The 135029-nt window shown below is 43.8% G+C and overlaps 1 protein-coding gene across 2 annotated transcripts; it reads left to right on the top strand.

The window, feature by feature from the left end:
• The first annotated feature begins 21489 nt into the window (after positions 1-21489).
• PDGFRB (platelet derived growth factor receptor beta) lies at positions 21490-133488 on the top strand. 2 transcript variants are annotated; one of them, XM_029583286.1, is made up of 23 exons: positions 21490-22251; positions 66629-66696; positions 69304-69600; positions 72720-72986; positions 77419-77546; positions 80736-80910; positions 86154-86346; positions 87338-87453; positions 90396-90519; positions 98855-99075; positions 102600-102694; positions 103229-103361; positions 107844-107948; positions 110519-110629; positions 111305-111458; positions 112737-112900; positions 115806-115924; positions 118215-118337; positions 120247-120358; positions 120894-120993; positions 121082-121187; positions 123002-123249; positions 125446-133488. In XM_029583286.1, the coding sequence occupies exons 2-23, from the start codon at positions 66645-66647 to the stop codon at positions 125582-125584; spliced, it is 3282 nt and encodes a 1093-aa protein (XP_029439146.1). In that variant the 5' UTR covers positions 21490-22251; positions 66629-66644; the 3' UTR covers positions 125585-133488. The 2 variants fall into 2 exon arrangements, with proteins under 2 accessions (XP_029439146.1, XP_029439145.1); XM_029583285.1 differs by lacking the exon at positions 21490-22251 and adding an exon at positions 53659-53758.
• Positions 133489-135029: the final 1541 nt, after the last annotated feature.

The raw sequence follows: 135029 nt of genomic DNA, 5'->3' as shown, positions 1-135029 counted from the left end.
CCACTTTTTCCTAACTTTCATAGCCCTGCTCCACTATCGTTGTTCCATCCTCCTCAAAGCACAGTAGGGAATAGGTGTGCCTTCACCTGTTTATGAAATTTCAGGTGGTTAATTCTGCTCTCACAGAGACTGGAAGGTCATTCCATAAGTGAGGTGCCGCAATTACAAAAGCCCTGGTAGCATAACGTTTCAACCGCAACCTCTGAATTTGGAGTGCCACTAACCGACAACCGACAACCGACAATGAAGGGCCTGACCAGGCCAAGATTTAAGAATGGGCAACAAAAGGCATCTGCCTAGGGTGCCAAATTCTGAAAGTGCCATATCGCAGCCTGCTCCTCCTTCCTTTAGAGCTTTATGCTGGCGCCGCTGTGGCACTCTGCCCATGGGTGCCACAATCTTAAATCTGGGCCTGGGCCCTACCAGGTTTATATCAAGCCAGTTTATCAAGAAGATATTTAGTTCCATTAGCTCTCGTACATTGAGACGCAATAGCCAATAACTTAAACTCTATCCGCTATTGGTGTAAGGAGGCAAGCAAAAGTAAAGAAATGTATTGTAAAATATTTACAAAACCTACAGCAGCATAAGAATAGGAATGCTTTATTCTGGTTAAGTGTTGCATCCTGGGGGCATTGTCTACTAGGGATGTGAATCGTTTTAGGACGATTAAAATTATCGTCCAATAATTTTAATATCATCTTAAACCGTTATGGAACACAATACAATAGAGATTCTAACGATTTATCGTTATAAATCGTTAGAATCGTGAGCCGGCACACTAAAACCCCCTAAAACCCACCCCCGACCCTTTAAATTAAATCCCCCACCCTCCCGAACCCCCCCCCCAAATGAGTTAAATAACCTGCGGGTCCAGCGGCGGTCCGGAACGGCAGCGGTCCGGAACGGGCTCCTGCTCCTGAATCTTGTTGTCTTCAGCCGGCGCCATTTTCCAAAATGGCGCCGAAAAATGGCGGCGGCCATAGACGAACACGATTGGACGGCAGGAGGTCCTTCCGGACCCCCGCTGGACTTTTGGCAAGTCTCGTGGGGGTCAGGAGGCCCCCCACAAGCTGGCCAAAAGTTCCTGGAGGTCCAGCGGGGGTCAGGGAGCGATTTCCCGCTGCGAATCGTTTTCGTACGGAAAATGGCGCCGGCAGGAGATCGACTGCAGGAGGTTGTTCAGCGAGGCGCCGGAACCCTCGCTGAACGACCTCCTGCAGTCGATCTCCTGCCGGCGCCATTTTCCGTACGAAAACGATTTGCGGCGGGAAATCGCTCCCTGACCCCCGCTGGACCTCCAGGAACTTTTGGCCAGCTTGTGGGGGGCCTCCTGACCCCCACGAGACTTGCCAAAAGTCCAGCGGGGGTCCGGAAGGACCTCCTGCCGTCCAATCGTGTTCGTCTATGGCCGCCGCCATTTTTCGGCGCCATTTTGGAAAATGGCGCCGGCTGAAGACAACAAGATTCAGGAGCAGGAGCCCGTTCCGGACCGCTGCCGTTCCGGACTGCTGCTGGACCCGCAGGTTATTTAACTCATTTGGGGGGGGTTCGGGAGGGTGGGGGATTTAATTTAAAGGGTCGGGGGTGGGTTTTAGGGGGTTTTAATGTGCCGGTTTTGCGATTTTTAGATTTTTAGATTTTTCACGATTTTTCACGATTTTTCACGATATTTTACCCCCCCAAACGGCAACAATACGATTCCCTCCCCCTCCCAGCCGAAATCGATCGTTAAGACGATCGAGGACACGATTCACATCCCTATTGTCTACTGGTATCAAGCTATATTACTGATCTAAATGCTTTACTTTCCCATTTAAGCACACGATTAGCCTCGTTCTCTTCCCCCCTCCCCCTTCCAAGAACGCCAGGACCACGACAAGCTGGTGATCCAAAGCTCCTGTCCGTTCAGAATAGGACTGAAGTGTGTCTCGGGAATATGGCAATTTTCCCCCACATTTTGGTGGATTGATTTAGTTTGATTGTGAATTGAAGCCATAAAAAAAAAAAATCCTCTGGTAGATACCCAGCTAGCTTGAGCCCTGTCTTTTTGAGTTGCTAATCTTATGATTCACAGTTCAGCCCCATCTCCATTGATTTCTTAAAATGTTATTGTGCTACTTTGCCTATAGAGAAAGTTCGGAATAAGACCCCAAAGGGGCATGGGTGTTGCATGCATGCCACCTGTGTATGCTGCACTTTTCCGGCAGGCGGTGGACGTGCCGCAGGCAGGAGACCCTCCCGCCTTCATTTCTGCAGGTAGCAGAAGCAGACAAGAAGCGAGCACATTGTACTGTGGAATAAATGAACCAGACGAGATGTCCCTTTTCCTCCTCTGTCGCTTCTGGAGTGTGTGTGTGTGTGTGTGAATTTGTGCCCATTGCATCACGAAAATTCACCAGCCCACATGAACGACAGTTCACGCTTGTCATGAATTTTGGTAAAATTCTATGGCATTCTGCAGTGCGCATCTTTGTATTTTGCTGGCTTTCACCGTTATTGCCTACGGAGGAAATTCCATCAACTTGGCAAAAGTGCAACATTTCTCACAGAGCATCTGCAAGTTTAGCACACCCTTAAAACAGATACCCAACTGAAGAGCAACGAGCTTAGGAGAGTCTATCCGAGAGTCAAGTATGGCTCGTAGCAAAAAGATAAGAAATAGCAGTGGCAGTTTTCAGGAGAAGCTTCTCAAGCAGGACTGATGTGGAAAATGCTCCAGATGTTGAACCCTTTAAGCTAACCGAGAAATTCCCATTCACTAGAGTGGCTGAAGTATTGTTAATGATTTTAGGCCTTTTCTTTCTTCCAGGCAGATGTTTGAGTGTGACTGTGCTGCCTGTGAGTAAAGCTTTGCTTTGCATTATTTTGATTTCTTCCAGGACTTGACCCAGTGCTTACGCACGTCTGCTCCTGACTCTGCTCCCCCCCCCCCCCCGCCCTTCCTTGAAACTCCCTTGTAAATTCTCAAGAGAACCCGACAGTACTCTCTGCCAATGCCCCGATGCTCTGAATGTACTATGGTACAACAGCACCACCTAGTGCTTTCACATCAGTATCACCATCGTTGAAAAAATAGATTCAATATATAGGGTCACTATATAGCTACATTTCTGAGGGTACGGTGGCAGAGGAGATGGGGAATAAACTGAGACAGTCTTGGTGTTGCCCCATTGTATGCAGGGAAATGTAGTCTTGCTTTCCTTAGGGACCTCAGTGGCGAATTCAGCACTGCATCTCCCTGCAGGCAATGGGGCAAAATCAGGACTGGCTTAGCCTGTGCCCTCTTGACCATGGAGCTATATGGTCATCCCAATTCAATATAACCATTTCAAAAGAAACAGCATCTGATCTGCCAGTTTCTTATCATGGGCCTCTTGCCAGCTTTGCTCTAAATGATAAGGGACTCTTGGTCTTCATAAAAGAATGTGGTGTGGTTGCCATGTTAGTCCAGTCTAATGCACAGAAATTCAAAGTAATATTATAAGGTGATACCTTTTTATAGGATGGATTCGCTTAATGCATTGCTTCATCGGGTTTGGGAATAGATTTAGGATTTTGCCGCCCCTTGGCCCAGTTGGTGCTGACAGCCCCCCTTCACTGTAAAGTCAGGAGTAGAAGGCACAGCCCCCACAGTTTCCTGTGGCAGCTCAGGGGTAGATTCTGTGGCAAAAATCAGACAATTCTGAAGCACACTGGCAAGCATTTCCATCTTTTATTTAACATGATAAAAAGAGTTGTTCAGCCTTGCTTGTGTCTGTATAATGCATTTTCTTTTTATTGGGTGAGGAAAGTGATCAGAAAAGGGAGGAGATCTCAGGAATGGGAAGAGGAGAAGGTGAGGGACCAGGGATGGGTGGAATGTGAGAAGGAAAGAGGACAGGGGATAGGGGAGGAGAGGGAGAAAGGACTAGGGATGGGAAGGATGGGAGACTGGGGAGATCAGGAACCTCGGATGAGGAAGAGTAGGGAGAGGGAGGGATGGAGGGTCTGGAAGGGGAGGAGGGAGTAAGAGGGTGGGTCCCAGGATCTGTGGGATAGAATCCAAGATCAAGGGAAAGATGATGTGAATTGCTGTGATGGGTGGGTGGTGAGAAGGCAGGGGTCTCTGCCACAGTCTGGTCCTGCTCCCCCTTACATCCTCTCTGTAACCTCCCACCAAATCTGATACACACACTTCTCCCTAACACACAGACACATGCCCTCCAGCTGTTCCCCTCTCATTCTGCAGCTTCTCTCCTAATCCTCCAATGAACCCCGCTCAGCACCTCCAAACCTCCCCAAAATGATCCCCCTTTGCTCTGTCTGCTCATGGTTGAAGAAGGGATACACACAAATTCAACTAGGTTGCCGTTTTATCTGAGCATAAGACTGTGTCAGAATCAGAGGGCCTCACAATGTGCCATTAATGTGAGACCCTGGTGACGGACAGAACCTGGATCAGATATCATACAATAGTCAGCATTCTCATGCATAAGAACATAAGAACCTGCCATACTGGGTCAGACCAAGGGTCCATCAAGCCCAGCATCCTGTTTCCAACAGTGGCCAATCCAGGCCATAAGAACCTGGCAAGTACCCAAATATTAAGTAGATCCCATGCTACTGATGCCAGAAATAGCAGTGGCTATTCCCTAAGTCAACTTGATTAATAGCAGGTAATGGATTTCTCCTCCAAGAACTTATCCAATCCATTTTTAAACACAGCTATACTAACTGCACTAACCACATCCTCTGGCAACAAATTCCAGAGCTTTATTGTGCGTTGAGTGAAAAAGAATTTTCTACAATTAGTCTTAAATGTGCTACTTGCTAACTTCATGAAATGCCTCTCGTCCTTCTATTATTCGAAAGTGTAAATAACTGATTCACATCTACTCGTTCAAGACCTCTCATGATCTTAGTATAGCTGTGTTTAAAAAAGGATTGGATAAGTTCTTGGAGGAGAAGTCCATTACCTGCTATTAAGTTCACTTAGGGGTAGATTTTCAAAGGGGTACGCGCGTATGATATGCACGTACCCCCCGAAAACCTACCCCAACCCCCCCCCTGCACGCGCCGAGCCTATTTTGCATAGGCTCAGCGGCGTGCATAAGCCCCGGGACGTGCGTGTCGGGGGGCGTGTCAGGGGCGGCACCGTGGGCGTGGTTTCAGCCCGGAGTTGTTCCAGGGGCGTGGCCGCAGCCTCCGGATCAGCCCCCGGACTGGAACATGGAGCAGGGCAGCCGGCCCGGCACGCGCAAAGTTAGGGGGGGTTAGATAGAGCCGGGGGGGTGGGTTAGGTAGGGGAAGGGACGGGAAGGTGGGGGGAGGGCGAAGGAAAGTTCCCTCCGAGGCCGCTCCAATTTCGGAGCGGCCTCGGAGGGAACATGCAACGCACACCGGGCTCGGCGCGTGCAGGTTGCACAAATGTGCACCCCCTTGCGCGCGCCGACCCCGCATTTTATAAGATACGCGCGGCTATGCGCATATCTTATAAAATCCAGCGTACTTTTATAAAATCCGGCCCTTAGAGAATAGCCACTGCCATTAGCAATGGTAACATGGAATAGACTTAGTTTTTGGGTACTTGCCAGGTTCTTATGGCCTGGATTGGCCACTGTTGGAAACAGGATGCTGGGCTTGATGGACCCTTGGTCTGACCCAGTATGGAATTTTCTTGTGTTCTTATGTTCTTATCATATCCCCCTTCAGCCGTCTCTTCTCCAAGCTGAACAGCCCTAACCTCTTCAGCTTTTCCTCGTAAGGAAGCTGTTCCATCCTCTTTATCATTTTGGTCGCCCTTCTCTGTACCTTCTCCATCGCAACTATATATTTTTTGAGATGCGGCGATGCACTATTTATAAGACCAAAAGCAGAAGATCAATTTTGTATGCTGAAAAGCTGCATTGGGACAAATGACTACTCACAGATTTTTATTATTTATCTGGCATTCTCTGTTTTCATGGGGCTGTAAAAATAAAAAATCTGAGATTACAAATCTAAAAATAATTCAGACCTTTGCAAAAAATGATGCACAGGATCACCACAAAACAACTCAAAATCTACCACTGCAAGCCAGATATCTTTTTTTTTTTTCAGTATAAGAAAAAATAGAATATAAAAGCCAGGGAGATTAAGTGACTCACTCAAAGTAATGGTGGAGAAAGAATTGGAACCAATGTCCTTGACGTTTTATAGCTCTGCTTCTTTATCCAATGCCATTTTGTGAGCCATTTTAAAGCAAGGATCCATTCCATGTCCCAATCTAATTTCCTCCTGGGAAGTGAAGCTTTACCATCCCAGAAGATAAAAGCTGAAAGTTCCCCCGTCGCAGGCTGCTCAGCTCCAGGGACGGCAGGAAAACATTCCAAGGCACACACACATGGCAATAATTTGTCAGTGCTGCACTGCCGCCTTTCTCCAGCCTCATGCTGGGAAGCCCTAGCCAACATTTACCGGGGGTTACATAGTTGGCATTCTTGGAGACGTGCCGGTCCCCTCATTTTCAGTGAGAGAATTGGAGCAAGCACTAAGAGAACAAGCGTTTCTGTGTAGGTGCATTTTTCAGTGTGTGTGCACATATCCTACCTGGTAACTTCCTGCTTCTCCATCACTCAGTTTTCCATCACAGGACATGAATGAACACTCAGGGGAAGAAGCGAAGGCTGGGGAGGGAAAAGGAAGTTTGTTTATGACCAGATGATCTCCTGGAGAGCCTTAGTAGAGCTATGACCTTTTAAAGGTCAGTAACACCACTTTGAATGGCTTCCAGATCTTCTGTGCTTTGCCAGAGTCCAGTTATTTTCAGCATCTGTGTAAAGTGTCCGAGTCTCCAGCAGCGACTTGAGATCTCCAGCAAAATTCCTTTAAAAAGGAATCCCCCACATAGCCCCCAAAATTCCTTTGTTATTGAATTTCAGCCATCAGGTAGATGCACTTATCCCCTCAGAGAAGTGTCTGGGCCATGGGAAGGGTGACATTTGCAAGCCTGGTGTTCCCAACAAAGTACGAGTGGTAAGCAGAGAGACAGAATGGGCAGAGCTGACAGTGGGGCAGGGCAGTGATTCAGAATAGACAGTGGCTTGCATTTTGGCCCATCTGTTTCCAGTGAACACATCCACTGGAGCTTCCTGAAGTTTAAGTTAATACAATTTAATAATACCATCACTCATAAAATAAAATCATAACCATCATCAAATATACAATATAAATCAAGAGGACATCAAATATAACACACAATAAATCTAACAATCCAGCCCCACAATCTCCAACTCATAACAATAACAATTCTCCAAGAGTCCTAACATCATATACACTAAAACAGCTACAGCCTAACTCAAGGGTATGTACTCCAACATAAAATAAATGACTCCACTACTATACTTATGATAGACCTCACATGCAAAGTGCCTCTACTGCTGTCCTTATAGTAAGCCTCATTAGAGACAAGCCAAGATTTATCTAAAATGTAGTCTCTGATCCGAGATCTGTTTGAACCCATTCAGATTCAGATAACTTTACTGGCATGACAATTTTTGCAAGCGCTGCCAAAGAGTAATACATAAAGAGGTTAAAAAGATGTTTTTTAAAAAATAAAATAGTGATAACAGTAAGATGAAATTATATTCTACAGTGACTGCTAAAAATGGTGAAGGGAGAATTCATTGGTTAACTTTTGCAAATCGTACTTTTCAAGCTGTTAAATCTCAAAGCTGACACAAAGATCAGCAATGGGAAAACTTCCCCAAGGACGATGCTGCTGTACAGAAATATGCACACTTCTGGCGAGGAAAAAAACTTCAAACTAAACACCGTTTTCTTCAGAATTTAGTGGCTAGTGACTACCATATTGGCATATCAGGATGTTCACTGCTTTTCTTTCTGCTAAGCTCTTGAAATGGATCATTAACAGCATGCAGACCAGACTCCCAAATTATACAGAAAATAACTTTTCCTCAGACACAGGCATAGCACTATACTGTAGCACTATACAGCATGGGGGAAACATTGTCTGCATGCAGTAGCAGATTTTGGACCTGGCTATGCCAAAGTGCTGTTTGACTATTACCTGAGTTTATCAATAAAAGGAAGCATTTAAAAAAAATGAACGTTTTTAAACGGCTGCTAAATGTTTCATTGGGTCAAAGAGCTGTTCTGTCATTGTCCTTAAAAAGTTTCTACATTCTCCCTTTTCTGTTACTGTCTGCTTACTGATGAACTTGATGTACAGCCTAGTACTGATAGGACTGCACCAAGGTCTGGGATTGCACACATGAAAACAGCTCTCGACTGCACCAGAGTGAGGCCAGATAAGCGCATTCAAATCAGTCAAACTGGAGAGAGAAAAAGCACAGTCTGAGAGCTTAGTGACTCAGTCTGAGGCTTAAAAATGCTGGAAGTGATTTGGGGATTTTCCTAGACAAACTTGAAATGTCACAGGTGTAATTCAATTTAGATATTAATTAGGTCAATGCTATTTAAATGTATGGAAGTGAAGAGTGAGAATGACAGCATCTGAAAGGTACAAGAAGGGTCATTGGTCCGGGGTGGGGAGGTGAAACGGGATTTTTCTACTAAAAGGCACCAGCCTAGATTCAATTTCCACGGAAAATGATAGTTTGAATGGCCAAAACGGTGGGAGAGGGATTGAGGGGGACTGAGCTTGTGAATGCTAAATGCATGGACTGTGCACATTTTCTGGTTTTGCTTCCTTCTCTAGTTTTGGGCTTCCAGCTCACTCAGACTCCACTTCTAGTGGGCCTGCAGTGTCCTTAATCTTCCTTTGCGCCTACCCAGAGCTTTTCCCTTTTTTTAACCTTTCTGCATAATCCAGCCATCACAGCAACCGTCCTCAAACCAGTGACCGCAGAGCAGGGTTCCCCTCCTGAATCTAGAACGGGTACCCATGGGGGGAGGGGGGCACTGTATCCCCAGCTGACTGAGGAGGGGCAGACGCTGGGCTTGGGAAACGAACTAGGGCCTTTCTCATGGCCGGGCACAGGACTTCCGTTGGGTCCTAGTGCTGGAGATGTTGGTGGCTTGTCTTTAGGGCTAGTGCGAGCCTGTTTTGGTGCATTAGGCAAATCTTTGGTTATTCATGCCCCCCAAACATCTCCAGGACTACGCTGCCTTCTTTGGCACTTTTGGCTTCGATGCAGCGCCCCTCTGGACCTCCCCACTGGCGGGATTTTCCCGCCCTCACAATCTTGGCGCTCTAGGCGACTGCCTAGTTTGCCTCTAATGGAAGCACCAGCCCTGGCTGTCTTTAGGAAGGTTGCTGCCCTTTCCGTCTTTTGGGGGGGGGGGGTGCATTTGCTGCTCTCTCATTGCTGGAATAGGAAGTGAAGATGGGGGTGCAAAAAAAGGGCAAAGGGGGTCACCCACCCTGAGATACAGTAGGGAGAGTGGCCAGGAGAAAGGTTTGCAGTAAGACTGTAAGCTTAAATGCCCACTGATCCCTAAAGTAGCAATGACACAAAGTCATTGCAGGAGTGAGCTGTCCCTTTGACAGGAGTGTCCTGTCACCTTTGCAAAGAGAATTTCCATATTGATTAAAAATGGATTCCGAGGCGTTAAAATTCCCAGTCACTCTACCTTCCCACCAGGGGGTAGCAGGTGCCTTGCGGGTTCAGGGGCAAAGGGCTTCATCAGGGCAAAGGGATATTTTGCAACAAAGAGAGTAAACACCATGAGTGCTCATTTCAGAATCTAACAGACTGTGGGACTATTAAAAGGGAGTGTGAAAAATGACAGCTGTGAGAATGAATAAGGCAGTCGTGAAATGCAGAGGCTTTGTGTCTCCAGAGAGCGCACGGATGCTGCGGTCCTCTCCCACACACGCCTCCCCCAGACAGCAGCAGATTGCTCCTGTTTCAGGGGAGCAGGAGGGCTGCTCTCTCCCAAGCACAGATCCTAGTTCTGCAGCCTGCAAAGATAAGGGCAGCTTTTCAGCTCCGGATGTAACCAGCCTGGTTCTCTCGTTTTTTGCTGAATAAGACTTTTCTCATTGGATTCTCTGTTGGCATCTGATTGCTTTGAAACATAGAAACATAGAAACATAGAAATGACGGCAGAAGAAGACCAACCGGTCCATCCAGTCTGCCCAGCAAGCTTCACACATTTGTTCTCATACTTAACTGTTTCTCTTGGCTCTTAGTAACCTTATGTTCTAATTCCCTTTTCACCCCCACCATTAATGTAGAGAGCAGTGCTGGAGCTGCTTCCAAGTGAAATATTAAGTTTGATTAGTTGGGTAAGCGGCAGCATAGCTCTCTGCCATGAAGCAGAGGGCAATGCTGGAAATGTGTGAAGTATCAGTTTTTCTTTTCCCCTGTCATTGAAGCAAGGAGTCATGCCGGACATGCACCGAAAGTGAAGAATGCCTTGAAAGTCACATTAACTATCATCAAATATTGAAAAGCCTAATAATTGGTAATACCTATAAGCCCATGAACCCATCCCTGTTTTTTTTTCTTTTTTTCTTTTCTTTTTTTAATTGGGAGATGGATGCCCTTCATCCTTCTACTCTGTGAAGGTGGACACCTACCACCGGCCACTGGCATCCCGCTCCGTTAATGCCTCTGTGGCTACTGCCGCTCCATGCAGTGTTTTACTACCTGCTCTTTATATGCGTCCTCTAGAACTGATGGATCCCATCCCTGGGTTTTTTTATTATTGATTTAATTGGGAGATGACAGCCCTCCATCCTTCCGCTCCGTGAAGGTAGACACCTACCACTGGCCACTGGCATCCCGCTCCGTGAATGCCTCTGTGGCTACTGCCGCTCTGTGCAGTATTTTACTACCTGCTCTTTATATGGACACCTACCACTGGCCACTGGCATCCCGCTCCGTGAATGCCTCTGTGGCTACTGCCGTAGCCACAGAGGCTACGGCAGTAGCCTCTGTGGCTACGGCAGTAGCCACAGAGGCTACTGCCGTAGCCTCTGTGGTTATAAACCTCCCTCGAACAGATCCTGACTCCCCCCCCCCCCCATTTCCCAGGTCTTAAAATGATGCCTTCCTAACCACCCTCTCTCCTACAAATGAGCTCACAGATATTAGCAATGCATTACGACTGAAAACAAGTCTAGAAATGAAAATATATATATATATATATATAGAAGGGAAAGAATAATGTAATGTTTGAACAGTTTACGGCAATGCTGAGATAATGAGCTGCTGGGCTGCAATATATGAGGCCCGACAGCTCATTAACCAAGAATTCTGCGAAAACGGGCAGACGAGGATGACCCTGGCACAGGCTCACATGCAAGTTTCCTTTGCAGCTAATTTGCACCCTGCAGAGAATTTCCACGCCAACGAGGCCACAGGGCCCATGGGAAGTCCTACAGGTTAGGTCACCAGCCTCCAAGTGTTGCTCTCTTTTATCCACAAGTCCTTCTTTGTTTTTTGCTATTCAAAAATTCACAAGGGCTATGGCTGATGTTAGTGATCGATCTGAAGGCACCGAGCACTGAAGAGAAAGGTGATCCTTAAAGGCTTAGGGCAGAATATAGAACCAACTCAAACGAAAGAAAGAGCCCTGGATTGTAAGAAGAACATATGATGTTTTAATGGCCGAGCAGGGACCCTCTCTTCCTGCCTCCTGTGAGCTCTGTTACTGCTGCTTGGTTTGTGGGATGCTGCTGGTGCTGAGTTAGCAAGGGTTAACCGTTCCAGAAATTAATTGAATCCAGATGTGCAGCAATGATTTGGTTGACCGGAAGACACTGTTATTCTTAAACACAGCGAAATTTACTGCAGTCTCACAAAAAAAAAAAAAATGAGTGATTCCCCTGAGATACGAATTTCTTTTCATTCTAGCATATTCCGGAATTAAAAGCCCAGAGCTGCCGGAGTGACCCTTTTCCTAGACTGCTGTTTATTTAGAGTAAAGGTGTGCTCCTTTTTCCTGGCGGGATCACACTGTAGGTGAGTAGTCCTTCACTCGGTAGAAATCTTGGGAAGAGTCTGAAACTAGGACCCAGATTTGCAAGAGGACGCTTCTCAGTCCAAGTTAGAATCCCAGACAGAGAATGTCCTTAGTCCAACTAAACTATAGCCCTGGACAGAGACAGTCTTACTCATACTAATTCTAGGTGAGCAGCATGGATGGCTCCTCTATCCAGAAAGGAGCTCATGACCTGGTGGTGCACCTCCATTCAGAAGAGAACCTCTTAATCCTGGCCAAGGATGCATTCTTCTGACAGTTTAGAGAACCCTTGGATCCGAGATTCCAGAAGTGGTCTTTATTTGAGCACACATAAAACAGAACCTGGGTTCCCTATTGCAGGCTTTAACACAACAACAGGTTTAGATGCTCCCATTCAGATTCGAGGTTTCACAGGTTCATTGTTTGAGACCTCACAAATTCTCCTTTGACTTCTTGCAGTGACCCCTTAACCCTCAAACTGAGGACACTGGAGTATTCCCATAGGTTCCTTTTACCCGGTCTCTGGCCAATGCCCTTGCTTCAGGGGTGGGGTTGCCTTGGCTGGGGTAAAAGCATCATGAAACCTTTCTGCCTTGCTTTGCTTCAACATTTCCAAGCCACCAAGGCCCCGGCACTCTACTGATTCAAGAATGGCTTAAGCTTCTTTTTCCCTGACAAGGTGGATTTCCTTCTTTCGCACTAGTCCACAGGGCTCAGATTTTCCCTCAAATTTCTTAGATTGCATGCACAAAAATGCTCTTTTTTTTGTGCAACTTTTTATAAGCCAAGTTCAAATTTGTTCACCACTACGAGCCAGTGTAATGCAATTATCATTGGGATTTCTTGTGCACGCATGGGGTTCATGACCTCTGCGCACATGCACACCCCCACAGCTTAGAGGAAACAGTGCAAGAGACTGTTACTTCATCCCAACAGAGCCCATGCAGCAACCTATTCCTTCATCATGACTGGAGAGAAGATTATTTCCACTTCCTAAACGGAGCCTCCTGCAAAAGACCTTTCACATAGACTAGAGGCTGAGGACTAGCTGAGCGAGCACCTCCTCCTCCAGAAGGCTTCACACACTGTAGTGCAGGCCATGGGGCAGAAACTCTCATGTAGGAAGTCAAAAGAGGGCACGATTTATTGCTTTAGTCTATTCCCTTAATTAGGCCCAGATAGGTATGCTTTCCCACGCAGTCGGTGTCACCATGCTGCACTGGACGTGATGAGGCCTTGCGTGAGATTGTCATCACCGCACAGCAAACATGATGTCACTGTCAGCATGCAGGGTAGTCCTGGAAAAGACCGGTAGGGGACACCCAGTTTTGCAGGAAATCGGGATATCAAATTCTGGCCCTGGTTTGGTTTCCCATTGCCTGCGATGTAGGAGACTGACACAGGCAAGGCCAAGGCCAGAGATTCAGCTGGGTGCGCGACTACTTCACTCGTCTAGGGCCCGAAGTAATAAGGTGCCCCGCAGCTGAGTGCGCAGTTTTCCCGTCTGGTTCTGCACATGTTGTGCACAGACTTTATTCCCGATGCGGCGAGGGATTACGTAGAACATGTGCGTGTAACAATGTGCCTACAGGCTGCACACAAATGAAACACTAACGAAGGCGGTTGTTATTGCTCCCCTGGGCCAGGGAAGTGCATAAAAGCCCTGAAGGCTTAAGGCAAGATTTTTTTGATGCTGGAAATTTAACTCCTGGGCAGCTCATGCCCTCTGACCCAAGAATTCAGCTTCCAAGCTGTGGTCCAAAATTATGTTTTGTAAATGATAATTCATACAAGCCATGACCTGACCAGGAGTTAGAATCTTGTCACCTTTCTTTATTAGAGTGGCCTCTCTTATCAAACCATTTTGCAGCCTGCTGGTTACACTGGGGAGTAATAACTAATGCCTTCATTAAGAATGGATTTAAGAACATAAGAACTTGCCATGCTGGGTCAGACCAAGGGTCCATCAAGCCCAGCATCCTGTTTCCAACAGTGGTCAAACCAGGCCACAAGAACCTGGCAAGTACCCAAACACTAAGAAGATCCCATGCTACTGATGCTAGTAATAGCAGTGGCTATTCCCTAAGTAAACTTGATTAATAGCAGTTAATGGACTTCTCCTCCAAGAACTTATCCAAACCTTTTTTGAACCCAGCTACGCTAACTGCACTAACCACATCCTCTGGCAACAAATTCCAGAGCTTTATTGTGCGTCGAGTGAAAAAGAATTTTCTCCGAATAGTCTTAAATGTGCAAGGGTGCTAACCTGTACACACAGTTTTACACACTCATTTTTGGTGCACAAAACTCCATGCTGCATCAGGAGCAAAATATGTATTAAAAAATGTGTGTGCAGCTGAGTGCATTTTATTATGTTGGACCCTTAGAGTTTCCAAATTCTCAGAGCTCAGTGGAATCATCTCTTGCTTGGGTGGTCTGGCCCATAACAGATAAACATTTTAAAATCAAACAAAAGTGAAACAATCTATATTGTTTTATGGATTTATTTTGCTTTTTGGCACTTCAAAGTGGATTATATTTAGGTAGTGTAGGCATTTTCCCATCCCCAGAGGGCTTATAACTCGAGGCAAAGGAAGATAAAGTGACTTGCCCAAGATCGAACATAGTGGCAGTGGGATGTGAGCACTGGTTTCCCTGGTTCATAGCTACTTCTCTCACCACTCCACTCTGTAATAAACAGAAAGCACATGGAAAGCTAGAGAATCTCTCTATCAAGTACACTGACAATAAATTAGACCTCTCCTGTTGCAGGTCTCCAGGGCACTCTACCCCATGGCTGATGATGAGGCTTGCAGGATGGTTGCCACGGATCCCATCCCGCAGCGAGCAAAGAAGGAACAGGCTGTCATGGGACCCCCATCCCGCAGCTGCCAAAGAAGAGGGCTGCTGCAGATCCCATCCCATGTCGGATGAAGAAAGGGTCTGGCGGTGGCCGAAGAAGAGGCCCTGTGTGTGTCTCGCTGTATGTGAGTGGGAGTCTGTGTGTGCTTACGTGTGTGTGCCTGTGTGCACCTATGTGTGTGTGTGTGAGAGAGAGAGAGAGAGAGCCTGAGAGGCAGGGCTTCACAGAGAGAACATATTCAGGCCGATGCCATACCGTGCTCTGGCCGCAGCGTACGGCCCAACGCGCGTCCATAACCCCCAATGCAAAATGGGGGTTAGAGCGTCCAATCGCGCGCACAGGTAATAGCGCTCGTCACATGTAAATGCATATGGATGAGGCTGTTGTCTATTTCCCCCGATGCAAAAAAAACAAACTGTGCGCCTGACGCGCATGTTTTTACTTGCCAAAATTAACACCTGCCCTGAGCTCATAATGTGCACAGAAAAGCAGAAAATACTGCTTGCCCGTACTTCCTCTGACTTTAATATCATCACGATTTCACGACGCTCTAAAACTGAGCGTCCGTTTTAATAACCGGTTGACAGCCACCTCTCCCGGGCACCTGCCGCCGAGGAGGTGCTAGGGACGTGTAATTTCCCCTAGCGCCTCCTTTTTACTGTGGCACCTGATTTAAATATTAAATTGGGCGCCCGGGAGAGGTGGATCGGTGCACGTCAAGGGAGCGGGCGCTGAATGAAGAGCGCCCCTTTAACATGCACTGATAATTGCATTAGTCTGATTGTCTTTGCAAGGTGCACCTTCCATTGTTCAGGGCACCACCCGGTGGCCACAGACAGAAACAACAGTGTGACCAACATAAGCATTTCATATACGGTATATATAGAGTTGAGATGCCATAGTGGGTCAGATCAAGGTCCATCCAACCCCCGCATCATGCCTCTGACAGTGGTCAATCCAGGTTGCAAGTACCTGCCTTAGTCTATCTGGCTAATAACGTGTTATAGACTTTTCCAAATGCTCAAAAAGAGAGGGAATGTATTATTCATACAAAAATGTACTAACATGTGAACACCAAACCTAAAATACTGAAACCAGTATAGAAAAAATGCACAAAAGGTGTAATTACTGCCTCCCGCCGCACAATGGGCCTCAAGTAGCCTCAGAGACCAGAGCTATGGCTCCATTATTCACCAGTTCAGTTAACTAAACTCCTATTTAATATTGTTTTACAAAAGAGATCCCTGGAAACCTTTCAGAAAAACCGTTGCACTTATCTCATGAGATTTGCAACTCGCTTCAACAATTCATCTGAATGAAATAGCTCATACAACCCCGACACTGGCCAATGTTTCGGCGACCTATCTCAAGGGTGCCACACTCTCTGCAGACTTGTACAAGGATTTCATTGAGGCACACGTGCTCCCGTCTCTCTTCCAAGCTGAAGAGCCCTAGCTTGCAGAATCTCTCATTACAGGGGAGCCATTCCATCCCCTTTACAATTTGTGTCGCCCTCCTCTGCACCTTTTCTAGTTCCATCTTTTATGAGATGGGATGACCAGAGCTGCACACAATACTCGTGGTGTGGTTGCACCATGCATCAATACAGAGGCACTATATTTTCCACTTTATTCGCCATTCCTTTTCTGATCATTCCTATTTGCTTTTTTTTTTTTACTGCTGCTGCCGCACTCTGAACAGAGGATTTCAATATATTGTCCACCATGACATTTCTCCATACAGAAAACTGACCATTTAGTTCTATCCTCCATTTCCTGTCATTTAACGAGTTATCAATCCCTAATAGGCCATTGCCTGTGACTTTTTAATTTCCTGAGGAGTCTCTCATGGATGACTTTGTCAAATGCCTTCTGAAAGTCCAAATATATATCAACTGGCTCACTTTTATCTACTTGATATTTACATCTTCAAAAAAATCTAAAAGATTAGTGAAGCAAAACTTCCCTTTCCTAAAACCATGTTGATTCTTCCCTATTAAGCAGTATCTATATATACGGCCAGTGATTTTGTTTTTAAGAATGGCACTGACATCAAGCTCACTGCTCTAGTTTCCAAGATCATTGCGGAGCCCCTTTTAAAATTGACCACCTTCCTGTCCTCAGGAATTGTAGCTGTTTTAATTGATAGAATACAGATTACTAGTAACAGGTTAGCAATTTCATGTTTTAGTTCTTTTAGAACTCTGGGATGGATGCCATCTGGTCCCGGTGATTTGTAACTCTTTAGTTTATCAATCTGATTTATTACATCCTCCATTATCACAGATATTTGTTTTACTTGCTCAGAATCTCCACCATTAAATACTTTATTAATACTTTATTTCGTCACGCCTCATATTAATTCACAAAGATATCATAATCTTCAGAAGTTACCTTAGAGATCGGCTATTCTAGCCACTCTCTTTCTCTGTATAAAGTATTCCTATTATTTGCATACTTTTGTTTTCCCTCCTTCCTTTTCACTATCCCAGTTGCTCGCCCTTGTTATAATGTAACTTTTTGACTCTGCCACTTTCTGCTCCATACTGATATGTTTATGGACTATGTTGTTATTGTTTAAAACTATTGTTCGATGTAAACCGAATTGATTTGATCTATATCAAGAAATTCGGTATAGAAAAGCCCCTAAATAAACAAATAAATAAATAAATAAATAAATAAATAAATGAAAGAAAGAAAGAAAGAAAGAAAGAAAGAAAGAAAGAAAGAAAGAAAGAAAGAATGTTTCAGTTATGGGTATGTTCCAAACATTCTCCTCAGTAAAGAATTAGGTAAAAGAATCATTCTGTTTTTCTGCTATTTCCTTTTACTCCCTGATTTCCCCTTTTGCCCCTCAGTCATCTAGTGGCTCTACTAACTCCCTCACAGACTTTTTTGAATGATGCTCTTTTAGCTTTAACTGCTTCCTTTATGTCACCATTAAACCACGCTGGCAATCATTTGATCTTTTTTCAATCTTTTTAATGCACAGAATACATTTTATCTAGGCTTCCAAAATGGTATTTTTAAAAAATGCCTAATGCAAACTTAACGGATGGCATTAGCTGAAGAAGAAAAGAAGAGTATGTCAGACACGTTGGGGCTGCTCTGAGGCCTGGGCTCCAGGCCTAGACCTGACCCTAAGCCGAGACCCAGGTGTCGAGATCTGGCCTCCGGGCCAAGCCGCAACATCAGGCTCCAGCCTAGGCCGTGACCCTGGCATCGAGACCCAGACTCTGGGCTGGGCCCCTGTGCTGGGATCTGGCCTCTGGGCCAGGCTGAAGTGTTGGGCCATCGGAACTTGGGCTCAGACCTGGCATAAGGTCTAGGTCCAGGCTCTGGCCTAGGCTGAGGACCAGGCATCAGGACCCAGCCTGGTTGTTTCCATGAATACCCAACAGATCAGATAAGTTTGTTCGAAGGGGGCTCTGCTGAGGCTCTGGGGTTAGCCTGGGCAAAAGCCGAGAACCCGGAGTCATGCCTGGCCCTAGACCATGGCCCCTGCTTTGGGCCAAGGCACTAGCATCATGCTTGCATGTAAGCTGCAGCCCCTGCTATAGGCCTCAGCCTATGCCCTAAGTGAGGCCCCAGCCTCAGGCCTAGGCCTAGGCCTGATGCATTCATTTAAAATGAATGCAACAAATAAGGTTTGTTTCATTCAGGGGGCCCCTGGTTTGTTTCGGAGACCCTCAAATGAAATGAATCGGCTTTATTAGCCACATCTTATGCATTCATTTTAAACAAATGTACATCCCTAGCAATCTTCAGTATCACATTGTGGATTTTAACATGTGGAAGAAGTGTACACTTCTAGAGAACATACAAGAGGCACATTTCCTAGTTTCCTTGGTACTTCCCACCCAATACAACTATCAGAAGCTCTTCCCATGAATGAATGTGGCCCAAATTTGGCAGGCATCTTGGAACCATGATGATACATCCACCCCCCCCCCCCAACCTAATTTTCGGTAAATCCATATATGCAAAGGAATGGACAGACATGAAGAAATCAATAGGTGACAAATTTAAAATGAAAATATGATTACCTTAATGATTTTATTTGTTTTAATTGACAACTGAATGATATAAAAACAGTTCTGCCAATTCTACTGGTTTAGAACGTCTTTTTGTTCCAAGCCTTATTTAGGGTGAGTACAGGTCATACACAAATTTTTCTGGATGCCAGTTAAGTGAAGAAATTAGCAGACAGAAAAATAAATAAATGTTGCATACAGGAGAAGATGTGTGTGTCTGTGGGTATGTTTTAGGGTGAAGGGGTAGAAGAATGGGAGATTTGGAGATTACATAGGCTTCTCCCTGTTTCGTGGGTCACCTCGTGTGCCCTTCTCCTGCCTCACATGCAGCACCGATCTCCAGCCCCCCCTAGACGGTGACATCACAGTGTCACGTGGCTCTCTCTCTCTCCCCAAAATCGCGTACCTCCATGTCACACACATCACCTCCTTCTGTCCCGTGCCCCGCGACCATTCTCATCCCTCCTCTGCGCATGTAAAAAAAACGGTGCCCTGTCCACAGACAGCACCCCCGCCCACTTCTGGCACCCTAGGCAAATGCCTAGTCCCGCCTAATGCTCCTGCCAGCCCTGTTCACACCAGTCACTGGATAACAAGAAAAAGCCATGGTGACAGACAGACAGGGGTTATTTTGAAAATAGCTTCTTCCATTCTCTGTGAGCACAGAAATAAGGTTAAAAAACATTGAAAAATGAATATAAGTTGATTCTTGCTCAATGGACTAACTTAATACATTTCTTGACCAGCTTTCCGGGCTTGACATTCCCTTCCTCAGGTCTGAAAACCAAACGAGTAAAAGAAGGCATTGCCAGAAAAGAATCATAAAATGCATTCCAATGATAGTGTGAAGAGGGAGGGCAGGGTGGTTTGATGCGTTAGTGTGTTTAGAAAGTGACAGGCGATGGGAGTTTTATGGCTGGTGGTGAACTAAAACACCCAAGTCTCTGTTGGAAATGAGGAACTTGGTATCGATGTCAATATGCAAGAAGGATACGCTCAGGACATTGGTGTGCGGGCATGAATGAGTGCATCAACCATAAATGTGTGTGGAATGAATCCTTGGAGAAATTGATGGGCATGACAACAGCAAGTCAAAGAAGCTTACACGGTTACCACTGGCTGCTGGATTTCTTGGCTTGACTACTTTAAAGGCTATAAATAAGTCACTCGAAGGCCATGTGCAATTAACAAAAATAAAACTTGAAGATGACGCGGTATATTTTCTTTTGCACATGTGCCCTATCCTTAAGTATTTCATAGTTAGGGTAGTCCCCTGCCATTCCCAGGTTCACCATAACCTCCAGGTTGGCTTCTAAATGGTTGAATTGACCCCATTATTTTTGGGGATGAAATTTAGCCCTCCGTTCTGCCATCAGATTGCCCCCGTGAGGGCTTCTTATCATTAGTGCAATGGTAGAGGGCTCTGTAACTTAGTGGTGTGCAGGAAGTTTTATTTTAGTTTGTTTTTGTTTTGTTGGTCAACGTTTTTTGTTTCCATTTGATTTGTGTCTGACATAAGTGAAAAAGTGCAGGACTGCTTCTAAGGCCAAGACTAGAAGCAAAACACATCAGCAGTGTCTGAATTTTCAAGAAGGCTCATTGAATAACTGCTGCCACCCTTAAGAGAAACATGGGGGTATCCTGCACTGAGCGGCAGATATTACCATAAGAAGCTTGCTGGGCAGACTGGATGGACCATTTGGTCTTTTTCTGCCATCATTACTATGTTAATGTTTTTTTGTTTTTGTTTTTTTAATGTAAAGACCATTTGATTTAAAAAAAATCAAATCAAAAGACCAGCAAATCTCAAAAGAAAACCATATGAGTCACATTTTAGTTCAAAAAATTCCAATGTCCTAAAAACATGAACTTATCTTGAGGACATGCTGATGAAGCCAAAGTATTTTGATTTGATTTTATTTCCAATAAGGAAAACTTCATAAAAATAATATATAAATATGGTTGCTTTCAGCCTATAATTACATATATTGAAGCTGGTATGCACATATATATGCATATATGAAGGTTTTACCATAATCAACATTATATTAAAAATGTATTGGGAGATTTGGGGGGGTTTTTTTGTGTGTGTTTCAATTACATTTCCCAGTTTTCTGAGAAAACACAGGGTGATTCTTTGTGTCCAAAATAAAAGGAACAGGCAGCAGTGGCATATGCGCTCCCAATTTTAATTTCTTATTTCTTCAGCTGTCTTCCGCTTCTGACTTTCTGTGGCTCAAAAGGTCTCTTCAGTTTAGGGGTAGGAGACCCTTTTTTTTATTTTTTCTCCCTGTTACTACTGCTTGTGCTTCTGACAGCCTGGGCTGGCAATGCAGCAACATTCAGTCTTCTGGCCCCTGCCACTTTTCTGCCCACGACAATTAATTTTCTCTCCTTTGGTTACAAAAGTTGTATTTATTTTTTTTAATTTAGCTGGTTTGTCTGACTTTTTTTTTTTCAGCATCTTGGCAACCTACCTGAGCACACCTATTGGCCCAGTATATTTTTTGAAGAATCCAGAGGAGAGAAATGACATTGGTGATGATCCAAACTTGCAAAGTCTTCCATACCTTCTCAGAAACTGTAAGCTGCCCTAAAATGGTTCAGTGCTGATTAGCAGTGATTTATTCGCCTAAACAAAGACATTGTGGGGGGAGAACAGAAGTTTGCCTGGCAGTGTAAACAGATCCGCAGTAATAGTTGCGAGGGGGGAGTGCACCGCGTAATTTGTGGAGTCACTTTAAGACAGGCCGTCTTTAATAAACCCATGACTCAGCTGCTGGCGTGAGCTCTGGATTTTCTAAACATCCCCTCATATCCTGAGAAGGAAAAAAAAAAAAACAACTATAGGGAAAAAAGCCAGAATTGAAACCAGATTCTGCCATCCACAGGGAGGCTTTGCAGAAGCCCCTTCGCTGGGGCGCTCCGATTCCGCTCTCGTCGCCCGGTTGGGGGGGTGAATTAACGCGCATCTACTCCGGCTGCAGAGGAAACTTCGGGGGACGAGAAGAAGAAAACAAAAGTTGCTTGTGTCGGTAGCTGACTCTGCAGAAACTTCCTAACTTGCTCCAGCAGGGGGAAAAAAAAAAAAAAAAGAAAGGAAAAGGAAGAACTCCGGCGGAGAAAGTGAAACACTGGAAAGCACTTTCTAAAGCTGCTCGACGCTTATTTCTTCTTATTTTGCCATTTTGGGGATGCGCGCCGATTGTTTCACCGGGTCCCTCATCCAGAAGTAAAGCGGCTCAGCGGGGACCTGGCTGAGCGCCTCCCTGGTCCGGATCCCCCTCCCGAGAAGGATGCAGGAGCTGCTCCCTGGCGGACGCTAGCGCACCCGCGGCTCCGGACGATCGGCAGCGCGCGCGCTCTCCTGGCGTTTTCCAGTGGGGAAAGTTTAAGAGAAGCGAAGACCATCAGGCGCGAGGCACCGGAGCCTCCCAAGGTAAGCCGGGCACGTGCAGAGAGGGGGGGGGGGGGCTCCTTCTGCTGCAGCCTTTCCCCCCTCTGCGCCTCGCGCTCTTAGCCGGCTCCCCCCCATGGAACGTTGTGTTCAGGGAGCTGCTTGGAAACGGTTGCCAGGGATCCCGCGCTCGGCTGCGGACCTGCCCCCCCCCCCCCTTTTTTTTTCTTTTTCTTTTTCTTTTTTTGCCTCTTGCGCAACCTCCCGTTGCGCAAAAACTTTCTCTGTTTTTCTTTTTACGCACTCGCTGCAGGGGGACGCGGAGGGAAACGTTACGGGCGTTAAGAGAGCGGAGCTCGCAGAAGGAGAAGGCGTTAACGCCGCCGAGTTTGTTTTGCTTCTGCAGCTTCTCGTGCCAGAGCCCGCGCGCTGGGGCGCGCGGCCCGAGGGAGGCACCACGTGCTTCCCTGCGTGCACTGGAGAGAAAGTCACCTGCAAGGCTCCGGACTGCAGTAACAGAGGGGAAGCGGAGCGAATGGGGAGAAAAATAAATACATAAATTATATCCAGTGAGAGAGTCAGGCAGCAAGAGACAAGGAAAGGCTTTCTTCAGAGATGAAATGAAAGAGACAGAACCAAAGCAGAAAGGGGAAATATAAAAAAAAAAAAAAAAGGAGAGCAACTGAGATGAGAAGAGCCATAAGCATAGTGGTGAGAAGCAGGACTAGACTTGGGGATTAATTCCCCTGTCCGTCACTTCCCGTACGAGCTGGCTGAGCACTGGGTACTAGCACCTCCACCGTCCATAGGGCACATACCTTAGTAATCCCCATCCTACATCAATGCAGAATTTGTCTATGCTGCGATTCTTTAACCTTGCAATGACCCTGAATTCCTGCAAACAGCTCTGGCCTCCCAAAAGTGCTTCCTATAGAAAAGTGTTGGACTGATCCATGCGACAGTTTGGTGTTCTGTACGCCACCATAGCCAATATGGATCTACTCTTTCTGGTATGTGTGAGTTAATCTGTGGCATTTTATTTTCTGAGCATGACTCTCTTCCAGGGTTTGGAGCTGTTTAAAGAATTTCAAAATTAACTTGCAAGTAACATTTATATTTTTTTTGTAAGGAATGGATTATCACTTGCTAGAGGTTGCTTGGAGGTATGGCAGCATGTGATTTATGATATACCTTGCCAATTCTATAAACATTGGAAGAAGAGGCAGAATAAAATACCATATAGGACAGAAACAGAAATATAGTGTAGAAGGCGCACAGAGTAAGATACAAGTTAAAGAGAAATTCACAAAAGCAGAAAGGAAGAGTAAGCAAGCACAATATATACATCTATATGAAAGAGATAACACAAGATAAGGATAGAACTGGATGCATAGGGAGGCAGAAACAGTTAGAAAGTAGGATAATGTCAGCTGATGTATTAGTTGCAACCAACTAATGGGTACTCCACCTAATAAATCATCAAACACACACAACTGTAAAGTGGAAAAATGATACACCCAAAGAAATCAATGCAACCAACTTTTAACTGAAAGGGGATTGTGTCAATGTATAAATGATGTGAAAGTTTTCTGCCTGCAATGGGCTTTAGAGAGTAGTCATAGTTTACAGTAAGATGTATAGTCATCCACAATCACCTCTTCCTACTTTAATGTACTTGGTACTGAACTCCCACAAAAATATTACTCATCTTTAAAACGACTATAAGTCTGAGGACACCCATAAACTGCTCACAAGAAACCTCAACATCACCAATGTTTCGGCACCTATGTGTATGTGCCTGCCTCGGAGGAACATGAAATTGAAAAATATAAAAATACCTCAGTCAATATCATCTTAACATACCCCAAACTTCCATCAGTATCATAGACATACCTATTTCTGTAACACATATCACCAATCAATGTGGCCCCAGGTCAGAACACCCAGCCCAACCTAAAGGGACAAATCGCATGACTTAATGGTTTGAGGGAGGAGGAGTAGCCTAGTGGTTAGAGAAGTGGACTATGAACCTGGAGACCAGGGTTTGAGTCCTGCTGTTGCTTCTTGGGTAAGTCGCTTTATCCTCCATTGCCTCAGAGACAAAACTTAGATTGTAAACCTGCTGGGGATCTGGAAATACATGCAGTATATAAATGTTGGTATAAAATAAATAATTCATTCAGTAGCATACAGGCTTGATTTTAACCAATGGGAATCATACATTGCTATCCCTACATGATGAATTCTTCTCCTGTTGTTAATATGTGTATTCTGCTATATATAGTTAACAGCAATGAGACACAGAACTTACTTATCCAAGATGTAGTTTACAGCAAGGTGACCAATAGCAGATGCACTTTTATATCCATTATTTATCCTTAGACTTTAGTGTATCTAGCTTAAAGGGACACATCACGTGATCTTCATCGGTCTGTCTTACAGTTTCATCCTGCATTACAATCTTCTCCCTTATTTGCTTATACAAGGGGCAGAAATACAAGAGAAATGGTGGTCCACTCATCATACTTTGAGGAATCACCCCCTCTACTCTTAGGGGCGGATTTTCAGAGCCCTGCTCGCCTAAATCCGCCCAAATCCGGGCGGATTTAGGCGAGCAGGGCCCTGCGCGCCGGTGAGCCTATTTTACATAGGCCTACCGGCGCGCGCAGAGCCCCGGGACTCGTGTAAGCCCCGGGGTTCTCCGAGGGGGCGTGTCGGGGGCGGGCCCGGTCGTCGCGGCGTTTAGGGGGCGTGATGGCAGCATTTTGAGGGCGGGTATGGGGGCGTGGCTATGGCCCGGGGCGGTCCGGGGGCGTGGCCGCGCCCTCCGTACCCGCCCCCAGGTCGCGTCCCAGCGCGCAAGAGGCCCGCTGGCGCGCGGGGATTTACGCCTCCCTCCGGGAGGCGTAAATCCCCCGACAAAGGTAAGGGGGGGGGGGCATAGACAGGGCCGAGTGGGTGGGTTAGGTAGGGGAAGGGAGGGGAAGGTGAGGGGAGGGCAAAAGGAAGTTCCCTCCGAGGCCGCTCCGATTTCGGAGCGGCCTCGGAGGGAACGGGGGTAGGCTGCGCGGCTCGGCGCGCGCCGGCTATACAAAATCAATAGTCTTGCGTGCGCCGATCCAGGTTTTTAGTAGATACGCGCGGCTCCACGCGTATCTACTAAAATCCAGCTTACTTTTGCTTGCGCCTGATGCGCCAGCAAAAGTAGGCCAATTCGCGCTATTTGAAAATCTACCCCTTAGTGAGGAGGTGGGTCATTTCCGATGTGGGCACTGCTCCATATGTGAACAATGCCATGAAGGAGATACGACCCCATTGCAACAAATGAGCCAACAGAAATCCAGACTTAGAACAGATTGTGCCACTGAGGGGGTTATTTATGTAACATGGTATCCATGCATATTTGTATACATTGGTAAGACATCTAGAAAACTCCATCAATGGATGATTGAACATAGTTAATGCTTGAATTGTGCACATTGCAAGGCTCCTATGGTATCACGCTGTTTAACTGCAGCCCATAAGTTTGAAGATTTATGTTTCATGATTATTGAGAAACTATTTCAGCAATGAGAGGGGTGACTATGGGCAGCTTCTATTGTAAAGAGAATAAAACTGGATTTTTTGGTTACAATGGGTTGAACCCTGGGGGCATTAATAAGGAATTAGATCGGCAAATAGTATTTTAAATGCGGTGTCCCTATATGGCACAAGATGGTATAATATTTTTAAGTTCCTCGATGTGTTACAAAGGCTATTCCTTAGATAGAGATTGCAAAGATCATCACAGATTGGGGATTCTTTACATGCAATGATTGGATAGTGAAGATCATGTGGCATGTCCCTTTAAGCTGGGCACAGTAAAGTCAAAGGATAAATAATGGATAAGGGATATAAACGTTACTCTGGTATTGGTCACCTTGCTGTAAACTACGTCTTGGATAAGTAACAATGGTAGAGGAGTTCATTGTGTAGGGATTGCAATGAACAATTCTAATTGGTTAAAACTGAGCCAGTATTATATTGGATTAATTATAGCATGTCATTTTTCCCTTTAAATTGGGCCGGGTGTTCTGATGTAGGGCCACCTTTTTTTTTAGCTTAGTATTTATTTTTTTTTATCTTTTGATGCATTGTTATTTGTAGCTATTTTATTAATTTGCTTTTAATGTTTTTGATTTGAAGTATAACTTATAGTTAATACCTGTTCTTATACATTTTTTACTTTTACGGTACTGTTTTATGTTTTATGATATTGTAAACCGTTGTGATGGAACCTCTCTAAATGACGGTATCATTTTATAAATAAAATAAAATAATGATATTGTAACAGAAATAGGCTAACGAGATTGCTGGAAGTTTGGGGTATGTTAAGGTGGTATTGACTCAGGTATTTTATACTTTGCAATTTCATGTTACCCTGAGGCAAGAACGTGGGTGCCAAAACATTGGCGATGCCTGGGGTTCCTTGTGAACAGTTTATGGGCGTTCTTAGACTTAATATAGTCATTTTAAAAGATAAGTAATATTTTTGTGGGAGTTCGATACCAACTACAATAAAGTAGTAAGTAGGAAGAAGTGATTGTGGCTGATACATCTCGATGTAAGCTATGACTACTGTCCAAAGCCCACTGTGGGCAAAAGACCACAGATTAACCTTTCGCATCATTTATGCTCTGACACAATCCCCTTTCAGTTAAAAGTTGGCTGTGTTGATTTCTTTGGGAGTATCATTTTTCCACCTTTCAGCTGTGGGATGAGACCACGTCTCAGCTGTTACAGATACTGTAGCTAGCAGATGTTGCTGTTGCCATACAACCTGTTGTCGGATGGTTAACCTTTCTCACACAGTTGTCTCTTGCCCTGATCCTGCTACCCTTCCTTGACCACATTTCAAGCTGAGAATTGCCGTCTTTAATTCCTTGTGCACTGTGGCACTTGGGCTCTGCTGTGAAGCTAAAGGGATGGTCTGTGAAGGACCGAGAACGCCTTTGCAGTGACTCAGCAGAGACCAGAAGAAAAGGCAGAATGAGTAAGCGGGGCTGACTACATCAGCTAAAGAGAGGGGACACGGTAAAGGTCAGACAGCACACGGTACTTGGCTCTGCATGCACTGAGTTGCAGCAGTGTCATGTTACAGTACGTTTATATACTGTACCAGCTTCCTCAGACAAAGCTCAACGCAATGCAATTTACCACAGAACAATGCAATAAACAAATACATCGATTTGGGAGGGTCTGCAGTGGAATATTTCCACAGTACTCCCATCCCCCACAGTTTTTAGACCTGCCCCTCATACCTCACGGACATGGAGCAGAAGTACTAAAGGGTTTTCCCCATTGTGTGTGTATTAAAAAAAACGTTTAGTACATCTGGCCTAATCTCAGGCTCTAAACTCCCTTATCTCCTAGTCTCTATCTTCCCATTATCTTTCTCAGTACTTCTTCTGCTCTGATGCCTTCATTTTCACCCTGAGCAGTGCTCGTTTTTTGTTCCATAGCATTGTGTTGCATGCCATAAGTCACACCCACACGTACATGTCATTCCCCCGTATCCTCACTAGCACACTTAAGACCCTCACACTGAAACTCTTGTATACGGTGGGCTCGATGGACCCCCGGTCTGATGTAGCGGGGCACTTCTTACATTCGTTATCAGCTTCATCATTTTGTTGGTCAACTGAAGAAGGGGAGCCTTCCCTCAGTCACTTCGTAAGCTCATTGGGGCAGATTTTCAAAAGGTTACGCGCGTCGGGCCTATTTTGAAAAGGCCCGGCGACGTGCGCAAAGCCCCATGATGCATGTAAGTCCCGGGGCTTGAAAAAAGGGGCGGGGTTAGATGTGCTGGGGATTGCGCGCCGGCAGTTGGCCGGCGCGTGCAACTTACTTCAGCCTCAGGTCTTAAAATCTACCCCATTATGTGCAAAACACTGGATCTGCAGAAAGTGGTGTCAGCGCAATGCTGGTTTTCAAGATGTAATACTCTTCCTTCTGTTTGATCTCTGTTCCCTTCTGGCCAGTTCAGCAGCACTTCCAGAGCTATAACTGAAGTCTTCATGCTACTGAGACATAGTAATTGGCACAGTTAAATTGCTACATTCATGTAGGAATTGCTTTAACTGGCGAGACACACTGTCTTATTTATACAAAAAATATGTTTGCTTGTGGGTTTGTGTGAACTGAAGCCAGAAGCAAAAGAAATAATCTCTCTCGCGCTCTCTCAAGAACATTTTTTCCTGTGGCGTACTAAAAGGCCACTAGATTTTTAAAGAAGAATTTGTTTATGCAGAAAATGAGGGTTTGGTTGTTGTTGTTGTTGTTTTTTCTAATAGACTGATTAGAGGAGACCATCAAAGTCACATCTGGTGAATAATATTTCATAGTAAGGTAATAATAGCCCAGTGTACTTTAGCACCAGACTGAGGCATTGGGTCAGTACTGGTTCGAGTGGAGAAAGGGTTCCAGCCTCAGCCTCCGAAATCACCTCCTTGACCGTCTCCAGTCCTCCTGTTGACTATGATGAAACCCTGGCTAATGCTTCGGATGCCGTGGACTCTGAACTTCAAGATAATACAGCTGCAGGGCATAGAGAGAGAGCTGATTTAAGATGAACCTGCACAGGGCAGAAGGGAGTTAGGAAACCGTGGAGGTTGCACGTTTCTCTGCGTGGGATCGTAAGGCCCAGAGCTCTGACTGGGAGGGAAGTGCTACTGCTGACCGATTTGCAAACCCCCCGCATACCTCAGAAATATTTGCAGGCTGTCCATGGGGGGAAGGGTACACGTGGGCAAGTAAGGCAAGAAAGAATGGCTCGGATTTGCTCAGCAGCCAATGTACAATGGTACTGGAGATTATGATGAGTTTACGTCTCTGGGTTACACTGCAATTCTATTATTTCATTCATTTAAGTTAATTAAAACATGCATAACCCAGCTTTTCTACCATTCATTAACGGGCCTCTTTTTAGCAAAGATATTCACAGAGAAATACAAAGCTGGAATTGGGCTCATTTAAACATACTTTGTCTTCCTTGCTTTTCCAATGGAGTTTTGTGGACCCTCACACCTTTGTGATATCAGTGTGGTCTTTTGTAAATCTTCCCTAGCCATATGGCAGGTTAGTTCCTCATTAGATGCTGGATGGTTCTTCGGAAAGGACAGACCACTACAAGGCTGCAGATATTTATTTATTTATTTATTTAATTAACAGTTTTATATACCGCAGTTCAGTTAACAATGTTACTAATCACTTCGGTTCACATTTCAACAATTACAATGACAATATAAAGAATAATTTATAATGTCTTACATAGAACAGGGAGAGTGAAACTTGAATAATAACTTACAATGAACAGATATCTGAGAAACTAGGAGCATTCCTGGGCAATCCATGGGTGGCTGGGTGGAGAGCAGCAAAACTCTTTGTATCGGTCTGCTCTGGGTGCTGAGAACAAAGCTTGATTTGTGTTACAAGGAGGAGACTCTTTGCTATCTCAACTCTCCTGTACTAATTTGCTGAGGTGTCAGAAGACTGGACTATAGGTTGGGTTCAAATTAGCATATAATTTGTAGCCTAGAGGTTAATACCGATCCTAGAAATTATTAATTCCCATCATGCATCAGCATTAAGGTCTGGTTTGCAACACTGGTCATTCTTAAACTAGACATCGCCTCTGTACTGTGCTCACAGTCTAAACGTTCATTGCCCCCAAATTCTTTGGAGGCTCTGGGGAATTGGGGCGGGGGATCCTGAATAGCCATTGCTGTAAAAAGCAGATATTTGGAAGATAGTCCTCAGAAAAAGAAAATGCAATAATAGCTTATCCGAGCTTCCTAGGATGATGATACGTGAGCGTTGTACAATTCTGTTCAGTGTTGTATTTTTCCTCACGTGGCTTTCCAAGGGGTATTTTAGTCTTTCCTTCTTTAGATGGCACCAACACCAGGATTTTCTTTTTTTTTTCCAGTTGCACAATTTCACTTCTGCCCACAGAGGGGCTGATGCAATACAGTGCGCAGTCGGACACGGGTTAAATAGGCACTAATCCCCCTAATGTGCGTCCAACAGAGTGAACGAGATAGCACTCATCACAGAAAAAAACTGCTTTTCTGTAGTTCTTTAAAAGTAAAAAAAAAAAAGAAAAAAATAACCTCAGCCAGCCGCATTGAAGACTGAAGTTATCGGCGTCGGTGTTCACAACCGACAGACCACTGGTATCCCCAGGCTCGGCTTAGCAAGGAGGCACTAAGGTCATGCAAGCGACCCTAGCACCTCCTTGCTAGCACAACCCCCTAATTTGTTTATTGCATGGCGCCCCCTTGTGGGCACCATGCACACAGTAAGAAAGCGGGCGCTGAAAAGTCATTTAATATTGCATCGGCCCCTGAAATATCTAAAGCTGCGTGAATAGCGCCAAAAGACAACATGAGCCCTTGCAAGCTTGATTTCTTGTCCTGCAACTGGATCACAAGTGCACTGATCTATGGTTCCTTGTGAACCAGCAGCAGCAGCAGATTCTCTTGTTTTATTATTATTTTTTTAAAAAGTGTACTTTGATGCTCTTACCTATTCTCTTTCTCATGGTGAGCTAGTTTCAAAAAAGGGGACTCCCGGGAGCCCCCTCTGACACTTCACGACAGTAGATCTTCCCTTTAGGAAATGTTTAAAGGCATGCACAAAATAAAAATCCCACATGGGATGGGAGCAAGCCAAATATCTGCCTGCGTTGGCAAGAATTTCCTCCAGCACGAGAGAAAATGTCCCTAGCCAAATCACTCCAGAGATGTTGGGAACATCAGCTCCTAAAAGTGTAAAAAAAGAGAGGGAAGGCTCTTATATATGTCTGTGTGTACTGAACTAATGCACAGATATGTAAAATAAGATAATGTTAAAATGTTGCCTCTTACTGTTTGTGATTGGACAAGGGGGTTGAGCTCATATCATAAGACTCACTTTGTTTCTCTCGCTTCATGGCCTGGATTCATCATTCCTCGCAGAATGATGAATCCAGCGAAAACAGGGGGCCTGCGAAAGCCTGCAGCCTTCGCACCACCACAGTGCGCCGGCTGCCGGCTTTTGCACCGAATAGCACCACCGTGAAAGGTGGCGCTATTCGGCACACTACTGCCGACGATAACGTTGGCAGCGAAGACACCGCCGACTCTGCCCCCTCCCTGACTCCTCCCCTCCCCCTAATTTACACGCTATCGCACACGAAAAGGGTCTTTTCGCGTGCGAGAGGCTTATCGCACGCGATACAGTCGTATCGCGTGCGATAAGCCTTTGATAAATGACCCCACATGTTTGCTACTTTCAGGTTTCACTTCTGATCTGCCCTGCATCTGGATGCAGCTTTTAAAGAGATGGGGACGGTATCTTTTAAACCGGCACGCAGGCACGCATTTGCGTGCGTTTGTTGGCCCATGCCCAAGGACATGGCCATTTATAACATACACGCGAATGTGTGTGCATGTTATAAAATAGCCTGAATGCGTGCACTTGTGCTCACAATTTTTACTGGACGTGCATCTGTGCATGCAAATGCTGCTTTTACTGTGTGAGAGGATTTTTAAAGCCATGAGTGCCAACGCTATTGGCCGTTTTCCCTGTATGCCCAGTTAAAAGATAGGACTTCCAACCCCCCCTGGTTTAATAGCCCCTGTTAACCCCAACCTTTAAAAAATGCCGCGGATCTGCCTATATGTTTTTGTTTTACTACTTACACGTCATCCATAGCAGAAGTAAACTTACGAGGCAGGGGATGCGTAAGTGTTTACATGCAAATTTCACGGGGAAATCCAGGAATGCCTGTGCCAAGACCACGCCCATGCCCCGCCCCTTTTGGGAAGATTTTGTTTGTGCATGCAGTGGCACGTATGCCCCTATCCCTGCAGCTTTTAAAATCCGCTCGGCGCGTGCCAGCCCAACATATTCCCGCATCCCCTAATTTCGAAGTGCGTCAGGCTTTTAAAATTCACCAGATGTTTTGTTTTCTCAAATAAATAGTAAACTCTTTTTGGAACTGATTTTTGGCATGTGCATTCCTTCTGCTGGACTACTTAACTTTGAACACAAAGGTTGCTCCACAGCCTCCAAGAATTCAGTCATTCACACACGACTCTGTAACTTGGAGGAACTGAAGTCTACATCCAGAACTTCTTGATTACAGAAGAGATCACTGATTTCAAGAAATTATGCTGGGCTCATCTGGCAATGAATGAATGAATGAATGAAGAATACACTCCGGGATTTCTAAATTCTGACTCCCTTTATTAACATGCAGTTGGGAACTCTGCTTTTTTTGGTATATTTCCCAAGCTTGGAGAATAAATGTAAAAGCAAAGTTTAAAGAGATGAGTTAATTAGAATACCATTTCCTGTCCCATGATTTATTCTCTACCAGGAAATCCATTAGCATAACCGGATTTTTTGCAGCACTAAAAGGCCTCATGCATGATCTTAATATAAAGTGTGTGACAGAAATTAATAACTGTATCTCACAGTAATTACTTAACTACTTTAATAGGTTGTCAAAAAAATAAAGTAATTAATTATATTTCCAATTTAATTTCAGGCACTCGGAACATGTTGCATTACAAGAATAAAATTAATGACATGAATTCATAAGTAGATTTTTTGGGATGGGAGAGGAATTACACTGCTTTTCAAAAGATAAAATACTGATTTCTAACCAACTTTTAACTTTTTGCTCCCACTAGAAAACCTTTATCAAGGCAGTTATATGCTACATAGGTTTTTATTGCTGTATCTATTGAACTTTTTATTTTGTCTGCTGCTTGCGAGGAATTTGACTTGTTCTGGTTTGTACCGAATTTATGGTTTTTGCTTGTTTTGTCTTTGATATGTGTGTTGATTTTATGCTGTTCCTCGCTCAGAGCGCTCAGTGTCAAACGAGTAAGAAATGTAAACAAATAGATATCAAGGAAAATTATATTTACACAGGAAAGAACTTAATGTAAGAACAAATTGGGAAAATGAACCCTTCAGATATGGTATAAATTAGGCGTGTTTCTCCAACCTTCTCTGTTCCTGTCACCCCCTCCCCCCCACTATCTCCCCTGAAGTATTTCCAGTTTCAAGCTTTCCTGCCATGATCCAGGTCCTTGATAGCCACACAGACAGCCTTCCACCCTGCCTTCAGCAACATATAGTGCTAATCCCAGACTTCCAGACCTGTCCCTGGCCATCCAGACAGATGCATGCATGCCTGTATCTGTCTATTCATATGCACACATGCATGCCTGATACATGCATACAGAAATATGGACAGACACAGAGACAGAAATGGTAATGTTAACTTGTCTAAGAACATACCTCATAATCTCTTACTTGCACAAATTAGTTATTCAAACAGTAATCAATGACACTGCTGCTCTGCTTTATAAAATAATTAGTTACAAGTGACTTGTGAGGTGTATATGCATTTATTTTGCTTTGGCAGTGCTTAAGGCAGGAGTTGCCTATGAGTGCTCGGTATTTAAAACTATTGCAGTAGCATATAACTTTAAAAAGGGAGACTATGATAAAATGACAAAATTAGTTAGAAAAAAACTAAATGAACAGTTGCCAAGGTTAAACATTTGCACGAGAAACAAGATTGTTTAAAAATGAAGTCTAGATAAAATGTACCCCATGCTTTAAAAAATGTCAGAGGAAGATCAAATGTCTGTCAGCATGGTTTAATGGTAAGATGAAAGAGGCAGTTAAATCCAAAAGGGCCTCTTTCAAAAAATGGAAAGAATATCCAAAGGTGGAAAATAGAGAAAAGCATGAGCACTGGCAAGTTAGATGTAAAGCAGTAATAAGACAGATAATGAAAGTATTTGAAAAGAAGCTTGCCATGGAGGTAAAAACGAATACAAATGTTTCAAGTATATTCAAAGCAGAAAGGCTGTGACGGAGTCATTTGGGCTTCTAGATGACCAAGGGGTAAAGAGTTTGCTCAGAGAGGACAAGGAAATAGCAGAAAACCTAAATGAATTGTTTATTTTGGTCTTTACTGAGGAGGATGTTGGTCACATATCCACCATAGAAACATTCTTTAAGGGTGATGTTTATGAGCAGCAAAAATAAATCACTGGGAAACTGGAAGAAGTAACAGATCAAATTGACAAGTTAAAGAGCAACAAATCATTGGGACTGGATAGTATTCACCCTACAGTTTTTACAGCGCTCAAACATGAAATTGCAAACCTGTTGTAGCAATCTGTAACCTATCATTTAAAACAGCTACAGTATCCAAAGACTGGAGGGTGGCCAGTATAATGCGGATTTTTAAAAAGGGCTCCAGGAGTGATCCTGGAAATGAGACCAGTGAGCCTGACATTAGTGCCAGGCAAAATGGTAAAAACTATTCTTAAAATCAAAACTGCGGTCCATATAGATAAACAAGGTTTAATGGAGAAGAATCAACATGGTTTCAGTAAAGGGAAGTCTATTAGATTTTTTTTGAAGGTATAAATAAATATATGGATAAAGATGAATCAGTTGATATACTATATTTGGATTTTCAGGCATTTGACAGTCCCATATGAGAGACTCCTCAAGAAATTAGAAAGGAGGCAGTGTCCTATTATGGTTTGGTAACTGGTTAAGGGGGTCATTTACCAAGCGGATCGCACGCTATAAGGGACGTTTCGCACGCGATGAGGGACGTTTCGCGTGTGAAAAGTCCCTTATCGCGTGCAATACCAAGATCAGGGCGGAGTCGCGGCGGCGTCAACCCCAGAAGAGGAGGAGTTGGGGCGGCACTGGGGCTGACGCCACGAAGACTTCGCCGACAGCGAAAGGTACGCTGCGTTTTCGCTGCCAGTTTCGTGCCAAATAACTACACCATAAAATGTGTAGTTATTCGGCACAAAACTGGCAGCGAAAATGCAGCGTACCTTTCGCTGTCGGCGAAATCTTCGCGGCGTCAGCGATCGCACCGCAGCTATCGCAGGACCACCCCCCCCTCCCCCGTTTCACCCCCCAATACCGCCAAATTCACTATGCCTTGCGGCATTAGTAAATCCAGCCCTAAGGACTAAATAGTCAGTTTTACAAATGGAGAAATGTCAATAGTGAAGTGCCCTAGGGATCTGTATTAGGACCTGTGCTGTTTAAAATATTCATAAAAGATTTCGAAAAAGGAGCAATGAATGAGGTTACCAAATTTGGAAGTTAACGCAAAACTATTCAGAGTTGTTAAAACTGCCGTGGATTGCAAGACTAGGATACTAGACATCTAATAGCAGAGTAAATTTAATGTAGACAAGTGCAAGGTGATTCACACAGGAAAACATAATCACAACCATAGGTACCCAGTGCTTGAGGGTTCCTTATATTAAAGGGACCTCAGCGCCCTGCTTGTTGACATTCCATCAGAATCCTCAGCTCAGTGTGCAGTCAAAAAAAAGCAATCAGACTTTGGAAAGGAATAAAGAATAAAATGGAGAATGCGGTAATGCCTCTGTATCAGTCCGTGGTGCACCTTGAGTAGTGCATGCAATTTTTGATTGCTTCAGATCAAAAAAGACATTGTGGAACTCGAAAAGGCATAGAAAAGGGTAACAAAAGTTACAAAGAGGAGGGAAAGGTTCCATTTTGAAGAAAGTTTAAACAGGGCTCTTCAGGCTGGAAAAGAGAAGAATGAGGGGGGTGATAAGATAGAAGTTTATAAAACCACGAGTGGGGGTGGAACAAGCAAATAAGGGACTGTTATTTACCCTTTCAAATAATACTAAAAGCATGGGACCCGCCATAAAACTAACAGCCAGCAGATTCAAAAGGAACTGGAGAAAGTATTTTTCCACTCAAGTGCACTGCACAATCAAGCTGTGGGATCTGTTGCCAGAGAATTTGGTCAAGGCTTGCATAGCGGGGTTTGAAAGAGCTTGAGACAAAGCTCCTGAAGTCAAAGTGCAGAAGCATTTATTGGCCAGGTAGACTTGGGAAAGTTGCCGCGGATCCCTGGGAGTAAGCAACAAGAAATCAACTTTTGGGATTTGCTGGGTACTTGTCACCCAAACTGGCCAGGATGCTGGGCTGGATCTATCTTGGTCTGACCCATCATGACAGATCTTATTTTCTACGTGTCTTGGATTTCTGCACCATTAATGCATGACTCTACACCTATTTGCATTAAATCCTATACGTCAAACACTTCACCACACTTTATTCTTTCTTAGGTCACTCCTTTTTTTTTGTCTGTTTCATATCTTAGTATCATCTGCAAATTGACAAACCTTTTCTTCTAACACCTTCAAAATGTCACTTATTTAATAAAACAGAACAAATACCTGAAGCATTCCACTGATAACTTCCCTTTCTTTGAAGTGACATCCATTTATCATGATCCTTCATTTTCTATCGCTAAACCAATTTCTAACCCAATTAACCATCTTGGAGCCCATCCCCTATACTCTGTTTATTTCTGAGCCTTCTGCATAAGGCAGTGTCATAAGATTTGCTGAAATCTAAGTACACCAAATCCAGTGACCATTCTTTGGTCACCCCATCAAAAATATTTATGAGATTTATTTTACATGATATGTATGAGAGAATGAATGTGTGTGTTACAGAGTGTATGTAAATGAGAGTGAGAGAGAGAGAGCCGCTGCCCATACCCCCGAAAACACACACGCTAATTCATGACAATGTCATGGTGACTGGAAATCAAAAGTTCCTAGCTATGGAGAGCAGATAATTATTTTATCCTTAATAGTTTTAAGAGACGAGACGGCTGAGGGGGGATATAATAGAGGTGTTTAAAATCATGAGAGGTCTAGAACGGGTAGATGTGAATCGGTTATTTACTCTTTCGGATAGTAGAAAGACTAGGGGACACTCCATGAAGTTAGCATGGGGCACATTTAAAACTAATCGGATAAAGTTCTTTTTCACTCAACGCACAATTAAACTCTGGAATTTGTTGCCAGAGGATGTGGTTAGTGTAGTTAGTGTAGCTGTGTTTAAAAAAGGATTGGATAAGTTCTTGGAGAAGTCCATTACCTGCTATTAATTAAGTTGACTTAGAAAATAGCCACTGCCATTAGCAATGATAACATGGAATAGACTTAGTTTTTGGGTACTTGCCAGGTTCTTATGGTCTGGATTGGCCACTGTTGGAAACAGGATGCTGGGCTTGATGGATCCTTATATCCCTCTGGTATAAATATGCTGACTTGGATTCTGCCACCTACTGGATTCAAAATACTTCACTATGTTTTCTGTTAGTAGTGAGCATTAATTTCCTCCCCTCTGAGGTCAGATTAGCTGCCTGGTCTGCATCAAACAGCATCTTCCCTATTTCCATTTTTATAAAGAGAAACATCATCTGCTCTTCTCTAGTCCACTGGAACCAATCCTATCTCCAAAATGGTGACTGAACAGAACTGTCAGTGGAGCTGCCAGGAACCCTCCAAGTTCCCTTAATATCCTAGCATGTACCCCATCTTGTGTACTTGCAGTTTTGGGGTCTGACTGCACACACAATAAGTTTTACCCAAGGGGCTTCTGCCTGAACACTAACAGGACTAGACCTTCGGAGCTTATCCATTATATACACAGACACATTCACACTCTAACGCAGGGTATCGTGGTTCCAGGACTTTCTGATAGGTTTATTTAAGCAATAAGAGCATAAAACAGAGAATAAATAAAACCAGATAAATAACCTAAAAATGAGAATACCTAAATATTAACATATATATATATATATATTTTTTTTTTAACTAGTTTAGTGGGGCAGTTGAAATATAATAGTGTTCTCCATGTGATATAAAATCTAATAGTGAAGCAATAAGAATGCTGATGGTAACAACTTTACATCATATTAGATCACAGAAACAGTGTATAGAACACAAATCTTTCAAAAAAATCTTTCAAAAAAAAAAAAAAAAAAAGGGAGGAGGAATAGCCTAGTGGTTAGAGCAGGGGGGGGCTATGAACCAGGAGACCAGGGTTCGAGTCCTGCTGTCACTCCTTGTGACCTTGGACAAGTCACCTTACCCTCTATTGCCTCAAGTACAAAACTTAGATTGTAAACCTGCTGGGGATAGGGAAATACCTACAGTACCTGAATGTAAACCAGTGTGATATCTCAGATCAAATGTTGGTATATAAAAATAATAAATAAATAACATCCTTAAAATCACAGTTTTATTAGAAATGTTCTCCCTATAGAACAATCTTTCATTAAAATAACATTAGAAAACTAGAAAAGACAATTGTATTTTAAAAAATGTTTAAAGTCCAAGAAGACTTTAATGACTTTAAAATAGAAATGATTTTGTCAGGTGGAAGACTTTTCACCCCAATGCCATGCTGTCTCTTGTCCAAATTGAATTTCATTTGCCATTTGCATGCCCAGTCTCCCAGTTTTGCAAGGTCCTCTTGAAATTTCTCACAATCCTCTTCTGATTTAACAACTTTGAATAATTTTGTGTCATCAGAAAATTTGATCACTTCCCTTTTCCTACTACTTATACCTCTCTCTCTTTTCAGCCCAGTATACTTCTGGCTTTAGCTACCACCTCGTCACACTGCTTTGCTGCCTTCAGATTGCCAGTCACCCCCAAGGTCCCTCTCCTGGTCCACGCATAATAGTCTGTTGCCCCCGCATCAAATATAGCTTTTTGGATTACATTTCTGCACCCCAGGTGCACGACTGCACTTCTTGGCATTGAATCTCAGCTTCCAAATCTTCAGCCACGCCAGCTTTTCTTAAATCCCTTTTCATTCTCTCTCTTCTTTCAGGCATGTCCATTCTGCTGCAGAGCTTAGTATCATTCGCAAAAAAGGCAGACTTTTCCTTCTAACCCCTCTACAATGTCGCTCACGAAGATATTGAACAGAACCGGTCTCCAAACCGATCCCTGTGGCACTCCACTTAACATGTTCCATTTATCACTACACGCTGTCTCTTATCAGTTAACCAGTTTCTAATCCACTCACCACCTTGGTTCCCATACCCAAGCTTCTCATTTTATTCACAAGACTCCTATGCTGGACTGTATCAAAAGCTTTGCTGAAATTCAAGTAAATCACATCAAGCGCTCTTCCTTGATCCAGTTCTTGTCACCCAATCAATCAGATTTGTCTGACAGGACCTTCCCCTGGTGAATCCATGCTGTCTTGGGTCGAGCAACCCACCTGATTGTAGATAGTTCACTCTCCTTTCCTTCAGCAGAGTCTCCATTAATTTTCCCACCACCCAGGTGAGGCAAACCGGCCTGTAGTTTCCAGCCTCCTCTCTGCTCCCACTCTTGTGAAGCGGGACCACCATCGCTCTTCTCCAATCACTCGGCACCGCTCCTGTTTCCAGGGATCTATTGAACAGGTCCTTCAGTGACTCCACCAGCAAATACTATGAAAGAATTACCATGTGGTTAGGAGGACCTCCATTTGCTAAAAAGTGGTTTCTTATAAAGAGGGACTGTGATTGATTATTTGGAACCACTGAGCCAAGGAGCAAGAGACTGTGTTTGGCAAGAGTGCCTTTCATGAAATCAAGGTTGCACACTGGAAAATGTAGCTATATTGTTTACATTTTTTATAAGAACAAAGACATAAAATAAAGCCAGCTGTCCACTTAATTATATGCTTGTCTATTACATTCCCTTGCACTATCTGTTACAGTTCAGAACCATGGTGCAAACTGTCTCCCAGACTATGCAGAATATGCTTCATCTATGCGAATAAGACATAGTCCCCTCAAAAGTAGTGTTGTTTCTCCTACCATAGCGCTGTGAAAAAAAAATGAATTCCCATCTTCTTGTTTCCCTCTGTGTTGCTAAGCAGTCTGGAAAATACACAATAAAAATAGCCCATAGTAAGTTCTCCTGCAAATAGCCGTTTAATCCTGCAGGCACAGCTCTCTGCCACTTTCACTGCCCATGAGATGCTGAGCTGAAAATTTCTGCTGCCATTCCTTGTTGCCAGTGACACATGGTTACTAGGATTGGTGGATGGAGGAGATGGTCCTTCAGGATATTGTATGCTTTGAATGTTCCTAAACTGCATGTTAGATCCCTACTGAGCCAGCCAGGTTAGGTGATAGCCCCATGTACTCCCAGCTTCTCTGGTGTCCATGTACTACTTAAAGGTTTAGTTTTTTTAAACTGAATTAATCACCTTTCTGAAGTAAGTATCAAAGTGATTTACAATACAAATAAAACCATTAGCAAACAAGCACAAAAACACAAACATAAGTAAAAATAACCAAGTAAGTAAAATAAAAGCAAAGTACAAAGATGGACCATAGTTATCCTGTCCCAGACAGACAGACAGACAGGAATTGGATTTGGATCAGGCATGGCATGTGGTACAGAGGCCGAAGGGGGCCCCCTAAAGGAAAAAAGCACAGAACAGAGGCACAAGAGACCCAGTCTAGGTCGCACGAAGGAGCACACAAAGAAGCATGCTCTTTTGTCATGCTCCTTCACGTGTGCGATGCCTCCAGCATCAGCAGGGAGGATTTCAACTCAGGGAAGGATGATGTCATCAGGGGGAGGAGGCAAAGTTGTCACAAAGAGACAGGTGATCCAGGGAAAACCAGCAAGGAATCACAGTTCAAATCTCCGGCGTCAGTAGGGAGGCTTTCAACCCAGGGAGGGGTGATGTCATCGGGGGAGGAGTGTCACAAAACTAAGAACAGCTAAAAAATGAAAAAGACAGCTTAATTTAAGTAAACCAAGGTAACAGTAGACATAAATAAAATTAAAATGAAATGCTAAGAATAGAAACAATGAAAATATGGCAAATAACAGTATCCAGTCTGTTTAAAACAAACAAGATAATAGAGAAGTAAATAGGTTTAGTCAGTGTAGGCCTTCAAGAAAAGGTACATCTTCAGGGGTTTCCTGAATTTGGCAAAGTCCTTCTCAGAACTTAGCTCAAAAAGAAGTGAATTCCAGAGGCTAGGGGCGAAATAAAAAAAAAGCTTATTTCACGTGTCGTTTCTAATCTGATGACCTTAAATGAAGGGTTGGTTAATAATTCTTGTTGTGAAGAGCAAAGACGACTTTTAGGAAGATACGCAAAAAGACTGGAAAGATGCAGCGGAATTTCCCATCAGAGAGCCTATATTTGCAACAATTCCTGACCAATCATATGGCATCCGATTTGTCAGGATTGACTTTAAGCTTGGCAAGACTCAGCCAATTAGCTACCTCAGTCAGACAGTAGTTGAATTTATCAAGAGTTTGCATGGCTTAAGTTTCTCAAAGGAATCTGCTGGGTTGAGGTCAAAGGAAGCAACAATCTATATATATCATCTGTATATCATCAGCATAGAGATAACTGCTAAAACTGAGGCTCTGAATGAGGGAAGCCACTAGGGAAAGATAGAGATTAAAGAACAGAACCCTGAGGCACACAGCATGATAAGGAAAGGCATGAGCATGAGGCTGTGACGTGCTGGATTCCCAATGAACTTGATACAATCTATTTTCAAGAAAAGATTTGAAGCAAAGACGTGCAGTATCACATAGTCCTATTTCATACAAACAGTTTAACAAGAGTTGATAGTCAACTGCGTCGAATGCTGCACATATCAAGAAAGACTGAGGGAACAGCTCTTGCCCATCCCAATTCAAACTCATTTGCATTGACAGCGATTTCTGTACTATGGTTCCAACAGTAACTGAATTGCCTAGGGTGAAAGATGAGTTTTACCTAAAAAAGAGAGAAGCTGATCAAGGACAATCTTCTCTAAGATTTAAGAGCGGGAAGGAAGATTGGAAACAGGCCCAAAGTTCTCCACAAGATTAGTATCAAGATCATGTTTTGGGGGAAAGTCCCTTGCGCCAATCTGGCGTTGATAATACTAGTCAAAAAAGGAGAAAGTCCTAGATCAGTGTTTTTTTAGAAATCTAAATGGCAGTGGGCCTGTTGAAGAGGAATCTTTCATCTGACTTACAGGCCGATTCAGCAAAGTCCGCGGGAGAACGGGCAAACGCCCGCTCGCCTGTGCACGCGATACAGTATTCAAATGAGGCCCGGCGGTAGAAACGGGCAAAAGGAGGTGCTAGGGACAGCGGGTTTGACAGCCGACGCTCAATTTTGCCGGCGTCGGGTTTTTTTCTAATTTTTTATTGAGACCATCATAACAATATGCCGCATGTAAGACAATGCATTGTAGAAGTTTTGTACCGAAATGGTAAAACAAAAAATAGTGAGTTCAGAAAGAATAAGAAAGGAAAATTTAAAACAATAAATAAAATACATACAATTTATATACCTATTGTTAGAGTACACAGTAAACATGTAAGTCATGTAAATTTTAAGAACATAAGAAGTGCCATTCTGGGTCACTTAAAAGCACATGAGACAACTTTTCAAAATGACTGAGAGGTTTAAACTCAACACAAATTACCCCTCTATAGACACAGTGATGGAGTTTGCTCAATATTGGGGGTGCTCAAGCACCCACCACACCCACATAGCTGGCAGCTATGCTTGGAAGATCCTATGGGAAGATGCATTCCCTGTTGTTCACTCCCAGCTCGTGGAAGTAAGAGGTGACATTCCCCAGGCCTATCTGGCTAATATTTGTTAATGGACCTGGACTCCAGAAATTTGTTCAAACCATTTTTAAACTCAGCTATCTTGTTATCTGGCAACAGATTTTACAGCTTAATTGTGCAGTGACTAAAAAATGTCATAATGTGGGGAGACTCAGCATTAGTCTTTTTGGTTTCTAGTTACACAAGACATTCTGGGTGGGGGAAGCCTGGGATTAATTAAGCTTGATTTGTTTGGGAAATGTTTTGACTGTTTATAGTTATAGTAGTATAAAAGTGACCACTGGATGGCATTTTGTGGGAGGTGAGCAAAGTATCGGGATGTGTTAATGTTGTTTGGCTTAAAGGGGTGGTTGGTTTCCCTTTAAGGACCTGGGGTGTGTGACTGGGGGAAAAGCGGGAGGCATTAAAATGGGAGGATTTGGCAGGAGCTTGTCCTTTTTTTTTCCTGCATTCAAGGATGGAACTGGCAGAGGAAGGACCTCCAGGATGTAATGGCCTGGATTAGCCAGCCTGTGGGTAGGTAGGCCTGAGGACCACCCCAGTATGGAGTGGGGCCTTGCAGGGTCTTTTCCCTGCAAGGTAAAAGGCCCAAAGGATTTTTCTCCACCCAAGGAAAGGTCCAGAATGGAGAAGTGGCGATTCCTCCCCTTGAGGAAAAGAGCTATGAGGATCGATCAGGGATAGGCTAAGATAAGGAGCTCCCCAAGAAGGAACGAGGGCATGCAGGATACTAGGGTTCTTACAAGATCTGGAGTAGAGTAAAAGATCAACGATCAGTGAAGTGAAGAAGTAAATTTTTAAGGGGTGATCATCATTTCCTGTAGGAGTTAGAGACTAGGGTTAAATTTAAAGAGAATGGGAATGTGGCAAGGGTGCTTGGGGCTTAGGACAAGAGGGAGATATGTGTTCTATGGGAAAAGTGAGAGAACAGTTAATGTGGGGAATGTAAACTTTATATTTCTGTAAATGAAAGGTTGAGGAACTGGTACATTAAGCCAGTGGTTCCCAACCTTTTTTGTTTTGTGGCACACCTGGCACAGGGGTCACTTCATTGTGGCACACCACCCACTTCCCCATCTTCACTTTCTCTTCTTGTCTATTCCCTCTCCTCCTACCTCTCTGCATCATCTTCTCCTTTCCCTCTTCCCCCAGCATCATAATCATGCCTGCCCTCTGGCATCATCATTTTCTTCCCTTCCCTATCCCCCACCCCCTGACATCATCATCATCACCTTCCTTCGTCCACCATCTCTTCCCCCTCCCTCGTATTATCACCTTCCTTCTCCCTCACTCCTTGGCATCAATATCAACTTCTATCTCCACCTCCTCACCCCTGGCATCATCATCATCACCTTCCCTCTTCCATCATCTCTTCCTCCTCCCTCGTATTATCATCACCTTCCCTCTCCCTCACTCCCTGGCATCAACATCACCACCTCTCTCCATATTCTCACCCCTGTCATCATCATCACCCCTTTCCTTCTACCCCTGTCCCCCATTCCCTGGCATCATCACCTTCCCTCTCCCACCACCATTAGTTTCCCTCTCCTACCACCACTCTCCTGCACCCCTTTCATCATCACCTTTTGTCTCTACCTCCTTACCCCTGACATTATCATCATCATCATCATCATCACTACCTTCCCTTTCCTTCTACCTTTCACCCTCACCCCCTGGCATCATCATTATCATCTTCCCTCTCCTTCCATCCGTATCCCCCACTCCCTGGCATCATCACCACTTCTTCCCCATCCCTTCACATCATCATCTTCCCTTGCCCTTCATCCCCCCATCATCACCTGCCCTCTCCCACTTCTCTTCACCCCCCGGCATCATCTCCTTTCCTCTGCCTCCACCCCTCTGCCTCCATCCCTGGCATCATCTCCTTCCTTCCTGGTCCAGTCTAGCCCTATCCTGTCCATCTTGTCCAGCGTCTTCTGTGTGTCTTCGTCCACCGTTGACCTGACTTTCGGATTCCGACCTCTTGCATGGATCTGACCACAATTGCCTGCCGCTTGAACCTGATCTCTTGCCTGGATCTGACCATCCTTGTCTGCCACCTGCCCCGACCTTGGCCTGTCTCTGACTCCAGTCTGCTGCCTGACCTGAGCCCGGTGAGCCCTCGGGATCTTGCTTTCCTGACTGCCCTGCTGGCTGCCAGAACCCAACTTGTGGAGGAGGCGGCTGGTATAGGTGAAGATCCAGCCTGTCGTGCTACAGGGCACGTTTGCCAGCTGTCTGCATAGCCCTCATAGGTTCGCTTATGAGCCTGTATCAACTAACCTACAGGAACAAGGGCTCATACCCACACCACCCATTATAATTATTCAGCCTCCATATTAGTAGAAAAATACGTTGGGTTTTTTTTATCCCTTGTTACCTAATGGTAGGAAACACCCCTGCTTTGTAATTGGCTGCAGAAGATTCCAGTCCATGCCAGCATCCCAGTACAGATCAAACTCAGGCACATTAAAATGACTTTTTAAATGCTGAAACATTGCAAAATCATTTTATAATTGCACTAGGGCACTGCAGAGTGTATGTTAGTGGAATATTCGCACAGGCCACATGCCTTACAATATACCTGATGTGCTAATATCCACTGTCACGCCTTACTGCTTGCTACAAATGGTTCTGTGCTGAGAAATGTTATTGGCAGATGTTTGCTTGGTATGGTTTGAGGCGTTTTGTTTCTCAAACTGATTCTCTTTTTCCAATCACTTCTGTTCTCTGTGGTTTCTTTCAAATAATCTGGTTTGGTGGATGCTTTTGCAATGAAGAAAAGGAAAAATGTTTTTTCTTCCCCAGATCATATTTTTCCTATGTCTTTGGGTACACGTTTGACTGTGCCGGTCAGTGTGCGTGTGTCACAGTGTCAGCCCTTGGCTGTGGCATGATTGATGCAGCCTAGCAGGCAACCCACTAGGCCGACGCTGACAGCAGATGGGCTCGCTCTACTGGGACGCGATCTGAGCTTCACCTATAGCAGCCCCATTTCCTGCAGGTTGAGCACTTGGGTTCCAGGGGCTGGCAGAGCTTAGGCAAGGGTCCTGTGAAGAGCGGTTGAGCAAGTCCAATCGCAGGCCAAGATCAGTGCAGGCAGCAAACAAGCGGTGTCAGGGTCCAGGCGGAGGCAGGTATATTTTGAAACATGCATGCATACTTTGCCAATACTGCCACCAGTCTACCCAGTCCATCTCCAGTTCACTAAGATCCTCCTACTACTTCACCCTGAACTCCCCTAGTTCACCCAGACCTCCCACCCAAAAATAGCAGACAACAGATGAAACCAATATCAATTGTGCAAATTAATTAGCAGGTGTAAAATTGTGCAAATAAGTTGCCAAATGGATTCACATAAATCTCTTATACAATAGCAACTTATTCCTCTAGACCATCCCTTTTTTGCGCACAGAAATTTATATGCGAAACTGAAAATATGCATGCACTTTTGAGGTTTATAAAATAGCATATACGTGCATTCAAGCTATTTACATTTTCTACACATAATCCTTTGGAAATCTACTTGTATGAGCGGTTCTATTCTCCCTCCATACAGTTTTGATCATGTTGCATGCATTTCTACCTGTACCCTCCCAGATGGGTATCATACCTGATGCTGAGTTTTTGTGATCCTGGCACCTGCCTCTGTGGATTCAAACATTTTGATTGGGTAGATGGTGGACTGCCCCTGGCTCAGAGGCTAGGGGCAATGTTTTTTTCATGCTGGACAGGCACAAACTACTCTGTCGCTCAATGGTTTGCTTCTGTGCTCTCCTCCTCAGAATGCATGAGGAGAAGATGCTGTCCACTTCCTGATATGGTGATCCACACCACAGGCTCCTCAACAGGATTGGCTTATGTTCAGATAGTGTATGTATATCCCTGTGTCTAGAGGTCTCACAATCTATGCCTGAGGCAAGGGAGGATGAATTGACTTGCCCGAGGTGGCAAGGGGTGGCAGTGAGATTCGAACACTGGTGCCTACTAGCCTGCTACCCTTCCCACTAGGCTGCTCCTCCACCCCCATCTTGCTTCCCAGAACCCTGCACACCCTAAAGATATCACAGAAACACTAAAAAGAGGCCACTGCTGTAAAATCTGTGCTAAAAAATATCTCTGAGCCCCACATTTGTTGTTCATTTTATGTAAATACCCCACCCACCCAGACAGGACACATAAAATTAAAGAGGTCTGATACTGTTTTTTTCTGGCCCCCAGTACCAGCCCATGTGGGCTCAAAAATACTCTTTGATTGGGTAGATGGTGGACTGACCTGGCACAGAGGCTGAGGGCAATATTTTCTCATGCTGGACAGAAAAAACAACCAAAGTCCTCTTCTGTGACTGACTGCATCCTCTTCCACAGCTTGTTAGACCCACACATCAAACCTATAATCTTGAGGTTAAGCAAATGGAGTCTCATTCAGTGGGTTACATTGCAAAACTGTAACTTTTATTCTTCTGGGGTTATTAGTAGTCAAGTCACAATAATAAAAATCACCAAAAAGGATGAGAGACAGGATTCACAGCAGAGATAAACAGCAATACAAAATAAACGTACCTTACACTTCCTCTTCTTTTAGCATAGCATTTAGATCTTAATCTGGTTCTCAGACATCCCTGTTGCCAGGTGGCACTGTTTAGGAGCCTATAGTTCGCACTCAAGTGCAATCCCTGGTAACAGGACCCTGCTTGCTGGGTGAACCAGCAGACTTACGGGCCGATACAGCGCACGATGGAGCGCACTGTTAGCCGGCATTTGGACCCGCATTTTCGACACGCTAGCTTTACCCCTTATTCAGTAAGGGGTAATAGTGCGTCCAAAACGCGCGTCCAACCCCCCCAAACCTAATAGCGCCTGCAACATGCAAATGCATGTTGATGGCCCTATTAGGTATTCCTGCGCGATTCAGTAAGTAAAATGTGCAGCCAAGCCATACATTTTACTTTAAGAAATTAGCGTCTCCCCAAAGGTAGGTGCTAATTTCTGCCGGCACCGGGAAAGTGCACTGAAAAGCAGTAAAAACTGCTTTTCTGTGCACCCTCCGACTTAATATCATGGCGAGATTAAGTTGGAAGTCCCGAAAGTTTAAAAAAGTTAAAAAAAAAAAAAATTGAAATAGGCCCGTGGCTCGCGGATTGAAAACAGGACGCTCAATTTTGCCGGCGTCCGGTTTCCGAACCCGTGGCTGTCAGCAGGCTCGAGAACCGACGCCGGCAAAATTGAGCGTCGGCTGTCAAACCCACTGACAGCCGCCGCTTCCATCAAAAAAGAGGCGCTAGGGATGCGCTAGTGTCCCTAGCGCCTCTTTTTACCGCCGGACCTAATTTAAATAAATTTATTTACTGAATCACGTGCACAGGAGTAAAATCACAACATAGCCAAAACTAGTGAATAAGTGAAAACATTGGACTTAGATGAAAGAATACATTATTAGTTGTGTAAGATTAGAATTTGGGCCGGGGCTACTTACATATCTCTCCATAAATGATAATTTATCAAACATGAACCAATGTCATTGATATAGCAGCCACTGTATTCTTCTCTGTACCTCAGTTTCTTTGTTCCACTCGCCTCCAATATAGAGCATATCACATTTCTGCATATCAAACAGTAAAGAGCCTGATAATCTAACCATAGACACAAAATGGAGAAAAAAATGCCTTAGTAAATCAGGTGCAAAGTGTGATTGTAGATAAGTGATGAGGAGCGAACGGAAAGTAGAGAAGAACATTACAATCAACCAATACCTACATATTCAAAAAGAATAAGAAAGGAAAATCAAACACAATAAATACATAAATGCATACAATCTATATATAACTATGGCTAGAGTACACACCTATGTAGGAACTGAAAGGCAGTATATACTGTTATGCTATTGAAATATGAAATGAATTCACCACATGGCAAACTTAGTTGAAAGTAATGTTACTACCAGCTGGTGCATATGCCCATCGGTGCTTGTCACTGTATGAAGACGGTCTCTCATAATAATTACATTAAGACATCACTTAAAAAGAGATCCAGAACTGTAGAGGGAATTTGAAATAGGAAGACTATAGTTTTTAGTAGTTAATAGAATGTCCTTATGAAGACATCCGATCATAGTAAGCTGGAAACTGTAGGTTTGTGTATGTAATTGTACATATTGTCTGGCCCATCTGGAATGCCTGTGTGACATACACTGTGTGCGTGCATTTCTGCTTGTAGCAGCTGGGAGCTTGTCTGATTGTAATCGACGAATACTGTTAAAGCTGAGATATCATTCTGCTGGAAACTCTACAACCCAACTGGCAGAAGGCAGGAAAAGGGAAGAGAATCCCTCCTACGCTACAAGATGCTTTATTTTCTGTTCTTTTGTAATACATTTCTCATGGCTGAGGACATGTTGATGAAAACTCCTATCGTGAACAAACAGGGTCTAAAAGTCCTGACAGCAGCTCGGTGCCCCCAGAAAAGTAATGCATCCAAAACCGAATATGTGGACTTGCTTGACTTCCAGAAATTGCAATTTTACCAGACCCCCCCCCCCAACCACAGTGACCATATATTAGACCTCTTCAGTCTGTATCCATTGACAAACTCACTTGTATTTGCATCAAGGCCCTCTCAGGAAGACAGGCATGTAGATAAATAAAGCTGATGTTATAGAAGACTTAACTTGATGCAATTCTCTGCATTAGTATTTGACATCCAAAACTTCCACTGCTGTCTCAGCCATGATTACAGAAGCAGAGACATCATCCTTTTTTTTTTTTTTCAAAATGTTTTTTTTAAATTATTTATAAAATTTATGAATCGCTGTATAGATCTTACAATGAGATCTTTCTTAGCAATGTACAACGAACACATGTGCATCATATTCACGTAAAAAGAAAAGAAAATCCATGAACGTTGGATGCAAAAAAGCTAACAGATAAACCACGTCACTGCCCGGCCTTTTCATAGAGCCTGCCATCCCTCTTCCACTTATTTTCCTTCTTTATTTACTACTCACCCGCATATCCAACGCTCGCACCCCACTCAAAACTTTAAATCATGCACTCATTTCACATACACCCCCCCCTCCCTAGAAACCCCCCCCTATTACACATTGCCATCCTTACCCCCTCCTTCCCCTTGCTATATTAGAAGCCAGGAAACTCCATTACACATTACACTCAGGGAGAATTGATATTTCCGACATTAGAAAGTGTGCTAATTAAACTTTAACCATGACACCACTTAGTGGAATAACGCATAGATAGTAAACCACTTCTAAGGTCCAAGGGCAGATGATCAAAAAAGGTCTCTCTAAATGGTTGAGCAACCTTGTGCTTGCCCACCTTAATATCCTGGCATTCCAACTGCATCACCTGAACCACTTTTTGATGCCAGGTGTCCAATGTTGGCACTGCTTCATCTGTCCAGAAATTTAAAATACATTTACAGGCCAACAGCAAGGCCAATTGTACAAACTTTTCCACTTCCTTCCTGTTTTTGGCAGAGTCTCCGATGTTTCTGAGTAAGAACGCCTTACCAGTTTTTGGAATCATTAAACCGGAACACTGCCAAATAGATCTCAACACTGTCCCAGAAAACATCTAACTTTTTGCAGTGCAGAGAACGACATATTAAAGAGCTATTGGCTGCTTGACATTTTACACATGTGAAAGACACTGCCGATCTCATCCGATACCTTTTGACATCATCTGTATAAGCATGATGAAACAGTTTAAATTTCATTTCCCTCAGGCTAGAGTCATAAACACCCAATTAGAGCCTTTTGAAATACTATGACATAGAAACATCGGAAATCTCCTCTTCCAAGGCCGCACTCCAATAAGCACTGAGAAAAATGAGGGATTGATCTTGCAGGCCCTTTTACATTTATTTATTTATTTAAGGTTTTTATAGACCGACATTCGTTGGGAACATCACATCGGTTTACATGGAACTCAATGCAGCAAACAGATGGCTTTACATGGAATTGAAATCAAACCAGAGTAGAACTAATTTAGGAGCTGTAACTTTAGATAACTTTAGATAACATTGACTAGGAGTATAAAAAAGGCGAAAAAATTACAGTGGAACTTATGCCACTATGAAATGGCGTCATGCATGGATGCTATGTCCTGAGGTTCATGTGCAAAGGAGAGCCTCGTCTTAAAAGTATTGGCCTCCCAAGTGAAGGAACTATCCACTTTATTTTTGGATGACTCTGATAGGTCAACCATATGTTACAACTGAGCAGATTTCCAACTTTTAGTCAGATTTAAAATATCAGCATTACGAATTCTGTTCATCCGAGTCACATATGCAATTATATGGCCCCGCATTACCGCCTTGCCTGCCTCCCACAACAAAGATGCCAATATTTCAGGATCAGAGTTAGTCCATACATATATTTCCCATCTGTTTTTAGGTACCCATGAAAGGATTCATCCAAGTAAAGTTCTGGATTCATCTATCATGAAAACGGGGAATGCTGCATAACACCGAAATTTAGTCCCACTGAGACTGGCGTGAGATCAAATAAAAATATTGAGCCCTTCCTAAGAGATAATCCAATCTAGAGTAGATTTTGTGGGGATTGGAATAAAAGGTATAATCCTGCTCTTCTGGGTGGAGAATCCTCCAAATGTCCAGCGATTCCAAATCTTTGCACATAAAATTTATACCCATCCCCTCATCCCCTCGATTGGGAACCTTGGCAGGTCTGCAGCCATTTTTCTGATTGCAATAATATTAAAATTCCTCTCCCCCCCCCCCCCCACCACAAGCTTGTTCTCCGGAAAGTTTAACAATTTGGCTACCAAGTTAAAATATAAATCATGCGAATAAACATTTGCTGCATAGAGATTACACAAGACAATCTTTCTTTGGTGTAAGGTAGCCACATACCTTCAGTACCTGAATGTAATCCGCTTTGAATTGCTGAAAAAGAGTGAAAAGCGGAATATAAAAATCTAAAAATAAATAAATAAATAGATCTGCCTCCTGCATCTTGGATCTGGTGTTTGACCCAAAAGGGAACCTGTTTGTGTATAAGAATTGCGATTCCCCTCTTTCTATTAGAACAGGAAGAAAATATGCATTGCCCCACCTATTCATGTTTTCATTTCTTGTGCTCCTCAGGTGTGTCTCCTGTGAAAACATGATTTGAGAATGTAGCCTTTTAAACATATTAAGCAATTTTTTTGCACTTTAGCAGCAAGTGGATCCCATCTACATTCATCCTTGTTATTTAACCTTTGCCATAACCATTGAAATACTAAAACATATCCTACAGAGCATGACAGATATACCCTTTTACTACAAAGACCCTCCTAACCTAGGCCTCCAGAGCCTCTTAGCCCTTTTACGATTGTGGTTTCCAACTCATGGAACATCTGCAACAAAACCCAGTGTTCTATCCCCTTACCCAAGCAAAGAGACAGTATAAATGTCTCATAGAACATCCCCTTTCAAAAATCTAAAGGGCAGTATAAATCTCTTCCCCATCACAGACATGACCCATCAACAGAAGCCTTCTTTCTATAGTATATAGTTTCTCCCACACGGGCCGATACAGTACAGTGCGCTCTGACGGAGCGCACTGTTAACCTGCCATTGGACGCACGTTTTCCCTTACACCTTATTCAGTAAGGGGTGGAAAAGGCGCGTCCAACCCGCCGAACCTAATAGCGCCCTCAACATGCAAATGCATGTTGATGGCCCTATTAGGTATTCACGCCTACCCAAAGATAGGCGCTAATTTCTTCGGGCACCGGGAAACTGCACAGATATTAAGTCGGAGGTCCCGAAGGGTAAAAAAAGTAAAAAAAAGAAAAGAAAAAAAAACATTTTGAAGTCGGCCGGCAGCTGTCGGGTTGAAAACCAGACGCTCAATTTTGCCGGCATCTGGTTTCCGAACCCATGGCTGTCAGCGGGCTCAAGAACAGACGCCAGCAAAATTGAGTGTTGGCTGTCAAACCCGCTGACAGCCGCCGCTCCGAACCAAAAGGAGGCGCTAAGGACACGCTAGTGTCCCTAGCGCCTCCTTTTGCCTGTTTCTACTGCCGGACCTAATTTAAATACTGAATCGCCCACTCTCCCATGAACTTTACTGAATCGGTCCGATAGACAGCTGTTTTTCTCCATTATTTTCCAACCACTTTTTACTCCACCTAGCAAAGTGGCAGTTTCTCCTACAGACAGCTGTAGGTAGTTGGCCAACAGGAGAAGTCAAATTTACTGTTGCTGCCAGACAACAAGACTATCAATGTAATTTATGGAGAGGTCCTCTAAGTTTTAATATGCTTTCTGTTAATTAGTTACTAACATGAAACAATATTATTCTTTTCCACTTTTGTTTAATGTTAACATATAAATGAGTTATGCACTGGACAACCCAAGTAATACTGGGTAGTTTTGGCTAGTAATATATGTATACTTGCCATTGCTGGCTTACTTATGAAAGAGGCTCTTGCTCGAGCTTACACCCTCAGTATGACTTGGTGCTGGGATAGTAAATAGGGGATACAAGGTGCTAAATGCAAATTGTGCTTAAATTCTCTCTCTTTTCATGGTATTGACTTTCCCATTAAACCCTGCTGTCCCCTCACCCACATTTGGTAAAACTGGACTCTTTTATAGTTGACATTAAAACCACTTCTGGATTTTTCCCACAGATGGTTCCAAGTCTTCTTGGAATCAGTAACCCAATGAAGTCTGAAATGTGTTCTTTATTTTATTTTTAAGTCCGGAGCACGGAAGGAAACATACACAGAAAACGAAGAGGGGAGAGCATTGCTGACCCTCTGAGACTGGGGATTATTTATAAGATTGGCATCTCTCCAGACAGATGTTTTATTTTATTTTGACTATACAGAAAATAGGACATTGCCCTCCTCTCCTCCCTTGAGGAATGGAGGAGGTCAAGAGGGAGAGATGACCTGATTCCAGAGGCCCCATTAACTCAGAATGGAAAAGCTGTGTGCTTCTCTGGGGACAACTGGGAAAGGAAGAATGTATGCAGAGTGCAAAACCAAACAGTAAGTACATGCATGCATTGCTCCTCAAAGAAAAATTGACCCTACCCATATATACACACAGCATCACATATGGATAATTAGGATTTATTTTTAAAGATCCATTTTGTGATGGAGTTTTGGTCCATTGCAAACACTTCAGTTGGCGCAAATTATAAATAAAAAGAATCTACAAATCTCTTGTCTGGACTGGCTTGCCTAAAATCTCCATATTTATCCTATTTAAATTTTTGGGGGGTTTTTTTGGTGTTTGTCATTTATATTCACTGTTTCACACTTACATGCAAAGTCTATGAAAAATCATAATTTCTTCAAATACTTGGAATTTGTGACTATTGGCATATAAATCCAAACCCAACTGAGTTTAGAAAAAATATACATATGATACAAACTGGATAAAAATTGGCTTTGAGAAAATCTGAGTGAAATAATGATAGATCTGAATGGAGTCAGGGTTCATCTATCTCTAAAAACAGTCCTTAGTAAATCAGGCCCACTGTCTGTGTCTTAGTACTAGGAAAACCATCTGGTCCCTCTCATTTCATTGTAGGGTCACCATTCTCTCAACTATAAACTAGAGTGGAGGGCTAGAGAAACATTCATAATTTCCATTGCTTTAAAGGAACATTTGTCAGAAAACTTTTATCTATTACAATCAAAAATTAAAACTAAGCAAACAATATAAGCAGAGTCAAAGCCATGAACTGGATTTTTGAGTATCAAAGTCTCCAGATGCTGCTCTTCTTTCATTGAAAGCTTTTATTTATTTATTAAGAGCCCTTGCTTAATTCACCAATCCAATTAGAAGCTCATAATAAAGTCCAAAAACTATTTTAAAAAAATAGAGGAATGCGCACAAACATTTTTTTTGTTTGGTTTCATTTCGTTTATTTGAAACAAAAAAAAAAAAGCAAACCAAAACCAAAATTAACAAAAAAATCCTCTCTGGTCCCAGTCCTAATGCCAAAAAAAAAGGCTCCCAGGCCCTTCCTCAAAGCCCCAGTTCTCCTGACCCTCTTACCCCATGAAGGCTTTAAAATGCATTTAAATTCATGGAGAAGAAGGGATCCCCAGTCGCTCCCGCTCCACCGATGCCGCTATTTCCAATGGCACCGGCAGACCAAGGCCAGTCCTCAGTAGACCGTGTCAGGAAAAGGCGAGGGAGTAAAATCTCTGACCGTGTACGTAACCCTCACATGCACCACTTTATTATGCTTTGAGACTGCCATTTCAGACAATGAAAATAGATGACCAGTCATAATGGGCATTACTGGCGTTCTGCGCCTTCTTTGCCTTTTACATCTCAAGTCAGTCCAAGATAAGTCAATTTTTATTTGCAAGAAAAAAATATTAAAATATTTTTCAGCTTGGTTCAGTAATGCCCTATGATTAAATATAAGGCAAAAAAGGCGCAGATTGCTGGTAGTGCCTATTATGATTGGTCGTTCTGTTTTCAATGTCTGTAATAGTTTTCATAAAAGCGTAATAAAGTGGTGCATGTGAGGGTTATGTGCACGGTCAGAGACCAGGGCCAATGCAGTTATTACCTTGCTATTTGAAAAAGCAGCAGCAAAGGAGCAGGAGCAGTTGGGGGTTCACGCCTGCCTTGTGAAGATTTAAATGGCATTTAAAGACTTCATGGGGTCAGAGAAGCTGGGGGGGGTATCGGGGAAGGGCCCGGGAAGTGGTGATGTTTTTTTTTGGGGAAGTGGGGGGAAGGGAATTATGCAGTGCGGCTGGGAGCAGACAATTTTTCAAAACGAAAGAAAGAAAAACCACGAAATTTTGTTTTTCTTTCATTTTGTGAAAATTTGCCATTTCGTTTCGACAAAAGCGCGATCCTACAAATAACCCACAACAAAGGACAAGACATAACTCTAAAAACATAAAAGAAGCATGGCAATTATAATAAAAGTTGTATTTAATACAAGAATGCATAAAGATATTGAGCATGATGATCAGAAACCATTGGCACTGTGCGGAACTGCTAGATGAATGCATTCTTTCCAGGTTCTTCCAGGGAAGTGTCTCCATGCAGTCAGACAGATACATTTCTCACTGGATGAGTCTGCCGAGAATCTGCCCCCTCGCCACATCCCCTTCCTCTCTCAGTACATAGCTATGCTTAAAGCATGAGGTCATATTGCCTCATATCAGAGGTCATCATCATTTGTTTTTTTTTATCTATATTCCATTTTACCCTTTTCCGGAGCTCAAAGAAATAATGATGCATGCCTGCTCAACTTCTAGAGTGATCTCTTATTCGTCTGCCTTCACAGTGGTGTACGAAAAGGTTCCAGAAGCCTCCCCTCCCATTTTTTTTCATAATCAACAACCAAAAATGCGCAAACAGTGGGCAAAACAGGCCCTGTACTTAATCCTCGAGGCTCAGGATCTCTCCTTTATCTTTCTCACTGACACATCCCAGCAGTACATAACGCCCTTTCTTTTTTTGCACCTGGAGTATTCATGCCCCTGTTTATCAGATTGCGGTACAAGTGGCAATAAAAGTTTTGAACAGTTGATCTCCATCTTTCCCTTCATCAGGCATTCCAGATGTGCCAGATGTTTCTTCCTCTCATTGATGCATCTTGTCGGTTCACTTCTTCCATTAGATGACATTTCTGTCTCTTTCGGCTATTTATTTCTCTTTTTCTTGCTCGGGATACAGGATGTGTCATAAATAAGGTTCAGCTGTTGTCCGTGAGCCACCGCGGCGCCCGTCCCTCACAGCATTCGCCGTTCTTCTCATGCCCTCGTCCTTCACCGACTCCAGCGCAGAAGTCCTTTCTGGGGAGCTCGCTGTCGTCCCAGACTTCTCACTTTCAGAGTCGCTGTTCCATCTTTTCCAGCTCGGTTCTCCTGATTTCCAGAACACATTTCTGCCCCCCATCTCAGCTTCCACTAAGATATTTTAGCAGATTTGCCCTAAAGGGTAAATTCTGTTTTTTTTCCTGCCCTCTTCACTAGTCTCGATGCTAGTTTCTTCCCTCCGATTTTCTACTTGATGCACTTTGATTGATGTTTTTGGATATTATCTTTCTTTGCTGCCTCTAACACATCTTTTCTTTAAAAATAGTTCTTCTGATCTTTTTTTTTTTCTTTTAACATTTTTTTTTGTGCTGGGCCAGACCATTCGATAAAGCGTCACATGGCCTATTTGGCTGTCATTGAAAGTAGTACAACGGCAGCAAACTGCTCTGGAATGCTTGCCACTAGTAATTATATTAATACCACTAGTACTATTGTGACTAGTGGCAGCTGACAAAAATATTTAAATGTGGTAGTGTTATGCAATTGCATCTAGTCCATATGGTCTGCAAACTAGCTGCTTGTCTTTAATATCTTTCCAGCTCTTGACATTGCTCACGATGTTTCTCTCCTTTGACTAAGCTCCCCTCTGTTTCGGGTTTCAAGGCTCTGTTTTTTATCATCAGCTGTTTATGGCTTTAGAAGTAAATCTCCCCATATGTGTGTGGGTGTGGGTATGGATGTTTAGATGTATGTGTGTGTGCACGTACGTGGTCTGTGTGTGCATCAGCTTCTTCGAGTATGATGGGAATAAGCTCTCTTATGGTAATAATAATTATTGTGAATGAATGTGGTGTCATGGGAGCCTCGAGACCCTGTGGAATGGATGTTGCAATTCTGGGAAGTTTCAGCCAAAATCTGTTTCAATTTCAGGAGATAAAAGGATGGGAAACAAATGGTGCGAGCAGCTGGAGGATTCAGGGAAAGAATGAGATGCATGAGAGACAGAAAAAGGGCAAGACTGACCTAGGAAAAAAAAAAAAAAACCCAGGAAGAAAGGGCCAGAAGTAAAAGAGAGACAGTAAAAAGCATTGGGAAGGCTGGAGCAGGAGAAGGGGCCATGCCAGGGAGAGACATTCAAGGGAGAATCATTGCTGCGTCAGGGCACGTGACCGACTTGTCTGGCCTAAAGAGAACGGAAGCAAACCCTCTGATGGCCCTGTGTCCTGGTGTTACTTTTTCTCTTTTACTGAACTAAAGAGAAAAGGCTACTGAAAGATACAAGCCAACGAGATGGTAAACTCCTCTTTTATGCATCTGCGCCAGATTCGCCAACTTCACAACCACTTTGCTAAACACTAGGGATGTGAATCGGGCTTCGGACGATTGAAAATATCGTCGATATTTTCAAAATCGTCAGAAATCGGGGGCTCCCCCGAAACGATAGGAAAACCCCACGATATTGGTCGTGGGGGTTCTCTTATCGTTTTGGGGGAGGGCGGGGAAAAACGGCACACAAAAATAACCCCTAAACCCACCCCAACTCTTTAAAACTAATCCATTTGCTTCTCCCACCCTCCCAACCCCCCCAAAAACATTTTACAGGTACCTGGTGGTCCAGTGGGGGTCCCGGGAGCGATCTCCCGCTCCCGGGCTGTCGGCTGCCACTAATCAAAATGGCGCCGATGGCCCTTTGCCCTTACCATGTGACTTGGTATCCGTGCCATTGACCTGCCCCTGTCACATGGTAGGAGCACTGAATGGCCCGTGCCATTTTTAAAGATGGCGCCGGCCATCCAGTGCTCCCTCCATGTGACAGGGGCCGGCCAATGGCACGGATACCTCTAAGGAGATACGTAAACAAAAATTAACTGCATGGTGGAGCGGCCAGGAAAAAAGCCATTGCTGCAGCAACGCCACAAAAGAGCCCACTTATAGTCTGCCAAGCAGCACCTAGGGAAGCCTCAAAACGTCTGGAACAAAATGAGACCAAAACTGAACTTTATGGTCACAAAAGAGCCCGCTTACAGTCTGCCAAGCAGCACCTAGGGAAGCCTCAAAACGTCTGGAACAAAATGAGACCAAAACTGAACCTTATGGTCACAAAAGAGCCCGCTTACAGTCTGCCAAGCAGCACCTAGAGAAGCCTCAAAACATCTGGAACAAAATAATTTAATGAGACCAAAACTGAACCTTATGGTCACAACCATAAACACTATGAAGAGAAGCAAACCAACCCTACCGTGAAGCATGGAGATGGATCTCTGCTGTTTTGGGGGGGGGGGGGGGGTGAGCTACAGCGGCACAGGAAATTTAGTCAAAACTGATGGCAGGATGAAGGCAGCATCTTATCAGAAAATATTGGAGGAGAATTTGCATTTATCAGCCAGGAAGCTGCGCGTGGGGTGCACTTGGACTTTCCAACATGACAATGATCTGAAATGTAAGGCCAAGTCGACTCTTCAGAGGCTGCAGCAGAAGAAAGTGAAGGCTCTGGAGGGGCCATCGCAGTCTGCTGACCTCACATCATTGATCCACTTTGGGGAGAACTCAAGCCTGCAGCTCATGCCAGACAACCAAAGGATTTACAGGATCTGGAGGCCTTTTGCAAAGAGGAATGGGGAGCTTTACCCCATGAGAAAATAAAGGGCCTCGTTCACAACCTTCACAACAGACTGCAAGCCATCACTGATGCAAAAGGGGGCAAGACACCATATTAAGAACTAAGGTATGCAAACTGTTGAACAGGACCATTTTATTATTTCCCTTCTTGCTGAGGTTTGTTTAATGATTGTGCTATTCTGAGAGGCACAAAATAGTTTAATCTGAAACACATTAAAAATAACAGACACGTTTTGTCTGATCACTGGTGTTTTCTTAAAATGCTGCACATCTTACAAATTCTGCCAGAGGTGTGTAAACTTATGAGCACCGCTTGTATTTCCCTATCCCTAGAGAGCTCACCATCTCTATTCCACCACATCCCACAACATAATCTCAAGCACCTCCAACTCTTATGCAAGAATTCTCCTAGGGACTGATCACATCCCCGGGCAATTGCACAGGCTCCTGCTCAAATACTTGACACTCCCCGTTTTGTCTTCAAATGTTTAAACATCTCAGCTCCTGAGGATCTCTCCTGGTACCTGGTTCCATAGCTTGCCACAAAACTATGGAACCAGGTACCACTGCCCCTGCACCTGGGGACATTTTACCTTACCTTCAGGAAAAGAAGTTAGGCCTCATTATTCAGCAAGGCAGACTGCAAACTTCAGAAATTCACTCCGTAACAGAGGCAACTGGCACTGAACAGAGAAAGAAACCCCCTTCCTTGACCACAGGATCAGCTCTCTAGGGCATCTCTCTACCCACCGCACCTTATGTTATCGCTTAAACAACCCCCTCATTCCTCCCCGGACCTCTATCCTTGCAGAAACTCCCCTGCACATGCTCCCCTTTTTGCGATATTCTATACTTATGGTAGACTAAGATACTAATGTAACTGGAATTGCATATAAATTTGATTGTAATGCAACTTGAGACCATCTTAGGAAAGGTGGAATATCAAATGTTTAGGGCCAGATCACTAGGGGCAACGTTATTATTGTATGTTGTGGAGTTACCCTTAGGTATATTTAGCTTTCAGACCCCTTGACATCGAGTTTAACAGTGATTTTAACATTCAGATAGATTTATGTCCTTTTACGTATAAAAACTGATGTCCTAGAGAAAATTGTACCTAATGAAGGTGCCCTATGTATAGCCCTGAGAGCTAGACTCGAATGATCTTTGTATACAACATTTCTGTCTGCAAAACAAGAAACATCACAACCTCTAACAAATTCATCTCCTTTTCCTTCTTGCTTTGGCCCATCAACAGCCCAGTGGAAATGTTCGGGCCATGGGCCGGCCCGTGCAGCTGACAATGTGCGCCTTTCAGTCTGAGCCTCAGCACATTGGAGCTGTTTTTCATCCTAATCTGCACCAGGGAGCCAAGTGACCTCCCTGTCTCCTCTTTTGCAGCCAAATCCTGCTCTTTGGAATAACAAACAGTTGTGCTTGGAAAGAGCACGGCGGGGCATCGAGCTCCTGCCACCCGCCGCTGGCCAACATCGATCCCTTGCAGAGCCCTCGGAACTCGGCAGTGCCCACACCGACCCCTTCCATGTCTCACTCCCTGTATGGAGGGAAGGTGCCAGCAGTAATCTAGGCTGGCAGCTGTGGCCCGCTTCAGGAAGCAAATGTACGTACAGAGTTGCTGAGCCACTGGCAGTTGTTTCTTGGAAGGTATTTTAAGGTCTTGGAGGACAATGGGCCTTGTGACTTGAGGGCAATCAACGATGCCTCTTTATTGGTCGAATTTTGGCTTCTGGAGGAGGGAAATATTTGTGTAAATATTTGTTGTGAAAGTGAAAACAGGAAAAAAAAACAAAAACAAAAACAAACCAGGCCTTTCAGCTTTGCATTCAAGTTTGCAAAAAAAAAAAAAAAAAGTCTGCTATAACAATTTTATTACCATAAAATTTCCTGTGAAAAGTTTCGATTGAAAAGCAGGGCCAGCTTGGTGCCTCAGTTTGTGTTTAGCCCCCACTAATCACTTAATGGATTAGTCTGCGGCTGCTGCCGCCACTGGGGATGTCACGCAGGGAGGCAATCGTAGACATTGTACAGCGGCGGCAACTAGTGGCCAGATTGAGGAAGGAACCCTGGGGCGTGGCCCTTGGGCTGGCAGTTTCCTCCAACAATGCTGGGTTTTCGGCTCATTTGCAGAATGCAGCTACTCTAAGGATAGGCAAACTTTTGGCCACGTTGGGGTGAGATGGGAGTCATTGAGTGGTACAACTATAAATTAAGTGGCACAACTTGATAGGCATGTAGCTTAAAAAACTATTTAATCCCAAAATTAGAAAGATAATATTATGTTGTCTTATCTGCACTTTATCAAAGGAAGAAAAAGATGCCTTTCAGGCTACAAATAGACTGGTCTAAAGTAACTAAATAAACTAAGGTGCTTCACGGGTGTGTTAAACATTAACAGGTGCATTTTCAAATAGGAAATGTAACATACTATTGTAGCAATTTTCAAAAGCCATGTACGTACGTGAATGGCCTGTGGACAATTCAATGGCATCTCTTGTAGCAATTTTTAAAAGCCCACTTACACGGGTAACGTGCATTTACACGTGTAAAACCAATTTTAAGCATGTAAATGTTTTTTAAAATCAGGCCCTTTTCCAAGAATAAATGGATTCCAAGCACTCTGAGTGGAAGGGTAGTTCCAATTTCAAATATCTCCATTGCAATAGTCTCAAAGGCCATGACATGTGCATGCCTCTGCGTGCGTGTGTGTGTGCATTCCTACATGTGTGTGCGCGTATGTGTGTGTGCATGTGTGTGCGTGCATTCCTTTGCGTGTGTGTGCGCGTATGTGTGTGTGCATTTGTGTGCGTGCATTCCTCTGCGTGTGTGTGCGCATATGTGTGCGTGCGTGCATTCCTCTGCGTGTGTGTGCGTATGTGTGTGTGCATGTGTGTGCGTGCATGCCTCTGTGTGCGTGTGTGTGTGCATGTGTGTGCGTATGTGTGTGTGCATGTGTGTGCGTGCATGCCTCTGCGTGCGTGTGTGTGTGCATGTGCGTGCATTCCTCTGCGTGTGTGTGCGTATGTGTGTGCGTGCATGCCTCTGCGTGCGTGTGTGTGTGCATGTGTGTGCGTGCATTCCTCTGCGTGTGTGTGCGTATGTGTGTGTGCATGTGTGTGCGTGCATTCCTCTGCGTGTGTGTGCGCGCATATGTGTGTATGCATGTGTGTGTGTGTGCGCGCGTGCACATGCGTCCTCCGCCCATGATGACACGGGGTAAGTAAGTAACCTCTTAGCATTATGGATGTGTGAGGTACAGACCTCTGCTTGCTGGAAGACTGCAGTGGCTGAACATTGCTGTGGTTTTGTTTTGTTTTCCCAGGACTCAGACACTTGTTTCCTGTTGTGCGTCTGCTGCTTACGCTGGGGGAGCTGCATGGGTTATGCATCTGTGGCCCTACCCCGCCTTTGGGTCTGGCCTGTTCCTTAGTTTACTCTCGCAAATATTTGTGATGTCTTGGTTAAAGGGTCATTATGTGCCGAGAGAACAACTTTGCTTTAGAAAAGAGATGCCCTGTGTGGGAAAGAAATTTCACATGATCCTTTGTGTTCCATCAAACAGTCTCCGCAGGAATGCGCACTGTATAAACTAGAGCAGCTCACAGGAGGGACAAAAGGGGGAGAGATGGCCAGGGAATGGGAGGGAGAGCATCAGAGAGGGAGGGGGAGATGGAGGAGAAGAAGAGGAAGGGAGAGAGAAATAAGGCGTAGAGTATGAAAACTGAAATGTGGGTATCCAATGCTGACTCAGTAATCATTATATAAACTCCCTGAGAAACCAATCCAACTTACCATGAAGCATTAAAGATACTTTGCGGAACAAACACAAACATTCCTTTGTTTATAGACCTTTCTGTACTGCTCTGGAAATAAATGCAATTATTCATTTCCGGTGAATGAGATGGGATTACTGTCACCGGCTTTGCTCTTTTAATAACCACAGAGACGCTCTGACAGCGTCGTTGGCCAAACCTAAACAGTCTGAAATTGCTAGCGATTGGTTAATTTGATGTTGTGTTAAAGAAAACACTGTTCAGGTGTGGCATGCAGAAAATACACAAGGATTACTCCAGAGGGCCAGTAATGTACCGATCCAGGCCTGGTTTTACCTCATGGTTTGCATGGACCTGCAAGCCTGCTTCCCTTCCAATCAAGGCCCTGCATGCCTGGGGTAAAACCAGGACTGGATGGCCCCGGCCCGAAAACCAGGAATTAGTTGGCAGCCCTACATATGAAGTTTGGAATAAGTCCACCGAGCATTGTCCCAGATTCTTATTACTTCTTCAAGGATAGGAAGTACTAAAAGAAGGCTGCTGGTGGTGGAAAATAAAACACGAGGACCCAGCTTACAGAAAGCTCAGGCTTTTCTTTTTACAATTTCTTGCCATGTCTTTCGTCTAAAAGTCATAGGGACATAGGGATTCTCTTGTTGTGTATCTTTGGGAGAATTACCTTGTACATTCTGCATGCAAACAGAAAACAATGTTATTATTATTATTAAGATTAGCGGGTTGCATGTGCTGTGAGAGAAAGAAAGTACCTGCGGCTAATCATGCTTCCTACTGGGTGCAGGGAGAATTAGCTTAATTTCTAAATCACCAAGCAATTTAATGCTCACTGGGAACGGTGGATGAGAAGGGAAAAAAGAAGAGAGAGAAAAAGAAAAAAAAACCATGAGATGTCTTTTTTTGGTTGAAATCTTATCAACACATAGACATGTAACCCTCCCGTGGGGCTGGGGGCTGGTACTGAGCAGGGGGGAGGTTAGCCTAAAGACCCTCCAGGCTTATTCTCTTGCACTTGAATAAAGCCCTCTCCAGATGCAGCTTGGTAAATAATTGTACTGGGACAAAACCTCTTGCACTGTAACAATCTGGCATTTACCTTTTGATGACTCTGTTTCTTCCTTTTGCACATTCACACGCCACACAACCAGGATCCTCCTGCTTCACCCAGTGGCTCTGCTCTCTTCTTAGCAGGACAGTCTCCCCCCTCCAGGTCCAGGGCAAGTGCCCTAAGTGAATCTTAGGGGTGCCCTGGACCCCCTTGGACGGGTGCTTCCTCCTTTGACAGCGGCACTGCAGCACAGAATCCCCTCTCTCTTCCCAACATCCCCCTGTTTTTTCCTCCTGCCCATACTCCATTTCCAACCATCCCACGTCTCTCTTCCCTGCTTAGCAGTTTGCCCATTACCTGCTTTCTCTCTTTCCCCCACCTCCTGACTCCCTCTTCCTCTCTCCTTCCCCATCTTATGTGCAGCCCAGCACCACTGTCCCTCTCCCTCTCCCCCACCGCCTGATGCGCTCTCCCTCTCTCCTTCCCCATCTTGTATGCAGCCCAGCACCACTGTCCCTCTCCCTCTCTCCTTCCCCATCTTGTATGCAGCCCAGCACCACTGTCCCTCTCCCTCTCCCCCACCGCCTGATGCCCTCTCCCTCTCTCCTTCCCCATCTTGTATGCAGCCCAGCACCACTGTCCCTCTCCCTCTCTCTTTCCCCCACCTTCTGACGCCCTCTCCCTCTCTCCTTCCCCCACCTCCTGACTCCCTCACCCTCTCTCCTTCCCCCAGCACCACAGTTGTGCAAATAATGTTTCCAGCTGACCAGAGGAAGGGGGATGCATCCTCTTCTATTCTTAACCCTTCTCACCACCAAACCTCCATTTTTTTCTCTTCTCCAGTATCTGCCTTCCTGCCTCCTTCCCCATCATCCATTTTTCATGCTTCTTCTTCCTTCCCCAACGTCCATCTCTCCTCCCTCCCTCCCTCCCCCCCAGCATTTACCCACTGTCTCTCCCCCTCCCTCCCTCAAGATCTGCTTCTGCCTCTCCCCTGACTCTTCCCCCTCCCGCAACCTCCACCCCTTCTCTTCCTCACCATCTGCTTATTGTTTCCCTCCCCGCAGTCTTCCTTTTCCTCAGTATCTGTCCCCACCAGCTCTCCTGCTGTGCTTTCCTCTTCCCTAGCATTTAGCTGGCCCCTGCCTTCCTCCCTCCCCCCCCCCCCCCCCCTCCACAGCATATGGCCCCTGGCTGCTTTGCTTCTCTCCCTTCCTCCCCCCATTTTGACAGCATCTGAAAGGGGATTGCTCTTACAGATGGATCATCCCATCTCAATATTAACCAAAATATGTCCTGTTTAAAATGGGACACCTTGCCTATAGGCAGAAGCAGTAACCTGTGCGTTAAAACCGTGCACGGAAATCCAGTGCACAGCTTCGTAATGCACACAGGCACATTTTTTGTTTTTAAAACTCCAGAGGCAGTATGCTAATGCATCAGGAGTTAAAATGCAAGGGAGGCCCAGCACTGGTTCTTGGGAGGGAGGCGTTTCCCCTTTAAAAGCCTGCCCCAGTTGCAGCTGGGTAGGAAGGCAGCGATGGTGCTCCAGAGCGGTCTTGCCGCTGACCTGGATCTGCCGCCTCCTGTTGTGCTTTTGGGACTTGATTGCTTGCCTTGGAAGCATTGTAGTCTTCTGTTATTGTGTTTATTCCCTCTCCCTGGAAAAAAATAATACTACTGTTAATAAAGTACCTACAAGCTGGGAAATTTGCAGTCCTTCCTGTGGCCTTTTGCACAGGCTTGGAGCTGAAATAATTATGACTGGGGAAGACAGTGCAATGCCTGGAACCCATTTTTTTGAATGGATCTCTTTCTAACAGTAAAAAAAAAACAAACGGTGGATGATGCCAACATTTTCCACAATGTGGACAGTCAATACCGAGAGCCTAGATGCATGTTCCCCTGATTGTAGGAATGCTTAAAACACCCTTCTCGCTGGACTTACTCCATCTCTAAGCAGGAGTAAAATTTCCAGCGCCTTGAAAAGTGGAATTCACCCAGCATGCCTTTCTGCATCAGCACGTACTAGTACTTAATGCCCCCTTTTGGATGGGATTTCCATGTGAGGGCATTCAGCAGGACTCACAGTTTTGAAATGCACGTTTTGGGTGCTCTAAACTCCTTCCTGCTCTGGCAGCAATGATTATGCTCCCAAAATGAGCGTTCAAATGGGGGGGGGGGGGGGGCGTAAAACTGTGCATTCGGCTGAACGCGCTTTATTGTGTCGGCCTGCTGGTAGGCAGTCTACGGGGTCCCTACACGCACACTTAGGGTTTGACTTCCTTTGCAATGCTGTGTGTGTGTGAAACAGAGGGGTAAACATGGGTTAATGGTGCTGGTCATGTACTCAGTTCATATGGAGTATTTCCATACACTATGGAATGTAATCTTGGGAAGGGTTATTACTAGATGAAGGCGATAAGAAAACACGGTGATTACTTCCAAAAATGTAGATAGCATTGGCATTTAATTATTCCCAAGTATTCCTTAAGCATGAGGGTTTGCATGATGGAAGTGAGAGATCTGCTGGGGTCCACATTATTATTTCAAATGAAATAGGTCACAGGGCTGAGAACGTCTAGACCCAGGTCAGAATGGACTTCTTGCTCACTACTGATTTGTTATGTGTTTATGTTCACACAGCTGTCCCTGTCTCATCATGGAACAGGCCACCTCCCCATCCACGAAGAGGTTCCACTTTCTACTCACAGGTTAGCCATACGCTTTATTTATTTAATTTTTTTGTTTTCTGATTTTGTTCCATTGTGCAATGCTGAATCCTACCAGCTGGTCCTTCCCGCTCAGATGCAGACTTGCCAACAATAATAAAATCTACTGGTAGTCAGTAAAAAAAATACTTCATTTCCTTTCCACTATCAGTAAAGTCCTTGAGAATGTCTGCAATTCACTAGAAAAAGAGAATTCAAAGCATCGGAACGTATATAGTCTTGAAAGCGTCAGATTGCCTGTTTCTTCCCTTAATTTCTCTCCCTCTGTTGGTCATGCTGCTGTTTTAAGTTAATTGAACTTTCCATTTGCTGATGCAGACAGTTTCATGGGCTCCTGATCCAGTTTTGCTCCTTGCAAAAGGGGAGGTAAAAACTGAATACTATCTGAAATATTTACAGATGATTTATTTCGCTCCCTAACATTCCTACTTAACATGTTTGAGGCGATAAAGGCTTGAAGCTGGAAATCATTCAATGCTCCAAAATAAATGGCTTTTGTGAGCCTGATTGTAATGTTCTAGTAGCAACTCGTTTTCTAAGTTACTTCGAAATAAAACGTGGTCCCTGCTGTTTAAGGCAAAAATGCTGGCAATCCTGCTGTGTAGGTGAACGTGGGACAAGTCTGATGATGATGATGTCCTGCTTCCAGGAAGCAGGGTATAAACCCAGAACAGCGCCGGCGGATTCCACAAGGATGGTGTTTATGGCAGCTAGAGAACAACATTTAATGCAGAACAGATTGTCCTCCCACTGAGGGGATTTTGCTCCAATCTGTTCCATTAGTAGTTGCCAGGTTGTATTTCCTGTGCTCGGGGACGGGGATAGAAGTAAAGAAAGAGGCTTTAATGAAGACAGGCAAAGAGAAATTAGGAAACTGGTATCAGCCATAACAGCTTAAAAGGGAACGGCCTGGGAAGTAACACAGGACTCTCTCTAGGTTTGGGATTGCTTGCAAATGATGGAGAGCTCAGACATTACCCAAAAGAAAGCAAAGTGCTACTCATGCTTAATAATCAGATGCTGCTTACAGCTTCCCAGTTTATGAAACATACTTGTTAATACATGTAATGGGATAACAGGTGCAATAGGAACCCAACGGCTCATCGCAATATTCTTCAAAGCAGATGTAGATGAGGCGTAGTAAAATGTTTGCCCTGTCAGCTCCCGGTCTAACTTAGAGTGCTTTTCTTGCTTCTTGGAGCAAAGCTCAGGTTCCATGGCTTCTAGATTAGCTACCAAACTTGGAAACGCATTTATGCAACTAAGGGGCCGATGCAATATAAATCGCAGAAAGCGGGCGCTGAAAAATCAGCGCCGCCGCTTTCCTAACGTGCGCATGGCACTCGCAAGGGGGGGGCGCCATGCAAATATCCAAATTAGGGGGTCGCGCTAGCAAGGAGGCACTAGGGTCACTTGCGCGACCTTAGCGCCTCCTTGCTAACGTGACCCTGCCGCGGCTGCCCGTTATGAAGACCGGCGGTCTGCCAGTAATGAAAATGGCCGCCGATAAACTCGGCATCTGTTTTCATTACTGGCAGATGGCAGGTTATGAAAACAGACGCCGAGTTTACCAGCGTCGTTCTTCATAACTCGGCGGTCTGCTGAGTTATATATTTATATTTTTTTTTACTTAAAAAAAGAAGTACAGAAAAGCAGTTTTTTCTGCTTTTCTATACTTCTTTTACCTGCGCTCAGCTATTAACGCCTGCTCCAGGCAGGCATTAATAGCTGAGCGATAAATGTGCGTCTCAGACGCACATTTATTTTTTTGCACGCGGAGTGAATGAGTAATAGGCTGATTCGCATGCATTTGCATGTGATGAGCGCTATTACATTCACTCCGCGTCCGATGTGGGTTAAATAGGTGCTAATCCCCCTATTACATTAGGAGGTGGATTAGCACCCATTTAACCCGTGTCAGAGTGCGGGTTATACAGTGCTCTCGGCTGAGCGCACTGTATTGCATTGGCCCCAAGCCTTAGTGAACGAGGCCCTCAACTTGCAGTTAGTAATTCTGCATTATAACGAGCATTATTGTTCTTAGCCATTGATGTACAGGCCCCTCAGCTCTTCTTATCATTATTACCATTGTCATCTGTATAGCACTGCTAAGCATAACGTAGAACTTTACAAAGACGTGTACGAGAGAGACCCTGCTCCTTGGAGCTTAGAAATGCGACACAAGACAAATAAGAGCCTTGGAGTTAAAACAGTGAGGCCGCGAGTAGGAAGAATTAAACCAGGAGCGTTCGAGATGGAATTAGCCGAGAAAAAGGCAACTTTTACATTGAGAAAATCCTCAAGGAATGAGGCCTCTTCAGGTGGGACTCTCAAATCGTTCCCAAAACGTTCTGTCCAAGTGGTCAAATCTGCAGTAATCAGACTTTTGTACCACTACCAATTAGTATAAGAAACAGTGGGTGAGGAGTAGGATGGGAGCGTGGTTTAAACTCCAAGCCAGTAGGACATGTAGGGAAGGGCAGAAGCTGGACAGGGGAAAGGAACGCAGGTGCAGACTTATTACTGTCCCTCTCCCACCAGTTCCCACTCCTATGTTCTTATGTCCCTTTTGAATTTCCTTTTTTGAAGGTTTGCTGATGCTGGTGTCGCAGAGTCACAGTCTCCATATATTGCCAGGCAGCCCCGAGCTGGTGCTCAACCTCTCCAGTGCTTTCTCCGTGACCTGCTTCGGAGAGGCCCAGGTGATCTGGGAGCATGAGCTGCATCCCGTGGCCACGGCTCTGGAATTCAACAATGGCACTTTCTCCAGCACGCTTGCCCTGCAGAATGTTACAGGGCATGATTCGGGAGAATACACATGTGCCTACAATCACTCTCGAGATGCAGATGACGGCGAGGAAGCAAAAGTTTATGTTTTTGTACCAGGTAAGGTTTTTAAATATGCACTGGCATGACTAATGTTTAATTTAGGTGCCAGTCAACCATAGAGTGGGAAAATCTAAGAATATGTGGACTTAGTACAAAGGTAGCCCTCGTCCCGGTCAGCTCGTGGGCATGTGGACCCATGAGGAGGGTCAGGTACCATGTAAGGCCCCCCTGCCCTCCTGGGCTTCCTGCATGGGGATGGGAGGTGGGGAGATTTACTTTGCAAGGCCCTCAGGGCTCTCCTCCTCTTCATCCTGTCACTCGTTCCAAAATCACCAGGTTGTCACGCAGATCTATTGCTCAAAAATAGTGTTTACAAGGTCCAGAACCAGTTCACAGTCAAATAAAACTCAGGCACTTTCCATACATTCCACAGAAATCCCCAAATAGCTGTTTTGGACAGGTTCCCCCTATCTTGGTGGTAGAGAAGCTTATCTTCTCTTTCTCTCTCTCTCTCTCTCTCTGTATCTGCTTCTGGCGGATGAGTTTAATCAGTCAGCGTTTCTTAGGACCTTCCCAGGGCAGGCTGTTTCTTTCTGAAACCTCCAAAGGACAATGCTCTCACTTTGTTATCGCCGATGAAGTCCCATCTTCTCGGGGCTCCCCCAGGAACGTTTCTCTCGGCACCTGTTGGAGTCCCAGGCTTTCTCCTTTCACTTTCTGCCCAGAAAGACCTGGCCACTTTTCTCCTTAGGTCCCAGCAGCCTTCTCTGAGCAGGAACCCGTCTTCCCCTGGGGAGATGAACCCTGGAATCTTCACCGCCACTGCTCCAGCACCGCACGGGGTGCGAGAGTTTCTCTACTGCCTCACCAAACCCTCCCCGCGGGGAGCGGTACTCGTCCTTAAAACACCTGCACTACACTGAGCTCAGGACAGGGGCAGAGTTTGGTTGCGGCGCCTGACACACATTGAGGGCGCTCAAACCAGCTGAAGCCACTGCTGCCGTTTTCGTAAAGGGCAAAACTGCTATTGAGGGGCAGAGTTTGGCAGCCTGTCATACAAACTTACAGTAACTCAAATATTTCTCAGAAAAACAGATTTTGAAGTATGACAGATATTTACAAGATATCTTTCTGAAAAAATGGAATTTGCGCCTTGTACTCTAGTTAGATAGCATATATCTTAATGCAATGTTGTTTTTTAATTCATAAAACTTGATTGGAGTTAGAGATGTGCTATCATTTTAGAACAACGAGAAAATGTCAATGATGTTTGTTATATTATTTTGTGCCATTTACCATGTGAAACAACACTAAATGCTACCGAAATATCATTTATGATGTTTTAGTGCACACTAAAGCTTTTCAGTATGAGCTGTGTGCAAATTTAGTAAACGGGTGGGGTCAAGGTCGCATGTGCTGCCTCATGGCCACGAGCTGGAGACAAGCATGGCAAAATGCACATGCACCATATAAAATGTACCCACATTACAAAAAACGAGCATGCACGAAAACGAAACCAACTATATGCATGGGGAAAACGAAACTTTATAAATAGCATAAATGCAAAACAAAATAAAAAACACAAAGCAAAAATGTGTTCAATGCACAGTCCTAATTGGTTGTTAATATATAAAGAATATATTAATACATTAAGTATCCAAAAATAAATCCTACAAGCTTAGGGGTAGATTTTCAAAGGGGTACGCACGTAAGATACGCGCGTACCCCCCGAAAACCTACCCCAAGCCCCCCCCCCCCTTGCGCGCGCCGAGCCTATTTTGCATAGGCTCGGCGGTGCGCACAAGTCCCGCGGCTTGCAAAAAGGGGCGGCCGGGGGAGTGGCCAGAGGGCGTGGTTAGGGATTGGGGGCGTGCCCAGGGGTGCGTGTGGGCGGTCCGGGGGCGTGGCCGAGTGCCCCGACACAGCGGCCTGTGTCGGGTCCTGCAGCGCCGGCGCGCACAAGTTACTACTGCTCAGAGGCAGTAGTAACTTCTCCGATAAAGGTAGGGGGGGTCTAGATAGGGCCGGGGGGTGGGTTAAGTAGGGGAAGGGAAGGGAAGGTGCGGGGGGGTAGAAAAAAAGTTCCCTCCAAGGCCGCTCCGATTTCGGAGTGGTCTCAGAGGGAACGGGTAGCGCGCAGGGCTCGGCGCACGCAAGTTGCACAAATGTGCACCCCCTTGCGTGCGCAGACCCCGGATTTTATAAGATATGTGCGGCTACACGCGTATCTTATAAAATCCAGCGTACTTTTGTTCGCGCCTGGTGCGCAAACAAAAGTACGCGCGCGCGTATGTTTTTAAAATCTACCTCTGTATGTACCAAATGAGAGGTGTAACTGTGTGCGAGTAATTCTGTCGGGATAATTTTCAAAATATGCTTGTGCACTTCCATGTTGAAAACTGGTGTAACTTATGTGCATGTTTTACCCATAATTAATGCGCCTAACGCAAATAAGAGACCGAATGTTTTCCACTGTAGGCCCCAAGTTGTGGAATTCTCTACCAGACAAAGAAAGAGTTTCAAACGTGAGCTGAAAACCTGGCTCTTTAAACATGCATATGATCTAACTTAAAATATCAATATGCAGATAACCACAAAATAAAAAGCAAAGATAATGTTAAAAGAATGAGCGATAAGTCATGAGAGATGTAAAGTGTATTACGACAACTCACTGACTAATATGTGAAGGATATTGAAATGGAACCTATGAATCTCAAATAACTGTTCTAGTCCTCTAGTCAACATGTTTTAGATGTTGTGTGGACCTGTAATATGATTGATGCTTTTATGATCTTTTTTTTTTGGAACGACGGTATATAAAATGCCTAAATAAATAAATATTTTTTCAAACACCCTACAGAGAGGAAATTTATTTATTTTATTTATTTATTGTTTTTGTTATACCGAGTTTCATGATAGGCATCACATCAACCCGGAAATTGTTATCAAATCTGATGTGAAATGTAATATGACGTGAATAGCATTAGTATGCCCTAGGATACCAGATACTATTTCCAGGAACATGAGCATGAATACATCAGTTAATGTACATCTGTGTTGGCGTTTCAAATGTGTTTGAATATTTTGTGCTGCTCCTTCGCTCAGTAAGGGATTTTCTTTGGAACTCGGTTTTTCTTATTTGTAATTTTTCAACCAGTTTCCCTTCTCTAACACAGATCCTTCGTTGTGGTTCATGCCACTCGAGCTCAATGGGGAGTTTGTTTTCAAGACTGGCAACACCGAGGCCATCATCCCATGCCGAGTGACCAACCCCCTGGCTTCTGTGACGCTACATGAGAAGAGAAAGGAGAACAAGATCCCTGCAGTCTATGATAAGCAACGAGGGTTCGTAGGACACTTTGAAGACAAAACCTACCTGTGCAAGGCAGCGTTTGATGGTGAAGAGGTTTACTCTGAAAACTTTTATGTTTACAGCATCCAAGGTGAGTTACTGTTCATGTCTCAGCTTGTATGGAAATAGCATGAAGTTCATAGCATATGTCAATAGCTTATTCCTTTAATTAGCCAAAGCAAAGTTGCTAGTCAAAATGCAGACTTACCTGCACCAGTGATTGCTCCTCTCTCAGCTATGACAAGGTTTAATTCACTCATTTTTCCAATGTAATAAATGTTTTTCATTCTTACATCACAATGCTCCATGCAGGAATCAATGTACCCCCCGGAGAGAAGTCATCTCTTCCCATGAGGCTTAGGGAACTGAATAGATACAGTCTATAAACGGGTTTTTCCCAGAAGGCGTTTTAGTATCTCTAAAATCTAAGGGGACAGAGCTCGCATGTCCATGCTCACTCTGTTTTAACATTCCCCAGAGTGCTTGAGTAGTGCCCACTCCTGGGAGTAGGAGGAATTCAGCCAAGGACCTCTTCATTCTATTCTGCTTGTGCACTGCACCATCTGTGTAGGTGGTTCTCAGTCCTGACCTTGGCTCCCTGCAGCCATTCAGATTTTCAGGATATTCACAATGGGGTGAATTCTCTGTAATCTGCTCAGTAGTGAGATAGCCATCTATATTATAGCTGACTAGATTTAAGCACATATTTTTTGCCTCAACCTAGTTGCTGTTGAAAATTCACCTAAACCTAACTGGCTGACTAACTAGCTGACCAACCTTAGTGCTGAAAATTTGAGCCAGCCAGCAAAGTTTCTCCTCCAGCCCCAGGGAGCATTTGCTTTTTAAAGCAGCTGAGTATAGCTGCTTAATGAAAATAGGCGATTATCATTTAGTCGCTCTGTGGGGGAAAATTAGGCAGCTAGATCCTTTCGAAAATACTTAAAATACTTAAAATAAACCTGCATACATTGGAGCCACAGTATATGCAAATGTACCTCAAGCATATTGCATAGAAACACAGAAATATAACAGCAGAATGTCCATATGGCCTATCTAGTCTGCTTATCCACACCAACTACTCACCTCTACAATCCCTAGCACGCCCTCAGAGATCCCTTGTACTTGTCCTGTGCTTTCTTGCCTCCAATACCTCCACTGAAAGGCTGTTCCATGCATCCACCACCCTCTCTGTAAAGAAATACTCTCTTGGAATACTCCTGAGACTATCTCTTTTCATCCTCATCTCATGACCCCTCATTCTAGAGTCTCCTTTCTGTTTACACCACTTGTGTATCGATACCTGTCAGGTATTGAAATGTCTCTCTCATATTTCCCCTTTCCTCTAGGGTGTACATGTTTAGATCTTTAAGTCTATCCCTATATGCTTTACAATGAAGGCCTCTGACAATTTTAGTAGCCTCCCTCTGGCTTAACTATATCCTTTTGAAGGTGCAGCCTCCAGAATCGTACACCATATTCCAACTGAGGTCTCACCAGGGACTTATAAACGGGCAATATCACCTCCCTTTTTCTACTGACCATTCCCCTCCCTATGCAGCCAAGATTCTTTCTGGCTTTACCATCATTTTATCCACCTGTTTGGACACCTTGAGATCATCAGACACAATTACTACCCTCCCCCCCCCCCCAATCCCACTTTTGTTTTGTGCATAGAAAAATTTCATCTCCTATGCTGTACCTTGAGTTTTTGCAGCTAAGATATGTAACTGCATTTTTTTAGCATTCAATCTTAGTTGTATTGAGTGTAGACATCCTGCAAAACCAACAGGCTGTGAAATCCCAAGGCCAGGGCGCCGTACATCAAGTAGCGCTATGGAAATTATCATCATTAAAAGTAGTAGTAGTAATAGTAGTAGTAGTAGTAGTAGTAATATTAATAGTAGTAGTAGTAGTAGGTTTGGGAACCACTGATTTATTTTCATACAAGGACAGTTCTAATTCCTATAGAATCTGTAACCGATCTACCTCATGTGTCGTCTGCCTCATATATACCTTCTTGCTCTCTCATTCACTGATATAGGGCCCATCTAGTCATATCAACACCCAGAGACAAGAGCCTCACAGGTGCAAGAAAGAAAATTCTCAGGATCGGGCCCAGCTCTACGCAGTTCCCTACCACGTAACATTAGAGTAGCTCCATGCTTGCTGGCTGTCAGAAAACTACCAACATCCTGGCTCTTTGAAGCAACTTTCAGGCCAGAAATAGATATGCCCATCAAGATGCGCCCTCTGACTCCTAGAAGTCTGTTTCTTTTAATGTAAAAAAACTGCTGTGTCACTTTAAATATTTGTTATGTAGTAAACTGCCCCATAAAGCCACCTTAAATATTACGAGGTCAATACTCAAAAGCCACTTAGATGGATAACTCACAAGTTATCCGTCTAAATGGCAAGTGTGGCCTATTAAGCCACTTATCTGGCTAAATTATGAGCAGTTATCTGGCTATGATTTAGCTGGATAAAAAATAGACCTTTCAGGGACATTTCAGGGAGGGGCTGAGATATCCGGGTAACCTAGGTTAGCCGGATAACTTTAGATCTGCTTCTGAGCAGGTTTAGAGTTATCCCGCCTCGTGTGGCTGTCTTTCTCAACGTAAGCTTACGCTTCCAGTGCCGTCTCTCTTTGGGCAGCGCAGAGACCCCGGGAGCTGGGCAAAGGGTTCCTTGCTCCCAGCAATCTAATTTAATGTAATGGGGGGATAGGGAGGGTTGGGGGAAGGTGGGGGGGGAAACGACACCTCGATATGGTAAACCCTTGCGGGTGGATGGGTAGATGGAAGGGAAGGGAGGGGGCAGCCTGATTTTTTAATTTACGTTACACCGGGACATGAGGGGGTCTTGTTAATATTTTAAGGAGTTGGGGTGAGGAGGGCAGGGAGAGAGGGGATGGCTCGCTGCAGTAATTATTTTTCATTTTTGACATCGCTATTTAGCTGGATATCTTTAAAGATATCCGGTTAAGAAGTATGTTATCCGGCTCCATGAGGCCAGATAACTTTAAGCTTGTACATTCAGAGGGATGTTTATCCCACTGAATATATGGGACAAGCTATCTGGCTAACTTTAGCCAGATAACTTGTTCACTAAACGGCTTACTGAATATTAGCCTTAAATTTCCCCACATCCCTTCCTCCTTACCTTTGCCTATTGTCTCTTATTGCCTTTTCCTCTGTAATGCCCCTTACATCCAAGCATCTCTGACATAGTGTCCCACTCCGTGCCCATCCAAGAGCTGTGTATAGTACTTCCTGCACATAGAAGCTACTCTTATAGACCCTGCAGCCGGGACTTCCTGGGGTGCTGATGACATCACATCCTGTCTAGGTATATAAGGAAGCCCCCTGCAACCAGTGCGCGCCTTAGCAACAGGTCTTTCTGTGCTAGTTGTTGGTGCTGTGTTGCTACTGCTCCTGCTTTATCCGGGCTTGCTTAACCTTGTTTTTGCCCTGCCCTATCTTGCCTCTCCATCCTGCCTTGTTCTCCTGTCCTATTTCGCCATGCCTTGCCTTCCAGTCGGCCTTTCCTTGGACTGTTCTACTGTTGCTGATCCAGACTGCCTTTTGACCCTTGCTTAATCTTTGCCTGCCTCAACCCTAGCCTGGACTCTGACCCTGCTAGATCTCTGCCTGCTCGACCCCCCCCCCCCCTTTCCTGGACACTGACTTTGCTGGTTCTCCGCCAGCCCTGACTCCAGCCCACCTTGGTTCTGTCCTCCTTGCACCCCGCTAGAGAAGTCCTGCTGGCCACCAGAATCTGCGGGCTCAACCCAAGGGGGAGGGGGCCAGCTATAAATAAGACCTTGCCTTGCAGCATGTCAGCTGCTGCCTGCTAGGGCCTGGTCTGTCTTTGCATGTCCCAGGTTGCGCCAACCTAGCAGCAGCCCTAGGGCTTCCATGTCCTAGAGTATGACTTCCTTCTCTGCTGCTGCGTATTGTACCTTACTTCCGAGATTACCTCCAGGTGTTTGTTTTAAAAAGTATGCACTTTTTAAGCAACATGTTATAAGACATCTTGAACTCTTGTTAGTTGGAAAAGCGTGAAACAGATAGATTATGATAATGATGATGATGACATTTTCCAAGCATAAGGGGCCAAATGTCAGTCTGTGGGCCACATTTGGCCTGTGGGAGGCTTCCACCTGGCCACTCCAATTAGTCTGGGCATGTTACTTATGGCCTTCGAGAGGGGGACTCTTCCCGAGACCCTCACTGGCCATTCAACCAAGACCTTGATCCCAAAGGTTTGACCACCCCTATTCTAAGGATCTGAATTAATTTTCGGTCTCTAGCCTCACACCAAAAGCCAAACCATCAACAGAATTACTTGTTGCATTCTTGATGTTGTAATAGTTGGCTTCCCTACATTCAGTCGTGCTACCATATGAAATCATCAAGAATGAATCATTCTGTTCTGCTTTAGGACAATGATATTTGGTAGCACAGATATTGTGTTGTTGCCAGTTTTCATGAAGTTCAACCTGTGGTTTATTTTCTCTTGCCCAGTCTCATCCATAAATGTATCCATCAGCGCAGTGCAGACTTTGGTGAAAGAAGGCGAGAACATCACTGTTATGTGCACAAGCACTGGAAATGATGTGGTGAAATTTTACTGGGAGTACCCCCGTGAGGCGGTGAGTGATAATGGAGCTGAATCACTAATCTGAGGAAGAAGGAATGCTGGGTAAAGAAACACCATATAGACAGGGGGATGGAAGGACATAGGGACCAATTCACTACAATTCATGCTAAAGTTGTTTTTAGAGGGTGGGTGCTAAATTCTTTTACCACACATGCTAAATTTGAATTTAACATGCTATTCATTAAAATCATGACCACGCAGAGCACGCTAGTGGAAAATTAATACCTGCTGACCTCCTCCCACCCTGAAAATTCGACTGCAGGGCTAGGGCCTACGCAGCTGGGCTAAGCAAGATCCAACCAATGTCTTCCTGGGCCCCTCCAACCCTTGGCCCCACTTACCCTTCCATAGGGGTTCCCATGGTGCAAGGGTCAGGAGCGATGCCCGCTCACTCCTTCCCTGGCTCTCCTTGCTTTATAAATATCGCTGGCGGCCTTGAGTACGGTGCCAAAGGGACATAATTTTGACGCTTGTCTCAGGTGCAGCTGACACCATTATGCTGAATGTCTGTACAAACGTATGGCTGGACAACATCAGGTGCTGGCTGCACCTGAGATGGGCACCGATGTGACATCACTTCAGCGCTGGCCCCATTTTTAGACCACCAGTGGGCATCGTATTACGTGTGACAGAAAATGCTGCTGCTGATGTGCTTCTGTAGCCATTGTCACCTCTATCATCTCCCAGTTTTTTTGAGGATTTATGAATGAGAATAAACCAGTGGAATGAGGTGAACTTAACTGAGTCACTTGCTTCCTTGGATTTCACCCTCTTCTAGATTTCCAGTTTTTACAAGAAAGAATATCCCTATTTTTGAGAAAAGAAGGTTCTGCTTTAATTCGTTTTGTTAAGTTTCCCTGAAGAAGGCATTGGTTGCCACAATATGAAAACGACCATGTTGAGACTTTATTTTTAATACGTTTTTTTTTTTTTTTGTGAAACATCTCACTTATAAAATAGCAACTTGCATGCATAAGTCTTGGCCCCTCCCAGGATCGCCCCTAAACCACCGATTTTTGCACAGTAAATGTGCAAAATGAAAATCTGCAAGTACTTTTAATGTTTATAAAATAGCATGTTTGCGAGTACAAGCTACTTATTCATGTGTACGGTTATTTTATGCGCATAACTCCTTTGAAAATTACCTCCATAATTAAGGACGTGCAGGGAAACAAATTTCATTTTGTTTATTTGTTTCTGGGGGTTTTGCTTCGTTGAATGTGTTGTTTGCTTTCATTTCACTTGCTGAACCAAAATAAACATTACATTTAAATAGAAGCAAAAGCAGCAGTCTGCCCTCCCAGACCATGCTTACCCCTTCCTCTCCCGTCTGAAAATAGCGGTGGCGGTGCTTAAGGCCCAGACCCATTCCTGAGCAGGAGCAGTCAGGCAGCAGTGACTAAAGATCGATCGCTCCTGCCCCTTTCAATATCAGAGACCTCTATAGAAGGGAGAAGGCAGCAGGTGGACGCCATTTCGCATCAACCTTTATTTTTTTTCATTGACTTTTCTCAAACAGAAGTCAAGGAAAACAAAAACTGATTTGGGGGATCTCATTTTTAAATAAAACGAACTGCGAGTGTTTCGGCATGTTTTTCCATTTCGTTTTAAAACAAACGCCTATGCCCCTAACATATTGTAGGATTAAAGGTTTACTGCGTTTTCGCTGTCCATTCTAAAAACGTGGGTGGCGTTGATCACCAGGAAGGAAATCTGAGGATAAAGTCTGCGGGTTCTTTTTACCTGCAGAATTTTCCAAGGGATTTTATGCATCTGTAGCCCCTGGGCCCAGGATCTCCAGGGTCACAGCCTTCCCCACACAGTCCTTAAACCCCTATGAGTTCCAAGATTGCCTCGTTAAGGCAGTCTTTGAATCCAGCAGTAAAAATCACACACCGGAAGCTCTAAGTGATTTCCAACTCAACTTTACTGGCAACTGATGACGGAATAGTGACAATGACTACAACTCCTTGTGCGATGCACTCCATTTGCATGCTGTGGCTCTTCAATTAATCTGTGACTTTGTAATGCTTAATGCATCTTTTCTTTCCTTTCTCGGGTTTGTGCTACTGCCCTGATCCTTGCCAATGGTAAAGGAAGTTTGGAGCTCCCTCCCAGTTTTAAAGACTTGGGGGTCCTCTAATCTGTAAGACATAACTTTAGTCCAGTTGTGCAGAACATGGTTCTCACTCCTTCTCCTTTCTCCTCACTCTCCTGCTGGTACCTGGAGGGTAACTCCATCCTCCTGATGATAGGATCCTGGGGAACACGGGATGGGTGCACTCCTCATTTCTCCCCAGGAATGAACAAACATTCATCCCCCTGCAGGACTTCCACTTCTCTGCTTGAGAGACTCCATTAAACATTACTTCCAGGTAATTAGGGCACACCGGCAGACGGCAAAAAGAAAGAATAGTTTCAAAGTACAATCCAAAAAGGGAAGACGGCAGGGCAGAAAAACTTCCTTCACCCAACTCAAAAGTGCAAAAATGACTTTCTTAAAAAAACAAAAGGGAAAAAGGCACCCTTTCTACTGGTCCATACCCAAGCTTCGTCCCTAGAAGCCCAAGAGTCCTTTCCCCGGGAGCATAACAAAAACAGGAGCCTGCATAGAAGCATCCTGCCTCCTGAAAGGGCGAATTCAAGATCCATGCCTCAGAATGGGGGTTTGGGTATTTATAGGCTAGGACCCACCCACCCACATGGGGAAGCTAGAACCCAAACTAACTGCTTCTTTTCTCTCCCCACTTAATTGGTATGCTCCTTCTAGAAGAGACTCAGCACAGCCCTCTACATGTATAAATCTGCTTTGAAAATTGGCGGAGGTGCACGTAACTGGCGCCGACATACTCGCAGACTCGCATGTGTGTGTGTGTGTAATATTTACATGAATACTTTTGAAAATTGAAAGTGTGCACATACAGTCTGTCCCTTCTCTAACTCCACCCCCAGGATGCCTCTTCGTAGGGCACAGAAAAATAAGTGTGAAATTGCTTTTGCACGTTTTTCCCACCATTAATTTTCAAAAGACCAATTTGTGCGCTTACCACAGCCTTTATGTATGTAAATCCTTTGGAAAGCGACCCCCTGAATCTTAGCATGGCTTACGGCATGTCATTCTTTCTCCTGCTGCTTCTCTGGAGCAACTCACATCATATCTTTTCTCTCCTTGCACTGGCAGACGGGCAAGTCAGCAGAATTTGTAACGGATATCTTGCCAGGGACTTCTGGGGATATCCGCTCCATCCTGACCATCCGCGGTGCAGAACTCCAAGACTCAGGAATGTACAACTGCAGTGCTTCTGAAACGATAGATGGGACCACGGAGACGAAATCCATCAGCATCATCGTGATTGGTAGGGTATTCACCTTTGACTTCTTATAGCCCGCTTATGAAAACTGAAAGTCAGCAGTCGCTCTTCTCATGTTTTCTACACATCAAACCACTCTGACCTCTTGAGATCTCTCTTTCATCCATTTTTATCTTTCTCATACTCAGATTCACTCTCCTCTTAACAGCGGCGTGCGGTGACATTTAAAAAAACATGTATCTAAAAATATTGTGCAAAAGCTTATAAAACTACATAGAGCCCTTCTTCAGATGTCAGATGAGAGACATTCCAAAGGCAGGTCCTACATTGCCTCAATAGCTCACATACAATATTTTTGGATAATTCTTAAACATAGTCCAATAAAAGTTATCACAGCCTGCCAAGACTACAGTTTACCCCAAGAAACAAATCTTCCATATCCAGGTCTCAGTTATTACCCTACCCAGGAAAGAGCGGCACTACAAATATAACGTCAGGCTCTAGAAAACCAATACACCTCCTACTGAAAACAGAACAAGCCAGACTGCTATAGACTCCTACTCAGAAACTAATCAATAGCAGAATCCTTCCCTTTAGTTGCACTGGAAAACCGATCAACAGTAAAACCAAGAAATCATTCATAATAGTAAAACTATACTAATAAAAAGAATAAATATTTCAAGACCGCTGACGCATAGAACATTCAATAATTTAAACTGCATAAAAATGTTTATAAATTTCCCAAAACACCAATATAATATTTCAAAAGATCAGATGCATTAATCATCATCCGATAATGAAACTTATAAGAATTTAAAAAATCTCCTGCTCTCCATATATGGGATTTTTTGATTCCCAGTCACCCTGAGATTGTCATAGATTGGGGGAAACTTTATCCTCTTTTACACACGCATGCACACTCACACGATTTCACTTACACACCCTCTTCCTGTCTCACACACACACACAAATGCTTACACAGGGCACCCACCTATGCATGCTTCCAAGCTCCTCTTCCCACCCGTTCTCCAGCCACCCTCTCTCCACCTAGGCCCCCCAGTCCCCAGTAGTCTTGTTCCTCACTCCCTTCTCCCTACCTAGACACTCAGTAGTCATTTCCCTAGTCCCTTCTTCCCACCCAGGGCCCCGAGTTCCCAGCAGTATCGCTCCCCAGTCACCTCTCCTCACCCAGCAGTCTTATTTATTATTTATTTAAACACTTTTATATACCGAAGTTTGTATGACATCACATCGGTTTACATAAAACAATAGGGAAGAAGAGGAAGAGAAATCGGAAGAAAAAAGTTACATTATAACAAATATCTGATTAAATAAAAGAGGTTAAGAGAAGAGAAAAGGAGAGAGAAGAGCAGATAGGTAAAGGGGGAGATGTTAGAGGAGAAGGTAGCTGGTATAAGAAAACATATAATTAACTCAAAAGGTGGGATATGTACAGTGGAGGGGCAGGAGGTTGTCACATAAGAGTGGCGGAGTGTTATGAGAAGGCCTGTTTAAAGAGCCAGGTTTTTAATTTCTTTTTGAAGGTCTGGGTGATGGGGGCTGGCAATGGATAAAGCACGGTTTTTGGTAGAGTTGAGGTGTGTGTGTTTGGCGGGGGGGAATGAATAGTGTGCTGGTGTAAGAGGATCTGATGAGTCTGGTGGGAGTGTGGAAGTATAAGAATTTGTTTAGCCATTGCATGTCTGAATTGTAGAGGGTTTTGTGGATTAAGGTGAGGGTCTTGTATAGAATTCTAGAAGAGATGGAGAGCCAATGTAGGTCTTTTATGATGGGAGTGATGTGATCGCATTTTCAAGAGTTAGTGAGAATACGGGCTGTGGAGTTTTGGAGCATCTGCAGAGGTTTGAGAGAGGTAGCAGGAAGGCCAAGAAGGAGTGCGTTGCAGTAATCAATCTTGGAGAAGATTACTGCTTGGAGAACAGTGTGGAAATCGTTTAGGTGAAGGAGGGGTTGAAGTTTTTTAAGGACATGGAGTTTATAGTAACAGTCTTTCAGGGTGGAGCTAATACATTTTTTGAAATTGAGGTTGCAGTCAAGGGTGATGCCTAGACCGTGATTGGTGGAGTAAGTGAGAAGAAGGGGAGGAGGGAGGGGGGACAGAGGGAGGAGACGGGGTGGGGTTGTGGGAGAAAAGGAGAAGTTCAGTTTTTGAGGTGTTTAATGCTAGATTTAAGTTTGAGAGAAGAAGATTAATAGAGGATAGGTAGTTTTACCAGGTTTGGAGAGAGGCAGTGATAGAGTTAGTGATAGGCATGAGAATTTGGATATCGTCCGCATAGATGTAGTAGGTTAGGCCGAGGTCAGAAAGGATATGGCAGAGGGGCAGCATGTAAATATTGAAGAGGGTTGATGACAGGGAGGAGCCTTGGGGGACCCCATGGGTGAGATTGATGGGATGGGATTCGTGGTTGCCTATTTTTACTTTGTAGGTTTTATTGTCAAGATATGATTTGAACCAGTTGAGGGCTGGGCCAGTAAAGCCAATCTCAGCTAGTCTGCATAAGAGGGTTTTGTGGCAAATGGTGTCGAAAGCTGCGGAAATGTCGAGTAAGGCAAGGATGTATGATTGGCCGTTGTCAAGGCCTTTGATAATGGTGTTGGAGAGTGAGAGAAGGAGGGTTTTGGTATTAAAGTATTTCCGGAATCCAAATTGTGAGGGGGAGAGAATGCTATGTTTCTTGAGATGTTCGGAGACCTGGGTGTTGATGGCTTTTTCTAGGAGTTTAGCTATGAAGGGGAGATTGGAGATGGGTCTGAAGTTGGCAGGTTCAGTGGGGCATAGGTTGGGTTTTTTTAGAACAGGTTTGACAATGGCCTATTTTAAGATGTCTGGGGCAGTTCCATGGGTGAGGGAGGAGTTTATGATGTCAGCTATGGGTTTGGCTAGGGTGGAGGAGATCACTTTGAGGGTGTTGGGCGGAATGTGATCGGAGGGGTGGGCTGCTGGTTTTATTTTCTTAATGAGGGTTTCAGTTTTGGAGGCAGAGATGGTGTCAAAGGTGTTGATGTTGACAGAGGGGATGTGGAAGATAGGGTCTGGTGGTGGTGGAAGGTTCAACATGATGTTGGAAATTTTGTCATTGAAGTATTTGGCAAGAGTGTTGAATTTAGTTTTGGATTCAGTGTCAATTGGGGGAGAGGTAAGGGGTTTGGTGAGCTCAAAGACACAGGAGAAAAGAACTTTGGGATCATAGAGGAAGTTGTGGATCTTGTTGGTATAGAAATCCTGTTTGGTTTTTTGGAGAGCAGTTCTGTATTTGTGAAGAGTGGATTTGTAGGAGGCAAGGAGGGTTGGGGAAGCGTCCTTTTGCCAGATTTTCTCAGCATTCCTTAGGATGCGTTTAAGGTTTTTGAGTTCAGTGGTGTACCAGGGTTTCTTGTTATGTGAGTAAGGGTTTATTGGTTTAGATATAAGGGGGCAATGCTTGTTGGCAATGGTGGAGTTGATTTTCAACCAAATATTAAGGGCGAGGTCCGGATTAGAGCAGTCGAGATCATCTAGGGCTGTGTTCCGCAGCTCCTCTCCTCCAAGACCCTCCATTCATGATCCTCAGTTCCCTAGCCCCTTCTCCCCACCTAGAACCTCACCAGTGCCCAGCAGTCTTGTTCTCCAGTCCCTTCTCCCCAGTCCCCAATAATCTTGCTTTCCAGTCCCTTCCCCTCCCATTCTCCAGTCGTTCTCCAGCCCCCCCCCCCCCCCCCCCCCCATCACTCTTAGGTCACTGAACTTCTCAGCTTAGCTGAAACACCGGTACTGAGATCCTAGAAGAAGTAACCCCAGAGCAATTACTTATCCTCCTCCTGCCTGCTCTTGGATCCACATGGGCAGAGAAGCTAGCTCAGAGTTTGAAGAAGTCCCATCCCAAAGTCCTGCCTTCTACCTCATGCCACTGCTACAGCTGCTTCATTCAGTGCCTGAGCTGCCACTTGCCTGCATCCAGGCCCTGTGATTGGTTCCACCTGCTCTCCCCAAGCCTTCTTTTTATTGGCTCCCTCTGAGGCGCAGCCAGCAGGCTACTGTTTCTATTGGCTGTGCAGAGGTGCAGCAGAACACAAAAATAAAACTCCAGAAAAAGATCCAGGGCTGGGGATTCACTGAATCCCTTGAAGGCCCAGGCCGCACACCACTGCCTCTTTCCAACCATCTTTGCTCCTTGCCTTGCACATAATTATGTTTGTCATGGTACTGTAGAGTGTTAACAGTAGAAGCAGCATTATTCAGTTTTCCAGAGAACCCAGGTTTCCTCCAGCACTGCATTGTGGAATGAGTGATTATCGGAGATTACTGTGAAAAATCACAAAACAAACACCATTGTCAGACAACACATTTGTGGTCTCTCAGGAAAAGTATCTTATCACACATAGTTCCTGTGAGGAGTATACAGGGCTATCTTTCTGGGGGGAAAGGTGCCGGTATGCACATGTAGACTTTTTGGGGTTTTTTTTAAGAATCACAGGGCAAATCAAGCCCTGGAGGTAAAAGATGCCGATACTCAGTACCAGCAAGTATCCCCTGAAAAAAAGCCCTGTTAGAGTATATGATTGGTAAATAATTTGACTCAACCAGTCTACAGTAATAGCGGGCAAATGTCCATGTCCAAGTGTAACATCTTAAGTTTAGATTTCTCCGTCCCCCCCTTCACCCGAGTCCTCTATATATTTTCAATTTTTCCTTCTCTCTCTCTTTCTTATTCTTTTTCTTCTTAATTTACCTTCTTCTCTTTTGAGTTACATAAAACTAAAAATGAGGTTAAAAAAAAAATTAGAAAAGATTGTGGGTGATGTGTCAAAGCGAAAGGAGTTGTCCAGCATTGTAATATCTTTTGTAGTGGGAAAAGGGGGATATTCTGTGCATCTTTCTGACGGTAACCTTCTCTGGGCGTATTTACCTTCCCTGTAGTGTTCAGAAGTAGGAGTTAATTAACACGGAGGGTCCTCGGCCAATCACTTCCCTCAGCAAATTCGGCCGGATTTATCAAGGTCTTTTCCCATAGAGAAAGAATGCGGGACAAACCTTAGTGAGTCAGATCCTAAAAGGCATCCATTCATCTCCCAACATTTTTTTTTAAAACTGAATCTGCCAAATAAGTTCGCTAATGGCAAAGAGTCAGAAGCTTAATTTGTGCCTCAGAGGTTGCCATCAAGGTACAGCGCTCCGACTAACCAGAAATATTCCAAATGAGCTTGAGTTTTGGTAACCTCTGTTGTCCTACAGATGCATCTCTGTACTCTAGTCTTTATCGATCTCTTATTTTTTCTTTTTTCAGAACGTGGCTTTGTAAAGCTCCAAACGGATCTAAATGGTACCAAATTTGCAGACCTACACAAGAGCAGATTTTTTGAAGTGCAGATAGAGGCTTATCCAAAGCCTAACATTTTGTGGTTAAAAAACAATGAGCTTCTTTTGACGGATAACAGTAATGAGATTTCAATCACAAACAAAATCATATCAGAAAACAGGTGAGAGACATTTACCTACAGTGAGAGCTAATGGATTTTTCCCATTGTATAGCATAAAGTTAAGTTCTAACCAAGGCATCGGGAACTATTGGCCTTACAGATAATTACTGGCATTTCCTATTATCTTAGTTTATTAGTTCAAAATAAGGTACTGTACTTGAATGAAAAATGTCTGTGAACATAGTTATTAGAAACTGACTTGGGAATACACTTCTGAAATGAATCTTGACTTTTTACTTGATTTCTGAATGGACAACTTATTGCTGAATGAAGAATGGTTCTCCAAAGAGGGAGTTTACTGTTCTTAAAGGCCAATATACTAAGCTGCACTTCGTGTCACAAAAGTGTTAATTTATGAAAAAAAGCCAAATAACTTGCAATGTCGTTTGCAAATTTTGTATGAGCTATTTGCTGTTTTTTTTTTTTACTTTTGTGAGTTAAAACACAAAATTTAGGGAAAAAGTTAATAACTGCATAATTTTGCAAAACAGTTCATTACTTGTGCTCATGTGAAAAATGTGCAATATCGTGTTTTTGTGCAAAACATAACTACACTTTGAAGAAGCATAGTTTTCCAGGAACTTATTAGTGTTTATTACAACAAGGACAAAAATAGGAGAAATCAGTGGAAAAAATGACGACGTTTTTCCGGGTAAATATAATTTTTGTTCTTGACACAATAAACACTTTTAAAATTCCCATGGAAAATAAAATAAAAACTGAAAATGAAGTTCCCTAATTGTAGCAAAACATACTTTTACCTGTAAACAGGGAGGGCGATTTCACAATAAGCCCATTTCCACTGGAAAAAATATTGCTGAGAGCTGCTGTTGTGAGAAAACTTGCGGTACCAGCTTATTTTGGCAAAGCACATCAACTGCTCCCCCTAGTGTCTGTTCTGGGTGGGAGTCGTTATCTTCTCGGTTACAGAAAATAATTTTACTGCCTTGAAATTCCAGATCTTGCAAGGCTTTGTTGCTGTATTTTCCAGGTATCTCAGCAAATTGACTTTAGTGAGAGTGAAGGAAAATGAGGGAGGATTGTATACAATTCGAGCATTCAATGAGGATGAAACACAGGAGGCTTCTATCAACTTGCAGATAAATGGTGAGGAGGCCAAGCTATGCATTTGTAGTCCTAGCATGGTAGTTAGTGTAACAACAAGACAAACACTAGGCATGTGCAGAGGCAAATTTTTCGTTTTGGTTTATTCGTTTTGTAGATCACCTCCATTTGTTTCATGAGTTTCAGATGAAAACATTTTTTCTTTTATTTGTTTCATTTGTTTACCATTAAAGTCAAAGGGGGAAGCAATGCAGCCTATTTTGAGCTTCAAAATTGTGCTTTTCAAATCAATCCTAAAGAAACTTGTGGGTAGACAACATCATAAGGGGGAAGAGAACTCCAAGGCACCAAGACTGTGGTGCAGTGGCACCAAACGTGGCACGAATAGCCAAAGGCACTGTAAAGGAGCAAAAAGGGTCCAGTAGTGGCAGGAGTACTCCAAGACACTATCAAAGGAGCAAAGCAGCAACAAGACTGTCAAAAGAGGGCACTGATAATAGTGGCATAAACCACAGAATGCAGTATGAGAGGGGCAAAGTACATCCTAAGGCACCATGAAGGGGGATCAAAGCAGCAAAAGTTGCAAAATAAAGCCCAGGTACTGACAGAGGGAAAAAACAGCACAAAATGTAGAATGAAAACACCAAGACATCAAGAGAAATGCAAAGCAGCCAGCCACAGTAGCAAAAACACCCCAAGGTTAGAGTCTGGGGTAGGGCAGCAAGGTAGAGTGGCATCAAAAAACCCCCTAAGTGTAGAGTCTGTTTATGACAGTAAGGCTGAATGACCCTCAAGTTGTAGAGTTGGGGTACGAAAGCAAGACCCCCAAAGGTTTAACTTCTGGGGTATGGCAACAAGACTGAGTGGCAGAAAGATCCCAAAGGTGTAGAGTCTGGGGTATGGCAGCCAAGCCGACCGGCAGCAAAAACCCCCAGGGTGGTTCATCAGGAGATTGACAGCAAGACCCTCAAGGTGCAAAACCTGGGTATGGCAGGCAATGCTGCGTGGAAGAAAAACACCCGCTGGAGGCACACCTAGCCAGTCAGTCTTGTTGAATATGCATGAGATAGATTTGCATATATTGGAGATGCAGGGGGGATGCAAATCTATACCCTGCATATCCATTGGGATAATTCTGAAAACCCGACGGGCTAGGTGTGCCTCCAGGAGAGCGTTAGGAAGCACTTCCCTAAGGTGTAGGATAAAGGGGTGAGGGAGCAAGGCAAAGTGGCATAGGAAATATCTGTCTTCTGTTGAACCACTTGTTAGATTTAGTACACGAGATTGGTCTGTCATCAGTATCATTTTTGTGACATAAGCCTTCATTACATTCCCAGCTTGAAATTGATTTTGCTGCTGGGTGGAATTTTTGGTTTCTTGTGAAATTTGCTTTCTGATGGAATCTTTTGTCACAGTCATAACATGACAATGGTCGCTGATCAGTGTGACTTTCCTGGTAATTTGTTAGATTAGCTGTATTAGGAAAGGTTTTCTCACATTCTGCAGCTGAACACAGTCTCTTTCCTGGTGTTGCATTAGTTCCCTCTTCCTACTGAAACCTTTCTCACGTTCAGAACATGTAAAAGAACTCTTTTCTGCATGTTTTCTGTTGTGTTTGCATTTCTTCCATCTAAGGGTTTTGCTATAGTCCGTATATGTGTATTGTCTTTCTTCAGTATTAGATCTTCTTTCAAGGGCCGGTGCTCTCCTGATGAGGCCATAGAATGGTTTATTAAAATGAGGCAGTCTCAGACCAGTTGTTAATCCAGAACATGGCCATGCCCCCAAGGACCCAGACTGATCCTTGGGAGTTTCAAAGGTATTGCCAGGAAAGGCCCAAACGTGTTTAGATAACTAAATGCCTGAGAGCTGCAGAATGGTGCAAACCCCAAAAGTGGTATATCTGGAACATGGCAGCTAGGCAGAGTGGCAGTAAGACCCCCAGTGAGGTGTGGCAGCAAAGCTGAGTGGCAACTATAGTTGCCAGTTAGACCCTGCCTGCACTTGTAGTTTGCTCAGCACAGCCATAGACTTTGAATGGAAACATAATGGGCACCCTCTATTCGTTTCAGGGTTGATAAATGAATCAAAAATGGACTCATTCATTGCATCTTACCCATTTGTTTCAAACAAATGCCCTTCCCTAACAAAGGGGCCTATGCAATTAAAATGCATTGAAAGTGGGTGCTGGACACTCAGTGCCCGCTTTCCTAATGCGCCCCCCAGGCACCCCTCCTGGGAGAGGGGGATTTCCTCCCCCCCTCCCAACTTGAGTCCATCATTGCAGTGATGGTCTTGGGCTGGGTACCATGCCCCATGGCTCCTTCTGGACCCCTGTATCGTGGGCCCTTAGTTTGGCCATCAGGTGTCATCTTTTAAGTAATGACCATGATGCCCTTCCCCCTGGGGGCTGTGAAAGATACCTCTGCAGCATCCCCAGCTGGCCTTGGGAGTGGAAGACCTGACCTGGGACCTACTGTAAAGCACTGCACTTACCACCTGAGCCACCGGGCTGGCCCAGTATAGGTCCTTCTAATAGTGAAATGGCTTCTAGCAGCACAGCTGATCCCACAGAGCTGCCGCAGAAAAGGGCATTCTTTTTTCCCCTATCTCTGCCTCACTTAGCAGTCTAGGTGAAGTTCAGATCACCTGTTGGCCTAGGTCTGGAGGTGAAACCGTCTTCAGTGCTAGAAGCCAATGGCCCAGGCCTCTTTTTTTAACCTTTTAGTTAAAGGTTTCATTCAGTCATACTAAGATAGTAAAACAATGTCACGCAAAGATCTAAAAGTTTGGAATTGTTACTAGTAGGACTGACTTTTCGGAAAACTGCATCTCTGTTAAAAGGCATGCTATTACGTATCTATATTCACAACATGTGCTCGTTTGTTATTTAATGCTTTGTTTTAGTGGGAAAAAATAAAGCCATTCACATTCATTCACCAGCTTGTGGTTCTCTTTTTCGGGGTCTCCTCTCCCTGGGATAGTGCCAGCACAGGTGTTGCTGTTGAGAGATGACCATCTAGAGAGTGGTGGACACGTCGTGACCTGTGTCAGTGAAGGGATGCCCTTGCCAGCAATTTCCTGGTACACCTGTACTGACCTCAAGAGGTGAAGCAACATTTAATTATTCATTTATTTCTTTTCGTTTTTATGAACTCGTCTAAAACCACCTTGGAGAAAAGTTCTTCGGTTAATTCTTTACAGTAACTCCTGCTGGAAGAAGGTCGGATCGGAGTATGGCGTCTACAACCATTTCCCTCAGTCAGCATTCTTTTTACCATTCCTTATGGAAAGTCCTGCAGGGTTCCTGCATTATCTTTGTAGCAACTCCCTGAGGACTAGACTTAGGTAGCTTTGAGTTCTTACTAGCCCAAGGTATTAACTGCAGTGACAATTACTGAACAGTGCTGGAAGAGAAAATTTAGGACCTGATTGTCAAACGCATTTATACACTTAAAACTGGGTTTTACATGTGTAAATGCACTTTACCCATATAAATGGGCTTTTGAAAATTGCTGCACAATAACGCCATTGAATTATCAATGGGTTTTACCCTCATTAAGTGCACTTAATGCAAGTAAATGGCTTTTGAAAATAGCAACAATAGTATATTACATTTACATGCATGATTCCTTTGAAAATTCACAGTTCCTATGCTGAAGCCTATAGAGGGCAGTTCTCAGATATTTACCTGTATAGATGGACCTATCTGAGAATTGTCCTCCTCTCCCTGGCTTATCTCTACAGTCAGTTAAACATAGATGTAATCCAGAATGCGGCAGTAGGCATTATTACTGGTTGTGTCGATAACGAACATGGTTCTCAATGATTTGGTGCTGTAAGCTTAAAACCTTGAGCCTGGTCTTTAAGATTTTAAAAGTTATGGGGTCCAGTGCACCTACAACCAAGTTTATCTCTTGCTATCCCTTCTCCTGAGATCTCATCTCTGTGATCCTTCACTAAAGGAGATGCGGTTTGCAGCCTCTCATAACCAAGCTTTTTAATGCACCATGACCACTTTGTGGAACATAAGAAATTGCCATGCTGGGTCAGAGCAAGGGTCCATCAAGCACAGCATCTTGTTTCCAACAGAGGTCAAACCAGGCCTCAAGGACCTGGCAAGTACCCAAACACCAAGAACATCCCATGCTACTGATGCCAATAATAGCAGAGGCCATTCCCTAAGTGGAATGTGTTACTGTTGGCGTGTCATCTTCAAAAAGACTATTTATGTGTTAGGAAATCAGTGAATGCATGGACTTTTTTTTTTTTTTTTTTAACTGTTTGGGGGTTTTTTGTGAATTTTGTGTTGTACTTTTTATTATTATGATTATAATACTTTTTGTAGTAATTTACATTGATCAGAATGGAAATGGCAGATTAGAGAAATGCAAAAATAAATTAATGTGCACGGGTGGGAATGGCTTCCATAACAGGCAGAAGTATTACTGTGGGCATGTTTAGGACAAGGGAGGAAAACAGCCCACAAGCATTCACTTTTCACTCAGCTGCCCACACAAAGGTGTTTAAATCATGAGAGGTCTAGAACGGGTAGATGTGAATCGGTTATTTACTCTTTCGGATAGTAGAAAGACTAGGGGGCACTCCATGAAGTTAGCATGGGGCACATTTAAAACTAATCGGAGAAAGTTCTTTTTTACTCAACGCACAATTAAACTCTGGAATTTGTTGCCAGAGAATGTGGTTCGTGCAGTTAGTGTAGCTGTGTTTAAAAAAGAATTGGATAAGTGCTTGGAGGAGAAGTCCATTACCTGCTATTAAGTTCACTTAGAGAATAGCCACTGCCATTAGCAATGGTTACATGGAATAGACTTAGTTTTTGGGTACTTGCCAGGTTCTTATGGCCTGGATTGGCCACTGTTGGGAAACAGGATGCTGGGCTTGATGGACCCTTGGTCTGACCCAGTATGGCATTTTCTTATGTTCTTAAAGAAGAAGTACAAAGCTTGAGGGCACTTGAAGGACATGTACTTGGCGGCTACAGTATATGTGGGTTAAAAGTGCCCATGGACATTGCAAACCAACATGGGCTATTCAGAATTGACCCCATAATGACTCCTGCGAACAGAGACCATGACTGGGGTCATGCTGAATTCTCCAACAACCCTGTGTCCCTAAAAATAATAAAATGTGATTGAGTTCTTGTGCTCTCAACATGAACATAATCTTGTCTCAAAACAAGCCTGCAAGTACATTAATAAATAGAAGTCCTCTTGTAAATGCAGGGTGCTCCCATAGCCTGGTCTGTCTGGTTGGCTCTGGAGGGGACTTAGGGGGCCAGATGGCCAGGCAGAAGCCACGCTAGTATTGGTAGCTATTTAGTTTAGGCTGCGACGATAGAATAAAAAAAAAGCACCTGGGTCAGTCTGGCAGGCTGCAAGTAGAGTAATTACCAGGTGCTTACACAGCTATTTCTGTCTGGATGGGCAGGTTGGTCTGTCATGTATTATGGGGTAAAATTTCAAGCAGGCTGGAACCCCTAAGATTACCAGCTAAAATTTATCCAGCAACCCTAAGCACATTTTCTTCCACAATTGGATTTAGGATTGCCATTTGTGCAGCCAGGGTTGTCTTCTTAAATTTAGCTGGCTAGCAGTCAAAATGAGCACTAGCTGGTAGGGATGTGAATCGTTTTCCATATCGTCTTAACGATAGAAATCGTGTGGCAGGAGAAGAAAATCGTGTTTGGCACGATTATTTCATTGAAAAATCGTTAAAAATCGTTTTTTCCGATTAGTGCGCACTAACTCGAGTTAGTGCGCACTAACTCAAAATGATACAAATAGACACTTTCCAGGTCACTGAAGGTCAGTTAGGAATGAATATGTGTTCCTATTGGCTGGCTGCCCTCTTATCTATTGATGTTACCAAGGTTTCCACTGAGGTGATGGTTGGGGGGATGGGAAATGGAACTGGAAACTCATGAACACCAACAGAAAATGAAACAAAGTGTTCACACTTCCCAGGTCAGTAAAGGTCACTTAGGAATGAATATGTATGTATGTATTCCTATTGGCTGGCTGTGCTCTTATCTATTGATGTTACCAAAGTTACCACTGAGGTAATGGTTGGGGGGATGTGAAATGGAAACAGTTGGAAGCTTGACATGTGATGATCAGCACTCACGTGACTAGAACTTCTTTGTTTATTATTTTTGTTAGCAGGCACCTGAAATGCTAGTGCATGTTGAATTTGCCAATCACTGTGCATTTTAGAAAGGTGGTCCTGGCTGGAACTGTACACAGTTCAAATATATGTAATTGATTGTTGGTAAGTGTATTTTTTAAGTAGCCACACTGGCACAAGTATGTTTACTTTTCCTCCTACTTAACTCACTAGCTCAGCTTTGTAAGAAGGGCTTCTCTGCTTGAGTGAGGGTCAGGCAGCTCCCCCCTGTCTGTGAAGCCAGCCTCTCACTAGTAATGCAGGGAGGGAGCTGTCTCAGACTTCACCATCCTCCCCCCCCCCTCACCCACACACCATTCACTAGCTGGGACATGGGGGAAGTCAGGAGTGAGGGTCAGGCAGCTCCCCCCTGTCTGTGAAGCCAGCCTCTCACTAGTAATGCAGGGAGGGAGCTGTCTCAGACTTCACCATCCTCCCCCCCCCCCTCACCCACACACCATTCACTAGCTGGGACATGGGGGAAGTCAGGAGTGAGGGTCAGGCAGCTCCCCCCTGTCTGTGAAGCCAGCCTCTCACTAGTAATGCAGGGAGGGAGCTGTCTCAGACTTCACCATCCTCCCCCCCCCCCCTCACCCACACACCATTCACTAGCTGGGACATGGGGGAAGTCAGGAGTGAGGGTCAGGCAGCTCCCCCCTGTCTGTGAAGCCAGCCTCTCACTAGTAATGCAGGGAGGGAGCTGTCTCAGACTTCACCATCCTCCTCCCCCCCCCCCTCACCCACACACCATTCACTAGCTGGGACATGGGGGAAGTCAGGAGTGAGGGTCAGGCAGCTCCCCCCTGTCTGTGAAGCCAGCCTCTCACTAGTAATGCAGGGAGGGAGCTGTCTCAGACTTCACCATCCTCCCCCCCCCCCTCACCCACACACCATTCACTAGCTGGGACATGGGGGAAGTCAGGAGTGAGGGTCAGGCAGCTCCCCCCTGTCTGTGAAGCCAGCCTCTCACTAGTAATGCAGGGAGGGAGCTGTCTCAGACTTCACCATCCTCCCCCCCCCCCCCTCACCCACACACCATTCACTAGCTGGGACATGGGGGAAGTCAGGAGTGAGGGTCAGGCAGCTCCCCCCTGTCTGTGAAGCCAGCCTCTCACTAGTAATGCAGGGAGGGAGCTGTCTCAGACTTCACCATCCTCCCCCCCCCCCCCTCACCCACACACCATTCACTAGCTGGGACATGGGGGAAGTCAGGAGTGAGGGTCAGGCAGCTCCCCCCTGTCTGTGAAGCCAGCCTCTCACTAGTAATGCAGGGAGGGAGCTGTCTCAGACTTCACCATCCTCCCCCCCCCCTCACCCACACACCATTCACTAGCTGGGACATGGGGGAAGTCAGGAGTGAGGGTCAGGCAGCTCCCCCCTGTCTGTGAAGCCAGCCTCTCACTAGTAATGCAGGGAGGGAGCTGTCTCAGACTTCACCATCCTCCCCCCCCCCTCACCCACACACCATTCACTAGCTGGGACATGGGGGAAGTCAGGAGTGAGGGTCAGGCAGCTCCCCCCTGTCTGTGAAGCCAGCCTCTCACTAGTAATGCAGGGAGGGAGCTGTCTCAGACTTCACCATCCTCCTCCCCCCCCCCCCCTCACCCACACACCATTCACTAGCTGGGACATGGGGGAAGTCAGGAGTGAGGGTCAGGCAGCTCCCCCCTGTCTGTGAAGCCAGCCTCTCACTAGTAATGCAGGGAGGGAGCTGTCTCAGACTGGTATCAGGGTTAGGGCACTGTGTGCAGGAAGATCACAACACTCCTGGTATTAATAGGGATAGGGCACTGTAAGAGATGACTGTAGTAGATTAAATAAAGATCTGATGTTTCTGCTCTCCTCACACCAAACAAAAACAACACACAAGCAGAGAAGCCCTTCTTACAAAGCTGAGCTAGTGAGTTAAGTAGGAGGAAAAGTAAACATACTTGTGCCAGTGTGGCTACTTAAAAAATACACTTACCAACAATCAATTACATATATTGAACTGTGTACAGTTCCAGCCAGGACCACCTTTCTAAAATGCACAGTGATTGGCAAATTCAACATGCACTAGCATTTCAGGTGCCTGCTAACAAAAATAATAAACAAACAAGTTCTAGTCACGTGAGTGCTGATCATTACATTACTTTTTTTGTCAAGCTTCCAACTGTTTCCATTTCACATCCCTCCAACCATTACCTCAGTGTTAGCCTTGGTAACATCAATAGATAAGAGCACAGCCAGCCAATAGGAATACATACATACATATTCATTCCTAAGTGACCTTTACTGACCTGGGAAGTGTGAACACTTTGTTTCATTTTCTGTTGGTGTTCGTTAGTTTCCAGTTCCATTTCCCATCCCCCCAACCATCACCTCAGTGGTAACCTTGGTAACATCAATAGATAAGATGGCAGCCAGCCAATAGGAACACATATTCATTCCTAACTGACCTTCAGTGACCTGGAAAGTGTTTATTTGTATCATTTTCAGTTAGTGCGCACTAAATCGAGTTAGTGCGCTAACTCGATTTAGTGCGCACTAACACGATTTAACGATTTTTAACGATAAATCGTTAGAATTTCTATTGTATCGTGTTCTATAACGATTTAAGACGATATAAACATTATCGGACGATAATTTTAATCGTTGAAAAACGATTCACATCCCTACTAGCTGGCTAATTCATGAGCCTGCCCAAGAAACACTTCTGAACCTATCCATTTTTCAGCTGCTAAATCTAGCTACCTTGTGAATGTAAATAGCTAAATTTAGGGACTCAACAGAGGAGACATTTTCACTCCATAGTTAGGCGGCGAAATCACTTTTGCTAATTGACCCTATGCTACTACAGTAGCATGGGGTCAATTAGCCAAACTAATGGTCCTTAGAAGACTAAAACCAAACTAATGATCCTTAGAAGACTAAAACCCTTATTAAATCAGGAACACTTTCATACAGTACTACAAGCTTTAATATTTGCCAGCATGGACTACTGTAACACACTTTTCCTAGGATTACCATACACCACTATCAGGCCACTGCAAATACTACAGAACTCGGCTGCCAGAATACTTACTGGTAAAGGCAGAAGAGATCATATCACCCAAACACTTGCAGATTGACACTGGCTCCCAATAGAACAGAGAATTCAATTTAAAACACTATGCACAGTTCATAAGCTAATAAACGACGAAAACTCGGACTGGCTAAATACCGCATTACGACTACATGTCCCTCAAAGAAATCTCAGATCGGCCAATAAAGCTCTGCTAACCATACCCTCAGTCAAAACAGCAAAGTTGACCCAAGAGAGAGAGAGCACTATCTTTGGCAGGACCATTATTATGGAACACATTACCACTAGAATTAAGACTAATGAAAGAACTAAAACTCTTCAAAAAAGGCTTAAAAACATGGCTCTTCAAAAAAGCATTTCACAGTGAGATAGCGGAATAACACATACACAAAGCAGGAAGTCACCAAGAAAAAGCAGTATTGCTTACTTTTGTTATTTTCTCACAATTTAAGTATTAAATTATAAAGACAGAGTTAATAGTAAATGGTAACCACACCCATTCCCATTTAGAGTATATTATCGAACTATGTAACCGTATAATAATGGCACCCTTTGGATAACTTAGAAACCACATATTTGTGCCTAACTGTAAACTGTTGTGATGGTGCTCTACTATACGACGGTATAGAAAAGTTTAAAATAAATAAATAAATAAAAATACATTGCTACCCTTAATTAACCATGAATAGCCACCCTTTGCTACAGCCCGAGGCAGGCGTAACTTGCGCGCGCCAGGTGGCTGCCGGCGCGCCATGCCCTGGCACAGGCACAGGCCGCTGTGCTTGAGCACTCGATCCCACCCCCGAACCGCTGCCACGCCCTCAGCCCCCGGACTGTCCTTTTTGCAAGCCCTGGGACATACACGCGTCCCGGGGCTTGCGCGCGCCGCCGAGCCTATGCAAAATAGGCTCGGCGCACGCAGGGGCAGATTTTCTCGGGTTAAGCGCGTAGCCTTTGAAAATCTGCCCCATAGTGAACAGAATGGTGATAGGCTGAGGTCCTTTACTAGTCTGGTATTCTTAAGCTCCAATGTAATAAGGTATGCTTGTGCTCGGCTGTGTGCACAACATGCTAACTCACGATTCTGCACACATTTGTATGATTTAACAAGGAGGTTAGAGCACAAAAAAATGTGTACACAAACCTGAATATAACTGTGCACACAGATTAGAGTTCCTCCATTCAGATCCCATGTTAATGAAGGCTTTAGCTATTACTTCCCAATGCAGAGAGGTGCATAGGCTTAACTATTGTTTTCTTAATGCTGGAAATTACATTTCTTGGTCAGAGGTGGAGTAAAGTTTCTGGGCCTAGTGCTACTCTATGGGACTGAACCTGGAGTTCATGATTCAGGGGTCCTATACTCAGGATGTCTGCACTGTAAACATGACTTGTGCACGTAACATGTTTGATGTGCAGAAAACATGGTTTATATACAAGAATCACATTTTATGCACACTAAATATATTTTTGTGTATGCATTTACCCTTTGTAAGTCGAGGGATTTTCTAACAGGTTTACCAGTCCATCTGCACTTCATGAAGACCCTCCTGGCTCCCCAGCCTGAAGTCCCCCATTTCAGCCCCGACCCCCTCACTCCGTCATTTTTTCACTTTTAAGATGTTAACGACCACTTACTCCAGCTATTGAGCAGAAGTAACTAAACGCAAGTAAGGGGCCAAAATTTACCTGGGAAAACTGCATATAAAATAGCAACTTCCCCACATAAATGTTGGCTCCTCCCCGCCCCTGTTTTGCACGTGCAAATTTACTCCCGGTCCCTGATTTATGCGTGTACGTTGAGATTTCTAAAATAACATACACTCATGGCTATGCCATTTTAAACGCACAAGTGCTATTTTTTTCATGCGCAGCACTTTTGAAAATCCCCCTTTCAGTGCATTAGGATACGATTAGGCTACTACATCAGGAGTTAATTCTTTTTTTAGAACCTAAATAAAGAAAGTGTATGCTGAACTTCAGTGCACATCTTATTACATTGGGCCTGCCTCCAAAAAAAAAAAGGAAAACTAGAAGAATGGTGTGCAAAGTGAGCATGTAGGATAGCTTACAGAGGAAGATGAGGTGCCGGCAAGAGGGGCCAGAATGTTGCTCTGCCATTCATTTCTGTCTCCTTGCCGCTATTTACATTTCTTTTCTCTTCCTGTTATGTATCGGTTTTCAAATCTGAAGGTGCAATAATCATGGATGGGACCTCTGGAAGTCTGTGGAAAACGGTTCCCAAGGAATGGACTTGCAGACCAACTCTACTTCCACGCAACTGAAGGATAAAGGGATCTACCGGGTAAAGAGCGTGCTGTCCCTCCAGAGCATGGAGGAAACGCTGGCAGTGCGATGCGCCACCCGCAACGTCTTGGGCACGGACAATCAGGAGGTCACCTTGGTGCCACACTGTGAGTGTTGCCGGATCCACAATTTTCAAGAGCACGTTGCAGCGCAATTTTAGTGCCCCAAAGCCCTTTTACTCTTTCTTCCCTGGATCCCAACCACATTCCCTTTCTTCCTTCTCTCATGGGAGACCGTTTACCACCGATAAGCTGTTTGTTGGGTGCTGCCACTGCTGAGATGGAAACCCAGCGTAAGAAATTTCCTAGAAATATCATCAGGGCATATTTTACAGCAGTCTGTATCATTTCAGGCAAGGGACGGGATCACAGAGCTTTACTTCGTTAAAAAGGAAACCGAGAAAGTAGTTGAGATGGTACCTTAACGAGGCCAATAAGAAGGCAGTTTCAAAAGCCATTTACCCGGTAAATAACTATTTACTCGTGTAACTAGGTCGGCTGAAAATTGCCACCCTTTCCCTGCGTACAAGTACGAATGGGGACCAACAACGGTCATACTTGTACCCACAGGACAAGCAACCGGGCTCTGAGGCGGGCTTAGGCCAAGGGAGGCAATAACATGCGAGGTTTTGCATTTTCAAAAAATCGGGCACATTGTTTTTCAGAGAAAGCAGGGGCGAGTCTCTCTGGGTGCTTTTTCATATGCAGTTTTCAAAAAGAAAAGTATGCAGGTCCTTTCCCCTTGCAAACAGCTACAGAGTCCACGGGTAAAAGAAGCTGCAGACTTTGCGACAGTGCGGGCACGTTTGAATATTGCCCCCTCCCCCAGGGGTAATTTTCTAAAGCATTTCCCCAGAGTTTTACCTGTAGAAAGGACTTTTTTAAAAGTTCCCACCTGATATGCGGGCAGACGTACGTGCATATGTCCTGTTCGCTTGTATGTTTACCTGGACTGTGTTCCTGGGGACTGAGTTGGGGAGGGTTTAATTCAAATGTGCGTCGTCGTCGTCCTCCTCCTCCTCCTCAATTTTTTCCAAATAATTTCCCACCCATGAGATAACAGGTTTAGGTGCGTGCAAGGAGATTTGGCGTGATCATTTTCCCAGTAGCCTTGTGCTACTGGGAAAATAAGTCTGCTTTGAAAATCTGTGTAACTTAGACGCGCATGTGCCGGCTAACTTAGGAGCGATGTTACAGGGTTACCCCCCCTAAATCATCAAAGTTGCAAGCCTTTGGGACTACTAAGACCTTCCTCAAGCAGCAGCAGGAAATTTACTTTAAGCCAGTGTCCCAGGTAAGCCCAGCCGTGCCCATTCATACTGATGGAGGCGGATGATTTTTAGGACTGTCCGCAGATTGCTGCAGAAGGCAATCATCTTTCTTTGGGAGCCAGGGCAAATGCCTGGGGCCCTAGCGCCAGAAGAAGTCCCCTTGGCAGAGCTGAGCGATGTCACTGATACAGAGCCTCAGGGCGCCCGACCCTGGTCTCACTTCTCTGCTTCTGCTCTGGGCCTCTGCGTGTCTAACGCTGGCCCTGTTTTAGAGGTCTTTCTATGAAGGAGTTTAGGCAGGATGAGGAGACTGTAGTGTAACCTGATTCCTCCCATTCCACCTATACAGTTCTTCGTGGCATCCTGCCAATTGTTTCGCTGTGTTTATGTCTCTCAGCAGCAGCTGAGCCAGCCCCAGTGTTTCATAGCTATACTTTATGCTTATGCTTGGCTTATATTCAATAATTTGAGGAGTCAGTTTTTCAAAAGATTTAATCATCTAACTTGGTTAACTTGTTAGATGGTGAAACCTCTGCTTTTCCAAATTTTCCACTGCTGACCAGCTAAGTTTTACTGCCTAGATTGACAAGACAGCCAAATTTAGGCAGGCAAAAAGGGGGCATCTCCTGGGGGCAGATTTATGATTTCGTTAGCACTGATTTTCAGCACTCATTTAAGTTTAGGAGAGCAACCTCAGCCACAGAAATAGTGGTGCTAAATCTAGCCAGTTAGGTTCGATTGGAAATTCCCCTAAAGATAACTGTTTAAAATTTACCGGTTATCTTATACGCTCCTTGGACCTTTGAAAACTGAACCCCTTGTGTCCTGATACGTACTTTTCCCCTTCTATTATTAAGCCTGTAGTTTGCTGTAGTTATAGAAAATAAGTCATTACCATTGTACCTTAGGGAGGACAATTTTCAAATAATTTTTACTGGGGTACCTAAGTACTTACTGGACAAAATGGAGGGGGGAGGAAGCTGAAAATTGTCCTTTCCCCTCTGCTTCACAGCATGAGTACTTTCACTGTGCCAGAAAAGGACAGACCTGGGGGCAGAGATGCGAGAGACTTTCATGCAAAGTCTGCATCCTGCCTCTGTATTTTTAAAGGGAAATGCTGCAGGGAGTTTTCCTTTGAAAATGTGCTTGAAGGCCTGCAAATCCCACACAGTATTTCAAAATTGGCCCCATAAAGTCAATGCACTGCCATATTCCTAGTTTCTAGTTTATTAGTTTTTTATATACCGTAGTATCAGTAAGACCTTCACCGTGGTTTACAATACAATAAAAGTGAGGAAAATACTATAACTCATTAAAAAAATCAAAATACCTACAAATATATAGTTATAAGATAATAAATAATTAAGAAGTAGTACAACACTAAAATCATAAAAGCATAAGAAAAAAATAACTACAATATAAATTTCAAACATTAAGAAAGATAAGCAGTAAAGTTCAAAGATTCTTAATCTAAAATAGTAAAAATAAAAGTCATTTTAGTTAGTGTCTGCATATGCACAGCCGAAGAGCCATGTCTTAAGCGCGGTCTTAAATTTCTTAGTGTCTGCTTGTAGTCTTATTTGGGCTGGTAATGCATTCCAGAATTTAGGGCCGGCTACTGAAACTGCTCAGTCTCTCACCTGGCTAAGGTGTGCTGACTTTAATGATGGAATTGTTAAAAGGCCCTTATTTGCTGACCTAAGGTGTCTTTGAGGAATGTGTAAGTCGATGGCCATGTTTAGCTATTCGGTTTGTTCACCATAAATGATGTTATGTAAAATACAGGCAGTTTTATATTGGGTGCGATATTTGATTGGAAACCAATGCAAAGAGGGAAATTAGATTTATTTTAATACAATGTACAAAATACCTTTGCAGCTGCATTCACTACAGAGGACCATATTCATTCTGAATAGCAAAGTTAGCCGGATAAACGTATCTGGATAACTTTGGAGGCATATTTAATAGTGCAGCCGCACTATTGAATATTGCTGGCTATCTTAGCTGTAGGACAGTTCTTTGGCCTGACCAGACATAGCTGGCTAAGTTATCCAGCTAACTCTGAATATTAGAGTTAGCTAGCTCATTTAGTACCTGTTTCACTAAGGGATTTTCCCATAAACACAAAATGGGAGAAAAGCCTTAATGAATCTGACCCATAGCTAACTCCTCCCAGTTATGCCCCCAGAACGTCCCTGACTTTTCAAGCTAAATTAAATTCTAGCTGGCTAAAATTTAGCTGGAAAGGTGCCCAAATTTTCATGTAGCCGGATAACTTCTGAGTTATCCCGCTAAATTATTTTGAATATGGACCTCCCTACTATAAGGATCTAAAATGTATATCTGTGTTCTTTCCTTTAGCCTTAGCCTTCAAGGTCATCATTATCTCTGTTATCCTCGCCTTGATGGTCCTCGCTGTGATTTTTCTGGTGATCCTCATCATCCTGTGGCAAAAGGTACAGTTTTGGAAAGTGTTTCTTATAATGGTTTTACGTGGTAATGAAGGATAGCTCCAAACTAACAACATGAGTGGCAAAATCTACTTTCTGTATCTCTATCACCAAATCATGCCACCATCGCAGTCTTGTCCAAGTAGAAAAATGGTGCCTTTCAAACATTTAAATGCTAGTCTAGTCATAGTCATGTGATTTTGTAAATCCAATAACACAAGAACCATTCACTATATTCTGTAATATAATTAAAAAGGGCATGCAATAACTGAACATAACAATATAAGCTGTAGATGTAGTTTGAGCTACAGATTATCCAAAACATTTGAATGTTCCAGTATGCAGAATACCTTTCAAGGGCTTTCAGAGCTGTGCTGCAGATTTTTCAGTAGTTTTGCTTGGGATTTTCTTGGTTTTCTGGAGACTATGATATTTTAGATAGATTATTGGGTGCTTAAAATGCTGGATAAACATGCTTGGCATTCTAGAATATATGATGTAGAGTTTAGCTTAGAAGATCAATTTCTTTCTACTCTGCAGAAGCCTCGTTATGAAATTCGATGGAAAGTGATCGAATCAGTGAGTTCCGATGGACACGAGTATATTTATGTGGACCCCATGCAGCTCCCCTATGATTCCAGCTGGGAGCTTCCTCGGGAAAAACTTCTTCTAGGTAAAAAGAGGTTGACAGAGAGAGTCAGATTTTCAAAAAAAGTCAACTAAGCTTAGATAGCAAGGGAGCAAGACCAGCTATAGTTACATGGTTTTTTTTGGAAGTTAATATTTGTAAAAAAAAAAAAAAAAAAAAAGGAAATTCTAAATATCACCTCAAATATTTGAGTTTTACTGAATTACCATAACATTAGGACACATGGAAATCAGAGATAATGAAAATTAATGATCTAGGATTATGATCAAATCCTCGCCAATTATATGATCTGGGGTGGAGTTTATCAGATTGCAATAATAGGATCCCTGAAAATCTGTTCAATTAAAGGTCCGTATCAATGTTTCATGATTTCCAGGGATCATAGTCAGGCCTGGATTTAGGAATAAGCAACATAAGCAATTGCCTAGGATTCCAGATTTTAAAGGTGCCAAATATCTAGGACATATAGGAGCCTGCTCTGGTTGCTTTAGGGCTATGTGCCGGCATCGCTTCAAAGGTGTGCTGCTGTGGTATTCTGCCTATAGGCACTGCGTTCTTAAATCCGGCCCGGATCACATTATTTCAGATTTTCTCTTATGAAAATCTTCACTCTCCAAACCACAGTGTGGAAGAACCAAGCAGCTCCTTCCACACTGTCTCTGCTTACTTTAGGAATATTTAACAATATTTGGAGCCTATTTACTAAAACATGTTGTATTAGTATCCCTAGGTCAATATGGGATTTACTAAATCCCATATTGCCATAGAGTGGCAGTAGCATGCATTACTATAGCAGGCAATGCAGGAACATGAGTTCCTGACTACTTGGCCCTCTATCTGTAATGGGGAATAGCCTCATGCCTCCTTCTGTTTCATGCTGAGACTCACTCCTCCTTGAGGCAGACACCTTCCTAAAGAGTCAGGCCCCTCAACCTGAGGCAGACAATCCTCCCCAAGGAATAAAGGGGCTTCAAGCCTAGAAATATTCAGGGCTTAATTTGTAGAGCTAAGGGAAGTGGTATTGTGGAACGGACGGAGGGTAGATGGATTGGGAGGGAGAATTGCCAGGGCCGGGCGTGACCTGGAGGAAGGGGAGGGGCCAGGTGTAAATTTTCTCCTACACACACACACACACACACACGTATGCAAACATACCTAGTAGCAGGGGGACTGACAGGCATTCACCTCGTGTCTCTTCGCCCTCTCTCATCTTCTCTCATGGCCTTTGACTTGTGCTAGGAAACTGCACAAAAATCAAGGCCACGTGGCCGCTCTCTGCTCCGCTTCCTCTGGGACCTGGGGGACCAGAAATGATCCCGTCACCATTGGCTCTGCTCCATTTCTGCAGGGAGCTGGACCTGATTTATACCACCGGCTCGGCTCCGCCTCCGTGGCAGAGCCAGAACTGGTTTACATGGCCAGCTCTACTCTGTGTGCTTGAGCCCTGGAGAAAAGGTGGCAGGATGCCATTATTGCTAGAAATTCAGCCCCGGGTAAGAGACACAACAAGGGGTTGAATTAGCACCAGTTTGACACTTGTGAGCTGCAGTGCTTATCAAGGCCAGGGTCGAAGACTTGACGACCGTCACTGTTGTTCATAAGTTTCAAACTGGTGACAATTCAACCCCTTTTGGTGTCTGTGTTTTGCTCTGCAGCCTTTGCTTCAGTATCACCCCCTTTCCCCTCCTGTTCCCTGTAAAAGAGAAGGGGAGGGGGAAAAACAAGTGAGAAGAGCCTGGATTAGGTGGAACTGCCTGCCACAGGCTCACCCTCTCTCGTCCTCTTCCCCCGCAGGCAACCCGGAGGGGAGGGGATGGAGCAGAACACCCCTGCTGCTCTGCCTCTTAAGGCTGAAAAGAAGTGCCAGAGCTGGGTTCCACACCCCCCCACCCCCCCCCCCCCTCATACACACACAAATTAAGCCCTGGAAATATTTTAAATAAAATAAATAAATTAAGAGTTATGAAGAGGTCTATTCACTAGGCAGCGCTAATGCGGTAACTCGTGTTAAGCGCCATTAACTCACATTAAATGCCATTAATACACAACGAATGCCACTTTTACACTCCTTAATAGCATTAACATGGAATATTTTATTCTGTTAACAAAGATATTTGTGAGAATTATTAAAATGTACTCAAACGCAATGCTGATCAGTGCATTCTAACGTAATGTGGCTTACATTAACACAAAAATCTGTATTAATACAGTCATGAAAGCAAAAACAGCTCAAGCGGTATAGTTAACATGAAATTACTCGTGTGTGTACGTGCAATCAGCAGTTCATCAGGACTCTCCAGCAATTCACTCTCTCCACTCCCCCATGTAACCCAGACCTCCTCTCCAGAAACAGCAGACAAAAGACAAATCCAATCTCACTTCTGGAAACTTAATTAGCAAGTGTACGGACAAATGCATGTATGCGTGAACTTCCGAATCCCTCCCTAGAGCGCCCCTAAACCACTCCTTGTATTTCCTTTCACACACAACATTGCTAGCACCCTTAAACTCCGGGCTCTTGCATTATACTGCTTGCATGTGTATGTGCTACTTACACGCATAACTGCCAATGTTACACGTGCAAACATTTTGAAACTTTACCCCATTGCATGCTTCTTTCCTCAGTATCTGACATCAGTCCTAATTAACTGGATAAACTTAGCCAGCTAAGGGTAGGATTGCTCTCCAGCGCGATCAGAGTTAGCCTGATATGTTAGCCAGATACGTCACCTGGCTAATTTAACTCTGCCCCCGAACTACCCCCAGAACACCTCCAACTTAATCCAGCTTAGCGTTACCTGTCAGAATAGTGAGCTGATAAATTGGAGGCCATTCAGAGTGGCAGGAAATTTAAACCCTGTGGTTTGCCTGGTCAAGTCCTTAACTTAACTGGATAAACCATTAAAATATTGCCCTCCATTAGGTTCATCATAAAAAGATTGAGACAAGCCAGTAAACACGTTCTGTGAGTCTGTAAATAAGGATGCACTAACTGTTTTGGCTATAATCTCCACAGATCTATTCCTGCAACAAATTCGTGTAAACGCTCCCTTTCAATATCTCACTGGACAAGGGGGCACATCAGGGAGCTGCTGGACCATACTGAAACCCCTGGGACACCTTTGGGTGCCTCCTGCAGGGGTGGAAGCATTGCTTCAGGGACCTTAGGAGTATTGCGACACTCCCAAATGTCTTGAAATAAAACCAGTCCGCTCTTCCATACAAAGAAGTTGCTATTTTAAAAATAGACTTCAGTGATGAATAGCTTGCTGAATAGTTAAGGGCTGATAGAAAACACATTTTCATCTGGTAATATCCATAAAGCAAATGTACAAGTTACATGAACAGTTCAAAAACATATAGGGGACTCCCTTGATTCTAGGTATATCTTCAGGCTACTCTAGGAGGGGCCATCCTTGGAGGCTGGGGATGAATCAGGATGAACGTCCCAGGTTCTGCACTTTGGGAGGCTCCGCACAGACACTTCCACCAGCTGCTAGATGGAATAGGAGGTGTCATCAGTGCACATCTACTGCACAGTATGGGGCACAGTATGGGGCAGTGTCAGAGCACATGAGCCCATGCAGGGGGCAACTCATGATCAGCTGTTCAGAGAAAGATTTGGACTGTCACTGCTAAATAGATACTTGGGAGGTTTAGAGGCTAGGGAAAAGTGCTTGCTGGAGTACAGAGTTATTTACTGCATGGCAGAAAAAAATCTTTTCTACAATTTCATCACAAAAGTCATCATCTGAAACTTTTTGGGACAAAGTGCTTTGGACTGATGAAACAAAAATTGAACTGTTTATCGGTATATATTGTACTGTGGACAATATATACCGATATATATACCGATATATTGTACTGTGGACCTGTTGACATCTACTCCAATGGCAATAAACTTCTCAGCAGGTTATTTGCAGAGCTCTGTGGATTTTGCTTTGCAGATCTGACCAGTTTTTCAGCAGTTCTGTCAGAGATTTATCCATGTAACTTCCATTTCTTAACAATGCTTCTGACAGTTGAAATTGCTAGCTGGAAGCATTTAGAAATTTTTTTATAGTTTTCATCTGCTTTGAACTATCTTCATTTTTAAATGCTCAGACAGCTGTTGCTTAAATGAGACAGAGCAACAATCAGAACCTGAGAGTTTAGAAGGGTCAGAGTATTTGTTCAACCCTGAAATTGTCTTCACCTGACTAATTGAAGGCCTAACAAGCCAATCAACGTTTTGGATGTTATTAACAATTTTTAAAAACTGTAGTAATGAATCAACTGGAAGGGTGCCCAGACTTTTGCATGTCACATTCACTATTTTATTATCCTCAGTCTATTGAAATCAGCAAATAAAGATTTCATATTTAACTTTGTACCATTTAGAGGTTGTGTTAACTTTGGTTTGCTTACAGATTAATTGAAACATACAGTTTGATTAGGAATGTCTCAGCTTTTGCACATAACTGTATGTTTAAATGGTATGTATTTTTTCTTTTTTCATTACTCCAGGTCGAACCCTTGGCTCTGGAGCCTTTGGTAGAGTTGTGGAAGCCACAGCCCATGGTTTAAGCCATTCCCGGTCAACCATGAAAGTAGCTGTAAAAATGCTAAAATGTAAGTTTCTCAAACTCTTGCCTCCTGTTTTTAATCACCCATCAAATATTTAATGGTCAGCGGAACCAAGCTGACTAATGGACCCCTTCCCAGTGAAGATGAATCAGACGCACCGCATAAAATGTCTAATGCATCATGAAGTACATTCGTTCTTGCTTCACTGTAAGCCCACAAAAATGGCAACATCTGTCTTTTCAGTTTTTGCTCATCTTATTTCTTTGAACTGTAAATACACATCAGACATACCCAGTCGTAAATCCAAGGTTCTTTCCTTGGATTTATTTTCAGGGGCTTACTATGATGGCTTGCATCCAGGTGAAGATGCCTGTCTAGCTGGACTATAGATTTCAGACCCATTTGGGAAGGAAGAGGATAGGTTCTCGTCTCTGCCCACACAACACGGGTGCTTTCCACAGCAGTGAGCGTCATATGCAAGGCAAGATTCCTGGACAGCTGCATGGGGCCTACTCAGGCAGGCTGAACAGTAATGGGTAGATTTTCAGAGCAAATTAACCCACACTCTAAGGAGTTTGCTGGCTGGATCAGCCTCTTTGAAAATGTACTGAGTGCCGAGTGGATAAATTTAGCCACCTAATGAAAAATTCTGGGGGGTAGGGTTAGGAGGGAGAAAAAGACAGCACTGATTTTCAGGGCTTGTAGCCTAACCTAGGCCCCCAAACTCAGGTGCTGCAATGGCTGGACAGATTTTGGTCAGTCGGATTTAAGCCCAGTTTTGGCCACAGACCTAGACGTAGCTGAAATTGTACTTAATTTAGCCAACTGTAATCTGGTTGACGGAGCCGGTGCCTACAGGTGCTTTAAAAATTCACCCCTAAGCCTCTTTTTATTTTGCTATAACAGTTGTCCTGCAAGTGAGACATGGGGAGGGCAATTTTCAAACCAGTTTATGGAGCATTTTGCTCACATTTCATTGTCTGTTGGAAAATTGCCCATCCTCAATTCGGCTAAAAGCATTGCACGGTACATTTTAGCAACTCTGAGAGAAGGCATTCCCCGCTACATGTTTAAGACAGAGGAAGAAAAGAATGGGCCTGATTTTCAAAAGCATTTACCCACTTAAAAATTGGTTTTACACATATAAATGCACTTTACCCATGTAAGTGGGCTTTTGAAAATTGCTGCAATATAGGCCACTGAATTGTCCATAGGATTTACCTACGTAAGTGCACTTTATTTATGTAAATGGCCTTTGAAAACTGCTACAATAGTAGTTACATTTACATGTATGAATCCTTTTGAAATTCACTTGTATGTGTGTAGAGGGCCCAGCTTCACGTGCACTGTTCCAGAAGCAATCTAGGCAGAGAGAAAGCAGGAGCGAGTACATTGTGTGCATTTGCTTTGAAAATTGGTGCAAAGCTCAGGGGTAAATATTAGGGATATGCAATTGTTTTTCCTGAATTAGGCAATTTCACCGAAATTGCCTAATTCGGAATGGTTCGGGAGAACCGAAAAACGATTTAATTTTTTATGAAATTTCGGAAAAAATTCATTTTTGGGTTAGTGCACACTAACTCCCAATACTGCGCACTAACATGGCAGAGTTAGTGTGCACGATCGGGAGTTAGTGGCAGAGTTAGTGTGCACTATCGGGAGTTAGCTCGCACTAACCCGAAAATTGGGGTCCCTGAAAAAAAACCCCCGAACCGTGGGAAAAACGAAATTCCCGCAGGGGAGGCCCTGAAACGAAGCCTGACACGATATTTAGACCCAAAGCACAGTTATGAATGTATTTCAGACTAATGGTATGTAAAAGCATTAAATAAATAAATAACTAATAAATATGCCCAATATCCCAATGCGGACAGTTTGAAAATTACTCCAAGGTGTCATCACATAGAAATAGGGACCTTTGCTTTCAGTTTTCATTCTATTTTGCCTGGGAGTTTCAATGTTTTACAAAAAAATAAAAATTCATGGAAAAAATGACTTTTCTATAAAATCGTTTTTCCACTGATTGTTTTTTAAAATAAAATTCCCATGCAAATACAAATAAAAACTGCAAAATGAAGGTCCCTGCTCTGCCCAGGAAAGTGCAACAAATGTTAGAGAAATGAAAAATATTTGAATGGTGTAAGCATATTCTTATTGCCTCATGTCACTACACATAATTACAGCCCAGGCAGAAATCTGTTCTCTTTAAGGACTTAAATTTAACAACTGCATTGCATGCTCATGTCTTTTAATTGCATGCTTGTTAGTAAGTAAGCTCCATTACAGACAGTGGTAACTGTGGTCAATAGCATGCTTTAAGGTGTGGTACGATATTATAGATATATTATACCCCTTAAACTGCACTTAAACAGTTTATAACAGCCTCATGCTTGTGACCTCCAGGGCTCAGACTTAGCTCTATATTTCTCCTCGCCTGCATCGCTTGCGCCAGAAACCTTCAAAGATGCATTTTATGTTTGCTATTACCAAGTAGGAAAATACTCTACCAGTCCCTCCTGTGGCAGCACTAATCAGAGCCTCTCAGGACCACAGCAAGCCCTCTCCACTTTCTGGTAGCAAGGATGACCGTCTTTTACCCTGACATTTTTTTGTAGCTACCGCCAGGACCAGTGAGAAACAAGCCCTGATGTCGGAGCTGAAAATCATGAGCCATTTGGGCCCTCACCTGAACATCGTCAACTTGCTGGCAGCCTGCACCAAAGGAGGTAGAGTAGGCGCTCAGCTGAGCATTGCCGGGACTGTGAAATCGTCCGCCGCCTCACCGCTTTGTCCTATGACCTGTTCTGGCACATTCGGTATCTTAGCCGGGACACAAGCTTGGGCCCTCCTGCCACAGGCGCAGCGGGATCAATGCTGCAGGACGGGGATGCGGGTAAAAGTGTGGGTTTGTCTTTAGCGTTTTATGCGACAGTAAAGAAGTACAAATGTCGTTTCTCCGTGAGTTGGGCATGAATATGTCCAAACTTGTATTTATATATTTTTTTTTTATGAACTGCAAATGACCAATATCTCGTTGTAAGCGGCGTTCATGATTATATAAATATCAGTTCAGGACACAAATTTGTCACAATAGACAGCACGGGCAAAAAACAGAAACACAATTATTTCATAAAAATATCTAGAACATGAATCAGAACCAAACGCTTCCATACAAAGATGGACCCTCAACTGCTTGCTGAAAGAATTTTATATCATCAGTGAATCACAAAGACTGTGGGTGGCAATATGAAAAAATGCCTGCTTACATGTTTCAGCTCAGTCAGTGTCCCCTACGGGAGGCAGAGGCAATAAGCAGTCGGCTCCAGAATGCAATGATCAGTTAGGCTGGTATTTAAATCTGCTAGAATTAAAGCTTATTTATTTATTTTCTTTTTAAAAAGGTCCCATTTACATTATAACGGAGTACTGTCGTTACGGGGATCTTGTAGACTACTTGCACAGGAATAAACACACTTTCCTACAACACTACGGCGAGAAGGGGAGCAAAGAACGTGAAATGTATGGCAACACCTCTGGCGACGAGAGAGTGCATAGGTGACGACTCTTTTAAGCTCTTGCATTGTGTATTCAGATCGTCTAAAGGAATCCCAGCCGAGGTCTGGGAAAGCCGCTGCTAGAGGAAGATCATGATCTCAAGAAACTAGGGAGTAGTCCAGCAGTGACCTCGATGTTCCTGTTGTGTGCAGCCTACCCCCTGACCTTTCTTATGGGTGATAAAGTTGTCAGCTTCACTAAGACCTGTGCTTCCCGGCCTCTATTCCTTCATTTTTTTCAGGTGAATGCACTCCTGCAGGCTGCAGTTAGTTAATTCAGTCTGCAGGCTCAAGCAGCCTGGGAATACAACAGTCATACAACATGAATTTGATTCCAGGAGAGCTAGAGTGCTAAGCTTCTTTGTCATTTATAATCTTATCATCTACATTTATGTTATCCAAAGGAATAATTATCCCCCTTCGCTCTTTTATAAATTCAGTCAGCAATGACATCTTCATATATACGTGTAGGACCTTATCTGAACCAGCCACAATACCATATCTTATAGGCTTGCCAGGTTAATGGGTTGTCATTTAGAGTTGAGGACACACCCTTAAGATAAGTTCAACATAGTTGGTGACTCACATATGGTTTCTTTATAGCAATTCGCTGCTCATTTGTTTTTACATGCAAAAAAATTATTTTTTTTTTAATTGATGTATTAACCTGGACCTTAAAGTGTTTTCAGCCTATAATATCTGACATTGTGGCTGATTCAGATAATAGTTCTACATACATATATATGTAGTGACGGGGGTCACTATTCCAAAAGAATAACACTGGGCAGTCACACCTATATATATATATATATATATATATATATATATATATATATATATATATATACCCTATGCCTTAGGCCCCCGCCACACCTTATCTATTATGCATTAAACGTATTATTGATGTTACGCCCACAGCCGCCCCAGTTGTTGTTGCTCTATATATTATGTTATTCATTGACGAATTATTTTACTGTTTGTTATTGTTGACTTGTTCCATGTTCATTGCTCAATGTTCTATGTAACGCCATAGCCGCGACTGTTCTGTTTAAATGGAAACCGATATGATTTGATATTTTGTTCAAGAATGTCGGTATAGAAAAATTCTAAATAAATGTGTGTGTGTGTGTGTGTGTATGTGAAGATATCAGTTGTTGATTGACCGGGGTCACTATTCCTTTGGATATTTATTTTGTGTTTCCCGGTTGTCTGGTTTTTTTCAGGCATGTTCTGTGTACTTGCTACATTTTTGTTAAACATTTTATTCTCTTCCTTACAGTCACATCTCACTATCTGTAGAGAGCGATGGGGGTTACATGGACATGACCAAGGACGATGTGGATTATGTCCCCATGTTAGATATGAAGGGAGACGTCAAGTATGCTGACATCGATGCTTCAAATTATGGAACACCCTATGAACTGGAGAGTTACTCCCCTTCAGGTAGGATTCCATTGAATTCTGGCCAAAACACCCAGCCACACTTAGTGGCAGGTTAATTGGCTCCCATCTTGTGTTACCCTAATAAGATCTTTGTCCTGAGAGGTAAGATCCCCCCACATAGTTACCCAGAAAATCACCAGTCTGAATTTAGTTGTAATAAATACACGTGCATATGCACCAGAACCAAACGTCCCTCTTGTGGAGACCCGGCGACACGGAACCAAACGTCCCTCTTGTGGAGACACGGAGACATGGAACCAAACGTCCTTCTTGTGGAGACATCCTGAATCGCAACCGTTTCCAGAATGTAGACGGAAATGCTGGCCTGTAGAATTTACTTAGAGAGTTCAGTCTCCTCCTCCTCGTCTATGATGTGGTTCAGGTCAGACTCTCTCTATCAGAATCGTAATTCTTATTTTGCTGATTGGTTCATTTTGCAGTGTTCAGCTTTTCTGTCCAGATGGAAGTTGTATTTATTTATTTGATTAGCTCTCGTTTTGCTACTTTTTCCAGTCAGATTGAAGGTTGTTCTATGGTAAGAACTCCAGGCAAGTTTTGGGTTTTTTTGGTGTAACTAACAAGTCCATGACCCAGTTTAAATTTCTTGGAGTCGCTTATTATCTGTAAACCCATGTCCTCCACTTAAAACCTGAATTTCTGCACATAAACCAATTTTGTATCCTTCGAGGTCTAGAAGGTATCACACTGCTTGCCCCTCTCTTTATGTCCAGGCTCCTCAGTAATTCTATGATCTGTGCAATCCTGTCTTCTGCTCACATTCTCTTCAGGTCTTAGGTCAAACATTATATGACAAGACTATAATCTCCTGCTTGTATTGCTGCATTGAATTGGTACAGGTCATTTATTCAGTCTTTAGTTGAAAGGAGTTTATAGGCTACAGTATAAGTAGCGGCATAAAACTCAGCAGAAGCAGGACTAGTCGTGATCACCTAGGTTTTTGAAATGTGTGCATAACCCCTGGACCACATGGTAGATGCCAGAAATATGTGTGATCCATGGAGCACATGGTAGGCACCAGAAACCTGAAAACCCCTACTGGTATGCCCCAGAGAGTGTTGTGAGCATGTTGAGTGTGTTTCTGAGTAAGGTCAGCACAGAGTGGGTGAAGCAGTGTGTGTGTGGGTACATTTTCGCAGACGAGAACTGAGATACATAAGAGAGATTTCCTGAATTTTGGCAGTGCAAGAAATGCCTAGCTCCTGGTAAGGCCATGAGTTCCTGGAAGGAACATGAATTCCCCCCACCTGTAACAGACTCTTGTGGGACTTAAGCATTGCTATTGTTATGGCGGATGCCTTGATGTCCAACAGAGTGTAGAGCCTAGTTTAAAATCTTGACACTAATCTTTAGAATAATGTGGGAAACTGGGTTTGCTATTTAAAGCAGAATCTTTATTGATACACCTGTGCCAGAGCCTTGTACTTTATCCCAGGCCGCTGTACTATCAGTTCCATCTTGTAAGGCATTTAAAAGATCTGGTCTGCAATGTCAATCATTCTCTACATTAGCTCCCATGCTAGGGAACAAGCTGCCCCTCCTTACCAAGTAAGAACTAAATAATTCAGATTTTAGAAAAAAATGCAACATAAGAACATGCCATACTGGGTCAGACCAAGGGTCCATCAAGCCTAGCATCCTGTTACCAACAGTGGCCAATCCAGGCCATAAGAACCTGGCAAGTACCCAAAAACTAAGTCTATTCCAGGTTACCATTGCTAATAATAGCGGTGGTTATTATATAAGTCAACTTAATTAATAGCAGGTAATGGACTTCTCCCAAGAACTTATCCAATCCTTTTTTAAACACAGCAATACTAACCGCAAGACGGGGTTGTTTCTGGTATCTAGTCAATGAGGGGCTGGGTGTGATGTAGATTACAATCCTGCTTTTTCTGTAGCTTGTTGGTTTGGAGTGACCAGTTTGGGTAAGGGAAGCAATGTGGACATTTTTAAAATAAATGCATTTCCAGACAGTGAGCAACGTAAAGTGGAAACAATCAATCCTTCTATTGCGCACACACTAAGGGAATTTGACTCCTACTGTAAATTCTTCTGTGAGGGAAGAATAGAGGAGAAGGTTTCAAAGTTTCTCAAACAAGGCCAGGAACAGGCAGCACACCTTTAACACCTTAGTGCCATGTCTAGGAAAATATATTTGGTGAAGTATTCAGTGGGGCTGTGCATTCATTTTGCACAAATGTGTAAAAAATGGATGAATAAGGTCATTTTTGGTTCATTCCGGCTTCACATTCGTGTAAAATGAATGCACATCCCTGTTTTTTTGGTTTGGTAACCTATAAAAAAAAACAAACCAAAATGGAAAATTGAACTCAAAAGAAAATCTTGAGCCTGTGCATCCCTAGTATTCGGTAATTTCAGGGATCTCTCAGTATGAACTGCGAAATGCTCAGTCCCAAACGCTTAGCACAGATTTGTGAAAACCGTGTACACGCTAACGCGCTTATGAAACGGTTTGTGAAAATCTTCCTGTCAATACGTCAGACCTGTGCTGGACGCACAGATTTGGCGTGGTCTGTGATTATTTCCGGTTCTGACCGAAGTCAATTGTGCTGCCACAGAGACGAGTGGCCACGCTTAACTTTGGTCCATTGTTCCAGCTGATCGTTAAAAGAACTCTAAAACCATTCAGGATTCTCTTCCCCCCCACTACCCCCAGTCTCTGGTAGGAAATGCCAGATGGAGGTGAGCATATTTTCTCCTTTACAGAAACCTGCAAACTCTGCAGCTCAGGCAAACCATCACAAACACTACAGATGAGATTCAGCTTGTGTCGCTTTTTAAGCTCATTATGCATATATATATATATATATATATATATATATATATATATATTTGATGTTGTTTCTCTTTGTTTCTTATTTAGCTCCAGAGAGAACAAATAATGCTACCCTAATAAATGAATCGCCCCTCCTTAGCTATATGGACCTTGTTGGGTTCAGTTACCAAGTAGCTAATGGGATGGAGTTCCTGGCTTCCAAAAATGTGAGTATTCAGAACCTCAACTTTCTCACACTCCTGAATTGATAGGTTTTGCTTCATCATGAATCTCCTCTGTCCAGATTTAACTCGAGGTTCAAGAAATAGTTAATGAATGTATTTTGGAGAGCAGTTTTATCCATTTCTGTCATCCTAATTAATTCAGATACTGTGTATGTTATCCTCTAAGAGGCTGAGTAAAGATGCTCCATTTTTCTTATATTGCTATGCAAGGATAAGATTTCATTATGCAAATTATAGGGGTCATTTACTAAGCTACACTGAGGTTTTACTGCATGGTAAACAGCATTTATCACATGGTAAATGTGTTAATGAAGGGATAACATAGAATTACAAATTTTGTGTATTATCCACTCTCAAAAAACCTAGCTCAATGCAGGCATAACAATGATCTGGTTTTTATGCAAATGCATGCAAATCATCTCATTAATAGTGAAATATTATGCAAATCAATGAACACAGATTGCCCTAAAATTCGCAAGCTGTGTTATTTGATGAACGTTACCTATGCCTCAAGAGGTATAGTTAACTTTCACCAGTGGCATAGGGATGCTAATGCACATCCAGTGCTTCCAGGACCTGAGCTGCTCGCAAATCCCTTTACCCCATCTCATGTGTAAATACCCGTGGGGGAGGATCCTATTGAGAACCTCCCTATGCCTCACACTCCCCCCATCACACCCAGAAGTAGCAGAACTGTAAAAAAAAAATAATTCTAAAAGTGCTGGCCATGCCCTGCCTTCAGTGCCAAATCCCATCCCCTTTGTATGCCAAAATTCCTTCCCTACCTCCATTTACCTGTTCTTTGCTCCCTCCCCAACCCTCTCCTCCGAATTTGCAAGATGTTCCTGGTGGGCCTGGAGCACCACTTAGGACTCCGGGTCTGGCCGTATCATTTTCATAATGGCCTTCTCTCTCTTTTCATCTCACCTTTGACTATCTTTTGGGTACTTTTGAAATGGCTCAGGCAGAAGTCAATCATGTGAGAAAAAGATCAAGAAAGAGACCGAGATTTTAAGACCCCCTTGGCCATTTTGTGTGCTGCGCACTATTATTATTATTATTATTTAATTCCTTTGAGAGGGAAAAAGGACCCCAAACAGGTTTTCAGTCAGATAGGGGGGCAATAATCTAACTGGTGCAGAGGCCGCCGGCACCTCTTACCCGCAGGGTTAGCACCAACAAGCAAGGCAAACAAGCAAGCACAGTTTTGCTTTGACTCTTGCCCCAGGAATAAATGCTACCAGAGATTTCTGCCTGCTTTTTCTGTGGCTACATTTTCCTTTGGAGATAATGCACAAAGATTCGAAAATGCCGTCTGCATGTGCTATCTGCCTCCCCCCCCAACCTAAACATGTCCTGGGGAGTGGCTCACACCTCATAGAACAACCCACATTGTCGGGTGGGCAATTCTCTGAGCCCATTTCTTGCTGGTAAAACATTGTTTAACTCATGGGAATAACTGTGAATGTTTCCTTTATAATATTAATAGCTTTTCTATTCCCCAATGAAATTTGAATAGCAGAGGGAATGGCTCCCCAGCCATTGCACAACAGCGCCATCTGCTGACTGCTGACTCCAAAGGGAACCATTGTTTCTGCATCTCAGCCTGCAGATTGCCGATGCGATGGCTGGGTAAAGACAAGAGGGGGTTAAAAATGTGGGAACCCTCGAGAGCTGCGAATGAAGTCTCCTGGTACTGTAGCATCAGTAGGGGACCTGTTTTTAATGAACCCAGAAGCCCATAAGGAGCAGGAACAATCTGCCAGATGAAAAACAAAACAGCATGCTTAGTGTCTTCAATTAAATCCAACTTTACTTACTGTGAACAGATTTTCACTGAAAATAGCAAAATAAGGATGTATTTAAATTAACATAAGCAGTTTTGCTGTCTATCTTCCTGTGTAAAGGACAATCTGATAGCTGATTATTGCTGCATACTTAGAATGTGAAGAAAATAAATATATTTACAGGCAGTGCTAGATTGTATTATACCCAACTACCAGAAAATGATACTCTATTTCCAATATTAATATATATGTATGTAAGAAGCTACTGTACATTAGTCTGAGCCATATTTCTACATTTAGCATAATCCTTAATACCTCCAGTTCTCAGAAGCGTTTTAAATATATTAAAATGAAAGCACCATCACAATGGAGTTCTGCAGCTTAAGGCACTTTATGAAGCGTGATAGCACGATAAGGTTGCATCCAGTGCTGAAAGGAGGGGAAAATTGGTTGTTCACATTTGCCTTCTGTGCTATTACCACCAGTGTGTCCACCGTGATCTGGCTGCAAGAAATGTGTTGATCTGTGACGGAAAACTGGTGAAAATTTGTGACTTCGGCCTAGCAAGAGACATCATGCGGGATTCCAACTACATTTCCAAAGGCAGTGTATGTATCCAGTGCTCACATATCACACAAAACAGCAGAAAGATATTGAGTGGCTATAGAAACACAGAAATGGGATGACAGGTAATGACCACAGGGCCTGTCTAGTCTAGTATTGCCCTTCCTGCTGCAATACAGGAGACCTCACATGATCTATTTTCCTGGCATCTAAGGATCCTCGCTGTAATCTTGATTTATGTCATGTCTTTCTATGAATGAAACCTATATGCAACTCTTGTTACATAATCAAAAAAAATACATAATAATACATAAAGAAATGATACATCATAGCAATACATAAGCATAAAAGTAATACATAGCAAAACATTACCGATTATAAGTCTGGTCTGAAAATTATCCCTGTACAAATTACACCTGCTTTTTGTTATGCACAAACCTTTCTGGAAAAGTTATGCAAATATTGTCAAGTTTTGCAACTCCAAACCCCTCCTCAGCTCCACCCCTAAGAAATGCCTCTGCGCAGTCTGGGCAAACGTCCGTGTGAACATGAAGTGTGAGCGAGTCCCAGAATACAGGGGGCATGCAACAGTCTCAGGGCCAGTCTTATCTTCCTGGACCTCTAAATTCTTCCCTCCATGCATCAAACCTGGTGGTCCACCTGTGTCCCGGGGTTCTTCCAACAGGGAGCCTCAGCGGGTGCACCATCTCGCCTCCACGGCTCACTTTCCCTAGGCACACTCCTTTGCAGGGCCTCAGTCCCACAGCAACAGGGAGAGTCGCGGGACAGGCAGCCAAGGACCCCTGCAGCTCCTTCAGGCATGTTCCTGCTGTTTTCCTTCCCCCCACCTCCGCTGGAATGTTGCTCCTTGCATCTATCACTCCTTTTGTGAATAAACGTTTCCTTAGGTTACTCCCAAATCTGCCACTTCTAAGCTTCGTACCATGACTATTGGAAGACTTCCTTTCCACTGAAAAATCTTTCCCTCATATGTATTATTCATACTATTTAAGGAACTTAAATGTCTCATTCATACTATTTAAGGAACTTAAATGTCTCAGTCATATCTCCCATCAGCGATGTGCAGCCCTTAATTTTTTTTTTCTTTTAGTTTGTTTTTTTTAATTTGGAGAAGATATTGTTTTTTGATTCGTTTAATGTATTTTTTCCAGTTCTGTTTATTTGCTAAACTGAAAAAAAAATATTAAATATGAAAAACAAAACAATCTTTAAAAAAAAGATTTTCTGAGACCCTGGCTGGGCATCTCCAGGCCCTTGCGATCCACACTCCCTGGCCAAAAAAGTAATCTGGCCCGGTTGGGGCCTGCCCAGAGCTGGCCTTGGGCCAGAATTAAGATCAAGAGAGGAACTGGGGTTGGTTCCCACCCCCTATTTAAAGGTACTGGGATGAGTTGCTCCCAACCTGGCCGCCACTTAACCCCTTCCCTGATCCTCGGTGAAAAAGGGCAGAAGTGGGTGCCCAGTCATCCCTGCACGGGTTCCGATGCTTTAAAAATGGCACCCGTCTGCTTGGAGGATGGCACCGAAGTGATGTCACTTTGGCGCCTTCCCCCTGGTGCAGCCGGTGCCATTATGACCTGTGACCATACATCAAAATGGTGCTTACCGCACCAGAGCAAGGCGCTGAAGTGATGTCCCCGGCAGTGTGCAGGTTGCTAAGAATATATTCAGTTTTCCCGAGTTGTTGGGCCGTGCTTTGCTCACCCTTAACATGTTCACTCCTCGCAGATAGACCTTCTGACATCATTCATGGCGTAATGCTTTGGTCTCTGATCGTTTTTGTGTGTGGCCTTGCCTGTAGGCGTCGAAAGACTGATGAGTGTTTTTAGTTGTACCCTGCCCTGAGCCTCTAAATATTTTTTAATAACTAAATAAGGAACCAAAATAAGGTTTGAGAATTACATCATCGTCTTCTACCGTTACCCTAAACAGACATTCTTGCCCCTGAAGTGGATGGCACCCGAGAGCATCTTTAACAACTTGTACACAAGTCTGAGTGATGTCTGGTCCTATGGAATCCTCCTCTGGGAGATATTTACTTTAGGTAAGTAGTGTGGTAGTCCAGTAAAATACTTTTCCTCTGCCTTACATGAAAACCATTGGACTCGTCGATCTTTTGCTACATCTTTTTCAAAGGTGGTAAGGTTTTTTTTATTTGGCCCATCTCACCACTGGTTACCAGGGAGAAATTCCTTTGACCTCAAACATTGCAGAAAAGGGTTCTTCTCAGAATATCTTCTTTCTTGATGAAATACATTGCAAAAACGCGACTGACGTTTTCTTTACAATTGATGAGTGCTAAGAATTTTTTTTTCTACTTCATGATTATATGAATCGAGTGTTAATGAAAATTCTAGATAACTAACACAGCGGCAGTGTTAGAAAGTGAAAAGGGAGTACCGTGTAAACCAACCAAAATGCAAGAAATTAAGAGAGGACCCTGAATTAGTAATGTTGAAGGGGGGGGGGGGAGAGCTGGTGCCAGTGGGGGAAGATGAAAAAAAAACGGACCTGAGTGGATTCACCTGGACTCTTCCTTTCTCCTACCTCCTGTTCAAAGCCTTCTTTCTGATCCCTAGGTGGAACGCCATATCCCGAGCTGCCCATGAATGAGCAATTCTACAATGCAATCAAACGAGGCTACCGAATGTCCAAACCCACACATGCATCAGACGACGTGTAAGGATCTGTTACTTGCTGGAAACATGCAAAGGATTACTGGGGGCACTAAATAATCCCAGTGTGTTCTTTCTGCTCTTCTTCCCAGCTATGAAATCATGCAGAAATGTTGGGATGAGAAGTTTGAGACAAGACCTCCCTTTTTTCAGTTAGTCGGGCTCATGGAAAATCTTTTGGAAGAGGGTTACAAGGAGGTAGGTTTCCTTCCTTCCTCGTTAATAAATCCTGGTTTGATTGTGATGATATGTCTGTTTCATTGAGGAGGGTTGGAATTGTGCAAAAACTCATGCACAAGAGTCAATCTCCATGGAACGCAACCAAATATTCCCTATGGTGTCCCAAGTATTGCTATTGTAGAATGCAAAACAAAAAGGTCTGAATGAAATACTAGGAAATGGAGAACTAAACTTAAAGATCTCCCTGTGTAGCTTCACAAACACGAAGGAAAAACCTGTGAAATTATTTTCAGGTTATCACATGAACAGTACTTTCTGGGTGTGTAATCTACAGAGCACATCACATAAAGAGACAATATTGTGTAGTTGCTTTTCGAGGTCAATGTTCTAGCACGCAGGATTGAAAATGGATTAGCAGCCTTGTTCACATGCAAGTTTGCTACCTGTGCCAATAGCAAACTTCTGTACATCATTTCCAGGGGAGAAGTCTGAAAAAGATAACTACACCTCATCGAGGCACAGTTATCTTTTTTTTTTTTTTGTGAAAGCCGACCCCCAAAGGCATCTTCACGTAATTGCTTTTGCTGAATTCTAAATAAATAAGCTGCTTTGCAAAGATTTTGCTTTGCTGCAGCTCATTAACTCAGAATTTTCTGCAAACCTTTTTGCTTGCAGCCGACTAATAAGCATGCGAGCTTACTACTGGTAAAGCACCAGCTTTGCAGCTGTTTGTGCATAAGGGTGAATGTGCAACGGATATGCAAAACTGTGACATTTTGGTACTTTTTCATATTTACTCCTTTTGCGAAATAAATCTGCACTTTAGTGCGTAGGGGCCTTTAAGAGTTTCTTTTCCTTCCTTTTGCAAATCTGCAAAACTAAATTCTCTGTTGGAGCGACTTATCCAGCTCGGTAGTGGCCGCTGAATGTCCGGCTATGTTCAGCGGTTGCCACTTAGCCGGATACGTCAGGGGCACCACTACTTATCCTTCTAGCTGGATAAATAGCGATATTCAGACTTATCCAGTTAAGTTAACCAGATTAATTAGACTTGTCATAGAACAGGTCTAACATAGCCAGATATAGTCTATTCGGCTATGGAGAGCCAAATACAGGTATATTCCCCAGCATAGGCATTATCTAGCTAACTTACCTAAATGTTCAATTTTAAATATTGACCTTGATTTATTTTTTATTGGGTTGGGCTGCTGGCAGTAGCAGTGCTGTGCACTGCCGTGCAGAGGACTTGGTGTGACAGCAACACCTAGTGGCTGGATTTAGGAGCCGCAGGGAGCCTGCCGTATGAGGCCTTGCTGAGCACTGCTGCAGCAGCGATTGAGCTAAAGTACATTGGGAGGGGATATAAAATAGGGAAAGCAATTCCTGGATCCCAGCTCTGGCTCTGAGTGAGGCAGGAGCCCAAAGGAGCAGGAGAAAACAGAGGGAACCTCTGATAATGCAGGCCAGCTTTAAGAGCTAGGATTTCTCCCCATGATCTGTCCTTGAACTTTTGCACTCACCTGTTGAAAGGGGCATAGATCTCAAAGGTTAGTCAAAAATGTATTGTTAGTTCGGTAAAAAGGGATCACCTACAACTTGTTTGCTGACTTTACGTCTACTTATCCAAGTGTACGAACATGGAATAAGGAAATTATTATGAAAATAAGGCCGGGTAAATTGTGCAAATTGAAAACATTCTCAGCTCTGTAAACGGTATTACAGTATATGTTTTACGGTACCAAGACTTCTGTTAATGCTGTGTAATCATAAATATCTGGCTTACGATATTCAAGGGTGCACACAAAGCATTCTCTTTCTAATGAACACTGCAGAAATACCAACAAGTGGATGAGGAATTTTCCAAAAGTGACCATCCTGCAGTTGTCCGAGCAAGGCCCAGGCTGCAGAAGGTGAAAAGTCTTGTGCCTGGAGATGCAGGCGGTAATGAAGCAACTTCTGTCAACTACACGGCTGTGCAGCAGCAGCAGGACAGTAGCAACAATTACATCATTCCCCTCCCAGATCCCAGGCCAGAGGGCTCTGAAGACGCTCCTGACGAGACTTCAGAGAGCCGGCCCAGGTAGGAAGACAGCTTTACGGGACCCTCACATTTCTTGAGGGAACACCATAGCAAAGTGATCCCCCTTGTCCACCCAAATTAAAAATGCTGTATATGACTTACGGCCGACTTTGAATTAAGCATGTGAAAGGAATTGAACTTAAAGCTATTTGTATTTGGTACTTATCATAATTGCAGTTTTCTACCATATGGAAAGGTTTTGGTTGATAAAATTTAGCATTTTCTGTTGTGAATTCTACAGAAGTGCCATTTCTCTAGAGTACTTGTAACCGAAGTCTGTGCAAGCCCGGGGCAGCAGCCTGGCTGTGCTGAATCTCAGTCAGCAGAGAAAAGCCCCCTCCCCTCGTTCCTGATCCATGTCCCTCCGGGGAGCATGCAGGGAGCAGGAGCGCCTCCAGCAGACAGAGCGCAGGGGGATCATTTTGGTGAGATTAGGAGGGGCTGAGTAGACATTGGGAAGAGACACTGTGAGATGAGAATGGGATTGGCTGGGGGGGGGGGGTCGGGGGTGTAGGTCTACATGTAAGAGAGAGGGGAACAAGGGTAGGACGCAGTGTTCATGGGTGTGAGGCGAGAAGGGATTGATGTCAGTTGTGTGTGCAAAGCACCGGGAGAGTCCTTCCCCCAACATTTTGCCATATCGGCTAGGATGTTAGAGAGGGGGCTGCAAGGAGCATGGTGGGGACACCTCCCTCCTCTCCTCTCCATCCACTGCAATTCAAATCCTCCCCCCCCCACCCTCCCTTGATCTTGGATTCTATCCTCCAGATCCTGGACCCTCCTTTCCTTCCTTCCTATCTCTCCCTTCTCCCCAGATCCTGAAACCTACTCCCCAACTCTTCCTACTCCCTCCTCCCCTTCCTCAGATCTAGAACCTCCTCCTCTCCCTCTCTCCATCATCTTCCCCATCTTCCATCCTCCCCTTCCATAGTCCCTTCTCACATGCCTCCCCTTTTCTCCTCACCCTTTTCCTGATCCTCCTACCTCCCACTCCCCAACCCTGAGGCCTCCTCCCTGTACTGATACTTGAGACCACGTTTTTCACCCAATAAAAATAAAATAAATTATACTAATAAACCCGAGTGACGGTATACAAAAACCAATAAACAAACAAATAACTAAATAAATAATTAAACACATTTATTTTTATAATGTAATGTAAAAGATAGAAATGTTTGCCAATGTGCTTCAGTATTTTTAAATTTTTGCTACAGGATCTACCCCTGAGCTGCCACAGGAATCTGGGGGGGGGGGGGGGCCTGTGCCTTAGACCTTCTGCCCCCTGTTGTCCAACAACAGTGCCCGGGGCACTAAAATCATAACTCTGCCTCTGAGTCTGTGTTTCTTGATTAGTCTGTTAAGTCATTACAGTGCTATACTTTTGCACATTGCTCTACATGCCACTTATGCATTGTAAAAACATTAAAAAATAGACTTCTTTATTTTACTAATAGAACTTTAAATATTTCCCCTACTTCAGTATGTTGGACCAGAACTCATAAGCATAGTGCATAGCTTTAAATATTGACAATGCAGTATTTCCCATCCCAGTCCTGGAGGTACAGTGGATATGCTAGGTCTCTAGTATGTGGAAATATATCTCAGGCATATTCATTCAGATATTTATAAACTAAACCACTTAGGCATGCTTCCAGGACTGAGCTGAGAACCACTGCCTTGATGCTTGAGATCTCTGACAGAGCTCAGAGCCGGTCAAATTGCATAATTCCTCTATCCCATGTCATCATGAGACGCCATATTCACTGATTGCCGCCTTCTGATTCAGCCATTAGGAGCCGTGTCTAAGCTCCTCTTCTGCCATCATGACCTTCTTCACCAGTGCTGCTCACACTCATCCTTGGGGCCTTCGGCTCTGGTTTTCAGGATATCTCTACACGAAGGTTTTCAAAGGGGTCTAGATGCCTTGCCCCCAGCGTTGGGTGCCTAGGTTCCTGGGTACAGCTGCTAAATATATCATGCTGGTCCACAATGCGGCTGGTATTGAGCCACTGTTAAGGTCAGCATTCCCAGGGGCATGTATGGGTTGAGAAAGAAAGTACGCGTAACAAGACGCGTAGACAATGCCGACATTCTGCTGTCAGTCTTTTTGATGGGGGGAAATATTTTTCCAACTTTTAGCAAGAAAGGAAAACTTCGACAGATACCAAGAAATAATCCTATGTATTTTTCGTTTAGTTCTGCACTACACGAGGGCAACACGTCATCAACCATTTCCTGCGATAGCCCCCTGGACCTTCCAGAGGAAGAGGTGGGGAAGGAACCCTGTCAGGGGCAAGAACGAGAGCAGCTGGAGGTGGAAGAGAGCTTTCTGTAGCAATAAACCTGGCGAGTTGGGTTGGCTGTGAACCAAAAGATCTTGCAGGACTTGTAGAAATGTCTGCATTACGCTTCCTACTACAGAGACCCATGACGCTCCGCAAAGAAAAGCACATCTCCAGACTCTGTAGAAACCTTTCTTCACTTTTGCTGTCTTGAGGCCTTTTGCAAAGTGAATTCATAAAAGTAAACTCAGCTTCTTCAATGAAAAAGGGAGCAAACTTGAAAGAATCTCTCACCAGAAGCCAGTAAAAACAGAAGAAGCACTGAAGAGAAGCGCTTTTCTTTCCAACAGGACCAAATAATGCAACGTGAAGGGAGCTGGTTACTGGAGGTTGTTGTCACCGAATTACTTTTTCTTTTGTTTTTTGTTTTTTTTTGCAGTAGATGCCTTTTTTACTTTGTTTTGTTTTGAATTTTCTGTGATCTTTCCTTCATTTTTAGAGCCACACGAACTTCCCGCTTTCCAACTTTCTAACCAGTTCTGGAGCCAATAAGAAGTCTCTGCTGGCCACTTATTTTTGAGCTTGTGTATTGTCCATGTGGCTAGCAGGCTAGCTAAGCAGACACATATGTTTCGGAGCATGCAGGAGACGCCCTCGGTAAAAAGTATAAATGGAAAAGAGAACAGCTGTATGTCCATTGTTGCATTCGACTGTTCTGTTTCTCATTATCTGTTCAAATCTTTGTGGCATTTCGTTGGACAACAAACCGTATCATTGGCTGGGAAGCACTGCCAATTAGCTAAACCATTGAGTGGAAGGATGTAACTCTACACTTGCTGACAGCATCCAAACAGAAGGCATGGTGCAAGCTTTTAACCAATCCATTTTTTTCATGCTACTGCTTCAAAGCAAAAGGCAATCTCCTAAGGGCATCCTCAGACAAGAGCACAAAGGGAGAGGGCAGCCAGGGCAGTTGTTCTCATTTTTGCCAGTGGACCGCTTGTGCAGACACTAGAAACTAAAGGGAAAACGCCAAGCAGCTTAAAACTAGCCCGTGCCAGTAAAATGCAGAGCAAAATATGGTGCTGGGGTGTTTCTCTCTGTTGACTCGTGCAGCTAATGTACAAGTTCTGTGTAGAAATGCAGCCGGCAGCGGTAAGGACTGAGCTTTTTGTGCGTGGATTTACCTTCACAGGCTGTAGCTTTTAGCATCTTAGCAGGCCTAAGATCTAAAGATCAAAACAGTGAGTAAATTGAAATGCCAAAGACTTAGCTTCATGTGCTTCTGACTCATATTTTGTTTATCAGGCTGCAGGCAGGGTTTGTCTGCCTGTGTCTAGCCGACTGAGTCACCTTTTTTACATTAACTTCCTCAGAACATTCAGCAAGACAAATACAGTATCCGCAGTACATATATGCCATTATATCTATCTTTATATACGGTACATGAATATAGATGTTTAAATAACATGCTGGAAGGTCCCTGCAAAGTGTGTAAAGTGACAATGTTAATCTTTCACCTTCTCCTGAATAGTCCCAGGTTAATTTTCAATTTTGTGGTGAAAAATAATGTAGAGGGCTCATAGTGCTACAAATACAGAATGTAAAGTTTTAGTTTAGTTTAAATAGTGTATTGTTCTTACAACAAACCCAGGAAAAGAGTTCCATCTCCCACTCATGTCATGTACAAATATATGCACTTAATTCAAATTGGAAATTTTTTTTTAAGACGCTATTGAAGGATGACAAACCATGCCATAAAATAAGAATGGAAAAGATAATTTTCAAGAAATATCTTGATGTGGGGTATGTGGCTGGGGGTGGAGGTGGAGGAGGGGGGAGAGTTAGTAAAGGAGCCATGGTAGATAGACTTTGCAGACTGATGCCGTCTCATATGGATCCCAGACACTTGGCTTCTCTTGTCTCTCATTATGACCTCAATACAGGTCAGCGATGGGGACTGTGCAGCAGAATTCATGGGCGCTGAGGCATGAACACTTCTGCTATGGACCCTTGGCGCTAGCTAACGTCACAGAGGCCAGCTTACCAGAGATTTGGCCTAGAGGTGGAAAAGCTGTGTAACACTGTTACCCATTCCCCCCGAGCCTTTCAGTCCCCTTGGTGTTGGTTAACCTAAGAGACGAAGAAGCACACAGGGCATGTAAAGTAAGATGGCACCGTAAAATAAAAGTCCCTGACAATGCAGAATACGGCCATACCGCAGTCACTCAATAAGCATCTAATGTTAATCACTCAGCACCTGCCACTTCAGTCGTATCGGTGCTGTACTTAGTTCAGTTCTTCAAAAATCTTTTTCTGTAAAATACCTCAACAATATACCTAATGACCTAATTTATATCTTTTGAGCTGGCACAATCAGATTTATTTGTTGGAAAAGACCAAGTCAGTCAGTACGATTGGTCGATTCGATCTTTTCCAAAATGTAAGTCTTCTCCATATTGGGGCCATGCTGGGAGTTCAAAAGCTTTCATTGTAGACCAGGGAGCTAGAATTGAATTTGCAGTTTACAACACCAACCACCTGGGTAAGGATATAGAAAGAAACAGTTCATGTCACCTTAAGGAGGATGGTTCTAAAATTTGAGCAAATGTTGAACACAGAGCTGCATTGCTCCTATCAATAACTTCTTTTTTTTAAATGCATTTATAACATGGGTTCTGTTTCCGTTTGTTGTTCTTTGCCATCAGGCTTGGTGATTGGATACTTTGGAAGTCATTCTGTAGGATGGAGGTCTGAAAGGGAAAAAAACAGAGGATGGGAGCTGGTTTCCCATTTCTGGCTCATCGGGGTGCTGGGCTGCGAAAAAGGAAACTGTGAGCGAACCGAGCTCTTTTCTAGTCAGAAACAATAGGGCAAATAATGGGACGGGTTTCACGTCCTCCAAAGCTGTAATGAAATAATATAATGACTGAGGCAATAAATCGAAGGAATGAAGACCAGAGCTGAGCAGCCTTATCCCAGCACTCACCAGTTCCCAGGTGAGAATACAAGCTGGGGGTGGAGTTAGGGTGGGAGCTTAGCACCGATTTTCAAAATTAGGCTCCTCAATCGAGATAAATGAACAGCTGGACTAAATTTATGTGAGTTTTCAGCTGAAAACTTAGGGAGCCGATATTCAAAAAAGCTTAGCCCCTAAATTTAGGAGCCTACGTTTTCAGCTGAAAATCCACATAAATTTAGGGCCCCTAAACCTAGGCCTGCTGTTGATTCCCTAACATTGAGTGCCTAATGCTGAAAGGCAGTGCTAAGCTCTCAACTTTGTTTCCCCGCCCTAACTCCGCCCACGTAGCCACCCACTTTAGGCTCCTACATTTAGGACCATAATAAAACAAGGAGCTGAAATTTAGCCCCTAGAAAATTTTGAAACGGGCCAATTTTGGAGCCTAACTCCCAAAGTTAAGCACCTGACCCCTTAGGCCCCTAAGTTTGGCAAAAAATAAGCACCTTACTTAAGGGTACATATAGGGCGCAGCTTGTTTTTTTGAATGTCAGTGCCAGTGCCAGGGTCTCTAGGACTCTATATTATGTGCCAATCATGTACATCCATGTTTAATCACAGTTATCCTGCTAGGTTTTATTTTTCAATTAAGGGAGTTTCTGTAATATTCTTATATATTTTTAAATTACAGTTATGATAAAATATCAAATGCACATTTTTCTTTGAAGTCACTGTTTATATATTGTATATGTCCGTTATACAAAGTACTATTTTATGTTAATCTGTTTATTTTTTATTCCTTTGATGCTTTTTTACATGCACAAATTTTGTTGTTATATGATATATTATAGGTTAAAGTCTTTACTATGTGTTCGGAAATCTGTAGCATGAAGGACTTTAATATTTCCTTCATTGTTGCTTGGGAATCAGGTCTGTGAAATAGAAATGCAAAGGAAAGTGCAATGAAGCTTGGGGAGGGGGGGAGGGGATGGGCAGTTCGTCAACATTACTCCCCCCATGCAGAAAGTCAATGTCTTATCCATAAAATCAGTCGGAAGGTAGCAGAGCAGTGATCATTCCAGGCAAGACCATAAGGCACAGGATTCTCCAGATCCTTCTACGAACCTCGCTGGAATGAATCCCGTAAGTCCTCAAAATGTTTCACCAGCATGTTTCAAGAAAATTACTGGAGAGGAAAACTGTTGCCTTCAGTGCTCCAGCAGCTTGCCAGCAGAATGAAAGTGCTGTGTGTGTGTGTGTGTGTGTGTGGGAGGTGAGAGAGTAGATGAACCTATTCATCAGATGCTCCACGGCTTTCTTCATTGATTTTAAGAAAGGCTGGTGAAAATGAGAGAAGTGCTCCAGTAACCAGAAGTCACGCGAAAGAAATGTTCAGAATACAGTCTGACGTTCAAAAAAAACCCAAAGGTGTGGAGTCGGGCAGTATTCCTTCCACAAACCTCAGTACGCCTGCTCAGATTTCTCCTCATTCCTTTTTCTTTCACTTTCCTGCAACCTGTACAATTTTGGGGGCATGAAGCAACCGTAAGAAATGTGATGTGCAGCAGTGAATGCACAAGGGCCAGATGTACATAACAGCTGCAAGATTTCGGTAACCGCAGAACAGGGCAGCTCAAAATTTCATTGGCACACTAAAATAGCAACTGGGGGCGAGTTTTACAGAGTTTTACACTGTCTGCACTGAGTGCAAAGACCACGCATCCTTTTCACCGATTCCCAGAGCTTGAGTACGTGTGTGCTTGCACTTTGAAACTTGCCACAGGCTCGTGCACCTGCTTTTCTCAATGGGCAGATTTTTGCTGGGAACATCCATACGAAGACATGAGAACGGCCTCCACGCGTGAACTTTTTCTCCCTCACCTTAAAAATGTCCCCGGGAAAACCTCAAACTCTGCATGTTGTGACTCTTCGCCTCATTGAGGGAGGCTGACTTTCAGACTCGTCGATTAGCGCCAGTAAAGGGCTTTTGAAAATTGCCCTTTCCATATCCTGCAAGTGTCCTGGATATCATATTGAAATGAGCAGTCAGACGACAGGAACGAAGCCCTTAATCAATGACTCTCAAACAGCCAATCGGGTTTTCAGGATATCCATAATGAACACACAGGAAATTAATTTACATATACTGGATCTTAAGTCTACCCATGCATATTCATGGTGGGTATCCTGAAAACTGCACTGGCTGTGGGGACAACAGGACAGGCTTGGGAAACCCTGCCCCATACAGAGACCTCTCAAGGATATATTAGATCTACATCGAAGGACTTTGCTCAGGCATCACCTTGAAACTGATCCCTAAAATAGCTATAATTACCCAGAATCTTTTTATATTGGTGAATCATGATGATGGTACTTTAGAGTGCTTGATACCATAACTCAACTGATTTAAATAAAAAATGCCAAAGGAGTCCCAAATTGCACCTTCACGGGATAATGATGCCATTATCACTTTCCTCCTAGCTGAAGTATGTGACATTTCAGCGTGATAAGCAGTAGACAACAAAGACTCAAGGATATAGATATGTATATCCTACAGAAGAGGAGAGCAGAGGAATATTATACAGACTTTTAATTACTTGAAAGTTGTTAAAAATGCACAAGAAACTTTTTTCCAGTGGAAAGGAAAGCTGTAGAACCATGGGGTCATGATATGAAGCTCCCGGGGGTAGACTCTGGAGCAATGTCAGGAAATATTTTTCCACAGAAAGAGTGGGGGATTTCTGGAATATCCTCCCAGAGAAGATGATCGTGATTACAAAAATGGGGATGGGATTCAAAAGGGTGTAGAGGATCCCTATTATCAAGACGATAGATATGAACCAGCACGGCGTGGCACTTACAACCCTAAACCCTTTGCTGTGCAAAATAGATGACCATGTTGGTTTTTATCTGCCATACTTTACTATATTACTATGTAACCTTTTTCCTACAAACCTTCCCCACAGTCTCATGATAACTGAAATTAATGCATCTCATAGTAACATAGTAACGATAGCAGAAAAGGACCAAATGGTTGCTGGGTGTTGAGTCTTCTTAACATTTCAGATAGTGCTGCTTGACATGCTTTGCTTATGAACTTGCCCGTTGAAGCAGTCCTGTGTTTTTTTTCCTTATGTCTGTGTATCAGTATCCCAGACCGTAAAAGTCAGAGCCCGTGTTGTTATCATCTGAATCCAATTCCTCTCCCTGCCCCCCCCATCCCACTATCAAAACCGAGAGCGATGCAGTTGTGCCAAAGGCATGGAGGCTTATTAGTTAAGGGTAGTAATCCCATGCCTTCTGTTAAGGATAGTAACTGCTGCTCCGTGCAGGTTATCCCCAAGCTTAGCAGTTCCCCAGACTGTAAAAGTCGGGACCCTTGTTGGTTGTTGTCTGATTCCAATTCCAGATGAAAAAGCTACTTTGGCCTCAGCACATTAGTTTTTCCCCCCCAACAGCTAACAAACACTGCCTTCTGTTGGTTGGACTAGTAGAATGCATGCCTACTGGGTTAGCTTATTCTGGTCTGCCCATTTCCTACTCTTAAAACACTTCTACTTTCAATTTAAGTGAAATGGTACCAGCACGGTATTGGATCTGGGCATATACTCAGATGAGCTTCTCTTCTTGATCACAGGAGTGAAGTTCAGTATAACTGCAGTACATCATTACTGGAAAGCAAATAGTGATACAGGTACTGTATACTTACAGAATGCCGCGCAGTGCAGTGTACTGCAATGTAGGTAAACTGACTGCCGCAGGGCTGGATGCTGCCCTAAAACGATAGCGTAGGGTGCGTGTTTGATTATAACAAAGTTTGTATATGGCTGGAAGATACTGAACTACAACAAGAGACTCAGGACCCACACCCCAGCCCAATGAATAAATAAGTACCTACTGGATGTATATAATAATTTTGAAATTCTACAGAACTTTTCAGGATGCGTGCATGGGCCTTGACAATGTATACAATAGGTGGACTCCTTCCATACAACCGCAGCCAAATGAACAAAACAAATGCGAAGCTGCTGGTGCTGGATTAAGTATAGAGCGTTATATGCTCATCTACCCAAGGGGTAGAAAACCAGACTGGAAGACAACTGGGCAGATCATATGGGTCAATGGGTCTTTATCAGTGGTCATTTATGATGTTACTATTTTCTACTGCATATAATCTGCTGCAGTAAAAGATTGTAATGGTCTCTGTATTTTAGCTATTTTATCATTCTATTGCACCTCACTGAAAATGGGTAAGACTATTCCTTCCCCCCCCCCCCCCCCCCCACCTCCACTTCACAAGCCTCCATTCAGCCTCCGATCATGCATAAAATAATATTCCCTCCTTGAGCTTCACAGATGACTGTGTGCATTGCTTGACTTGCTATAATTGTAAAGACCAGCAGCATTCTGCTCTGGTGAAACACATGATATAAATCCAAGTTATTACCGTCATGACTAAAAGACGTTTGAAAAGACCGAGGTCTGGAGCACTTACCTCATGTTCCTGGTGGTGCACAAACACCCAATTTCACTGTCCTTGTACCAGGAAGGTTTGGCAGCACTGATTCCCCAGCCTATTGACAGCAGGCTGACTTCCAGCCACAAAATCTCCTTCCCCATGGAGCAGCTTTCGCTGCAGGGAAATTAGCTAGCAGTGCATGAAACAAAACTTCCCAACCTGTGTGTGTGATAAGTTCTGGGTATTTGTGTTCACACTAGGTGGCACAAGTGTACTCTCTAGAAGAAAAATGTAACCTCCATTTCCCCTCAAACAGATCCAAGGGCCTATTTGAAAAGCCTAGAATGGATCTGAATTCAGTGTTACTATGGTACGAAGGATGTTCCGTAATCCTATGTTTACATCTGTGTTTTAGGAGTTACACTAGGTTTCATTTAAATCATCAAGATATGTTATTGTTCATGCTGTAAACTTTTCATATATGTGTATTTTTTTTTTAAAGATTTTTAAAATTAAAATTGTTGCTTCTTAAACTACCATTGGTTTTGTTTCACTTACAATATTACTGCCCCCTTGCCCCAGTTGCCGTGCCTGTATAGTTTGTTATCTGCAAAAACTATTGAAATTATTTTTTGACAAGCAAGAAATGCACTCTGGGGCCACAGACAGCAACAAGACAGTACAGGAAAGAGAGATTTAACTTAGAGTTACCAACCTTTAAAGCAAGTTAAAGGGAAAAAATGAAAATCAGGCATGTGAGCACTTGTAGCACTACTCTAGCCTTGGGCCTAGAAGCCATGGATGGGTTCCCCTCAATCTAACCCTGCTTAATTTCTGCGAATGGAATGCTCCAGCAACGGGACGGTCAGTGGTTCTGAGAGGGTTCTGTGAGGAGATCCAGCCGCAATGAGGTGCAGAGGTGGCCTCAAGTCTTAAAAACAAAAAATTTAAATTAAGTTCCTCAGTTCCCATCCCCATCCTGTCAAAGGAGAGACTTTTTTTGTCCAGGACCTTTGCTCATAACCACCACCCTTAACAGGATTTCTGAATGCCCTGAATCCTAAGATGTGAGTACTCGTGAGCCAGAAAAATGACATCCCTGTCACTGAGGGATGGGGAAGGCTCTGTTTAATCTTCAAGCTTAGCTTGAGTTTGGGAGGGCTAATCAAGTGCTGATGACGCCCTTGTTGAATTTTGTCTCCTGGTTACCAGGATTACATTCAGAAATATGTTCTGAAGGGGCAAATTGGAATAATGGGACAGAGAGGGTTTGGGGGACATCAAAGTCACTACTCATAGAAGTACTAAAAAAAAACTTGATAATTAATTTTTATTTGATTGGAATCCATCTGTATTAATATTAAATATGCATCTTCTGCAGGAGAAGCAGATGGTTTCTTGAGAGTACCCTCTGTTGGTTGCAACAGGAAGTATTGGTGTAGCTTCTTGGCTCCTTACTTGTCAGAAATTTAAAATGTGCCCTTTTTAAATTTTTACTGGAGAAAAATAGTCAAATTCAATCTCGGTAATCTTCCATCTTGGCAGGGACAATAGGGGTGTGCATGGGAAAACTTTCGTTTAATTTCCATGCTATAGCACAGAAATGAAACAACCTTTTCTTGTTTTGGGGGGGGAGGGGTTGTGGGGGTATTGTGGATGGTAAATGACTCAAATGTCATGATTTTCCTGTCTTTTTCAAATGACAGCACATCCTTGTGGGACAATGCAGCAGCAGTTGCCACCTTCCAGCCTGTTGGGGACGAGCCTCCTCACTATTAAGGCAATGGTGCCCCTTCCAGCCTTTTCTGGCTCACATGGGTGGATGTTGATGTCCACTCCAAATTTAGAACAACAAACATATAATTCTGCACAGAGTCAGGAGGGAAATTCTGTGCAAATTCTGTGTTGCTCAGTTCTGCAGAATTCCCCTAGGAGCAAGACAGACAGACAGCCACACACTTCGTTTTCTATACCGGAAAAGCTCATTATTTGGAATGCATGGCATCCCTGCCAGTTAATCACCTACACCATTTATCTGACAGCCCTATGCTTCATGCTCCAGGCAGCAGCCTGCAGGGAA

The sequence above is a fragment of the Rhinatrema bivittatum genome, chromosome 18, assembly GCF_901001135.1.
Source record: "Rhinatrema bivittatum chromosome 18, aRhiBiv1.1, whole genome shotgun sequence".
NCBI classification, from domain to species: domain Eukaryota; kingdom Metazoa; phylum Chordata; class Amphibia; order Gymnophiona; family Rhinatrematidae; genus Rhinatrema; species Rhinatrema bivittatum.
Note: the sequence above shows the minus strand (reverse complement) of the source record. Positions and strands in the feature narration are given on the sequence as shown.

Bases quoted from the DNA above. Each gene is read 5' to 3' on its own strand.
- PDGFRB (XM_029583285.1), top strand. From the start codon at position 53,688: ATGGAAAAGCTGTGTGCTTCTCTGGGGACAACTGGGAAAGGAAGAATG. The intron at 110,630-111,304 runs GTAGAGTAGGCG...CTTTTTAAAAAG, and splicing joins GGCAGCCTGCACCAAAGGAG to GTCCCATTTACATTATAACG. The intron at 120,994-121,081 runs GTAAGGATCTGT...TCTTCTTCCCAG, and splicing joins ACACATGCATCAGACGACGT to CTATGAAATCATGCAGAAAT.